We start from the raw sequence: 144,179 nt of genomic DNA on the forward strand, positions 1-144,179 counted from the left end.
CTAGATAATATAACTAAAACTAATCACAAGATTGGAAAAAGAAGAGATTAGCTAAGTAAAAAAGTCAAGTTATCCCCCAAAAGAAGTAAAATAGTATTTTCACTTCTGAAGTAAATTTGAAACTCTTGACTTTACAAATAAATGTATGTCATAATAATCATTAAATATTACAAGCTAGTGTTTCCAGTATAAAAATACATGACACCAAATCAATCTAGACTTCTCTATCATAAAAAGTTACAGAACGGTTTTGAAACTAAAACCTGGCTTTTTTTACAAGTGTACCTGCACACAACACCTGTGTACAAAATCTGTATATTTACACATGGTGTAATCAAATTAAATTAATGTAAGACCAGGCATTTCAAATAACAAGCTATTTTTACTGGAAATACATATTATATTTATGAAAATGCAATACAATTCATAACATTTTCTGTATCGATCATTGTTTTCATAGTTCATTTCAATGCTTCATGCGTATTTTTAACAAGAAAAGATCAAAATTACATTATAAATTTGCACATTTAAAAAAAGGAACAAGCAGTGTCCACTGCTACCGTATGAATGGCAAAGAATATATATGAAGTATTAAAAGGCTGATAAAACTGGCTGAAATGTGGCTGAAGGTACTTGGAAGCCTATATAAATCAGGCTACGATTCAGAAATTCACTTCAAATATAGTTATTTCAACTCTAGCACTACAGAGTCAAATGCAAGTTTTGCACTGTTAAACAAGGGTCTCAAATATCAGTAATACTCGTTAGAGTAACAGAACTGGATCCTACCCAATGGAAAGATCATAGAAGATTAAGCCTGCACATCCTGCAGTTAAATGTACTCAGAAGCTATAGATTCAGAATCATTTGTAAGCAGTGTAAAAAAGATCTCTTCCAAAATCTTTTAACAAATAAAGGGTATACAGAGCTAAAATTTCACTAATTGTGTCTTATAAGAAGTTGTACGATTCTTTAATGATAGATTTCAGATTGTTTAGCAGTCTTGATTTTCTGGCCTCCTGTTCATTTCTCTGCACAACAAAGCCTCTCAGAAATGACTAAAAGCATCTCTTCTTCTGCATCCAGTGCACTTCATAGCTACACTGCACCATAACAAAGGTATATTCCTGTTATCGTTATACTATCTAGAAAGAAGCAACAAGAAAAGTAAAGTACAGTACATTTCAGGTAACAAAAAGTAAGGAGAAAAAAAGGAAGAATACAATTTATTTCACTTCAAGTGGGCTATTTCTGCACCATGGAAGTGGCTATCAAATTTGACAGTATTTAAATAGCATCAGCGCTAATTCAAAGTTTTAAAGTACAAAAAAGTCAATCAAAATGTCAATGTCATCAACCCTTTCATGAGCTTCACTCTTCACATAGCTATTTTTTCAATATCTGTTGCATTCAAGTACCTATCTGATTTACTTAAATAATCATCAGCAATTAGGAAGATAATTTATATTAAATCTGAAAGGGCATTCAGAATCAATTACATTTTTCACTGTGATCTATATGAGATATCTTTGTTAGTTTGTAAAATCATATGGCAGTGTGATTGTTAGTTATTTTTTATACTAAAAAATGCTCCGTGTAACGAAATTAAATCAGTAAAATACCCTTTATTACTATAACTTACTTCATTTGTGAAATGAGTATAAACTGTATCTAAAAAAACCCCATAATCTTCTGCTAGTATACCTTGCTATAGTTAGAGGTCCATATCATACCAATATTCTGCCGAAGAGATGTAGCATCAAAGCCTTTCTAGAACAAAACCCTTAAAATCCTCAACACTTTCTTCTTTGAATTATCCACCTGCTAAGTGCAATCTTGGAACTGAGATAAGATTGGATACACTTTCGAAAATACTCATCTGCAAATGTAAAGGGGAAGAAAGGGCACTGTTGGCCTGTCCACACTTACCATTATTGTACATAAAATAACTGGGAGGAGCACTTATATACAAAATTCCCAATACATTTTATTGTGTGTGTTATTAACAGACTTGAATAAAATCTGCTCCATATCAGTGCAGACATCACAAAAACTACTTTTATACCAGAACTTGAATTGAACATGTGTTACACATTTCTGTAAGAAAGGAAGTATAAACTGAAGAAGTAGAACCCAAAATATTTCTCGTTTTCCTATATCACAAAATCAGTCCCCAAGTTATACCACCCATTGTGTTGCTTCCTTATATGAAAATAATTAAAATTACAGTGCTACAACTTTGACTAATTGCATTAATATGTAACAGCCTGAACCAGTCTCAAGCTACATCTATACTTCAAGAAGGGCAGGCAGGAGGACTCAAGGAACCAAAGGCTGTTCAGTTTAAGTCTCTGGGATGGTGTCCTGGTTTCAGCTTGGACAGAGTTAAATTTCTTCGTAGTAGCTAGTATGAGACTATGTTTTAGATTTTGCTGGAAACAGTGGTGATAATGCGGAGATGTTTTAGTTGTTGCTAAGTAGCGCTTACACTGGTCAAGGACTTTTTCAGCTCCCCGTGCTCTGCCGGGTGCACAAGAAGCTGGGAGGGGACACAGCTGGGACAGCTGACCCCAACTGACCAATGGGATATTCCATACCATATGAAATCATGCTCAATAGATAAAGCTGGGGAAGAAGAAGGAAGAGGGGGACATTCAGAGTGATGGAGTTTGTCTTCCCAAGTAACCGTTACGCGTGATGGAGCCCTGCTTTCCTGGAGATGGCTGAGCACCTGCCTGCCCATGGAAAGGAGTGAATGAATTCCTTGTTTTGCTTTGCTTCCGCGCACAGCTTTTGCTTTACCTATTAAACTGTCTTTATCTCAACCCATGAGTTGCCTCACTTTTACTCTTCCAATTCTCTTCCCCATTCCACCATGGGGGAGTGAGCGAGCGGCTGCGTGGTGCTGGGTTGCTGACTGGGGCTAAACCACCACAGATGGTTATGCAGCAAATCCTCCAAGAAGCTATTTCAAAAGACATGAAAGACAAAAAGATTACTAGAAACAGCCCACATGGATTTAATAAGTGCAAATCATGGCTGACCAACCTAATTGCCTTCTACAATGAGATGACTGGTTTTGTAAAGAATGGGAGAGGAGTAAATGCTTACTCTCATTCTAGCAAGACATTTAATACCACCTCCTTCAGTACCCTTGTAGCCAAACTGATGTCCTACCTATTGGGTAACTGTACAGTGTGATGTGAAGAAAATTATCTGAACTGTTGTGTTTATAGGTCAGCTGCACAAACTCCAGCTGGCTACTCCGAACTAGAAGTATCCCTTGGAGATCAATTCTGGGGCCAATACTATTTAATACCATTATGAGCAACCTTAATGGGACAGTCTACACTCTCAGCAATTTTGCAGACAGTGTCTAATAGTGGTGGAAGTGGCTGATATGCTGGCATGCAGGGCTGCTACTCAGGAAAACCTTGACAGACTAGAGAAATGCCTGACAGAAACCTCGTGAAGTTTAAGAAAAAAAGGAAATGCAAAGAGCTGTTTATGTGATGATGGAATAACCCTGTGCAGCCATGCAGGCTGCAGATCTATCGCCTGGGAAGCAGCCTTGCAAGAAAAGAACCACATGGTCCTGATGAACAAGAAGCTGGACATCAATCATCAGTGTGCACTGGTGGCAAAGGTGGCCAACAGCACTGTGGCCTGTTGGTAAGCACACTGGTAAGAGAGTAGCCAGCAGGTCAAAGGAAGCAATTCACTCTCTGCATGGCACTTGTGAGATTGCATGTGGATCCTGTGTAAAGTTTTGAAATTAGCAGTACAAGAAAGATATGGATATACTGTAGCAAGCCCACCATAATGATTAGGAATCTGGAGAAAATTATATGTGAAAAACAGGCTAGGAGAATTTGTTCAGCCTTTTGAAGAAAAGGCTAAGGCAAGACCTTGCTATCTAAAACTATTTTATAGGAGGCTATAAAAAAGATGGAGGCAGACTGTACTCAAAGGTGCACAGTGAAAGGACAAGAGGCAATAAGACATAATAGCTGCAACATGGGAAACTGGGTATAAAAGGAAACATTTTCACCATGAGGGTATTCAAATATTGGAGCAGATTGCCCAGAGAGATTGTGGAACCTCCATCCTTGGACATATTGAAAGCCCAATTGGACATGGCCCTGAGCACCTGATCTAGTTAGACCAGCTTTGAGACCTGACCTCCAGAGGTACCTTCCATACTAAACTATTCTGACTCTGTGAATTCTGATAATACAATGAACAGAACATGTTCTTGTTAACGTGTTCTGTGCTAAAACCCATGCCAGCTACCACTCTCCCAGACTATATCTAGGTGTGATTTGGAACACAGCACAAGCCAGAAACTATTCCAGCTGGTGGTATGGATGGGGCCAAACTTCTCTGAACAAGAAAGAGAAGACCTAATAGCCATATATCTAGGCCATGCCACTTTACCTCTGGACCAGAGAAAGGTCCCTGTTTTGTTTTATTTAGCTGTATAGATGTAGCCTCAGCAGCATAGGAGGAAACAAGCTAAAGCACTAACTAGCCATAAACTAGCACTAACAAGCCATAAAATATGTAGTTAGCAAGAATAAGAAACAATGCCAATGAATTATTTTAAAAGTGTGATGGTTAATAGAACAGAGATATTGAAATACAGTTTAAAAATAGAACATGATGCTTTTGGAAGAAGTAATAGCTTGTATATCAAAACATGAAAAAGCATAGACTTATCCAAAATAGATCATTAGCTGTTCAGCAGTTTTGAGGATTTTAAAATATAGATGAGGTCATGGAAAGTCCCAAGGAATGAAAACAAAATGTCCAAAGGTTGCTCATGCTCACTGTAAATCATTCTGTCAGTGTACAGCAGTTATCAGTCCATCAAAACAGTAGGTCAAATTATTCATACTCTATAGACATGAACTTAATTAAAGATGATTCTGAAATTTCTTGCATGGATTCTATGATAAGCACTTACCATAGCTAACTAACAAATTGGACATTATTACAACTGCTTTGTGTAAGCTCTAACCCATCACCAGTGACTATATTCAGTGGATGAATGCTTGAATGAAATACATATACGCTAAGAGATGTTAGAAATGTAGGATTTTGATTAGAACAATTAAGGACAAATAATCTAAATTCACAAAATAATAATTCCCAAGGTAACAACTATACAAGAAGTGCAAAAATAGTCTTCTATAAATTATAGCTAACAAGCTTCAATGGGAATTCATCGCTCAAAGTGACTATTCATTTAACCCATAGTCATTCCTTTAACAACTTGTTCAAGAAACAGAGGTGTGAAAGACTGCGGCTAAAATTTCAAATCCACGGATTCAAGATATTTGATCTATGTATTTTGGTGTGTTCAAGATAAATTAGAGATTTAATGACAGAATGAAAATCTGCAATTCTAACTCTAGGTGGCACAGAACTGTAATGTACTATTTTCTTGTCTAAACTTCTTGGTGACTTCTTCTTAACCCAGCAATGATTGCATGGGTAACATACCTTTTGAATTACCAGGCTTTCAGCAAATCAGTTCATGAACATTTTTCACTTTCTGTGTTGTCTTCTTTTTCTGAAACATGAGCTGCCAGGATTTCACTTCTGTAAGGTTCAAATGTTTTCCACACTGCAAGAACTGATTTATAAGGAATGGTTAAAAGAAAAAATATCAACAGAATCTTCATATAAAGCACTGTATTTATATGGTAATGTTCTTACATATAAAAATACGTTTACATATATATACATACATAGAATCATACAATCATTAAGGTTGGAAAAGACCTATAGGATCATCAAGTCCAACTGTCAACCCAACACCACCATGTCTCCTAAACCATGCCCTGAAGTGCCACATCTACACGTCTTTTAAATACCTCTAGGGACGGTGACTCCACCACCTCTCTGCGCAGCCTCTTCCAGCACCTGACCACTCTTTCAGTAAAAACATTTTTCTTAATACCCAATCTAAACCTCCCCTGATGCAACTTGAGGACATTTCCTCTCTTCCCATCGCTTGTTACTTGGGAGGAGAGACCAACACCCACCTCACTACAACCTCCTTTCAGGTAGTTGTAGAGAGCAATAAGGTCAGCCTCCTCTTCTCCAGACTAAACATCCCAGCTCCTTCAGCCGCTCCTCATAAGATCTGCTCTCCAGACCCTTCACCAGCTTCATTGCCCTTCTCTGGACATGTTCCAGCAACTCAACAGCCTTCTTGTACTGAGGGGCCCAAAACTGAACACAATATTCAAGGTGCGGCCTCACCAGTGCCAAGTACAGGGGCACGATCACCTCCCTGCTCCTGCTGGCCACACTATTCCTGATACAAGCCAGGATGCTGTTGGCCTTCTAGGCCACCTGGGCACACTGCCGGCTCATGTTCGGCCGGCTGTCAACCAACACCCCCAGGTCCTTTTCCTCCAGGCAGCTCTCCAGCCACTCCTCCCCAAGCCTGTAGTGTTGCATGGAGTTGTTGTGACCCAAGTACAGGACCCGGCCCTTGGCCATGTCAAACCTCATACAATTCACCTTTGCCCATTGATCCAGCCTGTCCATAAATACATATAAAAGCATACAGACATGCTAGCTCTCTAAATAATACCTTCTAATGCATGTTCAAAATGGTAGATTCCAAATTTTTATTCAAAATTATAATTTCCACTGAAGTTGTGAGAATTTCCCACACTTTTAAATAAAGGTCTTGGGGCATGAAATAAGGTGGAATTATTATCAGAAAACATTTTCAGACAAACCATGCAAATGAAGAGCACCTGCTTGGTGTGCTGACTCATAGAATAGGTTGTAAACTGTATCTAAGAAAGCAGTGTTAACAAATCACCACCTGCTAAAGCAGCACTCTAAGACAAAGTATCTAGGATAATTCAGTTCAATTATAAATCTGATTAATTTCATAGGCAAGTGCATTCAGTGTAAGTCAGTACACAAATAATGCTGTTTACACTTTCGTGAGCGATGGCCCTTTCAATAACTATATTTTTCTACTTTCTAGTGCAGCATCTAAAGTATCATCAATTTTAAATCAGTTGAATACTTAAGATGCACATTTTATCAGTACTTCTTGAGCCATGCATTTTTTCATATAACATTTTCATAACCAAAAATTTAATTTAATATAACTGAAAAAGAATGTCAAAGGAAAAGTGTACATGTATATATGAATTAATTTCTAGTTATCTTTTAAATGCAATAGAAGTTCAGCAAAACCTTAAATAAATTCTTATTTGATTGCTATTAATACTGTGGCTTATGGGACATCAAAAGAGGCCAAAGTAATTCTAGTGTAAACAATATATCAAATATTTTATCCACAGTGTCTGAAGTCCATTTTAGATAAATTTAGGAATTAAATAAATGTCTGGTATCAAAGTGGATTAGGATAAATTTGTTTCATACTATTCATTCTCGACCTATATATCCACGCAGATGCATAAAAATTTTCAATTCTCATTAACACAACATACAGCAGTCTTGACTTACACATTTAGTGTGTTTAATTGAAATTACTTGATCAGTTGCATTCAAAGCATAGGCAGACTTGTATAAGAATCTGTACTGTTCATTCTGTTTTACCTGAGGCATTTCACATAACTGTAATTCAAGAGGACCAAAACAAGGTTACTTTATTTATGGAGACCAGGAGCTCTCAAAAGCAGTAGGATGATTCAGAGCATCTAAAGTGCACACATAAAATGATCAATATCAATAAATCACCAAAGCAGAAATTATTTAGAGACTATTTATTTGAGTCTATCTAGCTCTTACTCTCTCTGATAGAGAAGTCCACCAAGAATTTTGGAGAAGATCCATCCAAAGATAACAAGAGCTTCTGAAAACCATTCCTAGCTTTCCCTTACTCATGCAAAATAATGTGATGAAAACCCATGGAAATTAGTTTAACTGAATTCTTTGCTTCCTATAGTAACAGCTCTTGCAATATGGAAAAGGCTTTCAAATATTCAACAAATACAGTGGAAACAAGGACTACATCAAGTTGCAATATATTTTGTTTCTCTGTAACTGCAACAACTCATCTTCAGAACAAGTTAAAGTATTCAGAAATACACTCATCTTTACAACTTTTCTCTCAAAAAATAATATATTTTACAATAGCTACTGGTAAGACTAACCAGCTCTACTCTGGCTTGATATGCTAGCTGAGTTCACGAGTTACTAAATGAGAATTTCAGGTTTTGTTTCTAATAGAATCTTGAGAAATGAATATGTTCCACAATAATTTGGACATCTACTTTGGCATCTGTTCTTATTATCTGTAATGAATAACTATTTATCACATAATTTCCTAGGCATACCAATACAGATATTAATATGTTTATCCCCATTTTTAAATCTAATTGTTTTTCTTTGAATCATACCTTCAATTTATAAGTATAACACACACTAACAGTAATAGCTGACGTTCTTTTATGAATGATATGTTAATGAATATTTTAAAAGCCTAAAAGACTGGGAAAAAAAATTTAATATTTAGCTGTGATGTTGTTTGCCTATTTCTTCCGATCAGTATTATCAATGACTTATGGTGAAATAATGTAGTTTCTACGCCCATCAGAACTGAGCTTGTTTACTTAGGCACTAAAACAGTTAACTGCAACTGTAGAACAGTATCAGGGAAATAGATTGAGAAAACAGGCTAGAGACAGTGTCACAAAAAATCAGGTTTGAAATTTAATCACAATATGTCACTGCAAGGGACAAACAATCTGAGTGGTGTCAACAGTTCTAGCAATATTAAAGAGAAATCCAATTCCAGAAAATTGACAAAGCACCCAATAATATTAAGTATTTGTTATACACTTTTCCAGTTGAATCCTGTGACCTAATGAAACCAATAGATTGGCCACGTTGCTAATGTGTTTATTCAGCATTCAGTCTATGGATTTTCCTAAGAAGGAAAGATAACAGTTTCCCTGTTATAATTATTACTTTTGTCCTGTGCTGCCAAATATTCCACTGCAGATAATTTTTTTTTTCTGGTAACCAAAATTTAGGAAAAAATGTTAAATTGTTGAATTCAATGTCTTTTAATTGAAAAAAAAAAACTGAAACATTAAAACAACTCTCTTTCAATGCTTCCAACAAAGAAAAGCACAGAATTATTCACTGGATTCTTGGGGGGGGGGGCTCTGTTAATTAAAAAATTATAAGGATCATTATTAAGGAAATTATATAAGAACTAGAAATCTCTAAAATTAGCAACAGACAAGTTTTAAAAGATACTGAATAACTGAAATATTTTTTCCATGTAAATAGAAACTTTGCACTGGTACCAAACTAAATTACATTTCAATCTTAGTTCCACACACATATTTTCATTATACCAGCAATGATACATTTATTTTATTCCAGAACAGAATCATTTAAGGTGTTAGATCAGCAAACAGGTTTTACCTTTATTTCTGCACAGGACAGAACTTTAAATACATAATTAAAATTGAGAACAAGGTTAGCTTGTGTCCTGAATACAGATGTTTTCCTGGACTGCAGCTGAAGATAATTAATGTGCTATGCATACAGTTTTAAAAATTCCTAATCCTAAAAGACAAACAATCCTGTATTATCCATGTCAATACTTAATTTTCTTGTCTTTTTTACACCCTCTAATGTATTTTTAGCACATGAATCCTTATATTGAAATTGCCTCTTCACAATGGATAATTATCCAATTCTACTGAGCAATAGCTGAGTTTGTATCCCTACAAGAGTGAGTCGTATATGCTGATTTTGCAATACTGCGCATAGGTTTAAATAGAACATTACTAGCAACACCACAATGATTGTCCATGTCTACAATATATTTTTCATGCTTTCTATAAATACTTATAATAATAAAGCCTTTCAAACGCTAACATATTATACAAATCATGCAAACATTTCATACTATCCATTTAACCCAAAATCATTACAATATGCAAGAAAAACTAAAGTAAGATTACATTTTTTTTAATAACTTTAAACAGGACTGCATTTGCTAGATGTCTGTAAAACAAATTTTATACAGTCTGCGTAACATGAAGTATTATTGTTGGTAGTCAGAAATATCCCTGCTGAAAAGTAAGACTGTTGGATTTGAGGAAACTAAAAGCTCAGAAATCTAGTGTTTAAAGTAAACCTGGTTGTGCACATTTCAAAATAAAGTTATAACAGATGCTTTCATGCTAATTTCTCCTTGTTTCACTCATGCAGTATTTTCCTAACATCTCTCTAATAGAAGTTTTATTTCCACTCCCTGTATGTAAACAGTTGTGTATGTGCCAGCAGTAAAAAGTAGAGAAACATCCACTCTCTCTGCCTCTGAAATAAAGGTGCCATGCTGAGTCAATTTATCTGACTTCCACTTACAGCTGTAGAGGGAATATACACCCATTAAAATGGATCTAACATAAACTGGCAAAGTTGACCTACCATAGTATGACTTAATAGATTTGTTCCCTATTTTATCTGAGTCATGTTTGCTCAGTACCTGCTGAAAATGAGATGCTATTATATCTTTATTTTAATTAGTAATGCAGAGATATTACAACTATGAAAATTGACCCACACTTGATTAGTACTCATAATTAATGAACAGAATCTCTCATTAAAGAAAATGTTTGAATCCAAAATTACCCAATTCCTGACTGAAAATTAAAAATAGTCAATTGAAACTCACTCTCTCCATTGGAAAACTGTGATTTTTAGTCACATTACATTCTCTGATAGTTCAATTTTTCACATAAATATTACTTCTAAACTTACTTATTACTCTGCATATTGCTGTTCATGACTATATGTTTATCACCATAGGCAGTTTTCAAAATCTTTCTAGAGTAGTTTTTGCAGGTTTTCATACTGACACATGGGTTGGGAACTGTACAAATTCCAAATATGTCAGTACTCCCATATACAGCCTACAGTGTCTGAAAGAATGGCATTCCAAAACCAGTACTTACTAAGTATATGCTCCTAACTGTAGTCCAGGTTTACTCATGCTAGAAATATGATAGCACCTTCTGTACTATTTTTTTTCTAGCTGAATTTATGCTTACATTTAAATATACCATATTTCCCTGTATTTTACAGTAGTTCTTTTAGCCTGCTGCTCAGCATTTTGTTCAGAAAACAGTGGTTATTTCTTTAATTAAATCTTTTCCTGAATATCCTCACAGGCAGAGTATCCACTTCAACTTATGCCAAAATGTGTACAGCAGTCAATCCACTGAATATTTAACTGCAATCCCATTATCAGCATTTTCAACATTGGGTCCATTTGGAATTTTACACACTGAAAATGCATAAATAAATAATATTTATTTTTCACATACGCAACTGTTGCAATTACAAATTCTTTCAAGTTATGCATACATTTTTAAGGGTATTTAATTATTTCTGCAGTATTCCTACACTTTTTCTAAGAGTTACAGAAATACAAAAACTGAAAAGCTTTTTTTCTGTGATTAATGTAATCATGTAAGTCTTGATATTCTGAAGCAATATCTCAAATTTTTGCCATAAGTATGTGTGGTTCTTCTGCATTTGTGCATGCATTTGCACACTTATACAACATACATACAGAGGGCCAAACTCTATCTTTAGATTCTAGTCTGAGAGCAAGACTCAAGTTTTGCTGGAATCTATCTTCTTAATACACAGAGATAGCATAAGTGGCTTTGCCTTTCCTCAGGCAGAAAAATATAATCCCATTGAGTTCAGCTTGTAGAAATAGTGTTAGCACGATGGTCTACAGAGAAAAAGAAAAGGGTCAGAAGACTATAATGGTGGCCAATAGTCAGCTCTCACTCTGTGGAAGCATTATATTTTATTTCCTCCTACAGTGGGCGTTTACTCAACCACACAGTGTGAACACAATTTCAATTAACAGCAAATGAAAGAGACTCATGACAAACTCTTTCATAACTCAGTGTGTTAGGATAATGTCATAAGGCCCGAGTTTAAACCCATTCAAACTAAAGGCCAGGACTTATATCACCTATCTTGCCCTTATCAGTTCAGATGGCTCACACCTGGCATTCAGGTTTTCATCGATCACAATCTGAGATTTCCTATTTTCCACATGAATTCTACAGGAAGTAGTGACTATAAGAAGAATAAGACTAGTCTAATAAGACTATTCAGTGACTATCTTGAGATTACATATTTGATTAAATAACATCATGCTTAAAAAGTAGATGCTGTAATTATCATCATAAACCTTCTTTGTGAATCCGGTCCTCATTTCATAAAATCATTGAGTAAACTATTAAATTGCCTCAGCGTAAAGTGGCACTAGCCCTTTCCAAGTGGTTTCAGTCTCAACATTCACATCCTCCAGGTATATTCACACTCCCATAATCAAAACAGTAACAATGCTGTCTTTAAAATGATATTTGCTCTTTTTTTTTTTCCCCAATTCATTGATTTAAATATACAAAGAACCACTGGATGCATTCCTTTTATCAAAAGTAACACAAAGACAAATGGTTGAATGACAGAGAGATTCTGACATAACAGCTATGCTTTTCAGATTAACTGTTATCTCATAACACATATGTATAATACAATTTTATTAATCTTACTGAAGTCAGTGATAAAGCACACACTAATTTCAGTCAAACCAGGGTTTCTGCCAAGGAATTAATCACATTAAGAGCTGCCTTTTTTCTTACAACAGTGTCAAAGAATGAGTCAAATCTAAGTCAAGTTTGTAAAAGACAAGACACTATTTGAGGTAGAATGAAAATAAATATATTCAGGCAAAAAGACTTACATAAATAGACTTATTTCTATTGCTTCCATAAGTATTCACAAGAAAATATCTGTGGTTGTATTGCATTTTAATTTTTGGTTGCAAAAGGAAAAGGGGGTGAAGTTTGTATCCACAAGTTAAGTCAAATGGAGTTCAGTTTTCAGTTAAAACTAATTCAGTGATGCTCCAACTTCATGAGCTCCTACTGTAACAATGACAAAAATCTGGTTACTGAATCTTGCAGGAGTCCCATCATCTTTTAATAATACAGATGTCCTGAGGTAAATGGTTCATTGCAATTTCAACTGCATCTGAACCAAACAAAAAAACCAAGCTCATGCATGTCTCCATTCTACCCCTTAATCAAAACTAGATTAGTTGGTTTCATGTTCAGAATCAAATGCAAAATGCTTTACATTCTGCATTAAAAATCTACCTAACATTTAAAATATGCACACACTCACTCTTAAAAACACAGAAATCTAACCTCAGTCAGAGTACTTCTAGTATGTGCTGTAATTTCTTCTTGCACATTCTCAGCTGGAACCTACAGACATAAAAGTCATATTAGCTCTTCCTAATTTACAGAGTTTGTATACCAGTCATTAAAACTTCCCCTATTCTAGTTTCATTCTCACTTTTATCATTAATTTAATCATAACTTTTTTCCTTACCTTTAATTTATATTCAGTGGTAATATACAAAGTATGAAAGCCAAATATATACAAAATAAGCATTTACATATATATTAAGAAACAGAAGGTAAGATCTGAAGATCTTACTCCAGTCAAAACTCTCTTTCTTCAGGGATAGGTATATACTTCAGCTGAGTTTTCGCTTAAGTAAGAGCTGGAGGATTTGGCTTAAAGTAATAAAATAATGAATTATGCTAATTTCATATTTGCAAAGACTCTTATAAATAATTTAGCCAAATCATAATTAGTGTTCATGTATGAAAGTGAATTAGAACAACCATAGGGAATAAAAGTATCACACTTACAATACTAAAACCATTATAACCCTATTCCACTAAACTGAAAAGGCTAACGTTTATCTTATTATAAGGTTACTGAGAAAATACTTATTTTAAAGAAGCAAGGCATTAGAGTGCTGATTTCCAATCTTTTTAAAATTTACAGGATTACAAACAAGCACTGTCTTGGCTTTGTGACACCTTCACAGATGAAAACACAGACAAATTTTCTGCAGACTTTTTTAGGATTTTAACAAAATTAATTGTCCCTTCTTGCTCTTCTCCTGGCACATAGACTAAATATGCTCTGTTACATTCCATTCGTATTTTTAACATGCCATTTTCACAACTTCATTTTGACTAGCAGAGACAAAAAGCAGTAGTCTTAGGCACTGTCCAAATGCTTAGTTTCCTGTTCAATATTGTAATAAACCCTTATCTGTAAAAACACAGAAGTTTTATTTTTCAAAGACAAATGTAAATATGTCGGATTTGATAAAAAGGGTTTACATGCAAACATTCATTGAACACACTGAGTAAAAAGAATAAGAGGCAGACAAATAAGAATTAACTAGAAGGCTTTGTTTGAGAAGAACATTGCAATACTTACAGAAAATTACAGGAATTTATTAATTAAATTAACAAAATTAATATATGGAAACTACTCAACTAAATACATTCCAAGGAAAGTATCATTAAAAGTAAAGACGTAACATTCTAGCAATGCAAAATAGCTCTTCTGAAAGATTGATTTTATGCATATTGGTTCTCCAAGCAAAGAAAAATATTGATATAGCCCCACAGCTGTTTACCTTGTAATGAAGAAAAATGAGCATCATAACTGTGTATAACAAGTATACTCCAAAAATGAACACTTGTATTTACATAAATATCTATCATACCCTTTTATTTATACTTAACATTATTTATTTCTTATTTCACTTGTTTCTATTTTTTCCTTTTTGTCTCTTGTTTTTGTTTCCAGCTCTGAATTCTTTTAATCTCTCCAGCTCTTTTTCCATTTGTATCTTCTGTATCTGCCTATACCATGGTTTCCCAAACCATCAACTTGCTATTCTTTCCTTCTTCCTTATTCTCCCTCTATGTTTCCATTTCATTTCCTAGTAACTCAATCACATCTTTTCGAACTATACTATCAAGTGTAATACACTGCTGACTAACCTTGCAGTTATTTTGGCATAGATTACTATAGTAAAGATCATCCCAAAAAGAACCAGTGGCAACCTAGGTGTATATAAAATAGCAACACATAATCTCAATTGACCTTACACAATGGGTAGTCAAATGGAAAAAGGAAGCAGGCTGAAAACAGCTTCATACACACAAGAGTAAAGTAGGAAACTAAACTATAAAAGATTATAAAGCTGGTGCTGTTGTTAGTTAAAGTAGGCAACTATCTTCTAGAAGTTGCTGTGTTTTTTACGTTTATGATCTGCAGTTAATTATGGAGCAATTGTACTTCAATGGTAAAGCCTGTGTGAACTTCCTTGTAAAATCTTCAGTGCTGATGCTACTTCATGAGCAGTATCTGTTCCATGAATAAACAGATGACTTCACCTTTCTGTCCTGTCAATCTGGCACCTTTCACAAGCTTTGAATTCCCTTTAAAATACAAAAATAAAGATTTCACTGTCAGAACAGGTTTGACCTGACAGAGGAATTGAGTGAAATATTTCAGAAAGGGTGATAGTTTATTGCCCTTCGGCAATCTCTCTCTCATCTGTGCTGAAACTGAAAGACACTAGCATATTTAATCAGATGTTTTTGCAAAGAAGAAACATAAAAGCCATCTTTTATCTCAAAATCTTCCAGGTATAAATAAAGAGAGAATAATATACCATGGTATCCTGATTAGTACATTTTCCTCTTTTTTCCCTATTTTTAAAGTATCTACTACTCCATTTCTGACCTATATTCTTGGGTGCATATCAAGTGTAGTATCACTAAGGAGAGATTTAAAGCACAAAATAGCTTTTTTTAGATTTTTTAAACAATATGGATATAATGCTGTAAAATCATAAAAGGTTGTTTATTGTAACTGTTATAAAAATTACTAAGGTGTGAAAATGTGCATGCATGTAAAAGCCCCATTAATTAACATATCGTTAAATTTAATACAAGAAATTAATTTAATGAATTAATGAATTAATGATTTAACATAATGATCATGAGTTAATAGATACGTAAGAATAGAAAACACATTAAAAAGTGGAAGAAGGAAAAGAAGTACTTCAAGAATAATGGAAATTTGGGAAAATTAAGAATAACTATATTATTATTAAACGTATTTATGGAACACAGAGTTTATGTTCTCTGCCTTCTAACAACACCAGATGCCTCTGGTAATTGAAGTGGAGTTGTTCCATACAGTGTGGTACTACGTATATTCCTCCCATTAATGTATACCTACAAAACGAAGGATATAGCATATACAGAAAAAAATATTTCTAGATTAAAAGCTTAGCATGAGAAGAGATTATCCCTGCATTATTTCCTCCACAGGTTCATTACACTGTAGTTAACATTGTCTTTAAAAGAATGTACAGTTCTCCCTTATTCTGCCATCCCAAACACCCAAGTATTCATATAAGATGGAGAGTAAGTTTGACACAAAAGACTGAAAAATATTAATTCCACAATACTGTATTTCAGAATTTATTTATGTTGCCTTAAGTCATCACCTAGATGTTATCTTGGGTTAACTTTAGCAAATACTGGATCTGAAGTCCTCTCAGGACTTGCCTTCTTGCTTTTTCAGTAAAAATCTGTGTTTGACTCTTCATCTGCTTTTTTTTTTTCATTTTTAAAGGATTTTACTGGAGGCCTACTGGAGGATTCCCTGGTGCTTGGCTTTGCTGACTAGTGAAACATAAACAGAGAATGTCAAAATGGAGACTAAACAGTTTTGATATATTGATAATTATGCCAAAATAATTTGTTTCCAGTTGTATTTAGTGTAACCAATACCAATGTTCAGATTTGTTACATCCATAATCTGTTTTACTTTAGTTTCTTAAGTTCTTTTGACTTTGCTAAAGTGAGAAAGCAATGGCAGTTCTTCTGTGTATATTCCCATATTTCTGTTACAGTGTAAAATCAGCAGCTGCAGCCAGAATGCATGGATTTCATGAGTAAATGTTAAACTATTTTAGTACTTTTGAAAAATTCATAAGGGATCTTTATACAAAACTACAATGCATGATATGATCTCAACTATTCCTACAATTTCAAAGAGCAACCCACTAACAAGTCATCACCACTCCTCTTAAAATGTAGGTAACATACTGATTATGTAGTATTTTTACATGCTATTCAGTTTTAAGTGATCTAGTTCAAAAGGACATCATAGCCAGTATGTCCCCAAATTCTCATTGTGGCCCTACTTCCCTCAGCAGCAAGGGGTTTTTCCTCTTCTGGGTTCCAGTTCCCACTTCTTGAATGGTTTCTGGCCTTGCAGAACAGTATACATGGTGTAAACAATCCTGAACCCTTACATTTCCCTTTTACTGCAAGGCTTGTTGTAACTGGACTTTGATAGATTCGTTGTTATCAGTTCAGGAGTTGTGTCAGGCCAGGATTTGGATTTAATGTCTCAATGGATTATAAGTAGCCAATGTTTGTGTGACATCACTGCAGTGTTATTTCTAGTATTATGAGTAATGCATATGGAGCTGTCATATATAATATCTGCCATATTACTAGCAGAAAACAAAAGAGCAGGAAAAATTAAGAAAATGACAATTGCACAACATAAAAACTGATGGATATAAAAATCCCATTGAAGGTAAAATATGAACTAATTTTAGTAATGAAAATACATTTTCATAACGTGATCTTTCATGTGAAGAGAGTTTTTAAAGAATGTAGCTGTGAATTTAGGCAAGATAGAAAAAAGAAGGATTATAATAAAAGCCGATAAAATAAAAAGTGGAGCACAGATGACATTCTTCTTAATTCAAGAACAGAATAGCCAATAAAATTACAACATTGATAGAAACTAATATAACTTTTATTACATGACAGACACCCTCCAGGTAGTTCTTACTGTCCAAACAACAAATATATCTCAGTAACATTTAGAGAACGGGTATCTTTATGCACAGTTACATTAAGCTATAAACTATAAAATTTATGCAATAAATCCACCATAGAAATCAAACTTTGGCTGACAACATTAAAGGCAAAATTCCTTTATAAGTAGTACTGAGCTCCCTCCGCAATTACCCAGCTCGAACAAGACAGTTTCCAGGCACAAATACTCTATGGCCTCATCACTTATCACTGAAGTGCATGCTATGGGTTTGAAACCCATCAAGCTAAGAAAAGATTATGAACTCAGGACCCCCATTTTCCAGGTAGGTCCTCAGGCAGCCAAAGAGTTAATGAAAATCACTTCTCTCTCCCATCTGCACCCCTTCCCCTGTCTTTTCTAAAGAGGAGAGTGGTCCAGTTTCCTATATCCAGATGGTAACAGGGACACAGACTCTGAAGGAAGTATTGGACCATGAATCGCCATTTCTCAGAGGTGACTATTTTAAGGTTTCTTGTCGTCAGCTAACTCCAGGAAACCAACAATATTTCCATATACTCCTTTTATTAGCATTCTCTGCTAGCTGGTTTATGCAATGATCCATGATGTGTCAGCTATTTTAAGTCCCATTATGCAATGCCCAAAAGCTTCCTTACATGTCCTTATCCAGCAATAGCTGCGCTGATTGCAGCGGTTAGTCTTTCGCTCCAAAAAGCAATTCTAATAAACCCATGACAAAAACTTTCTAAGTTAATTGAGCCCACTCTAAATGAAAAACCCTCAGCCAGTAGAGCTAAAATAGTAACTCATTCAGGAGCCCAAACCAGCAGCAGGGGCAGGCTGGAGGTAGCAGCCTCTTCAGTGGCATTGCTACAGACAGAGAATGACGAATGCTCTGACGCAGGTGTGTTCCAGCTTCAAAGCCAGGTCCAGGTGTGTTCACTGGCTGTATCCCAGCTCCATGCCACCAGATGATCCAGACACATGTAATCTCAAAAATACATTTACATCTTTCCCTGGTTTTCTTATGAAAGGTGATTGCACACACCCAGTTTAGAGGACGAGGAGCTGATCAAGATGGACAGCAGATCATCTGCATCCACTATTTAGATGTAGCATCACAAGTCTTCTCACTGAGCAAAGAGCATTTTTAAATTTAAATTTTAAATTTAATTCCAACATATGGGTCCCCAAATTTATTTGTCATCTTGATTTGCATCTTAATATCTAAATCTCTTTCTGAGTCTGTGCCAGAAGTCTTTCCAATTAACCTCATGATATCTGTAGGAAAGCAGGACACCAGGAATCTAGAAACTTCACCATGAGAGTGTTTTACCCATGACTTGCTCACAAGCCTAACAAGAAATCTAAAAGTGGAAGCATCATCTTTTCCCCTAGCCTGAAACACTTTCAATGAATGAAAGAATGAAATCTTTTTTTATCCTATAAAAATTAATACTAAATCACATACTCTTCTAGTGCAGATCAGAGAAGTATTAAATTCAACATGAGAAAGCTAAGCAGTATGAGGTCTTGGGGATGAGGATGGATGAAAAAACAATATGGAAAACACTCAGTAAGGTGCTTTCAGTTTTAAAACTTATACATATATTTTCATAGCTGCCTACATTTTATTTGCTTAAAATGCAAATATCTAAATCCACACAATCTGTATTCAAGCATAAATTAGAATAGTTCCATTATCTTGCCAGTTATTGTAGTGTTATTGTAACACTACAATATTTCACAGTTTTGACAATATCTTGTATATAAAATACCTGAAACACACCATAGCAATATCTTTAAAATGTATATTTAAAAATCATGTTTTAACTTCCTCTTACTTAGGTCTTCTGGAAGATGCTAAAAGGGAAATAATAAGTAACTTGTCAATTTTGAATAACAGTATTACAATGAAAGTCCATTCTTTCTCTAGTATTTAAACAAAATCTTCCTTCCACCCACTGAGCAGTTTCAGCAAGGAGAAAGGAAAGTATTTATAAGTCAAAAAGAGATTGTATTTATATGGTAATACTTTTAGATGCACTTTATTGGTTTACTTTCCATACAAACTATTTTCCCCTACAGACGGAATATACTAAGGAACTATAAGTGATTAGTTCATAAAATTAAGACACAGATATGTTAATTGTATCAGAAAGACATTAGCCGAGTAGCCAGCCTGAACGCAATGTGTCTTTACAAACTCTTACTGCAACAAAAAATGCCATTAGTGGTTTCCTTAGGAGTCAAAGCAGAAAATAGATCTATTCAGATCATTCATTTGCAAGGCTGAGGCTTTTAATCTTAACTATAGGATGCAAGAGAAAATAACGAGTTTTGATCTTCAGTGATAACCCTAAATCCTATTCATCACAATCTAAATTATTGCTGAATATTATAAAGTTGATGCAGCTCTAAATTTATTATGAGCAGCTGTACAAGATTTGCTTCATTTCTTTCCCTGTACCATAATTTTTTTAGTAAAAGTCCTCCCACAAAACATCCAGCATAATTTTATTAAAGTAGTGGCAATAAAATACTTGTCAATGTGATGAAAATGTTGTCTTTTAAAGTAAAATTTTGAAAAAATCAAAGAAATTTCAACTAAATCAGCAGGGTGTCGTGAAGTACCTAGACGCTGCTGTGAAGCATTTTCATAAAGTATTTAGACACTGGTAAATGGTGTGAAATTATCAAGTTACTTGACTTAAATCCCCAGAAGACTTCCAAATTGTAGTCACTTCTGACTGCAGTAAGTCTAGTCCAGATTTACATTCCTTATGTACATGTAAGAGGCTGAAGTGTTACAGTGCAAATCACCTTGAATTATCAATATTCAATAATTAAGTGAATTCATCTCATAGACTCATATAGACATCTGTTTTAAAATACACTCAACTGATACTTAAGACAGTCTAATAAAAATACTGTTACAATAAAAATCAGATTACTTAGGCATTAGTTCTAAAACCAGAGGAATAAAATTACCTTACAAGCAGTTTTAAATCCAACTCTACGCACTGTATATCACAATGTGTTTTATAGTTATTTAATTCAAGTAAGCACTAACAATAAGTAATGACATTTATGCAATCCACTCTTTATACAAGAGGTATCTGTATTTAATTTTGTTAGTACTCGTATTTTCTGTGGAACTCTCATTCTTCAGGAAGCTGGTTTTGCAGCCAGAAGAGCACAAGTTACTGCAATGGTATCATGAATTGCTTGTGGAGGTACATTAAGAAAGATTGGGAAGATACCTAAATAAAAGATTATATAGTTTATCCTTTTCCCATTAATTTAAGCAGTTCACAAATATAGAAATGTATGTTAGATGATTCATTATTTGCAATATGACCAATTGCCATACCAATAAAAGAGTACTGTAAAAACTTGATTTTCCAAAGAAAAAATATTAGCAGACCTAGCAAGAATCATTACTCACAAATGAAAAGTTTAGCAAGCTCAGCAAAAACACCAAACACATCAGATTAAAAATGCAATCAAAATACAAAGGTAAAACGTATGCCAACCACAAAGATATCTGCTCTCAATAATTGTGAAAGCAGTAACAATATTATGCCAAATCATACTATAGAAGGAATGCAAAACCATGCAGGTTATAAAAATAATTTTGCAAAAGGCAAAATCAAGTTGCTCTGCATAAAATGAAAAACCCACCTAAACACAACTCTAAAGCAGAAAGATAGTGGTAGGATGGAATCTGAATTCATCAATGTATCATAACCATAAGTCTCAATCTTTTAGAAAAAATACTTTAATAGAAGATATCAATAAGAAATACAATAGCCAATCCAAATAGTTTTGAAGAACCATTAGGCAACCTGGCCTGAAGGCTCCTCTATAATGGCCTACCAAAAACACAACTATGTGGAACCATGTCTGATCCAAGAAATCTAGTGTCTTTATTAGATTCATTCCTGTTTGACTGGTATCATATATTTTTCTTTATTTGGATTCCTTTTGATTTATTTTATTTCAAGGTGCTGAAACCCCAAACTGGATTTATCAGTGTTAGCAGTCCAATGGATGGGTTATGAAAGTAGATCCTGCAGTTTGTCTCCAAATCTGTTTTAACTCCTTTCACAAGTGTAGGGTCACCTTTATACTAGATATTCAATACAGATATGTAATATGATAGCAAAGATAGAAACCAGGGAACTCAATGTCTTTGACTGTAAAGGCTCTTGAAAAGTTGAGAATGTTTCAATTATTTATTAGGGAAGATAAACAAGATAGCCATGGTAGGACTCCAGCCCTGTTCATTTTCGACTATCCCTTAAACAAAAGCCCATCTCCCAATGATTTTGGTTCATCTACTTTCACACTATCTCCCAAATATAAATTTTGTAATAGCCAGTGCTTGTTTGATTCCTCCTGGAGGAAGACTGAGAGGGGGTTGTAATTGTCAGTTGCTGCAGGTAGTTAAGGTTGTTTGTAAATCCTGGTTAACGTAAACAAGTAATTACATTCACGTCTCAGTCTCCCATCCATGAGAAACTAACAATTTCTGAAAAATGTAAACGCTTTTGTGTACCTTAAAATGTTAGTGTTTTAGGGGAAAAAAGAATTATCTAGCGTCTTGACAGTTGCACCACAGTTGCATAAGAATAATACCTTCTCAATGAGTATAAAACACTGTCTTCTTTCATCTCACGTTAACAAGCTTTCAAAGGCTAACTTAGTGAGTGTGCCTGCTGCAGGCCTACCCCCACCCTGACATTTACAAAGGATGCATGCCAGACTAACAGAATCACCGATACTGGACCTTTCCATCCGCTGCCTAAAAGACAATTGAGTTAATGAAGAATGTACAGTGGATAGATCTGATGAGGCATTGTGTTGCATCTAACAAGAACAAGGCGCTTCTTCACTGAAACCTGCATTCTTGCAAAAGGGAATCTGTTTCCTTTAGAATTCATCTCTTCAAGCAAAAGATATGTTGCATTCTCTATCTATATGGTGAAAGAAAACTAGGTCACCCTTATAATTTTCTATTGTTTTGTAACCAAGAAAGTAATAACAGCAATCACTCAGATTTTCACTCCAAGTTCGCAAAAGGATTATTCTCTACACATTTCCCTGTTACAAAATCACTGGTCTTACACTACAAAATGAATCTAGAACAAAAAGCTATTACAGTGGCCTCTATCACCTTATCAAAGTTACCTGCTTTGGAAAATACAGAGAGACTAATCTGTTCAGGAGATTAATCCCTCTATTCACTTTCAGTATCAGATGCTCCACTTGGAATACAGACTCTTATTCTAATTATTAAAAACCAAAAAGGCCCAGCCGTTCTTTTTGAACAGACGCGAGTGATTCTCATGAGAATCATCAAGGAAGAAAAAAGGATCATGTAACAAACTGTGGTTTTAGGAAGATAGATTGCCTACAAAGATCTTCATTACCTGACCTCTTCCCATCAGTGGAATGACTAGTGAAATAGAAAGCGCAATGCCTATCATATCTGTAGGGTCTGAGGTATCACAAAGATCATAGATATGCACATATTTAATCCTATCAGAAATTACTTTCCAGGGTCACGTATAAGCACCAACCATATACAGCAGGCAAACAGTTCTGCAAAGGAACCATAATTACTGTTGTATACAAACATGTCTTTATTGGACAAGGAGTAAAAATTTTTACTAGAAATATCTATCAAGTCAGAAATCCTGAATGAATGTCTGGGCAAAACTTCAAGCTGTTACCTCATGGGTATTGACTCACTGTGACCATTGAATCATAGAATAATTTTTCAGAGCATCTGGACATCATCTAGTCCAATTCCCTCCTCAATGAAAAGCCAACACAGACCAGGTCCTAAAGGACTCTGTCCAGTTGAGTTTTTAATATGTCCAAGGATGGAAATGCCACAGCCTTTTGAGGAACCTACTCCAGTGTTTGACTATTCTTATGGTAAAAAAACTTCCTAACAACTAATTATAATTTTTTATGTTGCAACTTGTCTCTGTTGCTTCCTTGTCTTTCACTGTGCACCTCTGTTAACAATTGGGATCCATTTTCTCTCTTATTAGGTAATTGAATAGCAATTATGTCACCCTTAAGCTTTCCTTCTTTAAGGCTGAACAAACCCAGTTGTCACAGCCTCTTTTTGCACATCATGACCTCCAGCCCCCAAATCATAGTATCAGAATAAACTGAACAATCTCCCCAGTCACCAGCAAAGGTAATCTGAGCATGACAGAACATATTTGCTTACCCATTCCTAGAAAGCATTGTTTGATAATCACCTGCCCTTGACTCTAACCCAAGAACCCAAATGGGAACAAGGGGGTTTGTGAAAATCCTTCTTCTTGTCAGTGCAACAGCAAAAAAGCTTATTTATTGCACATCCTGTGATGAATATTCACTCTAACAAAATTAGACTAAGGAATGAACACTAGCAGAGGAACACATTTTTTCAAATTAAAATAATGTATCAGTTTAGGTAGTAGATTATGAAGTTGATACAGCAGTTAAATCAAAAGCTATAAAAACAGTGAGCTGGTACCAAGTACTTAATAACTGTCTCGTCCTCCAGAAGAAATATATAAAGGTCACTTCCTTACAAAGAAAGTACCTAAGAACAAAAGTGATCTAGGTAGTTACAATATCAATTGTAAACAATATTTGGTGTATTTTGATGGATTAATTTTCCAGTTTGGTAATACTATTAAACTTCATCCATATAAAAAAAGAAGAGAAAGATGAACCAAACCCTGAAAGAACAAGGAGAAATACTGTTAAAAGTAAAAGATAGTATTGTCACGAGAACAACTGCATACAAACATGTCCGTGAATAAATTTAAGCTGGAAATCATATTTATAGCCACTAGATCTGCATTAAAGAAAAACTGGAATAAAAGGAGCAGAGCAAAAAGCAGCACATTTTTTCTTAAAATGAAGCTTGTTCATTTGACAGACAGGATTCCTATGGCATGGTTTTATATGACAGTAGAGAACTGGTATCACTGTTCAGCATCAGTCAGCAGCTGAATGTCTTCCCATGTGCTTTGGTTCAGCTGAGAAGCCTATTCCTGAAAGTTTCTTTTAACACAAAGAAAAAGCAGTATCTCCTGATGGTTCTACCCATGCACCCTATTCAATCTTGCTAATATAATAAATACTTAGAGAATTATGTACTTAAAGACTTAAATAAAATAATCCTTTTGTTCATACAGCATTTTAAATAATAGATATGAAAAGTTAGTATACGGCAATGTTCCTCCCAAAAATATTTTCATAAGAGTTTCTGCTTCAGGAAACTGAAGAATTTCATATGCTTAGTTTAAGTAAATATAAGGTTTAGAAGTAGTGGTTTGAAGCACTAAACTAATCATAATCACAAGCCCAGCTGCCCTACATCCATGCATGACCTTATGAAAGAGTGGTAGATGGTGATGGAAGAAAAAAAAGTATTGCTTAACAGATGTGTCTGCTCAATATATAGAAAATATATAAGAAAGTAACCATAGAAACACTATGGTGTATAATACTGGAACTTGCAGATCTGAAGGTGAGTTTCATCAGACTGGGACATAACTGTTTCTCTCTGCTCATAGTATTGTACAGAAAGAATTATGTGACTGAAATTAGATTTAGCACAGGTAAGGTAAATAGGCAACTTGACAGAGGTAAGTTGCTTCATGATGGCTTCACTCTCTGCCAAATGCCTCTGCCCACAAATTTTCAGAATTATTTTAGAATTCAGGATTCTAAAGGAAGTAATATTTGTGTAGTAGTGGACTTTACCTTCAACTGAACAAAACCTTGAGCATTTTCTTAAAAGTCTAGTATTTAAGCAATTATCCATGTATCTGGCTAGACCAGTGCAATATCTATACACAGCAGTTTTTCACAATCATTCAGAAACCTTGGCTAGAACAGAACATACAAGCTTATCTTTTGCTAAATGTATTACCTCTGTGACTTCCTATTCTGTGATGTATGGCAATTCAGCTCAAGACAATTCAAGACGATAATCACTTTCACGTAGGCTAAATTTAACATTAGTCCTGCCAAATTTGTATAAAAATCAAGCAGCTTCAGGAATTGCTAATAGAATTTAAAAAACAGCAGAAAGCGTATTATTCATTTATCAGCTACATTTAAGTCCAACATTATATTCAGATCCATTAATTAATCAGCATGTTTTTTTCAGATCAGTGTCTAAATGCTAGCATTACAAGAGGTTGAAAGACAGCTCCATCTCCTAAGTTACTGAACATGCAAATATTGGAACTTTCCTGTTTGGTGGTATTGAAATTATCCACCGTTAAGAATGGAATAATTTATAGATATAATGCATTCTGATTGTATATTTCTTATTTTAATTAGCTGAAGTTATCACTTAAATTATTTCATTACAGCTAGAAACATGCTCACAGTATTGATTACCTAATTCTCCTCTGAGGAAATAACCAGGGCCTTCATCGACAAATAAAATACATGTATACTACTCATAAGCCCAATATCAAAACCCAATGATTTCATACTTTTAGGAATTCTAATACTGTAAGACAGCTCAAAAATTTTAAAGAAAACCTTAACCTAAAGAAATAATGTCATATGGTAACATAATGATGTCTCAAACAATTGCCAAAACATAAACAACCAGAAATACCCTAAATATTTCTTAATGAACAGTCAACTAATTACCAAAATATGAGAGCATTACAACAGACAAAAGAATTAAATGTTGTGTTTAAAATCCAGTCTACACGGTAATTCCCAAGGGTGGCTGTTTTAGGATGTACCTAAACATCCAAATAAATTCTGCAGCATGTAGACTCTTTTGCTGTCCCTGTCAACAACTACTGAATTTCAATTACAGATCATAAAAAGAAATAATATTCATTTTTCTGTCATCTGTATTGGATCTGTGCTTATTTCTTCATATTACAAAACTGCATACCCTAACATCTATTCGTCTAGCACTTAAAAGAAAGAAAATCATTGAATTAGTCACTTATGCATTACTGAGAGGAAGTTTGATAAGATCATAACAAATGAAAACGTCTTTTCCTGCATCAAACCTACATGAAGTCTTTCATGCTCATTAGTTAATTTAAATGAGCAATCAGATGTCATGCACTGTCAGTTAATCAGTAATTAAAAATAATAATCGATGAACTGGGTGAAGTATAAAAATTAACATGAAGTTACAAAAATAAAAAAGTTTAAAAGCAAAAGTGACGTTCTGCCCAATGTAATTTAAACAGTTCTGCAAGAAGGCTAAAAATGATTGAAACTTTCTTTTTCTTCATACCATGACCAAAACTCAATATGAAAATAGCAATAGTAAAGGCCTGTTGAAAATGCACATATACTACCCATCCAATACTTCATATATATTTTCATAAGGTACTCAGTTTAGACTAGTCAGCAACACACAGTAGCAAGACTTCATCATAAGTGCTAATTATAGTAACTTTTAAGACACAGAAACAATCTTTCACCACAAATTAGAAATAATAATGCTTAAAATGGTAACAAAGAAAGAACTGCATGTACATCAGAAGTTAAATTATAAGCAAAGACAGGAACTTTTAATAAAATTAATGTCACTGTGTAGTACTCCAGCTGAGAAACAGAACACAGTATACTAAACACATTTAAAAAATTAAAATCTTAAATTCCGTTTCTGCTAAGTGTTTTCACTCTGAGCCTGTACAGTCTAACATAATACCAACAAAGTTACCAGTGAACTGCATGTTTATATGTTTCGCTTTGCAGCAGAGGCCAAGATTCATCTCTGATGATTTTACATGCCTTGGTTAGAAGGTAAATTGCTCTAGTCTTCCTCTGCAGTCAAGACAGAGAAAACAGGCAACTCCAGAAGGGACAATCCATTCCTCAAAGTTTTATATTCTATGTAAGAAAGTAGTTCTGTTAAAAGTATTATCCATTCATACGGTACATGCATATTCCCTCTCACCCAAGCCAGAGCCATGTAGCAGTACTGCAACAGTTCTACCATGGGTAAGCTAACATCCCACCTCCTCCACACATAGTGCCACTCTAGTATTCTTTAAAATAGGAGTACAGCTTAGGACATATAAGGGCTTCTAGAAGGAGTTCACCTCAGGCATAGCAATCCATATCTCCCAATTAAGGCAAGACTGTCTGAAAATGCACAAATTTTCAACATAAGCTCTTAAACTTCAAGGCAGATAAGGCTGATGATATGTGACAGATTCATCATCTCCTGATGGGAGATCTGTCTCCTCTTAGTAGTACTGGTAATCATCACTTAAACATTATGACACAGGGGCAAGAATTCCACGTGTGAGCAGCACATTTTCCAAACCACTCGAATCTCAAAAACTTTGAAGTATAAATTAGCCTTTACATTGATCGAGCAACACAGATCCAGCACCACAGTCGACACTGCAGGGAGGCAGTAGTGCATATTACATCCTGTAGTCCTGGTGGACCATATGCCTCAAAGAAGACTTTCTACAAATGCTATTTAGGCTTTATAACCACTGTAAGGAAGTTCAGATCATAACCAGAGTGGAGAGTCACATTAACATCATGTTTGATAGCTGTGAAGCTCTGTTTGATCTTTATGTATTTACAGTCAAGCACAGAACAACTTTGGCAGTGATAGGTTGCTGGTTGGACTCAATGATCTTAAGGGTCTTTTCCAACCTTAACAATTCTATGATTCTATGAATGCCAAGGAGCAGAAGTTTCAGAGCTGCTTGTCTGTGGAGAGACAAATAAAGGAACCGATACCATAAGGAACTGAAATGTTTGTTAGAAAGATAAACTTCCCATGTTTCCAGGCAAAAGCTATGTCCAGTTCACCCCAGTGAATTCCGAGATGTGACTTCCCTATGGATTGAAGACTCAAGCTGTCCAGACTGATTAAGGACTGATCACAAAAACCACTTTTACTGACCAAGTCGCTAGCTATGGGAAAATTATAAGTTCTGTTCTCTGGAGTCATGCAAAAACAGCTGTCATGACCTGTATGTGTACACTTTTAGTATTACTGATTGGCCTCAAAACAGCAGTTTTTGGATTACCTTGAACCCTCATGAACTACTTGGATTAAAATCATAGACTCATTAAGGTTGGAAAAGACCTATAGGATCATCAAGTCCAACTGTCAACCCAACACCACCATGTCTCCTAAACCATGCCCTGAAGTGCCACATCTACACGTCTTTTAAATACCTCTAGGGACGGTGACTCCACCACCTCTCTGCGCAGCCTCTTCCAGCACCTGACCACTCTTTCAGTAAAAACATTTTTCTTAATACCCAATCTAAACCTCCCCTGACGCAACTTGAGGACATTTCCTCTCTTCCTATCGCTTGTTACTTGGGAGAAGAGACCAACACCCACCTCACTACAACCTCCTTTCAGGTAGTTGTAGAGAGCAATAAGGTCAGCCTCCTCTTCTCCAGACTAAACATCCCCAGCTCCTTCAGCCGCTCCTCATAAGATCTGCTCTCCAGACCCTTCACCAGCTTCGTTGCCCTTCTCTGGACATGTTCCAGCAACTCAACAGCCTTCTTTTACTGAGGGGCCCAAAACTGAACACAATATTCAAGGTGCAGCCTCACCAGTGCCAAGTACAGGTGCAAGTGCTTTGACGCAACACCATTTGCAGTGTCAGGAACCAGGCCACAATATCTGCTTCATCCAGGACTGTTTGAGGCAGCATTCTTGATTTAAGTAATCCACTTCTATACGAGCCATTTCAAGTTCTGTAATTGATCAAACTGTAGGAGTACTACAATGCACCCTGAAAGCCTGTTTGACATCCTGAGCTGACACAACAAACAGAAGCACAGACCTTTCCGAATATGTCCCAACCTTTATAATTCCTGACAGCAGGTTTGAGACTGTTGAGCAATTTTTGAGGTTGCTGCCAGTGTGAGAAACTTCAGGGAAAGTTTGGAACCTATGAAAACAGGCCCTGACTGAAGGATCTAGGAATAGCTACCCACTGTTAGACTGAAGCTTTAGGAAGAAAGGTTCATTCTAAAATGGCTAGATAATTTGGTAAAGCTATCCAAATTATGGAAGGCCAGCACATAATAACAGTACCGAGAGGGTATAATGCTGTCTCTAATGGAGAGCTAATTAACATGACCTGCTTCCCAACAGCAGGGAAGATGATTGTACGTGCTGAAATTATCCAGCAAGAGAAGTTCCAAGGAAGATCTCAATTCTAGCAGACAAATCACTACAGAAAGAGAAACCAATAGAGAAAGGAAGAAGTAATGAAAAATTTATAGGCTCTGATTCTTTCTAAAACATGTGCTAAGTATGCACGCTCGGTTCTGAAACAGGGAAATCCTCAAAGGACATCTGCACAGGGTCTGGCTGAGATAGAGTGACTTTACTTCGTAGCAGTCTGTATAGTGTCATGTTTTAGATTGGTGAGCAATCAGTGTTGATAACATAACAGTGTTTTAGCTTTTGCTGAAGAGTGCACATCATCAAGGCTTCCTCTGGTTTTCACCCCAATGAGTAGGCTGGGGGCAGGCAAGAAACTGAGCACAGCCAGGATAGCTGACCCAAACTGACCAAAGGGCTATTCCATACCATATGACATCATGCTCAGCAATAAAAGTTGGAAAGGAGTTTTTCCAGGGTAGCAGCTGTTTGGGGACTGTCTGGGAATTGGTCTGCTGGTGGTAAGTAACTGCTTTTGCATCACTTGGGTTTTTCTGGGGAGATGCATATTAAACTGCCTTTCTCTCAACCCACAGGTTGGATTTTTTTTCTCACTTTGCCCATCTGGCTTTCCAAAGCAGTCAGTTTGGGTATGGCAGAAGAAAAACTCTCAATGGCTTGAGAGATAACCTGATAGGAGCAAGTCCTTCTCTCCACCTCTCTTGCATCTTAAGGGTAGGATGTGTTCCTCCTTCCATCAGTATTCCTGCAGAAAGGGTAGAAGAATGGTTTGTAAATACATACATCCTCACTGAAACAGTGTCCCACAACAATGACCTGTGCAGGCAGGCAATCTTCTCATGTGCAGGCTCCAAGGCCATAGTTTAATAAAGATAGACTCTCTCTGAAAGGCAACACAAGCATTCAGCAAAATCATATTTCTTACAGAAACCCTGTAGGTGTCAACTAATGGTGTATATCTCTGATTGTCTTGAGTTATGGTTGAATGAGCTGTAATTAAAAGAGAGTAGTGTTAGTTAGCTACCCCATAATACATCTCACAATCAATTATTCAACAAACAATCCTTTTGGTCCTTTGGCAACAGATATGTGAAAATTATAATCTTTAAAAGAACTCCTGTCAATAGAAAAGGATAAAGCTGTTCTAACAAGCAGCACACACTAAACAATTTTAACCGTGAATTTGGCCAGTGTGGCATTGGAAAAAAATGCAGTAAAATTAGTTTCTCAATTTAAGTCAAACTGATACTACCTTCATGAAAACTTAATACAAGTTCTAAGAGCAACCATTTTCTTTAAATTAAAAAATTAAAAAAAAGAGATAGTAACAGTTCAGATGTTAGAGTTTGATACTTCCTTGGTCTCCTAGATAAAGTAATTACTATAAAAAACAAACAACAGAAAGAACACATTGCTTAGGGTTTTCCCATCAAGAAAATTAGCACACAATTGAAATCCTATTATGGTACCAGATTTTTTAACTAACAGAAAAATTCTTGTAATATTTGTTGCAAGCTACCAGTCACAGAATATGAGATTGCACAAAAAATTATAAAATGAGGAAGCTGAGTAAAATAACCATCAGATTAATTCTGACTAAACTAATAAGAATCTTCAGATCCAATAAACAATGTAGCATAACAAGCAGACAAGTTAATAACTGTGCCATAAGAAAAGCTGTGAACCTTGACTATTTAGACTGAATGCTGTCATTTGTAAGGATATATCTAACCATAGAAAATCTGTCTTCTTTTAACTCTCAGAGCCATCCAACCTCCAAGCCATGATATGAAAAGAACTGAGATTTCAGTTCTGAAACTGACTCACATGTATTGTCCAACTTCTACAAAACCACTGTCTTCAAAGGTAAGTCACGGCACTGTTGATTCTAATGGCGTCTGTGTGGACCAAAGTGGGATCAAACAGCTCTGGCATCCTTCTGTTAGGATGCTCAGTGCTTACCTTAATTCCCAAGTCCTCTTTCAGTGTAGACAGTTAAATGGAAAGGTCTGACAGAAACATCATGAGAATAAGCCTCTTGAAACTCCACAGATGTAAACTAACTTCTCTTACGAAGTCATGTTATTTTGAGAAACATGCAGATCTCTAAAATCCAGAATTGGACTCCAAGTTTACACTTCTATACCCAGAAAGTAACTGTTGTACAACCTGCTTCCTGTAAGATCAGTTCTAGAAACTTCCTGTGGAATAAGGTCTTTTTGATCTACTTATCTGGAGGTGGACTTGCAGAAGTCTGGAGTCCATATATGGGAGATAGAAGTACCATAATAACAGGAAAGGAGAATTTTGAGGGTGATGAAAGTAGATAATGTCCGTAACAGGGTGTGTTGGCTCAGATGGTCTCAGAAGAAACTCCAGAACTCACCTAAAATCACACATACAAGTCTCAGCTGCCTAATCTCTGGCATCTAGTGCCCTTTCAGGTACCTATGGAATCTAAGACACACAACAAGGAGGGGCTACATGACTTCCAGAGGCTCAAGTCACTCTGGACTACCAGCTGAAGGACAGAGAGGATACACTAGAGGATTTCAAACAGCAGTAGATGTCTATAAGAATCTCATCTCAGAAGTCTATACTGGCAGCAATAACAAACTCTTCTGATAAAATATTCAAGATGTGGAAAGATGTCTCAGTAGCAAAGAAATAAAGATGAAAGTTTTATACAACAGACAACACAGAAAAGCATCTTGATTCCATAAACTGTCTGAGGGGAACTGAAAGGGAAGTATATGCCATGTCTATTTTATAGTAGCATAAACCCCAGGAACAGGAGGAATGCTTGGGGCATGTTCAGCCTGCATTTTCTACTGCCTGTATATAAGGAAATCATGGCAAGAAATGTAGATGTACTAAAACTGCCTGCATCTAGGAGGGAATGATGGATGACTCAGGCAAATCACTTTGAGGAGATGCCTGAGCTTGACCACAAGCTCAACATGAGCCATGAAATGATCATTGTGACCCAGCTTTAATATTGAGAATAAAAGGTGGGAGCTGAGGTTCATATTCTTCTTTTTCACACTACCTGTGTAGCATATGGAGGAGATGGAGAAGAAATGAATCCCCACAGTTGCTGCTGAGGCTAAAAGCTCCAACAATTGCACTTACATATGTTCTCTCAGAAGAGAAATAAATTGTCTGAAACAAATAGAAGACAATGTAGCATAAGCTTTGGTGGTTTCTCAATGTTTTACAAAAATACGATTCAAAAAACCAAAAGGAATATGTTAACATGGCTGTAAAAGTCAGGTTCCAAACTAAAGAATTAATTTGACAGGAAAGCCTACTCAGTCTGTAAGGCCTTAAACAGCAGGTTCTGTGTAAAGCAAGAGAGAGAGCACCATATTTAAAGAATAACACATCCTGAAGTTATAAAATAGTTTCTACAAATAGGAAAGTAAAATTTTCTGTGGTAAATAATGTGCTGTTTTGCAGTCTGCAGTTCTGAACTCTTCAAATATTGTTATCAATATGGAAGCAGAAAACATCAACTTCTAAATAACCATAGATGCTGAGAGATATAAGGGAAAACAATGTAAGAAAGTTCAGTGTAATGTTATTTTTCATTTGTAGCTTTCAGGAACATTGCAGATGCCAGATAAACACATTCAACATACGGATAGTTCTGAATGGAACAGTTGCTTAGAAAGACTGAGAAAGAATAATTGAGTCATTTTGACGTTAGGATAAGTGAGAAGGACATTTTTTTTCTAATCCCTGTAAGATTTTTGTATCATAAAAGCTTTCCCAAAGACCGTTCTCTGAAGTGTAAAGATTCTGATCCTTTAATAATTAGAAGGATCCTAAACATAAAGATATTTTATCATCTCTGCTTCAGATGGAGGATTTCTAAGCATGAAAGAAAAAACTTCCATTAACATCCTGGGAAATAAAGAGCTTTATCTAAGTAGGTAGAAATCATTTCTTTCATTTTGCTTTATTTATCTGGTTATGCACCACAAGCTTACCATGTGCCTTACCCTATTTTTTGTTTACAAACTGAACATGATCAAAAACAAAAAGTAACTAGTAAAACCAGTTGATTCAAGAAGACGGCTGATATTATATCATCTATTCAAACATAATTTTAAATCCTTCCACACTTGAAACATCAGTTAATCTTGTCTTTACTAATTAACATTCACCCATTTTATTTTGCTGACCTACCCTCTGCAGCTATGACAATCTCTTCATTGTTTCTATAGCCTTGTACATTATTCATTGCATTAAAGCTGTCATTTACTAGGACATCAGTTTCTTAAAGTAAAACATGGCCTACAACAATGCTTTTGAAAATCAGACCAACTACTATTAAATAATGTTGAATCTTGATACATAAGGTCATGTCCTCTTGCTCAGTATAATACAATTGCTTATTAGCTGAACTCATGGTTCCAGCTGGCTGGAAACATGAACTCAGTTGATGTATGATTGACTGCACTGAGGCCATATCCATAGGAAAATTAAATATACATTTTAAGAAATGTTAACTCAGAAGCTAGAAAAAAATCCTGCTTGTGATAATGGGTCATTCTTTATATATTCTACATGTATAATCAAACAGTGGAACATCACCATCTGACGTGTGCTATGTAAATACTCTATGAGTAGAGAGTGATAAACTGACAGGTTGAGCAGTTTTACTGGCCATATTAAATTGTTGATAGTTTCTCTTGCCTGTGAACAACTCCTAAATGAAGAAAAATTCTTTCATTAACTAGGGCAAGCTTTTCAGAGTAAACCTCAGTATGAGAAATTTTATAGATGATGATGCCTACATTGGGGAAAACACTTTCAAGAGTCAAAGAAGGTATTTTTCTTCAGTGAAGAAAGTAATAAAACCCCAAAGACAAAACATATTAATTTGACAAAATTGTGTAACCTGGATCATTATTAGTACCGCCACTTAGATTTCAATAGTTTGTTTTAAATCTTAGTATATTTCTTTAGACTTTACAACTCATTCAGAAAAATACAGGATCATATCCTTAATATGCCTGTCTGACATGACAGATGGGTCAACAGTGAAATACGTTGTCCTTCAGACTTCAGCTATGTTCTCTTCATGTTGTCCAAAGATATTCTCACGTTTCCTAGCAGAAACAAGGTACAGTTCATTAAAACAATTAGCAAATAAACTGTTTTCTTCATTGCAGTCTACAATAGATATTGTTCCCTCTCAGTCTTGCAAAGTGGCTGTGACTATTTTTGGCCTGACACCCACTTTTAGAAGACAGACCAGTTGTTATTGTTTTGTTTACCTTGACTTTACAGAAGTTTTTGACATTGTCTCCCACAACATCCTCACTGACAGCTTGAAGAAGCACAGACTAGGTACGTGGACAGGCAGCTTGGCTGAACTGCCAGGCTTTAAGGGTTGTGACCAGTGGCACAAAGACCAGCTGGAGGCCAGTCACTAGTGCTGGACCAACCCCAGGGTTCAGTACTGAAATCAGTACTGTTTAACTTCTTCATTAATGGCAATGGGACAGAGCATACCATCAGTAACTTTGCAGACAGTGTAGAGTGGGCCAGAGTGGTGGATAGCCCCCAGTGGGTCTGCTGCCATTCAGAGGAACCTTCACAGGCTGGAGAAATGGGGTGAGAGGAACCTCAGGAATTCAACAAATGGAAATGTGAAATCCTGCACCTGGGGAGGAACAGATCCATCCACCAGCACAGGCTGCAGGACAATCAGATCAGGAAGCACCTTTGCAGAAAAGGCCCTAGTGCTTGTGGCTGAACATGAACCAACACAGGGCCATCATGGCAAAGAAGGGCTGCAGCCTCTTGGGCTGCAGTAGGCAAGGCATTGCCAGCAGGTCAAGGGAGGACATCCTTCCCCTCTAACTTAGCACTGCTTACACCATACCTGTGTCCAGTTCTGGGCTCCTCAGTACAACAGAGACATGGGCGTACTGGAGCAAGGCCAGAAAAGGGCCACAAAGATGAGGAAGGCATTGGAGCATATATGTGATTACAATGAGAAGCCAAGAGAATTGTTCAGTACGGAGAAGTGAAGGCTCAGGGGGATCTTATCAATGTGTATAAATTCCTGATGGAGGGAGTAAATTAAATGGGCTCTTTACAGTGGTATGTACTCACAGGACAATGGGGGAAAATTGAATGACAGAAAGTTCCACTTAAGCATCATAAAAAACCTTTTCTACAGTGAGGGTGGTCAAACACTGGAACTGGTTGCCCAGGCAGATTGCAGAATCTCTATCCTTGGAGACATTCAGAACCTGACCAGATATGGCACCGAGCAACATGCTGTAGATGATCTGTGAGTAGGGATGATTTCCAGAGGTCACCTCCAATCTCAACAATTCTGTGATTCTATGTAATTTTGTATTAATGGCAGATTCTCTAAACCCATGTCTTATTTTCCAGTTTTTCCTTTCCTTAGTCTCTTCTTTCTTCTCTACTTTATTTCCCTTTTCACATAAACTCTTATCCTAAATCCAGATTCCACTAAATCAACAGCAAAATACTTAGATTGTATTGACTACTACAATCTCCTTTCCAACAATTACATTTCCTAAAAAAAAGAAATACTCAGCCCCTAGCATTACACGTCCCTTCTGCTTGACATTCCTCTCTTCTTCCCACTACTCCACAAGTTTAAGTTTCTTTTATACTTTCTGAAGGTTATCCATAACTCACAACCTGTCCAAACATTAAAATACTTTAATTTCCTACATCACTAATGACACAATCTTAATATTTAATTTTCACTTGTTTTTCATTAATTTTCACTCATTAAATCTTGTCACTTTTTTGATATTACATCTCAACTGAAAATTCCTTGCAGTTTCACCTATAACATTCTTACCAATAAATAACTTCTTAATAACCTTTTCTATTCTGAAACTACAAATAATATAATAAACTTACATGTTTACATTACATATAAACATTTTCAGCTACTTTGTATTAATTATAATTGCTATCAAGAGTTCAGTCTTATATCCAGTCTCTCACCCAAAACTATGTTGAAGCTGAGCCTACTCATAAGAATGTCTCTAAAACATAACTGATCTTCTAGTATGAGTACAGCATTTTGCAAGCAGGTTGCCTAGACTTGTAACGTAAAAAAGGGATTGCACAGAAGAGAGCATTTACAAATTTACAGCTGAAAAAAACCCTTTTTTTAAAAGGGATTTTGCAATCTAGGCTTAAATCAGCCATTCCACACTGACAGTGGTGTAAACCTGCTCTAAAATGATGTAGAAATATCTTCTATATCTTCTTCCACAACAAAGTAACTTTTAATAAATCATCTAGGTATATCAAACAGGACCCTGAAGCTGCTTCAGTGTAACATAAGGTATCTAACATAATTTAGACAGCATAAAAATTAATTTAGCAATCCTTACGTAGCTAGCATTTAAATGATCAATACTGAACAGCATTTTTCCCTGCTTCGCTTTTTTTAAATGTGTAATATAATAATGTGCTTTGTTGTTTCAAGACCAAGGCAACATATTTTAATCACCTTTAGCTTGTAAGTAGCATAATACAGCTTCCTATATAGGTAAGAATACTGTGGCAAGCAAAATGCTTTCCAGGAACACGTATTAATTTTTTTCATTCATGTATTCACTTAAAAAAAAAAAAAGGCCTGGGGCAAGTCCTAGCATAGTGTGTCAAATTTCAGCCAAAAGCAAATATTTATGTCTGCATGCCACTTAAAAACAACATCTTGAAGCAATAAAGGTTCCATTCGGAAGAAGTTTGGGGCCATCTAGTGGAACTTTCAATAAAACCAAGTAAAGCCTGGAGATGTACATGAAACAAGCATTCGGTTGCCAGAAAAGGGGGGCCCATTCTTCATTTTTAGCAGTTTTTTTCCTCAAATGTACTATGTAAGTTGACACTACTTTTGTTGGTCAGGTTTAAGGAAAAAATATATAGCCAAATAACTTGCTGTTAATGCAAAATACAAAACTGCAGCATGATCCTCTGAGGGTTGATTTAGAAAATTCATCTCTAGAAACATAAATCCAAGGTAGACAGGGAAAATATATTGTTTAGTGTAAGGCATGGCTGCCACGGGAATTAACTGCATGACCTAAAGAATCTTCTTCATCTCTAAATTCTGTTATTCTAATATTCTAATGGAAGATATACGTGTTCAAGAATTATTCAAATAAACACACACTTCCTTTCCTGGAAGAAGCAATTAAGATCACATATCAGAGGTACTCTTCAATTTACATTTTAGCTCTTGATTTCAGCATTGGGATTATGTCTGACTGCTTTATTACAGAAAAATTAAATATTTCAACATTAGCCTGATGGCAACAATTCCTACATTGCATCTCCACTCTAAGAATTACCTTAGCTTTGTATTTATTTTTGGGTGTAATTCGAAGGTTATTGGCTTTAACGTGCAAACCTTTCTATAGGATTTATTGTGATTATTTCAAAGATCTCCACAATACAGTTCCAGATAAGAGCATACAAAGCTTTGGGGTTAACTGTCTACTTATATACAGAGAGAACACACACCATCATCAGTGTTGTCTTCAAGCATTGAACTAATTTTACAGTTGTTAGCATCTAAGTCTACTGCTTTTAACTGAACACAGACATTTGGGAGTTTGTATATACTGTAAGAGTAGAAAACTTAAAACCTAATGTAAATGTCTGATTTATAACACACTTACTTGATATTATGTGGCTTATTATAGATAAATTGCCATCTGGAAGGCACACAGATAGTACTATGAATTATTGGCTTAATCTGCAGAAAAAATAAATCATACATCGTTAGCTGATGCAAGACATTGAAAATATTTTCTTCTCAGAAGCGTTCTTTAAATATAAACACTAGTCCCAGTTTCAAATGCTGTCTTTGTTCAGTGCAATATGTTGCTTCTCAGTATTTTGGAAAATCTGTCATATTTAAGGAATCCTAAGGTTTTTAGTTTCATGTCTTCTACCCTCAAAACCCTGTGTCACGTTCGTTCACCATTTGTCCAAAAGACTTTTCTGTTCTGAAGCAGCTAATACAATTTAATCGACCAGAGAAGTCACTGTCAAATGGCCTGATAAGCTCTCTCCCCTAAGAAAATAAGTGGCTACCGCGGCATTTCCAATACTTGCTAAGCCAAGAAGTGAAAAATTCAGACTTGGAATCAAAGAGGATTTCCCACACAGGAGTTCAAACCAGAATAAACAGCTAAATGTTTACAGTAAGTAGGCCAGTAACTCTAAAACCTGCTTTCCCCACCTACTAAAAAAGACATTGCTGGCAGCATTTATTTTAGTTTGTACTATATAAAGCCCAGTTATCATTAATGATACTGCAGTGCTTATAAACTTTGCTGTAACTCAATCTATTCATCCAAATTAATTAATGTTTGGTGAGGACCCTGTAGAAACAAAGATTTGCTGCTAGTGCAACAGCAAATGTAGGAAAACATAAACCTTCCCTCCAGCATAAAACCTGTCCTTAGCTGCAAAAGCTGCCAGTGCTACATGAGAAAAAATAAAAAAGGGTGTGAAGAATCAGTGAGACAGAGATCTTCACTGATGGGATTCTATCAGCAAATGTATAAGGCAAATATTGGTTAGACATAAAAATCTACAATCTCTCTTTCAACATTCATGTATTTAGCCTTGAGCGAGCCTCACTAGCTGTATCTATACAAATAAGCTAAAAGGTCCAGGGACTGGACAACACAAAGCACAGATGGATCATATCCCTACCTAAACATTCTTCACAGCATAGTCTCTCCTCCCCATATGGAATGTTAACCTCAAAACAAGGGTATTGTTTGAACATTAGACATTTGTCAAAAAAGTGTCAGGGACTACGCTAACAAATTGGAAATTTTATTGCATCACTTGCCAGTCCTCAGGACCATGTCCTGGCCCTGTCCGTACTAGTATGAAGGTGGCCACTGTGTGAAATACAATTCTAGATGGAGTATACCTTAACTAGTGTTGGCAATGGTGCAGTTTTGGTTTTCATTTCAGTCCTCTAACTTCCATTATAGCTACCATTTTTCTATCTTTAAAGAATATTTGTGGAGTACAACAAAGCTCTTAAACTGGCCAAACATTGCAGGATGATTCATCGCAAAATCCTGCTCGCACAGGCATCCACATAGGACTTGTCATGTTTACACTAGTTAATGAAACAGTGACAATACTTATTCTCCAGCCACAAAACCATGTGGCATCATGCGTCTACTCCATAATATTAAGCTTACTTACTCTCCAAAACAGAGTTAATGTCTGGTAAGAATGTTCTCTGGTCCATCCTAACTTCCACAATATGACTGCGAATTGGGGTATGAGATGGCACAAGCCAAAAGCATATCAAAGTACAGATAATTGAGTTCCAGTACCCAAACATATTCTAGGAGACTGTTTAATGTATTAATAAAGACACAGCCAGAGGGAAACATGCTCTGACACTGTGTAGTATAGCTATTGCCTAGAGATCTCTTTCTGCCCCTGTTCCTGGTATCATTTCAATGGAAGAGAAGGTAAAAGAAGGGGAGAATAATAAACACTGAGGTTTATAAAATATAATAAACACCTTATACTAACAAACAAGGAAGGGCTGGTTGCAGTGTGAGAGTTGGGAGTAGCCTTGGCTACAGTGACCATGAGATGGTTTAGGATACTGCGAGGTAGAAGCAGGGCTATGAGTCAGGTTACAACCTTGGGCTTCAAGAGGCCCAAATTTGGCCTCTTCAAAGACCTGCTTGGAGGAATCACATGGGCTAGGGCTCTGGAAGGCAGGGGGGTCCAAGAGAGCTGGTCAGTATTTAAGGACCACTTCCTCCAAGCTCAAGATTGGTGCATCCCCAGGAGAAAGACATCAAGCAAAGGAGCCCAGAGACCTGCATGGAGGACCAAAGACCTAGAGAAACTAAAATGGAAGAGGGAAGTTCACAGTATGTGGAAAAGGGGACTGGCCACTTGGAAGGAATATAGGAATGTTGTCAGGGTATGCAGAGATGCAACGTGGAAGGCCAAGACCTACTTGGAACTAAATCTGGCAAGGCATATCAAAGACAACAAGAAGGGCTTCTTTAAATACATTGGCAGTAAAAGGAAGACTGAGGACACAGTGAGCCCACTGCTGAATGAGGTAGGGGCCCTGGTGACGCAGGATGCAGACAAGATGGAGTTACTGAATGCCTTCTTTGCTTCAGGCTGGCCCTCAGGCATCCCGGCCCCCACAGAGAGAGAAGATCTGGAGAAAGGAGGACTTCCCCTTTGTTGAGGAGTATTGGCTCAGAGATCACCCAGGCAAACTGGATCCTCGCAAATCCATGAGCCCTGATGGGATGCACCTGCAAGTGCTGAGGGACCTGGCAAATGTTCTTGCTGAGACACTCTCCATCATCTTTGAAAGGTCATGGAGGACAGGAGAGGTGCCTGAGGACTGGAGGACAGCAAATGTCACTCCAGTCTTCAAAAAGGGCAAAAAGGAAGACCCAGGAAACTATAGACCATTCAGCCTCCCCTCCATCCCTGGAAAGGCGATGGAGCAGTTCATCCTGGAGGTCATCTCCAGGCATGTAGAGGACAAGAAGGTTATCAGAAATAGTCAACATGGATTCACCAAGGGGAGATCATGCTTGACCAACCAGATAGCCTTCTATGATGGCGTGACTGGCTGGGTCGATGAAGGGAGATCAGTGGATGTTGTCTATCTTAACTCCAGCAAGGTTTTTGGCATGGTCTCCCATAACATCCTCATAGACAAGCTAAGGAAGTGTGGGTTGGATGAGAGGACAGTGAGGTGGACAGAGAACTGGATGAACAACAGAACTCAGAGGGTCGTGATCAAGAGGGCAGAGTCTGGATGGAGGCCTGTGACTAGTGGTGTTCCCCAGGGGTCTGTGCTGGGTCTAGTCCTGTTCAACATATCCATCAATGACCTGGACAAAGGGATAGAGTGTAACCTCAGCAAGTTCCCTGATGATTCCGAGCTGGGAGGAGTGGCTGATACACCAGAAGGCTGTGCTGCCATCCAGCGACACCTGGACAGGCTGGAGAGCTGGGCCAAGGGGAACATGATGAAATTCAACAAGAGCAAGTGCAAGGTCCTGCACCTGGGGAGGAACAACCCCCTGCACCAGTACAGGCTGGGGGCTGAACTACTGGAAAATGGCTCTGTTGAGAAGGACCTGGGAGTGCTGGTGGACAACAAGCTGGTCAGCTCATGGTCATGAGCCAGCAACGTGCCCTTGTGGCCAAGAAGACCAACATTATCCTGGGGTGCATAAAAAAGAATGTGGCCAGCAGGTCGAGGGAGGTTATCCTCCCCCTCTACTCTGCCCTCGTGAGACCACATTTGGAGTACTGTGTCCAGTTTTGGGCCCCCCAGTTTAAGAAGGACAAGGAACTGCTCAAGAAGGTCCAGTGGAGAGCTAAAAGATGAGGAAGGGACTGGAGCATCTCCCTTATGAGGGAAGGCTGAGAGACTTGGGTTTGTTCAGCTTGGAGGAGAGAAGAGTGAAGGGGGATCTCATAAATACCTATAAATATCTGAAGGGTGGTGTCGGGGTGATGGGACCAGGCTCTTTTCAGTGGTGCCCAATGACAGGACAAGGGGCAATGGGCACAAGTTGGAACACAGGAAGTTCCGGCTAAACATGAGAAAAAACTTGTTTCCTGTGAGGGTGACAGAGGAGGGGCACAGGCTGCCCAGGGAGGCTGTGGAGTCTCCTTCCCTGGGAACATTCAAAATCCACCTGGACGCGTTCCTGTGCCTCCTGCTCTAGGTGTGCCTGCTCAAGCAGGGGGGTTGGACAAGATGATCTCCAGAGGTCCCTTCCAGCCCCTACCATTCTGTGATTCTGTCTCATCATGACATATGGACAGGACACGGCTGGAGTGACCACCCCAGCCCATGAACTGGTATTCCTAGATACTTAAGTCATCTGTTCTATAATCACTTACACCTCTGCCTTTCTGTCTATATTCATGAACAAACAGAATTTGGCTCTAAATATGATTTGATAACAGAAAATAATAAAATATAGCAAAGGGTCACTTCCTGAGTGATATCTTGTAAACCGTCTCTGTTGACAAAGCACTCTTATAAGGTACATCACAAACAGCTGTACAAAGAGAAATGTTACTGTTCAAATTAGATCCATTTGTTTGTTGCATTAAAGTAGCTTTGATAATGCAGATCCAAGAATATAAGTTTACTGGTAATTTTTTTATTCACAGTAGTTAAAACATTAATTTAAATATGTTTTACTATGACATTTTACAAACTTGTAGTTTAGTAATTCGTATCAAGTAAGTATCAAGGCAATAATGAAAATGTCAAGAAATATATTTCTTATATAAAAGTTGCTTGGGATTAACTTTTTTTTAATCTATTCTCAGTAAGAATGGTACATATTCAGTTAAGCCAGCAGCCTAGGCCAGTTCATTTTCACTATATCTTCCTATGACAGCAACGGCAGAGGCAGAAAATAACAACTGTAAATCTCTATTTCAAATCAAAATCCAATTAGAATTCAAGAAGTAGAAATTTATCAAGGGCCTTTCCCATTTAACTCTTATGAATCCGATCCTGTTTGCCTTCAGTGCATGAGAGACTGCAATAATACAGTTCAAAATGATAATGACAAGTTCTGACTAGATAAGCATGCCCAACTGAACACTGTATGGTATGTAACCTATATCACATTGAGTGAGACCACACTATACAGCATATGTGTAGCAAGACTGGACTCAACATCAAATATTCAGTGACACAGGGCATATATCCAGTCGTTCAGTCTCTGCCTTCTCTGCAGAGGGAGAAGACTGGACAAAGTACAGATTGGACTCATTGCATATATGAAACAGACTTACTCTACATATGTACATAGTGTTTAGGGTTTCCTGCAGTCTTAAAATAGCCCACCATTTGTTTTGCTTAAATGCCAACAAAAGCCATTTGAACCACTCGGGTCCTGTTTGGAGGATTCAAATGGGACTTCACTGGGCATAGCCTTCCATTTTGTCTGTTATGTTTCAGGCAATAACAGGCTATCATAATGATAAATACAGCAGAGGTGTGGTAATGCAAATGTACATGTTGCAGGTCAAACTGCCAAAAAAGTCTAAGAAATTATATACAGTTTAACATCTCTTTATCTGTACTAATACTGCCTCAAAAAATCCCTATGGTAGATGGATTACCTACAATTAAAACTCATTCTGTTTGCAAAATAAGCAGTTAAAAAATGGACTATACGTATTTTGTGTGACCAAGCATTACTAGATATAGGTTTATGATCTATGGTATTTACATTCTAATTTTGAATCTTCCTCACCCTCTGCAGCAGTTCAAATCTAAATAAGGTAACTTAACACCTGTGTGATCTAGATCAGCCTCTTTGACTTTACAGTGGAGCATAAGAATAGGAAGGCCTTACTTACCTGGCATCAGTTTCAGATGAAAGATGAAAAGCATCAGAGATCAGGTAAGAAAGAAAAAAATACTTTTTACACTAAGGGTGGTCCAACACTGGAACTGGTTGCCCAGACAGATTGTGGAGTCTCCACCCTTGGAGGCATTCAGAACCTGACTGGATATGGCACCGAGCAACCTGTTCTAATTGACCCCACTGTGAGCAGGGGTTTCGACTGGATGATCTCCAGAGGTTCCCTCCAGCCCCAACAATTTTGTGACTCTGTGCTTAATCACTATATGTTATCTACAGGTTACACTGTCTGAACTTGTACAGTCTGCAGCAAAGAATGCAGAAGAGTAATAATTACCCTTAATTCCTAAAAATATGGAAAATAAATTATTTATTGCCAGTAAAGTGATGTTTAAGCAGTTACACAGTATGGACAAAGGAAAGTTAAGACAAACTTCAAAAGCAACATTATCTTTGTATCCAAATTTTTGCATAATGAATCTCAGGTAAATTGATATTATTATCACATCATAATCTTCCCTGAAATAGCATATTTTAACTGCTAAACATAAATTATACAAGCATAAAGTAATGAATGGGTATTTTCTCATAGTAATTTAAGTAGGCTGTATTCATAATTAAACACTTACCATCGTTTCTTTCCTTTTCCCCTCAGGCTTTTTAATGCCTTTTTCAATTTAACTGTAGAGGAAAAAAGACACAGTAGATAAAGCTTGTTCATTTGTATCCAAATGGATTAGACAAACTAAAAATACTTTGGCCTCACTGTGAAATCCTTAACTAAGGATTAACAGAGACTCAAAAAATGACATGGGTACCATCACTTCAATTTACCAGAACTGGAAAATAAACATTATGCACTGCCACCACCACAGAACCCAAAATCCCATCAGGCGCAGGGCTTCCCCTGTTTGGAGGCTTTAAGACACTTCAAAAGGGCAACTCAGAAATCCCATTCTGTGCTCAGGAATTTCCTCCAGATAGCCAGCATCTGCAGATAGAGATACTAGCTGCATGTAACTGTATGGAATACAGTTACACAAAATAATTTACTAGACAAGGAAAGAGAATGCCCTCTATCAGCTCTCAGCCTTGAGCCCAAAACTGTCCCTGAGACTGCTATAGATCTTTTCAGGACTGTAGCTTGTGATGGCATCACCCATCTCCAACACAACAGCCTAATGACTAACATACTTGTACAGAATCACTGTGGGTTTAGTTCTGGTCTACAAGTTATTTTTGTGATGCCTGCTCTGATGTATTGTACTTGTATGTATAAGTAAGTATAGAAACAGGGAGTGTCGTGGCTGGATTTACTCCACAGTACTAGCACAGATTTTTGTAAGTGGTCAATTAAAATCTGAATTTTGAAATGGTTTTGGCTGCCTCACCAGGCAGATCCATGGAGGTACTATATATAGTAGAAAGACACTATTACGTACATGCCAATGACAATTTTCAATCTACAGTTCAGGCATCAGCAAGCTTTCTGGGGAAAAAAAAAAAAAGCATACTTCTTTTCTGCAGTTTTCTTTTTCAATGAAATCTGACCAGAATTTCTGCACAATCTTCGGTGACACAGCACAGCTAAGCAGCTACTTATGCTGGATATCCAGACTAGTTAAACTAATTTCGTTAAAGTTGAGATCTGCCATCTACCTAATCTTGTTCACACAAACAAGAAATTCCTTAATTTCACAGGGAAGTGATTGATTTCTCAGTACAGCTTAACTGTAGGTTAAAATGTTGCAACTTTCAGATCCACTGGAAATGACAAAAAATAGCACAGCGCTGCCAAAATTTGTACCAGGAAAAATAAGACAAGCACAAAAATGAGATGGAGCATGAAAAGACAGAGAAAAAAAGCTGTCTTGGTTGCTAACAGGTGGCATTATCAGAGCAGCTACGTAAGTCTGAGGGAGGGCCATGGTTAAGTATTCCTTACAGCCTGGAAGCCAGACACCAGCCTCTAGTGTTAAAGGCTAAGGCTTATTTGTCCAAGTTGTCCCTTCTCTACATCTCTGCATCTGTGCCGCTACTGGCAATACTGATGTACGAAGAGACCTTCAGGATTTTCAGGAAACTATGTGCATCAACTTCCATTAAGAACAAAACATGAATCTAAGTCTTATTCAAAATACAGGGCAGTAAAAGTTTTCATCTCTCTTCCCTCAGTCATTTTGATACAATCACACAAAGCTTCACATTCCTGGCTATTCCTGCGGGTATTTTTACAAAAATCATCTCTTTCTAAATAGTGTATAAACCGTGTAACAAGAAAAAAAAAGGTTTGCTCACAAATGTTGACTAAAAATACACAACAGAAAGCACAAATATGGTTTATTAGTCATTCAGTACTTGAATTCAAATGACTGAATCCTGTTTTGCATGAGTCCCTTAGATCTAGCATTGTCCAAAAAAAAGGGGGAAAAAAACCCATTGGCTAATTTTATTGCTCCAGTTTCCCCAAAGGGCAGTAACAGCAATGCATGCATGAAGCTGACAAGGCTCTTGACTATTTCTGCTGTACTTCAAGGCTCTTTAGAGCAACAATAAAACCGAATAAATCTTAATGTTTTTTAATTAGATTCTCTCTTTACAAAACAGAAACTCAACAGAGAGTGTAGCTGTCTGGACATTTGGGAAGATTATTCATGATTTGCACAGAATTTCAGTATAGAACATGTAACACCCTAAAAGCTCAATGATCTCTCTTGCTAAAATGTGTTGTCCACTGTGAGAACCATCACTCTCACTGGTGAAAAAAATCAGAATTTTATTTTGCTGCTATTGACAGTCCCAGTGTTGCCTTCTCAGAGCAGGAACAGCTAAACTTCATTAGAGAGTTCCATAGGAGAGCAGACAATTTTAAAATCAGCACTGGAAAGCTTTGCGGGGTGACAAATTAATTACAGCATTAAAGAAAGAAAAAACCCTTTGATCGGCACTATTTCCCGGAGGAGCAACTCGGCTGAATAAAGCTTAGGTGTATTCTTCAGTAACCAATTTGCCTTTTCACTGCAAATTGTAGCAAAGTGTCTTTTCATACCTATTTTTCTCCACTGTCGCTTTTGCATTTTCAAGCACACTTTGGCTGATACAGAGTAATTCGCTATGATAAAATCCTGGTAATGCTAAGGCAGTTTATAACCACAAGGGCAGTGGGCAGTGCAGGCTGGGGCAGCCCTTTCCCTCTGTGGGCGACACTTAAGGCCCATCACCCGAGACAGTTTAAACTGCAGAGGATGCTCTCTGGGACAGGGAAGAAGGCCTGGAAGAACAGTCACCGGCAGGTTTCGCAAAGGGTTTCTCCCCTTCCTTGCCAAGCACCACAATGGCCCCTCACCATCCTGCTGAGGCCCAGGCCTGGACCATGCTGGACCATGCAGACCCGCAGACTCCTCTTGGGAGCCAGAAAATGGCTTCCTGCCTCCTCCCGCCCAGCCGCTGAGCGTACCCGCTCCGCCCAGTCTGGCCCACCCCTAAGCAGTAAGGGTGGCAAAAGGAGGGAGGAAAAGGGAAAATATAAAAATAAACATAAAAATCACAGCAGGCTTTGTAACTGAGTCATTTCGGTGTGAAATGTTATTCGCATAACTCAGTCATTTCATGTTGCATGCGTTAGGCTTGTTTCCAGGCTGGTGTGGGCTGAGGCAGGGTGAGATTTACAAAGGTGGTAGGAGTGTTAAAACCTCCTGGGGTTAAATGTCAAATGTCCCACTAACACCAGGAAGGGGAGACTGTGGTTGTGGGTTGGATGTTACGGACTGCTTCCCAGCTAACAGAAAATAAGCAGCTTTCAAAATTGGTAAGACCTACCTGAAGTATGAGGTTTTCATTTCTTTGCACCAGTCATTACTTTCTCCTAGTTTATGATTTTGTGTTGTGTTTTTTCTCTAATAGATGCTGAGGTGTTTATCTAGTGCTGAGGAAGGCAGCCAACTTCCCTGAGCTGCAGAGACTATGAAGAATGGAGTAGCTCAGCTGGGACTCATGCTGAGCTTTCCCTTCCCATACATTTGGCACAAGTTTAGAATGTCACTCTTGATGGGCTTCTTATTTTACCTAGGCTTTCATGGAGTTTTACTCCTTTCCAGAAGGAAAGATGTCACAGAAAAGGGCGCTAAGGACTACAAGTCCTTACATGAAAGACAATCTCTAAAAAAGGGGATTTGGACTAGTAAAACAAACAGTGACTCACAAAGTTTGTCCTTACACAGATTAAAAAAAGTGATTTTTATTTTACATTCAGTGAAGAAGGGTCTGGTTAAATAGAAACACAGAAAATGGAAATGCAGATAAACTAAAACCCACTTTTTTATAATAGCATTACACACTGCCTCATAGCCACAAATTGTAGTGTGAACCAGAAAGGAACAGATGATCAGCTATGAAGACCAGGTCATTTCTGGCATGAGATACTAGATACGTTTGAATACTAGTAAGGAAGAAAAGTCCTGGATAAAATCCTAATCTGGCTCTGGAGATGTGGATCAAACTAGGTAAGAGAACAGTATTACTCAGGATTAATTTTTCAATGTATGAGACGGCCAATTCTTGAGTGGTAGTTATTTTTTTTTAAATCTCCATGTATTAGACAATTCACAATACACCTTTAGCACAATCTTCGTAGCCTAGTGCTATTTAAAATAAAAATTTGGAAAACACAATGTTCTATGTCATGTTGCATTTTACAGCAAAGTAAGTGAGTGCCACTTTTAAGAGAGGTGCTGGTTCAAAATAGTGTAAACACAATAAAGAACTTGCATTCCATAGTTATCAAAAGACTAAAGAAGTAACACTGCATCACACCTGAACTGCCAAAACAGAAATTTACATAGCAACAATTATATGAAGGTCTGTCTGAGGTATTACCTTTTTTGGGAAAAAAAAAAATCTTAACTAATTCTTTTAAAGCAGCTTGGTTGTTTGTTTTTATCTTTGCTAGCAAATCCAGCTACCTTCTGCAGGCACAAAAGACACCTTGGCAGTGAAGTCAGAGTAGATCTGCCAGGCAAGAGCATGATCTCAATGGGAGACATCAAAAAAAATGTTGAAGGAAAACCACAGAGATACACAACACCTGCATGGCAAGGATTTTGTTCAAGCTGTTAGCATCTCAGCTATCAGAAAAAAGAAGTGATGGAGACATGCAAATTTGCCCTACACTAATTCTCCAATCTTCTTCTAAGGGTGATGATATTTCATTCATTCTTATTGAAGCAGCTCAGGAATCCTGTAAGAAAAATGGTAAATTCCACCATAGCTCTCCCAGCTACTCTGAATAACTGCTGGTTGCTGGACTTGTATCTGTGTGAAGGATTTTTCTTTGCATAGGCCAAAAGATATGATCCGCTTTAAAACCCTTATTAATGTCAAACCCTGCATAAGATTCATGTATGTGGTAAAAAGCAATGAAATCAACAGCTGTTTCTTCAATCACTCATTCCCACTGTCATCATGCCCTCAATACCACATAGTTATTGCAACAATACTGTTTTCCAAATGTCATGTTTTAAGGAATTACTTATGCTAACTACAAGCTCTGAAATACACTTCCTCCTGAAATAACATACCTATAGATTTAACTACACAGTGTAATAATTCAGTAGCTCTTTCTCTGTGAAATCTAGGAACTTTTCAAAAATTAGTCTTTTACTTTGTTTAAAAATTAGTCTTTTATCTTGCTTCAAACATGTTGCTGGAATTGATATATGAGGATGTTGTGGTTTAGCCCCAGTTAACAACTGAGCACCACAGAGCCGCTTGCTTACTCCCCCCACCCCAGTGGGATGGGGGAGAGAATCAAAAGGGCAAAAGTAAGAAAACTCGTGAATTGAGATAAGAACAGTTTAATAATTAAAATAAAATAGTTGTAGCAATAACAATAATAACAATAACAATAATAATACAATGAAAAGGAAAATAACAAGAGAGGGAGGTGAAACCTGGGGGCGGGGGGTGGAAACCAATCAAACAACAAGTGATGCAACTGCTCACCACCTGCCGACTGATGCCACCAGTCCCTGAGCCATGATCACTGCTTCCCCTGGCCAACTCCCCCCAGTTAATATACTGGGCATAATGTCATATGGTATGGAATATCCCCTTGGACAGTTTGGATCAGCTGTCTTGGCTGTGCCCCCTCTCCTCCCAGCTTCTTGTGCACCCAGCAGAGCACAGGAGGCTGGAAAAGTCCTACTTAGCAACAAATAAAACATCAGTGTGTTATCAATATTATTCTCATACTAAATCCAAAACACAGCATAATACCAGCTGCAGTGAAGAAAATCAACTCTGTCCCAGCCAAAACCATGACAGAGGAACACAGTTTCCAGGAAAGAAAGGTTTACCTCACATCAACAGATAACACCAGGTCCTCCTATCTGGGTAATGGACTGGCGATGCCTGTTGAACAAAAAAGACATTTAGAGAACATAACTTTTGTTCGTAACTAAGATTAAGAGATATGCACAATCTGTAAACTTTAAATGCAAATACTATTCTTAGTACATATAAGTGTGGCAGTGTTGAGAGATATGTACAAATGCAGCTTGTGAAATAAAAACCAAACCACGGTTGCAAAGCAATCAAGAAACCCATAATACATCCCAATTCATTTTCAGAGACTTTGCATGCAATGAAAACTTTGTGAAAGTATATATAAGATTTATTTGTTGTTTAGGGGTAGCATTCACTTACTAATTTGCCTTCCAGAAAACCACTAGACTAGGGAAGGGCAGAGTGGAAGAATTTTCTCCACTGTTAGATACCAAAGGAAAAGTTTACTTGAAAAAGTCTTGAGAAAAGTGTATGACTAACTTAAAACATAGATATGTGCGGCTTAAAACATAGGTAAGTATTCATAATAAGCATAAAAGGAACCAGATACATGTTCAGTGGGTTCCTGAGATGTGAAGGAAAAACTAAAGTTTTGGTTGGTTTTGTCTGGACTTTTGCCCAATCCATTTATAAAAAGACCATTAGAACACAGAATCACAGAATCATAGAATCATTTGGGTTAGAAAAGACTCAGCCACTTCCCTGGACAGCCTATTCCAATCCTTGACAATCCTTCTGATTAAGACATTTTTCCTGATATCCAATCTAAACTTCCCCTGATGCAACTTGAGGCCATTTCTTCTCATCCTAGCACTTGTTGCTTGGGGAAAGAGGCTGACACTCACCTCGCTACAATCTCCTTTCAGTTAGAGAGCAATAAGGTCTCCCAGCAAAGAGTACACCTGTACAAGACATGAGCAGCTAGTTTCTCCAGGAGAATGCTGTGGGAAACACTAAAGTCTAGGTAGAAAACATCCACAGCCTTTCCCTTGTCCTCTAAGCAGGTGATCTTATGTCCTGGTTTTGGCTGGGATAGGGTTAAATTTCTTCGTAGTAGCTAGTATGAGACTATGTTTTGGATTTTTGCTGGAAACAGTGGTGATAATGTGGAGATGTTTTAGTTGTTGCTAAGTAGCGCTTACACTGGTCAAGGACTTTTTCAGCTCCCCGTGCTCTGCCGGGTGCACAAGAAGCTGGGAGGGGACACAGCCAGGACAGCTGACCCCAACTGACCAATGGGATATTCCATACCATATGAAATCATGCTCAATAGATAAAGCTGGGGAAGAAGAAGGAAGAGGGGGACATTCAGAGTGATGGAGTTTGTCTTCCCAAGTAACCGTTACGCGTGATGGATGCTTTCCTGGAGATGGCTGAACCCCTGCCTGCCCATGGGAAGGAGCGAATGAATTCCTTGGTTTGCTTTTCTTGCATGCATAGCTTTTGCTTTACCTATTAAACTGTCTTTATCTCAACCCATGAGTTGCCTCACTTTTACTCTTCCAATTCTCTTCCCCATCCCACCATGGGGGAGTGAGCGAGCGGCTGCGTGGTGCTGGGTTGCTGACTGGGGCTAAACCACAACACCTTTTCATAGAAGATCAGATTAGTTGAGCAGGATCTGCCTTTCATAAACCCATGCTGTCTGGGCCTGATCCCCTGGTTGTCCCTATGTGCTGCGTGATGGCACTAAAGATGATCTGCTCCATAACCCTCCCTGGCAACAAGGTCAGACTGACAGGCCCGTAATTCCCAAGAATCTCCTTCCAGCCCCTCTTGTAGATGGGCATCACATTTGTTAACTTCTAGTCAACTGGGACCTCCCATTCACACCACTCACACATTGTATCACCATATCACATGACATGACATTCACAACAAAATCTAATTGTGGTTAATAAAATCATTCAGCTGCAGAACTTCAGTGTGGATGCATCTGTATTTTGAGATAACCAATGTCAAGTTCAGGAATAGTTTCAAAATTAATAAAAAATTAATATTTCCTGGATATAAGTGCCATTGTAGCATAGACATGTGGCACCACAAAAAGTATGCAGAGATCCATGAAGCTCTTCACAGCCCAGCACAGATTAATTTTACCTACTGATTAAACAGGGATGTTGTATGAAAGCTGAAGTTTGCATTCTCAACGGATAAAAACAAATCGGTAGTTTCAGGGATGCTTCATACTACAAAGTAATAATTTCAAGTATAAGGCAAATGAGTACAATCATGATCTAAGAACTGGAAAATATCATAATAAAATTACCCATTTTTATTGCTTCTTTCCTCTTTTGAGTGTCATTTGAAGACTACTGTTATTTATAATCTGAACGGTATTCAGTGTATTACCTGAAATCCTTTTCCTTGTCTCCTAACTATCTGTCTGTTTTCCATAGTGAGTAAATTGATCTGGTTTAAATTCTGGACTGTGCTTCTATGTTCTGCTCTCAGTTAAATGCAGGTAGCTATTTATACTGTAATAAACAGAAAAAAATTTTCCCCAAAATTTAATGTCATAGCTAAATTCTAAGTTGCATCAGACAAAGGATTTATGTTGGTCTACATTAAAAGATGCTGAGGATGTTCATTTCAATATGTTAAATTTTGCTTTCAATTCCAAAGTATTATAAATGCACCGTAACTGTGCTGACTTCAGTGAGAGTTTTATATATATAAATGTTATAGGAATAGTTTACTTAAATAATTAAGCCTATTAGAGATAAGGTGAAATTTTCAACTGTGTCAAGAGAGGCCATCAGACGAAGGCAGTGTCCAAAGAAGGTTTTGCACTATTATTTACCCTCTGATGAAAGGAAATGATAACTGAGGGACAAAATATCTCATCAGATTCACAGAAATAATTTTCAGCCATATTGTTATGCCTGAGTTCTGATTACAGATTGGTACCTTTCAGAAGTTGTTATTATGACAATAATGAGCCAGCAACTGAATTAAATCTGTAATCAAAAATCAGAAAGTTGTATAATCATAATCAAGCTTATACAAATTCTTTCTCCACTGGAAGAACAGCCACAGGCCAGAGGAAATACATCTTAGAAGGCATCTGAGCATTTTCACTAGTGTGTTCACTGCAAAACCCGCTTTCACAAGTGTAAGTGAAAGAAAAGACATTGCAAAATGAGGTCCTTTGCATTCAGACCTATATTACATGTTACTGTACTTGTGTAATGTGAGGCCTACATATCTTATCGCTTCATTACGTGAAAAACAAAAACACAAACACAAAGATTTTTACTTGTTTTTTAGATTTGGAGCTTATCAGAAATTTCCTAGCAGCAGTCACAAAATAATGGATTTGACAGGATCAAAGCATTCTGCAAGGATATGCCACTTATGCTGCAACCTTTGAAGAAAATCTACTCATTTTTGGCCACTCTGCTCCCTGCCCATCTTCTGGGTGCTTGGCTGCTAAAGCCTTTTATCTAGCCAACTCCTGCATTGCTTGATTTCTTGAGCTCTTTGGAGTTTTTCTAAGCGGTCTGGTTGGCAGAGTTCTCAGCCACCCTCCAGGCTCATAAAGGAGCTGGTAAGGATTACCAGTTCCCTGGGCAGCTGGAAATCAAGATAGTACAACAACAAAGATGAACTCTCCAGAGCTACTATCTCACTCTGCAGCCAGCTGGCTCCAGCATGGCGCAGACAATGCCAAACATGCTACCTAAACAGCCTCCCAAGTTGTCTGAGCTACATGGGTAACCAGTTCCTTGATAACTCAGCTCTCTGGACATTCCCAGTAGCTTCCTTTATCAGCTCCTCATCTTGCTGGCAGCACTGCTTCCCAGAAGCTGTTTTACTAAGAGGCTGGTAATGCCAGGGATCATGAGACAGACAAAAGTTTGAAACATGAATTTTATTTTTAACTTTTTTTTTCCTAGAAATTCTGACTCATACTAATTGTTGTGCTTCTGAAATTTTCTGCCAATGATGGATTTGTTTTTCAAATGCAAAAAAGTTCATTGCAAGGGCTTTCCATTCCTCTGGCCAACAAGATGTTGGCTTTGATCTTTATAATTGTCAAATTTCAATGTTTCTCTCATTTTCACCTTAAAATTCTCAAAGGATATGCCCACACTCCAAAATATATTTAGCTGTTTCCCTTGTCCAAAGAATAAGAATCCTGCTGAAATGTCATTATCAAAAACAAAGGGGATTGTAGGAGCAAGAATACAAATATGGTTTAAACAATTAGCACACCCTCTACTGAACTTTGCTCCCCACTGTCTGCTTAGTTTGACAGCTGAAGAGAGCAGTGAAGAAATAGAGGTTAAATGCTCATAAACTTTCATGCCATCTACCATTTCAAAGACTTGACTGTCACATTGGTCATCGTTTCTATATCTTACTGGTCCACCCTCTAGAACCATTCATTCTTCCTCTACGTATTTAATGGTTTAATTTTCTTTAGGGAACTTCTGTTTCTTGCTATACTGGATGACAACTAGAGGTACCAAGCTTGCAGTGGAGCTCCAGGATGACACATAATCTTCAGGAGAAGGAGACAGCTGATCCTACCTCTGCTTACAGAGAATATGCAGAGTTCAACTCATCTCTCCTGGAGAGTTTAAATCCAAGAATAACTAGCACGAGAGTTAAAAGAACATGAGTACAAAATCCTAAAATTTTTTGTACAGTTGCCAACTTCTTTGTAATACCAACATGAACCACCTATTTTTTTATGCGCACCATGATTACTTTTCCTCTCCCCCTCTCCACTGGATTTATTTGTTTTTTATAACACGCAAACTCTCCAGTCTTGGGCGAGCTGAGCAACAGCCTACTGTACCTTAACAGATTTTCTGGTGGAGTGAAAAGCTAACATCTTGTAAACAATGTCTATTAAAAAGAAGAGACCAGAAATTTAATACTTTGTGAAAACTTGAATGTCAAACAAAAAAAAAAAGACATCTATATGTCAGATTCCATTTACAACAAAGTACTTTTTCCTTTAAAAGAAAAAAATATTACCTTTTTGTACATTGCGTTCTTGATCTATAAAAGTGAACTACTCCTGAAGAGCACCTGAAAAAATAAAAGCCCCATGAGATGAGTTTACAGGGGAAATGTTGATGTCTGCCAGTCCATGTGCATAGCTATGTGTGAAGTTAGCCTTACTGTGAGCAAGGGCTTGGACCAGACGACCCCCAAAGGTCAGTCCAACCCCTTCTGCAATTCTGCATCTTACTGCCAAGGCCACTCAGCCCATAGCATGTCTGCCATCGCAAAAACAGCCTGCCTGCTAGCTTGTGTAATGGGGCTATTGCAGGAACAGGTGGAATGGCCTCTAATCTCCAGACTGAACTATGGGCTGGCTTTCCCAGCCAGGCTCTTCCCTTCCTTTCTCTGACAGAAACTGCTGTCATTATCACAGCAGCAAGAGAGCCAGATGCATGTCCACACTTCAATCACCCCATTTCAGTGTGTTAACCCCATCCATGGTGATGAGAGAATTGTGTTAATATGCAAGGTGTGACCAGGAGTGGATGAAGTGCAGCAACCTGTCCCATTTTGCCTCTTCTGCTAAGTGATGGCAACCTCTGTTAGAAAAATAGGGCAGGCAGGACAAGTAACACTGGAAAGGGCTGCAGCTAAATCTGTCAGAGCCTTTTCACAGGTTTTTGAATATAGGTAGGAAGGGTAATTTCCAGCCTGCAGCCCCAAAACCACATGCACGTTTTCTCATGGTCATCAGCTTCTGTATGTGCGATTCCTACTTCTAATACCTTCAGTTATTTCACATGACATTTGTAAGCAGTTCAGTTCCAAGATACACTTCTGCCTACAACAGCAGCCACCTGCCCTTTCTCTGGCAGATACCAGCTAGTTTGAGTTCTCCCCCTTTTGATTCAGTAATGCATCACTAAAACAATCTTTTCATTACGACTGATTTTAAAGAATATAGTCTCTCTTCTTTTATACAAATGTGAGGTTTCATAACACAAAGAAATTCATTAAAAACCTCTCTCATTCATAGTACATAACTCCATTTTCTAACCCAAAGGCAACCAAAACCCAGACTGTGCTACTGACCTATAGCAATTTATGGTGAAGCATAAGGAGGAAAGGAGAGGGTTTTGCCAAACAAAAAGTAACTTCCTTCTTATGAGCTGTGCTGTAGACTGTCTGTGCCCGCTCTCAGAAGACAGGAACCTCGTTTCCAAGTTTTCAAAAGATGCAATATATAATTCAATTACTTATATTAGCAGAATTTCAACCTGTACATTTGCTAAAACTCATGAGAACCACTACTCTTAGGAAAGAACTTTAATTAAAGCAAAAGACTCTGCTGAAGAGTTTCAAGTTTTATTCTGATCTTTATCACAGGCTCGCAATGATATGGTTCATAAATCTGATGATTTCTTTGTGCCTTAGTTCCTCCCACATGTAAAATTAGATCATTACCTAATGCACAGGGATGTTGAGAACCTTAACTTTTAAAGTCTGTAAAACACTTTTTGATCTTCAACTAGAAACAGAAGTTTACTTTTTTCCCTATATCTTCACATGCTAAGTCATTCAGATATAGAAAGTCACATACACAGGTTTTCTTCTGCTTTGAGATTAGCTGACAGTTAAAGACCATTTGTTTAGCATGTCCACAATTCTTCCTCTGCCCTTTTAGCAGCCAAGAAAACTAATATGTCTGGAATTCCTTTCAAAAAAGAATTTACACATGTAGTCTTTTACTATCTACATGTTTTACAATATGCATATACTGAAAAACATAAAAGGCATGTGTTAGGTGACACAGAATTTTAGAATTTGATTTTTTTTAAAGTTATATTTCCCTCAAGGATGTAAGGCTGACATATACTCATTTTTTTATTGCTAAGTCGTACTATCAAAATATACTCTTAACACAATCATGATTTTTACTAGTAAGGGTGATTCCCAGAGGCCTTGACAGAATAGGAAGCACTGAGATGGGGCTGAAGAAAAAACAGGGGACCTTGATCCATGTCCTGCATGATTTAGACTCTAAGATGGCCCAGGTTTACTCTAGAAAATGATTTTGTGCTGGTATAGGACATCATTGTCGTTGTCAGAGACACAAGCAATAGATAGAGGGAATTGCTGTGATCTTTCTTCACTCAGAGATTTAGTAATTTACTTCCAGGAGTTTGAACATCAGTTGTCTGAGCACAGTTTTGGAGGACAAGATAAAACTGAAGCAATGAACATGGGGAGGTCCATGTGGAGGTTGCGGACCCCACCGAAGAATTCTAAGAAAAGAGTATCCTGTCTTACCTCTGCCTATTCTTTCGGTTGAGTCCAAGAGGTGATGCCATCCATCAGCTAATTCCTAAGCAGGAGGACATACGGTAGTGCAGGAAAAGGAGTAGAGCAGAGGCAGAAGAAGGAGAAATGATAGGGTCATACTCACAGTCCTGAAACAGGGAAGCAACTGTGGTGGTACAGCCCCCAAGGCCACTCTGGGATCCCAGCACAAGCCCTGTTGTGTTCTTATCTTAGTCATAATGACGTAGGCATCAGGCAATTTCTGTCCACACTTGGGCTATCTGCTGCCTGAATGGCACATCAGGACCACCCTGAGATCTCAGGATTTGCCTTATCTTGTTCTTTTCTTGGTCATAACAACTTGGGTGTTTATGTTTCCTTATTTTGGAGTGATATTGTATGTGTGTGGGTGTAATTCTTTTTGCAGTGTAAACACATATGGCTATTTATATCAATATTGCGGTAGTTAGCCTAACATGGTCATAGTGAGATTTCATTTGGGGCACATATTCCTGGCTGTGTTTGGCCAGTGCTGCACCGTGCCAGGAGCACAGCACAGCACTAGCACTTGCATTACCAGCCACAGGGGACTCACCTTATTATTACTTGATTTGCCCTTGGTGCTGAGCCAGCCCCAAGGTGCCTGACCTACAAAGAAGAGCTGCCAAGGGATTTGGATACAAATCCCTCATAGCTACTGGAAGTCAGCAAAATTATGTATCCTTGATGCTGGGCAGGCATAGGTAGGCGGCCAGATCATCATGCAGCTGGCTGAGAAGATGACTCAAAATCCTTTTTGCACAGTTCTGCTTCGCACTCATTATCAAGCACTGTCTGTACCGCACTACACTCTGCCAGGAAAAGAAGGCATTAGATCATGACAACACAGAAATGTGAGCCTGGAAGGGACCAGAAGAAGCTATATAGCCCAGTGCCTTCCAGGGGGTGAGGTGTGCCAGTCCCATCAACCTCTTACGGTGTGTTCCCAGCCACCACTGCTGGGAGCGGCGATTAAGAGGCAAATAGAAGACAGCAGCAGCATCGGCCAGTTTGGGCAGGGCAGGATGGCAGCAGAAAGGAAAGAGTGGGGGCTGGGAGGCAGGCAGGGGAGTAGCAGGAGTCAGATGTAGGGCACGGAAGAGGCAAAGGCAGCAGCAGGGAGGTTTAGCTACAGCAGTATTAGGAATCACTAGTTTAGTCCATTCCTCTGCACAGGGCCCAAATCCAATTGCTTTTAATACAAGCGCAAAAGAATTTTTTGCATTTAATGTGGAAATATTTCCAGTGAAGAACATGGAAATACAATAATAATTATTGTTACTATTATGATGATTATTATATAATCATCATCATCATAATAAAGATACCGCTGCTTTCACTAGAAAAACTGTTTTAGAGCTTAACTGTTGCTTTTATTAGATTTTTCCAGGTATCCAAACCACATATTGTTGGCTTCACATTTAGCCTATTTTTTCATGCCATGTCATCACTGGAAATGATCAGTTATCATCTCCTTTACAGAGAACCTTTATGTTTGGCACCATACACTTCCTTACTTAACCTTTTCTGGATTAAATAGAGCTCTAGAGCTACTTTGCAGGTCACATTTTTCAATTTGTGATCAGTTTTGGTGCTTCACCTTTGGAATCCCAACATTTTGCCCATATCCACTGCTCAGAAGTGAGCCCAGAAAGTAACTCCCTTCCATGACTTTATGTATGAGATATTCCAGAATGAAATGTCTTGATAAACCACCAAATCTTCAAATCTGTTGCAGTTTAGGACTGACCTTAACCCTGAAACCTCCCAATCTTTTCTGCCTTTCACATTTTTGGGGGTATTTGATCACTTTTCTTTTATATACAATACTTTTCCCTTTCTGTTACTCTATTTCATTGGTTTATATCAGGCATTTTTCCACTGAGTAAAAATTAATTTTAAACATGACCCCGTGTCCCACAGTTCTTGAAATCCTTCTTACTCTTTCATTATATCATTCAAAACATCAGTATATATACTGAGTAAAATTGTGTTTAGGATAAACCTCACAGAACTCTGTCTTGAAATGCCCTCTCATTTTTACCCCAAAGCACTGATTATGTTTCTCTGACAGTAGTTTTTTAAGCAGTGCACTCACTTTCTGGAAATTAATCAAAGCTATTCCCAGTTTGGCATTGGAGCATCAAGAAATACCACACCTTACTGGTTTTCTACATCTGCCAGATTAGCAAAGAAGTAAAAATTATAAAGATAGATCTGGCATGATTTGTTCTTGACAAATCCATGACTGTCTCCATCACTTTATTTTCTACTCGGTGCCTTTACTTAATTGTTTAACCATTTGCTTTGGTAACCCAGTTAAGCTGCCCAATGTGTTACTTCTTTTTTTTTTTTTTTAAATACAGATACTAAGTGAAAGCTTCTCTAGGGTTCTGATACTTTTTGATCCTCAGTAAGCATCTGAAGACAATCACTAATAGTTCAGCAGTTGCTTTGGCAATTTTCTTAAGTGTTCTGCACCAAATTTCACCTGACCCTGCTGACTAGAGCATTTCTAACTCATCTAAATATTCTTTAACCTGCCCTTTCTCTCTTCTGGCCTGCAATTCACTTTCCCTGTTAAAATTAATTGCACCAAAGATCTGATTGTAATTAACCTTGAGGCAGCAAATCTTTCAGACTTTCCTATTTCATCACAGTAGACAAAAGGTTTTTCCACCAGATTAAAAAGAAATACATTGTCTGTATAGTACCAGCACCTCAGTAAACCATTGTCATGATGCACCACCAGGCATTTGTCCTCTGGGTAGTGCAAATGCAGTTGTGCTCTCCAATGGTGCTGCTGGATTTGCAGGCCTGACCCTTCTCTCTGCTGATTAACACTGATTGTTGTGCCAGGACCACATGATGCCTCCACACCTCTCCACAATGGGATTTTTCCCCGGTGGACACTTAAAAGGGCCGAGGTACCACACACACAGATGTCGTAGGAGATTCTTTGCAGCATATGCCTCCCATGGCAGACTAAACCCTTTCAAAGAGGCCACTAAACCCAGATATTGTTTCACAAAAAATAAGATAGGATTTTTTGCCTCTTCCATTAAAAAGTTGTTTATGTTATAACCACATTTATGCTCTGAACATACCTTTCACTAAGGAAAGGCCCCTTGGGGTCCTCCTGGGCAAAAGAGAGACAGCATTATGCTTGCAAGACCATAAGCACATCATAACTCTTCCAGAGATGTTTTGGGCACTGTTCTCCTTTTCTTTTCACCCCCATGTGACATCTTGTCCTGAGATCTTCAGGCTTGCCCTCAGATCTTTCCATCTCCCCATCCGAGTTCTTCCTGCACTCCCTATGCAAAAGGAACCTTTGTCTTTTTCCTCTGTCTCCTAGCTCACAGATTTAGATGAAGGTTGAGGACCAGCTTACAAAAACCCAGTACAGTCCTACCTAGAGCTGGATTACTGGAAGATGTTTGATTTTACATTTACAAGCAGGAGGCCTGTAACCTTTCTGACACATTCAATATGGTATGTTCCCATCTGGGTTGCGGAGCGCACCCACAGTGCTTCTCTGTCAAGCTTTTTGCTGCTGAAACTAGTCAAGCAAGACACTCTGTGCATGGAAGTCACTGAAATGGTCTCTGCCATGGCTGTGCTTGTGGCTTCTTCTTTCTGCTGCCCATTGTCTCTCCTGAAGGTGCTATTTATTGTTTTGCAGCACAGACTTGGAAAGGCACACATCACAGGTGGCAGGGAAGGAAGGAACGATTCCAGGCAACTATTACTGTCTCTCTTTCGTGCAAGAAAGAGAGGTAAGAAGAAATTCAGCTTGCCTCTAACATAGTGATCATAACTGCCAGTTTGGGAAGGGGAGAAAAGAGAGCTATTTTCTGCAGGCAGAGCACTGATTTTTCCCCTGAGTGTGACTCATGAGTCAGTACCACACTGGGCTGCATGACAGAAGGCTTATCTGGATCCACCATGTGACAAAAAGTCACTTGTGGCAGGTGATGCTCCTCCAGTGGAGGTCACACCTCCTTCACAACCCCATATAGCCTCTCTTCATAACCTTCCATGACAAGCACAGCTGGTCAGCAAGGGAAATGTCTGAGTGGCAGTTCTATATAATGGGGATTTTGGGGAGGAAGCTCCTGAGATTTGATGGGTGGGATTCATCTGATCAGACAGAAATGTCTGCATTTTAGCTTGTCACCTTGGTCTCACCTTACAGCAATAGAAAGAAATGAAGAGTCAGAACAAGGAACATTCCCATCCCAATTTAGACATCTAAAATAGGGCAGATGAATCATACCCTGAATGCACTTATTTCTCCCCACAGGCTATAAAGAGAGACAGTGTGACTAGCTCAGATGCAGATATCTACAGTACTGATGTTTAAAACTAGAGGAGAAAACTCCCAACCAGCAAACCTGAGACAAGGGTTCTGGCAAACCAGGAGCAGTCAGGGGAGCAAGGGGATCTGGACAGCTCCATTTAAAAGTCCCCATTTAGGTGTTGGCCTGCATACATGGAGCATAAGCTCTCAGAGCCAGCAGAAATCTCCTGTCAAAGGTGTCAGTGGTAATTAGCAGGAGATTAAACTGATCATCATGATGGACTCAATTCAGCTGCCTCACAAAGAAGTACCTAGCGCCTTTGAGGCACCCCAAGACATTAAAGACATTCAGTAGATTTATCCACTGTTTAAGAGATTAAAAAATTTGACCTTAGCTAGGCAAAACATCTACCAGGCTAGGCTGTCCACTGTAGTGGTGCTCCCAGCACAGTAAACCCTACACGCTGTCACTTACAGTAGGTGAACCATCCTCTGTTAGAAGATTGGCAATGAAGGCAGAGATTGAGAACTTGCAAAGCAACCTGTAAGAATAAGCTAAAAAAGAGTACCTAATCTGAAGAAACTTTTTTTAAAAATCAGTTCAGGATAATTAGGGGTAAAATAGGCTCTACAAAAGCCACAAAAGTAAAGAACTACCTAGTTAATTATGCCCCATGATTGCTTTCCCTCAACCCCTTTTTACATTAAATACTTTATTCTTTTCTATACTAATGTCATACATAATACCTTAGTTAATATTGATTTCCACTGTGTGTTTGTCTTTGATTTCTTTTCATTTTTATTACATACCTAGCAATAAACCTAGTCTGCATAATCATTATCATACTCCTCAAGATCTTTAAAAATTTTGTAACAGGTTTAAATATTCCCCTCTGTAATCTTATGACAAATTATTTTTCCCAGTCTGCTCACTATTAAAAATGGTTTTCTGTGAAGGCACTTATCTGTAGCCTCCAATCACACATATACGTTATTTGTTTAAACAGCAGAGGCCTTTTTTTTTTTTTTGCCTATATCCCATCTCAGCATAAATGAGGTAAAGAGTAAGGGAAGCAAAATACAGCCAGTGGGAAAAGGCACAAAATATTGAATAAATGCAAACAAAAAGCATGCAGCATGTATCCAGCAGAAAAGGTGGGATGCACAGGACTCTAAATTGCCCAGCTCTGTCAATGCCCATTCTTGCTCCTAGGAGAGCCAGAACAATGCTGAGTGGTTCTGTCTTCATCCCTGGTTAGTGATCTCCGCAAGGGGGGGGGAAAAGGCATGGGATCAGTGTGGGATTAAGTAAAAAAAAATATCCAATATCATCTACACTCAAATCACAGCAAAGATGATTCAAAGAGACATGCATGGAAAATGTTCTCTTCTAGGATAAGAGGTGATCTAATGATCCCTTTTCACTGCAGCCAGCATACCATCAACTGGACATCATAGAACAGATGAGTTGTTCTGCAAGCAACGGGGCTGAGAAAGGCTGGTTTCCTATAGTATCTGCCACTATTATCTCAAGTTTTCAGTGCCTAAAAAGGACACGTTCTAATCAAATCTTTTCCTGCGGTTAGGATTTTGTATAGCCTGTCTCCAAGATGACTCTTTGGTGTTTAACAACAGATGAGTTCACACTGTAGCCATTTCCTGAGGAGGGATGGAGGGAAATCTTTGTTCATTACCCACTTACATCTTTACACAGAATGTTTAAAAACTTCAGATCCCTGAGACCTTCTGTCACACCTGGTTTAAAATGGCTAAAAGGTTCAAAAGTTATTAGGAGGAAATATGGCATGCAATTGCATTAGCCTTGTTCTTCAAAAACTGGGCTAACACTGATGACAGAAGGAGCAGACGATGCCTAAGGCAGACACTGCTAGGTAATGATCTGCAAGTGACACCAGAAACACAGATTTAGGCCTGTGTAAAACTGGCCAAATATAAGGCCCACAAAGGATGAGAGCAGGTATCCCTGGTGTCAGTTAATAGTGGACATGCCCCAGTGCAGCCTGGTGTCAGTAAACTCAGGCCCTGCTTTATCTGAACCATAAGGCCAATGAGCACTCACTTCTCATCTGTTAGCAGCCAGCCCATTTTGGTTTAATGTAAAATCATAAGCAGATTTGTCTTATGGGTTAGATTTGTTGATCTTCTATTAATCTACAGCAAAAACTGTCTAGACTTAAAGGAGATTCGTCTTAGTTAATAATATAAAACATACTTTTAAAGAATCCATTTTAAATTTCTTATGATTCAAAACAACTGAACAGACAAATCAATTTCCAAGATAATACAATATGGAATATATAATAAATTATATGATTAACTTCCCTTGTTGGTCTGATGAGATGCAAAAGGAAAAGAAGCTTTAAGAAGAAAACTGAGGACACTGTGGAGAACAGGACAGTAGTCTCAAACAGTATTTTTTAAAAAGAGACGTTATCACTAAGTGTTAGGCATGATGTCAACACATCAGCTGTAATGCATTTATGCTTTTGCAGTGCAAGGCTAGGGGATCCAGAGTTTATCTTCCACTTTCAGAAGTTTCTGAATGGTAAGATGTAGCCAAAAATCAGCACAAAAAAGGAATTGCCTACATCAAGATCAGCTATGAGCTTTTCTGCTAATCCAGCTGGGGATATTTGGAAGAGATATTGAACTTTACCTAAATAAGTCACAAGTTACTATGTTAGATTTTTTTATCTAGATGAGAAGGGCAGTGATGCTGGGGAAGAAGCAGGGAATAGGATTGAATAAAACAGGCTGATATGTATATGTGCAGGGCATTTTGTAATAAGGAAGTCAGTATTTTGCATTTTTTTTACCTTTTGTTTCAATGTGTGATACAAACATCTTGCTAAATTTCCCTTTTGCAGAATGTTTGTCTGTCCTTATTCCAATCATGCTAAAGAATGAAGCAGGAACAAAGTTGGACTTCTGGATCTTTAGATATGCAACAGATCTTTTCTTCACTAGATGGCACCCATCTACTCTTATGAATCACTCTTGAGTATGGCAAAAAGCAAGGGTTTAATTTCATAGAGGAATATAAAATTATAAAGGACTTATTTTTATGTTGAATGCTTTTACTACTGCTTTGTGTTCTGCATCATACTCCTTGTGTACTTTCAAGGGTAAAGTTTCACAACATACATCTACTTCAACTATTTTAAGTTCAATATTTGTGTCACAACTGATTATAGACCAGAAATTTGCATGAGAGATGTATCTGTTACACCAGCTCAGACTTTGAATAACAGTGGTCAGAATAAATGATAAACATCAAAATACCTCTCTCTCTCTCTCTTTCTGAAATCAACATGAATCTAGAATTTATGAAGGTACTGTGCCAAATCCTCAGCAGGTATAAATGAATTTGGCTTCACTGAAGCTGATCGATGCCAGGTGAAGACCTGCACCTGCAACTTAGATGCTGGCCTGCAGAGCACAGCTTGACCTGTTTTCTTTTTCTTAACTCCAAGGCATGATAATTTAACTCGTTTGGGCACACTTCTCACTTCTTAGTCAAAACTGCTACCTGGGCATTGCGCTTAAAATCAGTGCATGTATCTTTGTTATAACTCAAAATAATCTTTTCACAAAGAAGAGAAGAAAGCTGACATACAACTTCAGAGCTGGGAAATCAGATTTTCAATATCACATCAGTGGTTGCACTCAATTACATGGTAATGCTAATGCAAGCAGAAGCAAACTACTGCTCAGCTCCTTCATTTTGCCTTTTACTGCCACTAGATGATAGTATGGTAACACACGTATTGTTGAGCTGCACACCAGACCTTCTGTTGCTGAATTTTTGGCAGTATTCACACTCTTACATGTAAAGAATATACAGAAACTAGTCAATACTACATAGCTAGCCTTTGAATAGCAATGCTTAATTATATCCCCAGTGATTTCATACATTAATATACCCGAAGAGTAGTGGATGCTATTATTTGCCCATAGACCCAAACTGGGCTTTATTTAGCCACAGATATTACACTAAATTGGTCACCTCCCTCTATTTTTGTAGCTACCCATCCAGAGCTATAGTGAGACATTTTGACAGAAAGGGCACGATAATTATATTTCCCCAGCAGGAAGCAGGAGAATGGCTGGAGATAACATTTACTTTCCACCTCATGGGCGTCCCACTCACTGCTAGTTCTGCACATCTGCTCGCCGCTTCTCCCACCTTTTCCATTTCATGCTCTCCCTCTTGAGAGGACTCCCCTCCTCACTCAGTTGAAAAGCTCCCATCTAGGAGGAGACACGCATCCAGAAAAACACCTTGAGCACACAGCTATTGTCCTCTCCACAAATGCTTTCTCTCCCAATTCACATAGTTTGTACTCTCCTAGCATAGCAAAATTAAAAACAAACTGTTCTTTCTCACAGCTACTCTGTAAAGTAAATAGTCAAAACCCTCCACTGCACATTTTTTTTCCTAAGCAAATCTTAGGACTCTCATTTCTTTTCGCCCCCAATAGCAAGGTCAGTCCTCCTCTCAGTCACCTGGACTGCCTCTGCCCAACCAGGAATATGTACCCCAGGAATGGATGAGCGGCCACCTCCAGTCCTGCACAATGCCTTTCACATCACAGGTGGTTTCACAGACATGCTTTCATTTCACGGAGCATTTCCAGCTCCCCTTGCTGGACAAAAACCCCATCTCTTGGTCTGCAGGCTGTGGCAGACAGGTTGAGGAAAGTGGACCTTTTGGCACCACAGGGCAAGCCAAAAATTGAGAACCAGGATCGCCAGTGAAAAAATTTGACCCTTGGGACAAATCCTTGCACACATTTATATACAGAATGCTTGCAAATAAAGGCTAAGGGGAAGTAGTCCAGAAAGTGCAAGGGGTAGAGTCACATATAATCAGTGTTTGCATGGAAGGCTAATTTTCTACTCCAGGATCTGATTCAGCCACCGGCATCACAGGTCACTGAGCTTCCCATAAAAACTAGATCTGGGTATAGAGCTAGGGGAAACCTTGATTTTCCTCTTTACTGGAAATTTGGTTACTTTGACATCGTTTTGTTTTAATTCAGGATGAAAGTATATTTGTAAGATTTTCATATTTTAAAATGTTTTATTTGTTTTGCCTTATTTAACGATTGAACATTTGTAATAGTGCGTAAACTAGTAGTTACATGGCATGATACTTAAATTACTCATTTTCATAATCAGTAAGAATATCTTCTACTTAATGTCAGTTCAACTATCTATTGCTTTGTATTCAGAGTGTTTACAGTGTCATAGCAGTCCCAGAAGGAGAAACCAATTCAACTGTCAAACTCAGTATGGCAAACAACAGAACTCTCAAAAAGACAACTTGTTCCCATTGGAAATGAAGACATAAGGAATAAAGTAAAATATTTCAAGCATTAAACTGAACACTGTTACTGACATGGTGTAAAGCATATTAACAATAATATAAAAATCAAAGCTCAGAACTCAGAAATGAAATTCTGAAAAATTCCAAAAGGAAACATCTTGAAAAATGTCTACTTCAAAACTTCTTTGTACATTCTGAACCTTCATCATATTTTACAATAAAAATTGTTTTAATTTAATCTTATTTCACTTTTCATCAAAAACTGTAACAAAAAAGCCCAACCAGCTGCTATTTTGTAATGCATATTTGAACTGGCATTTCCTGAGCTTATGAAAAACGGAGCACTGAGTTTTATTTATATGAATAAGGATGCTCTATATGCCATATATAAATACTAATTTTTTACAGTTCTTCTCTGTGACATAAGACAGTTGAAAACTCACAGCCAGGGACAAGTTCTGCTGCTAACCTGCAACCTGTCACAAAACCATATTTTCAGGGATAATCATGTCAGCTGTCAGGGCGCAGGGAGGACCAGCTGGTCCATGAGGGATGGCAAAGCAGGAGCCATGCAGGATAACAAGGCAGGAGGGAGCAGCACCTCCCCGCAAGGAGCCAGGATGCAGAGTGGCAAATCCGAGTGGTGATCAGGGCCAGACATCGTCCAGTGCTCTCCTGGGGCATCCACAGCGATGCAGGGCTCTCACCAGCAGCGGAGCTCCCCTTGGACTCAGCCAGCTAAATGTTTTACCTTTGCCAAGTCATCTCCTAGAAAGGGGATGCATGTCTGGCCCTGACATCAGTAATACAACAACACAGCCTTAGCAGCTAAGGGTGTGGAATACAGTTGAATGAAATATGCACTTTATGTAAAGAAGTTGTTCAACAGCATAAATGGGTGACTACATTAAAAAAAAAAATCCCTGTTATTGTTGCCTTCTTAAAATGCACCAATATGCTCCTTAATTAAGAATCAAATAAGTAAGGGCTATGGGGAAATACTTATGAGGAAAAATCATCCATCAAAAGTAAAGCGTATGAGAACAGTCTGGGAAACCTCAGTGCATGCTTGCCAGACAGACATGTTCCAAAGGCTTCCGTAGTGCCACGCAAAATGAGTAATGATATTACAATGCAGGTTTTAATGCACATGGAAAATACCCCATATAAAACTAAATTATCATTTGAGGTTTTTTTCCTAAAACAATAGCTCCAAATTCCACTGAGAGTAATGGAAATCTTACCATGCACAGCAGCAGGCTTCACACAGGCTGAGCACTACATGCAACATTGATTTCTGCCTCCAGCAAGGGTCCACCTATGGGGGTCAGCAACTGGAGGGTGAAAGACATGACGAAGTGCTCATTCATTTCCAATCCCTCCATCATTTCTTGCTCAGTTCCTCACAGGGATAAATACCAGATGTGCAGTCTTTGCTCCTTGCAGGACAGCTAGAGACCTTACACACTAGCCTTGTTCCCCTTGCCCAAATGGTGAAATAAGGGCTGTTGCAGCCAATGTACAGGGCTCTGACAATACTACTATTTTCCTTTCTATCTCATATATCAAGAGCTGCAAAAATATATCCTGAAGAACACAAAAACTGGGGGAAATAAATGTTTTTTCCATTGCCTTTATTTTTCATCTTAAATTTTAATAGAAATTGAGACTGCTTAAATGGTCTACACATCAAGGCAATCTTTATAAATGTGGTGTGACTTCCAGCTAAAATAGGAGCATTTGGCATCTGAAAAAGCTTTCCACCTCCTCAAAAGGCCTCTTTTCATGTTTCTGAGGAAATCGAACATTACAACAGAGACTTTCAAAACCTGGGTGAAAAATAAAGAGTTAGCAACTTCAGCATATGCATAATGAGGGAGCTCCAGATATCTGTAACTCAGATTTGGACTGTTTTAATATAGCTACAATGATCTGATAAAAGTATGTTGGAGATTTATCTGTTTCTGAGGATTTCTATAGCAGGCAGGAAACAATCATGATATTCAAAAGGCACTATTCTAAACAAACAAATTGCTCCACTGGAATTGTTAGCTCTGCAAATTCTGTAAAGAGTCTTTGCATATTAGTGTAGAATGTTAGTCACAGTATTTAATAGATTTAAATATACAGTTGGAAGAATGCCTAACATAGGAATCATACCTACCTTTATTAGAAAGAAAATAAAGCAATTGAAGGACTGTTCATTTCTTAGAGTGATTGCTCTGGAGCTGGGCTAATATCCAAATACTAGACGAATTTGCGACCGATCTTCAAAATTAATAGCAAACTTTTATGTATAATGGATTCAAATTCTCAGACTAAATATAGCAAACAAAATGGTTTGTTTTCTTAGGTATATAATAATAGCATCACATCAAATATTGTCAGACTGTATGGATATGAACAGAATTGTATGGTCACTGATTCTTTATATACCGTGGCACTGTAGAGTTGATATGAGTTGGTCTTGCCTTGCTGTAGGGAAATCTCTGGGACCACATGCCACCTCCGCTGTGGATATCCTGTAGACCAACCTCCCATAATGATCAGATATGTATTTTGATTACTATGTTATACAAAGGATCATTTCTCCTTAAAAATGACCTTAAAACACTGTGCAAGGTATTTCTGAAAACAGTCAGAGATTTTGCAGTCATCTTTCTGTGCCTAACAGCTTGCTAAGTTGTTATGCAACAGGCTCCTAGGAAGACCCAGAGTAATTCATTTCCTTTGTGAAATTATATTGTTGTTTTTTTAAATATACATCACATTTTCCATCACATGCAATTGTAAACTGGGTACATAAATTATTTGTGCAAAATTACTTATTACTGCTATATACATAATCAGGAAAATTTTGGAAACATTTGCTGCTTTTCAGGGAGTCATCCTTACAACCTGAGTAAACACGTAAGCTGTTTTCCTACCAAAAGGAACTGCTAGTGAGGCTGTTGTCTATTTACGAAGTCTGCCTTAAATTGCGGAGGGCTGGTATTTTGTTTGTTTTGTAACAAGATGCACCAAGGTCATCATACACAAATGTGAAACGCGTTTACTTTAAGAAATTATTTGGGGCCTGAAGTAGTTCACACACTGAATTATTCTCAGCTAAAGAATGCAGAAAACCAAAATCTTATTTTTACCTTTAGCCAACCCCAAAACACCCATCTGGCTGGGATCCCTCTTCATTAAATTTTAAGAATTTTGTCCTTCCTCAGCACTAAAACTCAGTTTACTTAAGTGGCTACTTGTCATACATCTGGGAACAGTTTAATAAAGAAACATTGTAAAATTGGTATGACTTCTGATTTGTTGGTTTGCTTTGGCTGTTTCTCAAAAAAAAGTTGTTACACCTTCACATCCAAAAAACTTACAGTAATGTTTGTACTTATTAACTGGAGTATAGAAAATATTTGCCTTGTTTCTGAAATATCCCTGTAGCACTACAAGTAATTAACATTTATAACTACAAATTTTGCTAAGATAAAAGACTATCAGGAATCTACTTTTTCAGAAATAATCATTCTAACAACTAGAGGCCAAATTCTGCCTTCCCTTACAGTCATGCAGTCGCATTTGTTAACTGTTGTGAGGACAGAATTTAGCCCCAAACCACATTTTTATCTAAATAATCTATTTTCCTACAGAAAAAACAAGCTATGTCTTATCACTGCTCTTCCCTTCTGAAGGGTAAATACTGATATTTGAAATACCTAAATTGTATTTACAGCTGTACAACCCTGATGCCACATACTTGCAAAATATCACTTGTATTCTATAAACATGGGGTAACTTGTACAATTGGCTTTAAAACTTTTCTTAAAATAAAGAGCGAGCAGACAAGCTTAGACATTTTCTTTGTCAAATTCACACACAAAATACATGGTAATATGACATGCAACATCATTCCACCCTCCAGATGCCACCATCTCCACACAGTCCTCCTCATCATAAGCATTGTTGGGCTCCCCACTGCGCCATTTGTTGAAGGTCTGCATGGGCGATCGGTCAGAATAAACAAAATTCCCCTCTTTCTCTAGGTCGTTAATCCCAATGAAAACTCTGGTGAGCCCGGCTTGGTTGATGTACGAGGCGATCAGATTGTTGGCAGTCTCATCCTTTGGCATGCTCAGCGTCCCTCCTCTTCCGTGGCAGTAGAGCTGGGCTTCCTTGTATCTTTTCTCTTCCTTCACCAGCAGATATATCTTATTATCTGTCTCACGCACACCAGCAACAGCTGCGGGGGAGGGCAGTGCTGAAAAGTGAGCACTCGCATTTCTATAAACCAACTTACTGTACACCCCAAAATAGCTTCACAAATCAGATGCGAGACGGTGACGCTCTCTACGAGCCATTACACCGCTAAAATGAGGCAACAAGAAAGGAAAATATTTATATAAAGCTAACCTACCATTTTTTATGAATTTTAGTTCTGTTGTCAGCTGGGCCACTTGGATATCCATTTCACCAATAGCTTTCCTTAGCTGGCTGCACTCACAGGGGATGCCTGTGAAATGATACAGATACACTAAAATAAAAAAGCTATCTAATTTCAACAATTACCTAAACAATTTTATGAAAAGGCACAGCCTGGCAGCCCTGAAGAGGGCTGTCTTGCATATAAAAGACAGAAACCTCGAGCCTTTGCTCCCCTGCACCATCATACGGTTCTCATGGGCACCTGGGCCTATCCAGAACAGCTCAGTTCACTTCCCATGAAGCTTAGCCCTGTATTAGTGCTAACCTAAACACAGGCAGGTACTCCCTGCAAAAAAAAAAATACAGATTTTCTTTTTTTAACTAAAAACATTTGTCAAAATTTCCCATTTTGAGTAAAATTATTCTCTTCAGTCTTCTCCAAAGAGCACTTTTTCTACAGCAAAAATCTGCACAGCACGTTGTTTGCCTGTTCTTCATGAGAATAATACAGCAGATCCAAAAGGCTAATGTTCCAATCATGTAAAGCACATAATTACCTGCAAAATGTAGATCTGTACTTTTGAAAGTACAGAATTTACAGTTCTTCAAGTAAAATAAGACAATAGAAAACCGTTTATTAACCCAAATTGATAATGGTTTGAGAAAGAAAATCTGAATGAGAATACTAAAAGGATAATTTTTACATCTATGAGCTCAAATCTCAAAATGAGGATCAATTACAGTTTCCAGTTCTGCGTGCAATTATTCAAATCTGCATTTGACTACCCAGTTACTCAGCTTAGGCGTCTAAGTCAGTCTAAGCACAAGGGTACTTACTGCAAAACTGTGCTTGGTGAATAGGTATATGGTATTGTGGCTCAAGAATTAGAGTGACAAATTATGTTCTCATGGGAAAACTAATCGGTGCACCTCTAGTGCATGGAGCCATGAAGGGACGAATTGGGCAAAGCGTGAATCTGCCACTTTTGTAAGGCTTACACTTCTTAGGCCAGGCTTTCACCTTTTTCTCTGGAAGATCTGTATTCCTGGTAATCTCCTGCTCCTATAACAATACTCCATGGAGGGGCAGGAGCTTCAAACCTGCTCCTCTGTGCTGGCTGGAAGGTGGAGTGGGATATGCAGAGAGGCCCCTTTGCACTGGTGAATAATGATATGGACAGTTGCACTTGAGCTCCTGTCAGTCTTCTGGAGTGATCACACCTCCAAGGAACTCTGAGACATTGTTTCAACAAATAGACTACAAGTCCAGCAACTACTGCAGCTTCAGTAATTTTAAGTAATTTGAAAATATTACAGTGAAATATTAGAGTGCCTATACAAATATTTTTCATTATTTCCCCCGGTATGCAAATATATGCAAATTTTTGGTGATGATGCATACATCTTGTAAAATCCTTCACATACACAAAACGTGTCATGGATTACCTGGGTCACCATTAGGACCTGGTGGTCCTATGTCACCATTATCTCCTTTTTCACCTAAAGATATGAAAAAGAATATAAATTTAAGGCAGCTTTTTGGGTCAACTGTTCATTTAGCACTTGTTTATTTTTTCTCTAGTAACATTCAAATGTGGAAAGTAGAAAAATGCCTAAGTGAAAATAAAGATTTTTCTGCCCTAGTCATTCCACAACAGAGGCCAGTCAAAGCTATCAAACTTGAACACAAAGAATATGCACTAATATAAATTTTTTTACATTCGTGAACTTCACACAACCAATAAGTTCAAGTGCTGTAAGGGGAAACGGGGTGAATTTGCTATGCTGGTGCCTAAATCTAGATCCATAATCTAGATGCTTAAGTAAACACTGGTCCAATGACTTAACCAAAGTCACACAGGAAGCCTATGGGGTAGGCAAGATTAGAATTCAAGTCTTCTGGCTCTTAAAAGTATGCCAAAATACAGCTCATCTTTCCATCCAGTTCTCTTAACTCTCCACATTTGTGTGATGGTGCACAAAGTTCTTCATTTATCCTTAAACCAGGATTCTCTCCCTGCTTTAAGGCTAAATGTCAGAGCAAAAGGTAACTGGCAGAGAGATCTCAGTCATCTGGCTGACTCTGTGAGAAACTCCCTATTATGGTAAACGCTGAGACTTGTTAACCATTTTTCAAGCCCCTGAACCTTTCTCAAACATAAATGATGACAGATTTTTCATCTGAAACACAAATGGAGAAATAATTGAATTAAGCATACCTTTTGAACCAATAGGACCGATTTTTCCGTGCCGTCCCATACTGCCTTTCTGTCCTTTGTCCCCCATTTCTCCTATACGTAACAGAAAGACGAAAGACACAAGGTAGCAATGTACTCTGATTCATTCAGGCTTTCGCATGCTTGCAATATCAGTTTTCACAATGAGAAAAAACATGCCATATCCCCAATATTCATCGAACTCCAGAGGTCCAGCTCACTCCTTGTGAGGAACTTACATATAACAACTTAGTGATTTAATCTTTGCGAAGCAATTGACATTAATGAGGCATGCAGGTGTAAATGAAAATGAATCTTGGCTGAGAGCCACTGGAAAAGCTTTTGCAAACTTCTCGCAGATGATCATGCCAGACTTATGTTGAAAATGAGGGGGAATTGCATTCAAACATGGTTCAGTGGATTAAAACTATTATGGAGTTGAGAAGACCTAAAAGGATCCAAGCACAACTGACAGTTTCATCTAATACAGTAGCTCTGCTGTAACTGAGGCTGAATTTGGGCTTAATGGTTTATTTATATAATATAAACACTGTGGAAGAAGTCACATCCTCATTCTTTGCTTTGCATTTGAAGATTACATTAATGAAAAATGAAAATTAATGGAAATCCTACATAGACGTATATACACAGACACATGCACATGTTCGTACAAAGTCTGACTCAAACCAGCAATGTTGAATATTACTAATTTTAAGCAGTTCTACAGAATACTTCAAAGTGCAGTTGCAGCAAAGGAGCTGCTAAAAAATAATTTTCCTCAGCTGTGTTTTTACAAATAAAAGACAACTATCCACCCCTAAAGGTCAATTGAAATTGTCAACAAATCTGCATGAACTAGCCACTATCACCTATCTGTGTCCATGAGGCATACCCAGAAATATAATGTAAGACAGCTTGATTCACTTACTTTGTCTGATTTTGACCTCTTTCCTATTAGTTGTACTTTCCTCTGTGATGTAAAGTGAATATTAGAACAGCTTTGGGGGAAACTGAGTTTGCACTGAAAAAGGCAGTTTCTTTGCCATCACTTTATTCACAAAAATAGCTGAAGCACTGTTACTAATAACATGCGTGCAACAGTCCAAGTATTGATGTCATTGAACTGAGCTCCTCCAGAGCTCAAATAATGCAACAGATAAAACATGCCTGTTACATCATATGGTTTTTTTTCTGGATGGCATTTCTTAAACATTATGAAAAATAATTATCTTAATGGTGCAAATCTGAGAGAACTTTAGCTTGTAATATCAAAGCCTTGTTCAACCCCATGCCTACAGAGCTCATCTACAAGTTGGAATTAATAAGCACTAGTCACATAATAGAGTAAACAGAAGGTTTACATGACCAAAGGTTTTGGCTTAAACCAAGCCGTTCATAGTCAACAAAATCTATGTAGTATAAGCTTGTCAGATTATTATTTCTAAATGATACTTTGGTTCTGGCATTGGTTTAGAGAGAATTCCCTGATTTGTCTACCTAAAGACTTTCTGAGACCTATGAAATGAGACCTGTCATTTTGTTAAACTCAGTATGTAGTGAATGTGGCAGTTTGCCTGATGCTGTCGTTCCTACGGCCCAAAGAGCCTCAGGAAATAATACCACATCTCAGTGTACATTGGTGATACCCTTTCCTGGGTGCAACACCTGAGCAAATCGGTGCTCTGGCATCAGATTTAGGTCTCTTAGTATCATGTTTTCAAAGAGAAGCATGGTCTGGAGGCGGAACAGTTGTACAGCAGCGTCATATGAGGTAGGTTTCCCACTGTACCACATGGTATTAATGGAGAGCAGGTATGGAGGGACTACAGGGGTGGGAAGCCAAATGCCTTCTGAGGCTCCCATTTTGCAGAAACCCAAGACTGAGACCGCTTTAGGAAATATCGATGCAGCTTTTTCAATGATTGTTGAAAAGATTGTTTCTTTTGCACTGTTTGGCTACTCAGGAGCAACGAATCAATAAGACAAGTTAGGAGGAAGATCTACCATAGGGATTCAGCAACTTATGCAAATTGTCATATCTCAGCCTCAGTTGTGAGCCTATGACAATTGAAGATCTCTTGCCTTCTGTTGTTACTGCAACTGGACAGACAGTCACATATTTCCTCTACATATTTTTAAAAGCTGGTTTATTTTATGACCCATTTCTTCATTACCTTTAACTTAAAAGTGTAATCAGTAACAAGTTTCAGAATATAAACTGATCACCACTGGGCTAAGAGATGTCCTTTGTACTACTCCTTGAAGTCTCAAGCAACTGTCACTTGATGGCATGAGTCAGGAGGAAGTAATTTCCTCTGAACTGAGAGCAGCTGAATGTGTACGGCTTGTTGGTCTAATTAATTACTGGCAAGTCCTACAATCAATGATTTTTCTTTGTTCCCAACAAGGATCAAATTCAGTCACTACTGGACATGGACTCAATTAGGAAATTTTACCAGAAACCAAAAATATTTTTCTTTTATGCTATGTATTCCTACTGGAAGAATAGACGTAATCCACTCAGCCAGCTGAATATCTACTTTCTGGAATATAGGTTCACTTTCAGAACACATTGATGGCTTGCCTTAAAGATGCAGTCCGTTGGGCTGTGCAGGTTATGAAGGTACAGATGCTACCATTGGATATTTATCCAGTATAGATAGCATATTTCCTTGAAAATCCCTAAAGTATCAGCTCGTAATAAGTTTATCAAGCTGCTCTGAAAGTAACCTTTCTTGCTTTGGATATTTATGAACTGGGATTATTGTAACAGATTGTCAGATGTTTGAATGTTTTTTCTTTCCAGGCTGCTACACCTGAATTAAATAAACTCATAGATCTAATGCATAAAAAATATAATATATAATATATTATATAAAATTACTTCACTTTCTTTCTTATAAATACTGCCCAGAAAACAGACTACTCAGTAATAGCCAGTAAAAGCTATGTGATCTGCTCAGAAGTAAAAGTGTGTTATCGCAAACAATGAAGACACACATTAAGTCTCCTGTGCTCATTAAAAGAACTGTTTGGATTTGGTTTTCCCTTACAGTGACTAACCCCTGCTTCTACTCCAGGGGCTTGCTTATTCTGCTTCTTCTGCAGAATAAATCACAAAGTTTCAAGAGAGACCCATCTGCCTTGAGGGTTTCAAAAGTTTTAATACCTTTTGTAAAATCCTTTTTAATGGCCATATGATTGCCAAAAATGCAGTCAAAAGAGTCTTAATAAAATCAGGAAGTGAGAGCTAGAAAGAAATGAGGCCAATGAAAGAAATTAAGTCTCCATAGGCCAAAAGTAGGAAATCTAACAGGAAGTTTGAATGGAGAATATGAAGCAAGTCATCTGTCATCTCTCAGGTGAAGGTGGTATACACTGGAACCAATTATAGAAGACTTAAAGGATCTTAGAAGAAACTGAAGAGAAGGAAACTCTAAATGATCTTCTTGGTGGCCTTTTCAGGCCCACAAACAAGAGAAGAAATAAAATACAAGAGATGAATGGTGGGCTGTACAAGCAGTGAAAAAATGGGGGCTTTGGCTCTGTGCAACACTATAAATGGGGATCTTCATAAAGTATGGCTAATCCCTTCAGACAGGACTAATTGGAACAGACAAGAAGGTACAAAAAAAGAGGTGTCAAAAAGACAAATCCAGCAGAAACACAAATTCACCGTGTCACAGACAAATTGAATTGAATTGTGTCAAAGGGAAGAGAATGGTGGTTTACTTCCAAACTTAGGGATTTGAAGATAAATGAGAGAGAAATTCTTCATGATTTGACATAGCGGTATCACAGACACCTACCTAAAAACGAAAGTAGAAGCATACCAAACCAGACCAAAGGCTGCTTGACTCTATGTAAGGGACTAGAAACTTGTCTCAACATTGTCGGCAGAATGGCTTGACTACCAGGGCTTCACCACGATGGCAACTGAGGAAGTTCTACCCAGCAGGAACATATATATGTATATATATATATATCTATCTTGTTGTCTAAGAGCAGATAGGCCCAGTCCTCTGCACATGTGCCTGGCCCCAGGGTCATCTTACAACATACGGGAGGGGGGCTCGGACCCCCTGGAACCCTCTGGAACCGTCGAGCACTCTCTAGTGACAATACTTCGCATGCACCCCACTGCCGAGCGGGAGGTGTGGCCATGCAAACCGGCTCACTGACTATGCAGCGGGGCAATGTATAAAAGGCAGAACCAGCGCAGGCCAGTTGGAACGTTCCCCCACCAGACTGAAGATACGTCGGACTGAAGACACGTCGGACTGATGGGACGCCGCAGATCCGTGGTGGTAGCAGCAGCTATTGTAACTCTCTGTCTCTCTTTTTCCTTTTTTTCCTCTTTCTTTCCTTTTCTCTTGCGTACTCGTTGGCGGCCAAATAAAGTGACTTGGCACTTGACTCCATTTTGAGTCTTAATTCTGTTCCCGAGAATACAACAAACCTGGTCACGATAACACATCCAGTTGAACATCACTCCGAAGTTAAGCCCAGCCGCCCCTAGCCACCCAGAATTATCTGAGGTTGGTTAGAAAGCAAGGGGGCTCAACTTCTGCCAAATCGTGCAACCCAACAGTGGATCGTGACGCTCTAGTGCCATCTTTGACAGCAATCTACAGAGGATACTCAGAAAAAGAATGTAAGAGATAGACCAAGCTTACAATGTCTTTCCCACAGTGTACCTCCTTAGCCTTGCACTGTCAGTACTCCCAATGTAAATATTTATGCTGACTTGAATGAGAACAGTATTTTGAAGGGATGTTTAGTGATGTTATGGTACGGTAGTAATCTACATTCAGGACACTTAACTTTTTAAAACTATTGGCCACTGGAAATAAAAAAATTCTAAATACACCTATAGACTATAGTACTGCTTTACACTAAATAATCTGAATTTTCCACACCACCGAAGGTTGGTGACTGACTAGGGAACAGTGGTTACAACACAGTTACATCTTATATGAACCAACAGTGCATAATCCCAGGTGGCATTTTATGTAGTTGGGGCAAATTAATTTCACCCAGCATTAGCTACCTGAAAGTTAGGCTTTTAGTCTAAGCTATTTATCTAAGCTCCCTTGCTAGGCAATGGAGAAATAAACACCTCTCAGCAGTGATCCATCCCACTCATGTTAGACAGGTATCTTAATAACAAAGTGAAACTTTAAAAGCTTTGCATAACAAATGGGGGGGGGGGGGGAGGAAACTACTATCAATCCATACTGACTACAAATCAGAAAGGCTAGAAAATTTGCAAAGGAAACTAAAGATAATAAGAAAAAATTCCAATCTAGGAAGTAGGCAGAAAAGTTTAAAGGATTTTAAAGTACATTCAAAAGAAAAGAAATGGAAATAGTATGGTCCATTCCTGCATGGGGGAGTTTATATTCAGATGCACACAAACACAGACAACTGCCCTTGTGAAACAAACATCTTGCCAGAACTACATTAACAACATAATACCAAACTTGCTCAGACCAGTGGTCCCCCTAGCCCAACACTCTGACTCCCACAGTGGCAGCAAGAGGTGCCATAGAGGGAGGTCCACGCAACTCCAGCCACTATCTGCAGTCCATTGGAGATGGAGCTGCTGAACCTGTCCCCCAGCAGTTTCAGTGAGTGCCTCCTAATTTGGGCATGATGGTATCCGTTGAACAGCAGGTCACCTCCCTCACTGCTTTTGTGCTTCTCTAACCTCAGTGATATCCTCCTCAGACTCCTACATACAGATGGAAGAGCCTCAAACTTTCCAGCTCCTTCTTATGAGGCAGATCTTCCATCTTCTCTGTGTTCCTGGTGCCACTCTCTAATCTCTCATGTCCGTCTTGAGAGACAGAGTCCAGAATCATGCTCATGTCAGGTGCATGTCAGGCTTTTATACAAAGCAAAATCAGCTGCAAAAAATGAGCTTCCTGTTTTGTCCTTTGTATCTTTTCTGATGATGGCCAGCATTTGGTTGGCTTTGGGGCTGCTGCTAATGATTTCAGAGCAGTTCTCGAGTTTTAAGCAATAGTTCCGGGTTTTGGCATGATGTAAGTATGGATTAAACCATGTATCCCTGATGTCCCTAGGTAATACATTTATTTACACTGAAGCCCATCTGCCACTTTTTTCTCCACTCATTTTAGCACAGATTTTCTCAAAATCCTATCGAGTTCAGGTGGAACTGAAAGACAGTTTTGAACCAGATACCCATTTTGTGAATCCACAACTGTCAATGTCAGGACTTTTATATGGAATCCTGTCTGCAGCACTCCTTAGCGAGCAATAAATTCATGTAAAAGTTGACTCAGAAATCTAAAGGATTGATTGATTACATATTAATGAGCAGTCAGTAATACTAAAATATAAATTAAGATATTATTACCTCTCTTCAGAATTTGATTATACAAATGACTGAGCACTCTGGCTCCAATCCAGTTAAATTAATGAGTCTTCTCTCATAGTTAAGAGGCTAGGCCTGTACTAGTAAACTAAATGTCTGGGACTGTTCCCTGGCAGTGGAACCAGGTGGCTGAGAACGGTACACTCCACAATATTAAATTGTCTTACTTTTCAAACCAGGATAATCACTTGCAAGCTGTTCATTGTGTTTGCTCCCAAAATGTGCTCAAGAAATGCCTGAGAAACCATTCACAAGCCAAAACTGTGGCAGGGACTGGGCTAAGGTAGAGAGACAGTTCTGTTCCATGCCCAAGAATAGTGTATGACTCTGCTTCACATACCAGTATAAATGAAATGAGATGCATAAATGCTGAAATTAAAATAATAAAATAATATATTTTCAAATGGTTATGGCTCTAAGAAAAATCCAAGAACCTTAGAATCATAGAATAGTTTGGGTTGGAAGGGACCTTTAAAGGTCATCTAGTCCAACCCGCCCCGCAATGAGCAGGGACATCTTCAACTAGGTCAGGTTGCTCAGAGCACCCTTTGCAACATAAACTATCTCGAAGAACACATTTTTAACGTGCTGTGCCTTTATGCATTCCAACAGTAAATTCACCCTCTCCTCTTTATTTTGATTGCTATTAAGCAAATACATGCTACTTTGGGAATATTCACAGTACTGTATTGTTATCGAAATATGTCTGTGGAATTTGTATAAGTGGAAGTTTCAGCTTCACGGATAGGTTCATGACTCAGTCAAATAACTGAGTTCTCTCCCAACATGGGAGTGCACAGTACAGCAACCAGGGAAAGTGGGGAAAGTTACATCTATTAACTTCACACCCCAAAACTTGCACTGCAGTACATTCTACTTTTGTCTGAATCATCCATTTCACTTGATACAGCACTCTATGCTTTACATAAGGCCAACATAGTTTTATATTCTGCTGACTTGCTGTGCATCATAATTGACCTATACAATTAATTAAAAGCAATGAGGAATGTAAGTGGAATTTAACCTTAATCAGTGCCCAAAGACATCAGGATATCTGATGTCACTCTGAAACATCAGGACACTCAAAACTAGATTTATTTCCAGTAAGCACCAGAAATTTTTAATATTTATCAGTTTCTAAACTACCAAAACCTGAAAATATCATGAGGAAAGGATATGATAAAAACATTTGCAGTATTTTTTTATCTTGAGATGTTTGTTTCAGGTCAAATATACCACAAGAACACCATTTCTTTTGTATGTTATTCACTGATTATTATATACCTAAGGAGTTCAAAGAAACTAAGCACATTTTCTCAGGATGAACTTGCCTGAGAAATGAAACAAAGAACAGAGAAGTTAAAAAAAAAAAACAAACCAAACATTACTGTGATTCTGATAATGTAAATTAACACCAAAAGTAGAAAACTCTACAAATGTTGCAGAATTACAGTTTTCCCTCACGTAAACCATCACTTACTCAAATAGCAGAAAAATACAAGGTCACAAATAGATATTAGATAATCTGTCCAGGGAAAGGTGATAAACAGGTTATTTCTGAGAACAACATAGCGAACAAATTACCAACCTCCAAATGATGCTCAGTTCTTAACCCTCCATAAATAAGATGAAGAACCAAATAGGAGAAAGATGTCAGTGTGTTGGATATTTCAGTGTTAGCCTCTCACATGATTTTTTTTCCCAATAATATATTTTATTTTTCGTCAAAGTTCCAGCGTCTGGATAACAAATGGGAAAACCCTTGGACTGCTGGAAAAGAATATACAGTTGAGTCACTCTCATTCAGATTGAGAGTCTAGAAAAGTATTTATGCATGAGCTTAACTTCAGGTTTGGGCACTACTGCCTGACTCCATGGCCTGTAGATGTTAACCGGAGACTGAAAATTTTTTCTAGGTCAGGGCTGGATGTCCTTCTGTGTCCTTTCCGTATGGTAGAAATTACATCTGTGAAGTCTGTTTTCTTATTCAGTCAACACTGTGACACTCAGAAAATACACTGTATATATACGATGTACATCGATATAGTACCATGATGAGATCTGGCACCATATAGTCCAAATTATTTTTAAGGTAACAATTTTTTTTACTTTGAAGAAACATTTGTGGAAAGGAGTTGATGAAGACGTGTATCTACAAAATGTACAGCACTAATGAAAAGATGAGTTAATTAGAATTTATTTTAAACAGGAGCTTGTTTGTGGAAATTTCTTACTATGCTAAAACGAAGCTGTTTACCAAATATTCCAAGAACATACGTATGTCAAGTCAAATCTGGATGCACAAAGGAAAGCAGAAAAAATATGTTGCTGCAGAAGCAGTAAGAAATTTTGCCTGTGCTTAACCTGAAAACACTGCCTGGAAAAATACTGATATAGTATGCATTAATATTCAATTTTCTTTCATCTCTTTTCTGTTTCAAGTATGTTTTCTTGCAGTGAATTTTCACTTCAGTGTTTCTTCTTTCAGCTTCATCAGAATTTTGGACTTTTGGAGGTATGGAAAACTGGAAAATTATCATTATTATTAATCAAGCATTCCTTATTCCTTATGAGAATGATTTTAAAAATAAAAGCAATTTTACAGAATAAAATATATTAATGAAATGTTACATCATGGACTGGCCTGACTGTAAAAGAGTACATCCATTTCTCAGATGGTCCAAAACATTTTGAATTTATTTGACAAAATGCCAAGCTAGAGAAACATGCACGACAGGAGAGGAGAGGCTCTCAAGCTCCCCATGAGAAAGCAGTATGACCAGCTGCCCATCTCGACCACTGGTATAAAAATGATCAAAGCCTATGAAACAACCAGGAGGAACTGGGAGTCCCTTTAATGACATCAATCACCCAGGTATGATGAGAGAGCCAGAACTACAGAAGTGCTGCAGTGGATGGGTATTGGCACTTTAGGAGGGACAGGCAGGGAAGACAAAGCAAGGGTCTTCTCTTGTTCTGCAAGGTGGGCACCTTGAATGCATGGAGCTTTGCTTCATAACAGGTGACTGGTCTGTTGAAAACATGTAAGTCAGCTTTAGAGGGGAGACAAGGCAAGGAGAAAGTCATGGTGGGCATTCATTACAGACTGTCGTGTCAAGAAGTGGGACTAGATATGAAGAGTTCTTTTAACAACTGTAAGGAGCTCAGCTGTGACAATTGGAGACCAGCTACTTCAGCATCTTTTGGGAGAGCAGCACCATGAGGAGCAATCAACCCAGAAAGTGTGTCAGGGACAATTATCTAATGCAGGTACTGAGTTTCTGGCTAGAGGTAGTCATCTCCTAGACCTGTTATTCACATACCCTCTGGCTGTGGATATAAGAGTCAACAGCAGCCTTGACTGCAATGACCATGACTGCCTTCATGAGATTACAGCATTCAAGATCCTGAGGGATGTGAGGAAGGCAAGCAGCAGGATAAAAGCCCTGGACCTCTGGACTTTGGCTTGATCTGGGAACTGGTAGATAGAGTCCCACTGGAAGTTGCTATGAAGTGCAAAGGGGCCCAGAAAGAGCATCTCAGTCTTAAGGAAAAATTTTCTTAAAGCATAAGAATTATCCATTGCAATGTGCAGGAAAATGAGCAGATATTTCACCAGAATATGAGAAAAAAACTTCTTTCCTGTGAGGGTGACAGAGCAGTGGAACAGGCTGCCCAGGGAGGTTGTGGAGTCTCCTTCCCTGGAAATATTCAAAACCCACCTGGACACGTTCCTGTGCTCCCTGCCCTGGGTGTCGCTGCTCAAGCAGGGGGTTGGACAAGATGATCTCCAGAGGACCCTTCTAACCCCTACCATTCTGTGATTCTGTGATTCTGTGATATGGCAGAAGGCCAGCTTGGCTGAACAGGGAACCATTGACTGAGATCAAATGCAGAAAGGAAGCCTGTACCAGGTGGATACCAGGACAGGCTACCAAAGGGTAATATAGAAATATTCCCCAGGCATGCAAGGATGAAGTGAGGAAGGCCAAAGTTCAGCTGGGGTTGAACTTGGCTAGGTGTATGAAGGAAGTACATGAAAAACAGTACAGGTAAGACAGCAGTAAAAAAGAGACCAAGGGTAACATGGGCACTCTGTCAGGAGGAAGGCTACCTAGTGACAGAGGACACAGGAAAGGCTAAGGTACTTAGCGCTTTCTTTGCCTTGGTCTCTACTGGCCAGGTCTGCTCTCTGGCCTCCCAGTTCTTCATGTCTGGTAGCAAAGATGTGGGGAGGACATGCTACTCATGGTAGAGGACCACTGAGTTAAGGACTACTACACCTGGATGTACACAGGTCCATGGCACTGGCCAGAAAACATTCAAGGGTGCTGAGAGGACTAGCTGATGCTGTTGCAAGGCTGCCAAAGTCTCAGCAGCAACTGACAATGAGTGCCATTCCTCAGGAACCAGTCCTTCATCAGTGACAGGGAGAAAGAAGTGGAAGGATCCTCTGAGTCTGCAAGAAACCCCATGCTGGCAGGAGTGGCTGGTGAGCCGGAGGGCAGCGCTGCCGGTCAGAAGGAGCTCAACAAACTGCAGTAATGTGTTGGCAGGAATGTGTTGACAGGAATACCATAAGTTCAGGCAGACTATAAGCTCCTCACCTGTGATGCATTGATGAAGGCTGGCCAATGGCTGACTAAAAAACTCCTTTGCATAAAAGAACTCGGAAATTTTTAGGCCCTCATACAAGAGAAGCAAACTGGAATCCTGCTGAGATGGATGGTTTTCTTTAGCCTGGAGTAGAGAAAGGTAAAGGGGGACATAACTGCAGTCTCTCACTACCTACAAGTGGTTTGTAGATGAGGTGAAACCTTCTCTTCTCAGAGGCACACAGCAAAAGGACAAGAGGCAACAACCACAAGTCACAACAAGAAAAATTTCAGTTGGCGCTAAGGAAAAGGTGTTTCATGACGACTCTGCTGAACAGACCAATCAAAAAGGCTGTGAAATCTCCATCCTTGGAGATTTTCAGAAGTCTACTGGACAAAGCCCTGAGCAACCTGATCTAAATTTGGTCTGCCCTGTTTGAAGCAGGAGATTGTACTAGATGAGCTCTTTATGACGTTTTAACCTAAATTATTCTGTGGTACTTTAACTTCTCTTCATGCTGCATTACCTTGCAAGAGTTGAAATTTTAGTTTCCAATATTTTTTATAAGAGTCATCCTTGAAGGGTACATCTCCATAAGGGAAATACACTGACTGAACACACACACCGCTCATGGGAGTTATAAATTTTTCAATGCATTGTAGGGGGAAGAGGTCTAGCTGTGGATTTTGGTCCCAGGGGAAACTGCACGTATCAGATTCCCATACTTGCCCAAAAGAACTACATAACGCATAATGCATCATCATAAGGAAGTATAAATTAGCACCACAATTGCTTTGAAAGGAAGCTTGTAAATTCAGTTTAGTAAAAACTAACTCACTCCATCATTCTAATGACAGAAATGTCAAAAGTTTGATTTCAATATTGAAATAAAAGGTTTTGACTCCTCCTAACATGAATTTTTCAGAATGTGCATCTCCTGGAAAACTTATGAAGGCCAAATTTCCTCCTCACTTCAGGAGAAAAATGAGAAAAGACAGAATTTCCTGCAAGACAGAAATGCCACGTTTCTCTCAGCTGTAAAACTGAATACTTCTGAGCACCGTTCCTCTCAAAGCTCCAAATATTTTGGACTAAAATACAGTGTTAGCACCATCTTTCCATAAATATTATTGAACTGTGATCCAAGAAATGTGGAATCACTTAGGGTCATCTCTGCCTATTGTGGTTTACAGCCTTCCCTCAATGGTTTTAATTAAGGTATTGTGAGCGTTCACACTTAAAAACAAAAGGAAACAAGGAAATTGAGCCTCACAATTTTTGCCCTGTGATCTAATACAAGGGTTGCATTTGCAGAAGGCAAATTGTGTAGAACACATTATGTCTTTCTTCACAAAGACCTTTCTAAAAAAATCAATAAATATTTTCAAAAGTAATCTTTTTGAACAGAAAGCAATAGTTAGTCTACAAATGAGTGTACACGGTTATACTGGGCTTAGCTAGGATGGAGTTAATTTTCTTCCTAGTAGCTGGTATGGGGCTGGTTTGGGTTTGTGACCACAAGAGTGTTGATAACACAGGGATGTTTTTGTTCCTGCTGAGCAGTGCTTACACAGATTCAAGGCATTTTCTGTGTCTCACCCCCACCCCACCAGCGAGGAGGCTGGGGGTGCACAAGAAGCTGGGAGGGGGCACAGCCAAGACAGCTGACCCCAACTGACCAAACGAATACTCCACACCATGTGCCATCACGCTCAGCAATAAACGCTGGGGGAAGGAGGAGGAAGGGGGGGCTTTCAGAGTGATGGCGTTTGTCTTCCCAAGTACACGTTACACATGATGGAGCCCTGCTTTCCTGGGGATGGCTCAACATCTGCCTTCCTATGGGAAGCAGGGAATGAATTCCTTATCTTGCTTTGCTTGCGTCCAGGGCTTTTGCCTTTCCTATTGAACTATCTTTGTCTCAACCCACAAGTTTTCTCATCTTCAACTTTCCAATTCTCTCCCCATCGCATTGGGGCAGGGTGAGCAAGCGGTTGGGTGGGGCTGAGCTGCCTACCCGGGCTAAAACACAACAATGGTACACGAAAATGCCCGAGGATTATTTAGTCACCCAGAAAAGGGAGAGAGGATCCTCACCCTCATCATCTCACAAGAAAAGGCAGCATTTGGTCAGGAATGACTTTCAAAATATCTTCTTTTATGAAGTTACCTTTTTCTCCTGGAGGCCCAACTCTGCCTGGACGACCTGGAGCACCTTTTTCCCCCTTTTGTCCAGCCTCCCCTGTTGATACAAAAGGAAACAAAAAAGAAAAATCGTATTAAGCCAGGACTATTTTCTGTTGGTGGCAGTGACAAGAGTGCCATTCTCCCCACTGAAAATAAACACTACAACAAGAGGGGAAAAAATAAAAATAGATTAGAACTGACTTAACATCTTTACTTGATGCGTGGAGAACAGTTTTCTGCAATTGGCATAGACACTGACAAAACCACAGTCAATATGTTACTGAAGTCTCATACAATGGGTCTGTTTTTGTGGACGCTACTCATATCATCAACCTCCATAAAGCCCAACAGCACAATTCAATTAAGTAGAAGCTTCAGAATTAGGCCCCAGTTTAACACATACACTTCTGGGTCTGTGTTCACCAAACACTTCCTGAGTATCTGCTAAGGACATGCTTAAGTCTCAAGTGAAAATGGCTTAACTGTAACCTCAAATTAAAAAAAAAGTTCGTGCTGCTTACCGAATAAGAATGGATCAGGCCTATAGAAGGCATTGCTACATCCCTCATTTAGAGGATAATTTTTAAGCATAAAAGAGTATCTCCTAATCCATATTCTCAGTTATATACTGTGCCTTTTAACCTCTGTGGTATGAACCACTGTGCATTGTACTTACATGCACATGGTTCATGGCACATTATTATATTCAGCATATTTAAACATCCATTTCTGTAAATGTTTGCCTCCCCAGTGCCTTTCACAGGAAATCTGGGGATGCTTACCTTGTTTTGCCCCCTACTATTGTCCTAGTATTGTAGTTTGCCATTGACATAAAATCAAAATCTCTTAAACAAACAGAAGAACAATTTACATAGCCACCTTTACAAAACAGGTTTATAAGAAGAAGAAGAAAGCTTTACATCTTCCACAGAAAACAAAATGCCATGATCTAAAAGCCAGAGCTAGCACAACACACCTGATGCCCCAATGCTTTATTTATACAGAGAAGAGCGAGCATTAGCTACTTTCCAGGAAGATGAAGGGAGCACCACAGCAGGAAAGTCAATGGTTATCATGTACCCCTCAAGCTCTGCTCTCTAGCATAGCTGGCAGCTGTGGTTCAGAGAGGAACCATAGAGAAGACATGTAAAAACAAGCCAAAACATGTTACATTTCAAATATGCAGCCTCCAGCTCTTTCTCTCCTTATTGCAGACATAGGTGGCTGTGAGCTGAACTCGGCCCTCCATCTGCTATATTTTCCTTCTGGAGGCTGCTAGCAGGCTCCAGACCATCTTCCCTGCCTTCAGACATGCAAAACTAGGCCATTCTCTAACCTTAATGAGGACAAACTTCACATAATCCCCAGTGAATAATATTGTTAGTATGAAACAGACTATTATTTGGCACATTTGGGAACGTCACTTTTTTTATTATCACTTAACCAATAGGCTTTGTATGATTGCCTTTCCCCCCTCAGGGCTGGTTATGAGTTCTTTGCTTCCCAAAGATAAATCCTGACAATGACTTTTTTCCTGCTCTCTGGAGGCTGAGAGAAGGCTATTATAGCCTATTGCTTTACACGTTCTTCAGAGTGAAAGCTGTGCATTAGGGATCAATAAAATAGATCACTCTTGCTTCAGGCCATTACACTTGCCTGCATTTATTCCTGTAATAAGATGACACTGCATTCCTTAGTGTGGGTGTTTAAGAAACTTTCCCTGGAAGGAGATTACCCCATTACAGGCCCAGCTACAGACCACACTGCATTTTTTGTTATCAGCTGTTTTAAGCAGCAAGACCTTGGCCAAGAGGGACTAATCAATGGTCCAGTTCAGCTTTGCCATGTTTAGGTCCCTGTTTTTGCTGTACATAGCCTGAGCACAGTGCAAGCTGAGGAAGCTAAACCTGTACAGGTGTCATGGGCAATAAAACAGTTTTCTGTCAAGTAATTTCAATCAATTTAATTTACCACCAATTAACACTAACTTTTAACATTTAATTTCTAAATTACTAATTAAAAACAAACAAATTAACCTAGTGAAAGACACCTCTGCTCCCCTCTTCTGGTCTCCAGCCCCTGTGCCAAACATTTCACCCAGTCCCTTTGGAGCAGAAGGTTGGGGTCAGTGCGTTGTGGTCCCCACCCAGTTGCTCAGTGTGGCCACTTCTGCCAGCCACAGTCCCTTCACAGTCGTACCTCCTGCTCAGTCTCCTCTCCATCCCTTACTGGGTGGCTTTTTGCTGCAGACCTACTGCATGAAAGGGTACCTTCTTCCTTAGCGCAATGCAGCTCTTGCCAATGCAGCTGAGATGGGGCAAGGTGTGCCCAGCAGTGCTCCACGGTGTTGTGATGTCCCACACCCCAAGAAGAAATTTCACCTGGGCACCAAACTGAGCTGCAGCAGCATTGCAGGTATCAGGCACAGCCCTGACACTACTACAAGCTTCTTGTCCTGTCATCTCTCAGAGAGATCTTTCACAATTCAGCCAATATTTCTTACCCTTGCTGTCAATTTATCTCCTATTGTGAATTCTTTGGGACAGTATTTGTCTCCGATCAAGTTTGCATCCTGCCTACCTTAAGCTATGCCATTTACTATAATGAAAATAGCATGCCAAATATTAACTACAGAAGCTATTAAGCATTCCTTGGCTGATGATAACTTTCCCCCATTACTCATATTCCCTGTGTGAGTAGACGCAACAAGTGTGGGCATAAAAAAAATGGTTTTATTTTATTTGTGTAGCATCAACTTTTTTAGGTATTGTATGCCATTGAAACTATTAAGACAATTCCTGCTTTAGATTCTAGAAGGGAGACAAAACAAGGTGGCAAACCACGAGTTTAAGCTAGAAGAATTGTTCCATGTTATTTTTTTTCTCCACAATAGTAGTCAGTAACTTCTGTCTCATGGGCCTATCAAAAGGAATAGGACTTTAGGAAGAATATGAGTGAGCAGTGTAGTGAGGCTTCATCATCCATCCCTTCTTCACACACAACACACTTTTCCTATTATTAACATTGTCAGCTTTCTAAAACATGGGTCAGTCTGCTGTCTGGATTCTCAGCACCATGGTATTTTTCCCTTCCGCATTTCATCTTACTCCTTCATAACGTTGAGGTTATTAAAAAAAAATTTTAAAAAAAAACAAACCAAAAAAACCCCACTCCCTAAGACCTAAGCTGCTGACCTTAAACTCATTTGTGCCTTTTTCTATTCTTGGTGTCTTTTCTGGCTTTCTTCATCTTTCATTTCTACCTCCATTCTCATCTCATTCCCCTTCCGATTCCCTCTTTTATACTGTGAGGTCCTAATTGGCTTTGTGTCATTTTCCCTTTTTTAAAGTTTCTAGTCTCTCCACTCAGTTTCGTTCTTTGCACTCTTCTTTTCTCTTTTCCCTTTATTTCTTCCTGTTCTTCTAAAATTTGTCCGTTATGCTCTCCCACTTTTGGGTACTTTTCCCCAGTGTCTTTCTTCACTACTGCGCTTGGGTCCCCCTTTCTGCACCACCTCTTAGGCTTAACTCTCTCCTCCTATTTTTTTCCCTTTCACACATCCCATGGTCTCCCTCATTTCTTCCACTTCTCCCCTGTACCTTATGTTCCCAAATCCTGAGAGGCTCATGCCCAGCAGCGATGTGGGGCTCTGTTCCTCTGGCATTGGAGATATTGCCAGCAGCCCAGCAAAGGAGAAGATGGGGCAGATCTAAAAGCCACTGTGAGGAAATCCCACTCTGTGGGAGCTGAAATTTGGGCACGCAGCCACATATATACTCAGTGTAAAGGAAGCCTTGGCCACCGAAATGGGTTGGAGTTGTGCCAGTGAGGGACAGCAGTATCTCATTACCAATTCTCTGAGCCAGTCCCCTTGACAGCATAGCTGGAGCATTGATAGCTTTTTAGGGATTTCACATTAACTAGGGCTGTATCAGGCCATTTTGTGCTTCACTGAATTTGTACATCAATCTCTCTCACTTTTGCAAGGCTTACATCTCATAAAGTGGAGTGAAATCATTAACACATGATGGTTTTCAGGCCTCTCTGTTGTTTCCTGGCTCAGGATTGCCTTCTGAAAAAGGGCCAGGGTCCTGCACTCTTATATATTTTTCAAAAACCGTGCTGCATATAATAATAATAACAGTCCTTCCATAAAAATCATAATCACAGATGTTGCTTTCGACTGATTACACAAATAAGGAAACTAAGGCAAAAAAGTTACAGAACTTGTCAAAGCCTGTCAACTTCTTTCAAATGAAAAATCATTTCAAAGCTTCGGTCCCCAGTACTGTGGGGTCTGACCCTTTGACTGATCTCCTGTGTAACTTTAGACAATATATATTTAACTTGGTTGTGTTTTTCACTGAGACTTAGATCAACAGCACCATCTTATGTCTATTTCACAGCAAATATATCAAACAAATGAAACAACTTTACTCAAGGCTTAGTTAAACATCAGAAGACCTGGACATAGTGTTGTTCTTTCCAACTAGAATATTTGCAGAAGGTATAAATATTATTAAGACTTCACAGGCCACTTATTGAAGTAAAATTTTTTAAAAATATATAAATTTTGGTTCAGTTCAGGCATCCAAATCTTCATCTATAACAATAAACAAAACAGGAGAGCTTTTCTGATGTTGAAGCCAATTGGTCAAGCACAACCCAGGCAACTGAGTAAAGCCCAGGTTTGCACTAGGTAACATTAGTGGCATCAATATTGTTCAGTGAGTTTTGTGCTACTACAATGCACATCTACAGAAAAACTGGAAGGTTCATTGTGCAGTTCTTAAATAATGCTTTTTTTTTTAATCGTTGATGATAAACTGGTGGTTTTCATGGGTTTTTTTGTCCATAGTTAACATTCCCCATCCTCACAGATTTTACACACCAGTAGAAATACCATAGCCTCCATAACGAGAATTACTGTTATTGGCTAAACACGGCTAGGATTTCACACCATAATGGATGCTGTTGCTTTAAAATGCAAATTCTTCCCAGCTGCTGATTTCCTAAGGTACTTTAATACTATTATTTTGCTACAAAAAGATCAATAATTTATTATGTCATCTTTTTTCAGCAATAGTTTGGGGGCATATTTTTTAAAAATGTGCTGTTGTCGACAGAAACTATAGAAACTCCAAAAATGTAACTAATTTTTTATTTCTTCTAAAAGGCACTTGATCATTTAAAAATCAAGGGAAGACAAGCAGAAGACTAGAAAATACAAAATACTTGCCAATAATACATCACCAAATGGCAATGAAAACCTCTCCAGATATAAAGTAGGGCCTGATTTTGCAGTCTTTGGGTATGTGCACCATTGAGTATAAACACAGACAAAGAAACCAGGCAGCATATCAGAGTAACACTACTGATCAGGAGCAAGTCGGAGAAACTTTGGCATGCATTCTCTGAACCGTGTTCATTTTAAGAGACTTAAGTTCATCTTATGAACCTTAAAACTCCATTTTTAAGGAGGCTACAAACTGCACAAATAAGAAGCCAACTGAAAGGCACCTTCTATGTCTCTGTTAGAAACGGTGGTGCAAATGAGCCTGTTAGAAAGAAAGTATTAGTGTTTGAATGATGGAGTAGACTTCCACATTACCTTTGAGGCCTGGAACAAGAATTTGAACAGAGCAGGACTCCTCTGCAATATGTTGAGGATATCCAGACCTTATCAGTGACAGGAAGGCAAGGCTAATTAGAGTCACCAAGAAAACCAGATCTCTCTTCATAATGAGCACTTACAGGTCACTGACTCCTAAACAAAAGAATGAATAAACAGTTATAAGAATTCCAAAGACTTTCAACAGTTTCTGAACATATACAGCTTCCCACTATGAACACAATATATTTTTGCATGCCTTAACCCACACAACATGAGAATGACATGTGCAGGTCCTCCAAGCAGGTTGTATGTTCCACAGGCACAACATGAAACTTGCAGCAGCGCATTCAGCGGTTTGTTTTGGTGTTAGACTGGGTGAGATAAAGCTCAGAAGAAATTTAGTTAAGAAGAAGGAGATTAAGCAATGCTAATAATAAGCAATTCTATGTTCAGGATTTCTCATTAGAGGCAGAGATCTGGAAAGGTCAAAGGAGAAAATCTAGTACATGGGCTTGCATTGACAGATATTAGTATGAAGTTGCCACTTAAAAAGAGTGCATGCTGCTCTGAAGAGGCAATTCAGTACATGATGAGACCAACCTAAAGGCCTGAAATTTCACTTTCCATCTACCTGAGCACTGAAATTGTGCCCAGCAAATTGTCTGATACAATAGCCCTCATGCAACTCACTGAGGGTAGAAGGGAGATAATATTTCACTATATCATGCAATGAAGTTACATCAGAGCCTTCAATAAATCCTGAAAAGATTCACCTCTGCAAGTACCCTTGTCTAATCCTACAGGTGAAATGGCTTGACTGATATTAGGCTCTGAAGAGATCTCTCGGAAAACAACAGTACAGAAATGGAGTTTCTGTGAAGGGACCATCAAAAACTGGTACTTAGGGGGTCTATAGAAATACTCTTTGACAAAAGTGTTATTTATGTACTTCTGATATGTTTTTCCAGCCCTTCTTTCACCAAGGCTCTGTACTACACAAACAAGCTGAAAGTCATACCAGGGTTTCAAGACAAAGTCCCTGTATATCATCTTTTATAGCCAAAAGAGAGACATATGCATTTTATATCTAGAACAAGAAGATTGGGCTATATTACTCTCCACTCCCTGATTTCCTTCAAAAATAAGCGAAGACGGATTAGGCACAGGCATGGGTTCAGTATGTGGGTCTGTGTCTCAACATGCTGGAGGTCTAGGAGGGTGGATCTATTATTTTGGCCATCGCCTGAAGAAGTAAGTGTGCATCAGCATGGACAGGAGAATAAGGAGCTTCAGGTTGAGAATGAGCTGGTGAAGCAGATATCAAAACATAAGGGATGGAGCAAGATGGGCAGACTGCCCTCTGCATGCAACGAAATTCAGTTTTGCCTGTACTATTGAAAAGCCTTGCTCTGATTTTAAATTCCACCATCAACTCTGATACGTTCAATAAATGTCTTAGCTGTAAGACTAAATAGACGACTTTGGAGTTAGGGGAATAAATTATCCCTCTGAATTGCTGTCCAGTATACGCTTCCATTATTCTCTAGGAGACAAAATTAGACAGCAGCAGGGTCGTCAGATGGGAGCAGATTTTGTCTCCCTCCTCAGGTGGGGAGGGCATGGCATGAGTTATGGGGGAGACTGTTGCCTCACAACACCCTTGCTACACCATCTATGCTGCAGGGCATGGGTGCTCCACAACACACTCCCCAGTTCTCACTGATCATCCAGATTTGGGGCACAGACTACAGTATGCTGTGAGACCCTTTTGACTCAAATCTCTTCCCCAGCTTTCCTTCCAAAGGAAAGTGAAGTGCGACAGTAGGACCGTGCCTGAAAAATGTGGGGTGTATGCTTGGACCTGGAAAGAGCTCCTGGCTCAAGGGATCACTTGATAGTCTAATGGGCTATAGCGAGGCAGAAAACCCTAGGGAAATCATTGCTGCTGGGTAATCCTCCCATGGAACAAAGGAGGAACAGGTACTATCTGGGCATTTTCACAGCCACAACATACTACACTCCTGGAATGGGACAGCCATGAACTATTTCCTACACAAGCTTTGCAAACCAGAAAGAAGACCCAGGATGGTATGAACCAAATAAAGGAACTTTCTACTAAGCTGTACCTTAACAATTTTATTTTCAGGGCCTCTGTCTCAATTTCCTATCACCTTTTAGTCTAGCAGATCATAATATAGACAATCTGACTAGAGATGCATTTTTTATCCTCGCAACGTTCCTGTCAGACTGCTAAGCACCAATGTCATTTACAAAAGCCTCATCTCATAGCTTAGAGTGTAGTCTCTGGAGGGACAACACTTGCTCATATACAGATGCTTACAGCATTTTTTTTTCCCCTTCAGGAGTGCTCAGCTCCCAAAATTTTGCTTATGCTGCCACAACTAAGATGACTGCAGCTCACACATACATCAGCTTTAAAATATCTAGCTCAGGTATTGCTAGGAGCACACAAATCCACAGAATTACAAATCTCAGCATGGACTGCTCAAATATTTAGTCCACATTAAGTTTTGTCACAATTGCAGCAATATCACTCGAGACTTACAAGAATGCAGGCAAAATTGAATTTTGCCACCCCAAGTGTAATGAACCAGAGCTGGAGGAGAATCATAGAATCACAGAATCATTAAGGCTGGAAAAGACCTCTAGGATAATCAAGTCCAACCGTCAATGCAACACTACAATGTCTTCTAAACCATGCCCTAAAGTGCCACATCTACACTCCAGGGATGGCGACTCTACCACCTCTCCGGGCAGCCTCTTCTAATGCCTGACCACTCTTTCAGCGAAGGAATTTTTCCTCACATCCAATCTAAACCTCTAAATTTCCTAATATTCCTAACCTAAATTTCCCAACATCCAATCTAAACCTCCCCTGATGCAGCTTGAAGCTGTTTCCTCTCATTCTATCGCTAGTGAGCTGGGAGAAGAGACCAACACCCACCTCACTACAACCTCCTTTCAGGTAGCTGTAGAGAGCGATAAGGTCTCCTCCCTCAGCTTCCTCTTTTCTAGACTAAACAACCCCAGCTCCCTCAACCTCTCCTCATAAGACCTGCTCTCGAGACCCTTCACCAATGTCGTTACCATTCTTTGGACACGCTCCAGCACCTCAATGTCTTACATGTACTGAGGGGCCCAAAACTGAACACAACAGAAGGCACATCACAAAGGCAGATCTAGAGGACAGCAATGGTTGGTGGCGGGGAAAGGGAAGAGTAATGGAAATTTGGATGTAAAGCTTCTACTGCCATGGAGAAGCAGCAACCAGCCCAGCTCCCCAAGGCTGTGACAGATGAAAACCAACAGGAAAACATTCGCTGTGTTACTGTCCTCTGCTTTCTTGGCCAGCTGCCTCCTTTGCCTATGCAGAGCCAGCCCTGACTGCCAGAAACCAGGTGAGCCACTAGCCACCTCATAGCTACTTTCTAAGGTTATATAAACTCCTTGATCACAGTCTTGATATAGTTTTGAAGTGTCAGATCTCTGTGATAGCACTCTTCGCCCTCATACCCTCATGTGCATACTGAACAAATTACTTCACATACTAAACAAATTACTTTACATACATTAAGCTTGAATCTGGCCACGCCTCCCCAGAAGGAGATTCCTAACCCCAGGGTACAACGCACTGTGTCTTTTGTGGTGTACTTTGTGGCCTAGAGGAGCTCACAATATCCACAGTGGATTGTCCTGGCTCTTTTTGCCAAGTCAGTGATCCACAACAGTCAGCAAGCAAAGGAGGGAGCATCAAAAACTAGCCAAGAGGAAAGGTTGAGAAGAAGGGTGTTTCTACAGAGCTTCCTTTCAAAGGCTTGTAGGGCCAGACTTGGCATTTGGATAGTCAGGTTTCACAATGCCAATTTAGGAAATTAATGCTCCCTATGTGGGAAAGCAGTGAGTTGCCATTGCCTCAGCCAGCCAGGAGGATGTGGCAGAGGCTCGTGCCTGGAAGTCTCTTCCAGCCACCTGAATGTAGGCGTATCCTCAGCAGCAGCCACTTTTGAGGGACAGGGAGTGGGACCATCCTGGCTGATAGCCACACTGATGCTTTGCCGGCTGAGCAGAGGACCTGGGTCCTGCCTGCCTTTGCCTGCAGCTCCTGCCTCACAGCCTAGGAGAGCACCTGGCCACCAACCTGCAGGATAACCCAGGCAGGGTGTCCTAACTTTTCTCTGTAGGTGGGGCACTTTGGGATCCAGAAGATCAAAGAGGCTTTCAACCCAAGTGGTTCGGATATGCAGCTGAAAGCCTGGAAATTAGGCAGTTTCAGCATGAGCACCCAGGGGCCTGGTGATAAGGATTCTTGACAGATGAGTCAGAGGGGGGAATGAAATGGCCTGAGACAGGAGGAGGAATTGAAATTAGGAAGGTGCTCCAGCCTCTGCATTAATGGATAAAAGGGCAGCATCACCTCCTCTGGCTGCATTTTATGAGGTGTTAGATGTATCTAGACTACAACTGAAAGATCAAAGCCTCTAGGTATGTTAAATATTCATCTGCCTTTGCAAACTCCTACACAGCTCAGAGATGGGAGGCACTGAGCAGCAGAGGACTGTCAGGGCTGCTTGGTGGCTCTGCTCAGCAGCCAGATATGAAGGATTTTCTGGGGAAAACAAAACCTCCAATGAAGCTTCATCACATCCCCCATTGCCTGCTGCTGCTGCAGGGCTTACAAGCCTCAGAGATAGAAGGGATACACCTCACCCTACCTCATGATAGCTTAACTCACAGAGAAAATGAACTCCTTCTAGAAAATGGAGTTTCTTAGTGTCAGTTAGGTCACAACACCCAGACCCACATGAATACTTCAGAAATTATCTTGGTCTGAGAAGAGCCAGAGGAAATCTCTGAAGAGGTTGCAGATTAAATACTTTATAGAGTCTGCAGCTGCAGTAAAGGGACATATTAGTAGTAGAAATTAAACCAAAAGCACCTTGGATATCACCTTCTCCACCTTTTCCTGCTTTAAAAAGAAACCTCCTCTTCTGCAGCTAGAATTGCCTTATGTGATTTAAATGAGTTTGAAATCCAGGTATGTGCTACAGCAGCACCTTTCACTTTAAAATCTTGGAAAGTTCCTCGCTTTTCTGACCTACCTTCAAGTCCTTTCAGAGCCAGATTCATAAAGGCATTTAGAAAACTAAATCCCACTGAAATTTTACCTCAGAAAAAGGTGCTAGCCTGTTTTTTCAACACTATCTTAGCCCCAGCATTTGGAGTATCTTCAGTTTTGGTAAAACCAATGCCAGAGAGAAACCTAGAGATGTTCAGCACTTGTAAAAGTATGAATAACCTCTCACTGTCTATGAAGGGGTCAGGAGTCAAATTTGCAGCATCTACAATGGTGGCCATAAAATCAGCATAAGCTGAAAGCTTTGGAAAAAAATGAGATGAGGAGGAAAAGACAGCATTTACACAGCCTTTCCTTTAAAAAAAAAAGCTAGCAAAACACCTCTCTTCCCATTAAGAATGGGAATAATGCAACCAGCACAATAATTTCAAAACAAGTTTTGAGACCTGTCAGCTTTAGGGAATCTGCCTCAGTTGCCAAGAGAGAAGAGGTTTATTAAGCCAGGCTTCAAGTGACAAGTCCTTGAGAGGTCGTTGGAGAATCCCTGAGGCACCACAGGCTTGCTCAAAACTGCTGCAGGACCAGCCAAGCCAGCTGGCACACAGCACCCCTTGAGCTCTCCCACTTCTCCCACCAGCTGTGGATGGAAAGCTTGGAGATCACTTCAGCCAGCAAACACCTCGTGCATGAAGACCCTGTATCTGCCAGCAGCTGCTCCACAAGGGCCAGTGGCTTATTGCACACTGTTATTTTGGACCTAGAAGCAACAACACAGATGATCTGCCTAGCTGAATCCAAATGGCTGAGACATGCAGAAGGAAAATGATGCTTGCTGGCAGTACTGCTCAGCCAACCAACAGCTACGGAGTGGCGGTAATCCTCTGTATAATCCTATGGGACTCCTCTTTAAGCTGTTTTTATTTCACTGTTACTGAGTTGCTTTCACTCTTATTATGATTTTTTTATTATTATTTTAAAACTATACTTCATTCTCAGGGATCTGAGCTGAATTATCTATATTCTGAATTGAGTATGTTTCTGGCACAGACAGGCACACAGATCTGCAGAGCCACAGCCGCATTTGGTGGGTGATTTCCCAAGCAGGTTTGAGTCAGCACTACAAACACATCGACAGCTTTCAACAGTTTTCACTCCCCTGACTTTTCAAGTCCTTGTCATCCACATCCCGACACCTCCCAGGATTATCTGGCAGCCTGTGTATCCTCAAACGCCCCGTCAGGCCCTTAGCTGCATCCTAACGGCACGCAACACATGCCCACAAAATCATGCCAGTGAAATGCCAGGCTGTCAGGCTGTGGCACAGACCTCGCACCATTTCAAACATTTTGAACAGACAGAAGCCCAAAAAAAAAAAAAAAAAAAAAATAAAAAAAAAAAAAGTAGTAACTTTGTCCCAGGGCTAACACCAGTGCAGATCCAGGGACATGTTCCTGGGGGAAGTAGAGAGAGGGAGAAGGGACCAGCCTCCAGCACTGCACATGTAAGCTGCTTTTCACCCCTTGGCCCGAGGGCTGTGAATCATTCCCTGGAAAAGATGTCTTTCACACTGGATATGAAACCTGTGTCACTGACCTCTTCTTCCTCCATTATAGCCTTGCTGATCATCCTAACCTACAGATGTTTTGAGTAGCTATGCACTCAAAGTACCTAAGCCCTCTCTCATTTGTCCTCACAGCTCCCCCATGCATTACCTTGGGTAATCAAGACTTCACCATTTAGCTGGAATATAAAAAATCAGAATCAATGGTAAAGCTGCTTAAACAATGGATAATCCTTTTTGTAGCATTGCAACACACTGAATTTAAACGCTACATGTTGATTTAGAGGTTAAAGCAATGGTCTTGAAAGATTAAAAAAAAAATCTCTAAATGTTAATATCATAGAATTGCAAAATTAAGGACCATAACTGCCGCAGCTACAAAGTGTCTGTGAAATCTATGGAGCATGGAGTAGCATAAAGCAGAGGCATAACACGTTTCAGGTCCTGATGATGCTGAAGAACAGTGAGGCTTGCTGCAGAGGACAAAAGAATGAGTCTAAGCTGATAAGAAGCTAACATTACCTAAAAGCCTAACTGATAGGAAGTCATTGGTTACTCCCCAAAGTGCACTTAATTCTGGATTAATAGAGCTATTTCCTCAGCCAATGTTTGTGAGGTGTAAGAGACTATTACTTCTGACTGTACAACATAGGTGCCCTTGTCATACATAGGGATAGTAGCCTCACTTTTCATTGAGAAGAATGCTTTTAAAAATTGAGACAAATTTCTTCCTGATGTAGTTCTGCTGAAGTCAATGAGTTTATGTCAGAATTAACTTACTGTCACCTGTGCTGAAAATATAAAATCAGGGCTTCAGCAAAGGTGAGATGAAAATAGTGCCAGAAGGGGGCAAGTATGTTTTCAAAACCAGTAACTAGAGGGAGATGGGACCCATGTGATTTCATGCTCCGAGTGCCCAATCTCTCACAACAGTTCTGTATGTTTTTTTTACATGGTAGAAAGTAACACACAAGTAGAATTTTGTCTTTGTCTGCGTATCTGTCGGAGATAACTAGAAATGCTAAACAAAACTTCTCCTACAATGTTTTAATTGAAGTCTCTATTAGATTACAAGATCTCTGCTACAGACTCATTTGCAGTAATTTACAGAAATAGTTTGTGATTTTGGGTGCTATCCTTAATGTATGCCAGATCAAATTTTCAACATTCTTAAACACCCCAAAATCCAAAAAAATACAGGGTTTAAATATAGGTGTCAGTTCTTCTACAACCTGTGTCTAAATTGTCTCCTTTCAGCCCCACCCCTGTAAAGCATCTGCATAAGAACCTGATGCTATTTCCACACACCTACCCGTAGGAACTAAAACACTAAGGGTTCACCAAGAATCAGTGAATGATTTGGAAAATGCTGCAGGTACATTTCTTTACACAAATAAATACATGTTATTTACATATGTCTTTGTTGTCTTATTACTGAAGATTTAGGGCATCACTTCTCAGCCTGCCACATCCACAGAGGCTTAGGAGTGGCTGCAGAAGTTGGAATGCTTCCACAATATTCAAGCGCTCAATGCCCATCTAACCAGCTTACGCTTTGCAACATGTTCTCACTCTCCAGGAGGTTAGAAGTTTTTCAAGTGGGCCTGACAATTGTCTTCTTGAGAGCACTGGACAGGCTCAAAAAGCAAAATTTGAGGACGGTGGTCCCAGTCCCCTCCACTATGTTCTCACAGGTGCAGAGATGAGGCACAAAGGTTTAGCAAGGCCCCATCCAACCACCCCACAGATTAGCAGTGGCACATGCCTTCTGCACAACAGAAATGCCACTCAAGTATTCATAGAATCATAGAATCTTTAAGGTTGGAAAAGACCCTTAAGATTAAGATTAAGAGTCCAACCGCTAACCTATCACTGCCAAGTCCACCACTAAACCATATCCTCAAGCACCACAACTACCCTTCTTTTAAATACCTCCAGGGATGGAGACTCAACCACCTCCCTGGGCAGCCTCTTCCAATGCCTGACAACCCTTTCGATGGAGAAGTTTTTCCTAATATCCAACCTAAACTTCCCCTGGTGCAGCTTGAGGCCGTTTCCTCTCATCCTATCACTTGTTACTAGGGAGAAGAGACTGACCCCACCTCGCTACAATCTCCTTTCAGGTAGTTGTACAGAGCGATAAGGTCTCCCCTCAGCCTCCTCTTCTCCAGATTAAAGAACCCCAGCTCCCTCAGCCACTCCTCATAAGACTTGTTCTCTAGACCCTTCACCGGCTTCATTGCCCTCCTCTGGACACGCTCCAGCACCTCAATGTCCTTCTTGGAGTGGGGGACCCAAAACTGCACACAATACTCAAGGTGCGGCCTCACCAGTATTGATCTGAAAGGTGAGAAGTACCAGCTATGGAACACCCTTAACTTAAAAGGATTTGAAACCACAGCTCCCGTTCCCCAGGAGTGTAATTGCTCCCATTGGATGGATGCAGTAGGTGACATCAGACTACACTCAGGCATGCCACATTAAAGGATGGAAGGCAAGCAGGGAAGAAGCCAGCTCAAGCCTAGTGGTAGGACACTAGACTAAAAACGGGCAAAAGGAGTGTTCTCCCTTCCCTGCTTTGCCTTTATGTTCCACAACTGACTCATGTATAAACACATGGACAGGTCAGGAATGCCCAGACCGAAGACAAAAATCTAAGCAAAGCAATTTACAATGCTAGAGGAAGAGTAAAGACGAGAGAAGAAACATAGGATGTAGACCACTAGTGGGAGAAACACAACATAAAAGTGAAAAAACAGAGAGACCTGACCAGGGGAGATTGACAGATAGAGAGAGGGCGCCATCCCAGAGTGCAGGTGGACAGGAGAAAGGTTTGCTTTCAGTTGCCCCAGCATCCTACTCCTCACTGAAGAGGAGAACAAACAAAACAGAGCAGAAACAGCTTTTGCCCCCATTTTCTTACACATTAGATATGCAACAGCTACATTTAAAGGATGTTCTAATAATAAAATAAAGCCGTTTGACTGCTGCCCAGTCCTTCCCAATGCTTCAAGTATGACACCTCAAAAAGTGAGCTAAAAGACAGAGCACAGCTGGCATTAGGAGATACAGCTATTTATCAGGGCAACTTTGCTTAGATCTAGATCTCAAGCTAGCAGAAGTTATAAGCAGACCGTTGGGTGGGATTCAACCATTCTGGCTTATCTGCTTAGTCTGAGAAAATCACCCTGAGCTCCCTGTATAATCAAGTCAGAGAAAGGCACCTTGGAGCTGGCATTCATTTCATCCTAAAAAGGACAGATCATTTACTCTGGAGGTACCTAATTCATTGACCAGTATGACTAGCTTGGCCTTGTAGGTATGTAAAGTTAGGTGAAGGGAGTCCCACCATGGCTAATTAGCCAGGCCAATCTATGGGAGGGCTAACAGCAGCCTGGCTCCCCCGCTGCAGTCACACATTTCCCTCCCCTTCTCTGTACTGTCACCAACCACCAGCTGATCCCATCATGCGCTAGCACAGGCTGCTACGCCAGCAGAAAGCTATTCTTCTTTTTGTAATGTTAATTTTTCAGTTGATTTAGTTCCTTGGTTCCTGGTGAGGGTAAAATGGCCATCATTCCTGTGAAAAATGTTGCCAGCCAGGGAAAAAAATGCCCTTGGCAGCAGCTGAGATGGCCTTCAGTGTGTTACAAAACTGCTCCCTCGCATGCCAGCAGCATACAGAAAACAGAAAGATGCATAAGTGAAAGAATTAAAGGGACTAAATTCACCAGAAAGAAACCCTCAGCACATAATTAGAGTGGGAACGTTTTAAAAGGAAGAGAGATATGGAAAAATACCAGGCTGCAATGGAAAATAGTAACCAGCAAAAGATAGAGCATAGGAGATACAACAACATGAGGCATTTTGCAACAGCACGCAAGCCACCAAGTGTCATGGAAATGATCCAAGAGTGTTATCCTCAAATGACAAGACATACTTCTCGGAATGATATCGTCAATATAACAAAACACCATGGTACATAAGCACGCATGATCAAAATCTTGCATTTGGACTGGGGTGGTGTCAATGCAATTTTGAAAAAAAGGTTATTTTTATTCTCATACTGGGGATATGCAGAGACCAAATAACAGTCTACATGTGATCCTATGCAGAACCTTTCATATCAGCTCCCAGGAGCCCAGGAAAAGGAGAGAAATAAGTTATAATGGTGACATAAAGACAAACAATACCTTCAGTAAAACGGCCAAGCCTCAAGGTAATAGAAAAATTAAGATCATCAGAGAAAAAAAGCAAGCCTCACAGGAAATACAGCCACCTATCTTCACTGGACAAGTGAAGGGTGAACTTGATAGCAATAGTACTAATCAATGTCCTTTCACTCTTAGAGCTCTGAAGCACCTTTCCAAGAGCAGATAAGGGAAAGAAGAGAAAAGGAAGGGGAACCTATCAAAGCAGCTCCCCGGAATAAGAGAAAATATATGTTTGATACGTAGAAATTATTGTAGAAGCAAAATGCAGTGGAAAAAAAACAGGTTTCTATGGGTCTGATGTGACTTAGTACAAGCATATGCAAAGACATGCAATTCCTGCAGATGACTAGAAAAATGAAGTTCTCAGGAGTCAAAGTATTCTTGCACCAGTATGCTACAGCAGACTTTCACTAATCAGTCTATATCATTGGCAGTAGTCATGATCCTAACTTATAAGGTATGCCAAATGGAAACCAGCTGAAAGACTATCTTTCAGTGGCAAAGCATTTCCCAGAGCAGCTCTTACATACACAACACATGTATTTGAAATCTTTTGCCATGTACAATGCACTGTCTGCAAATATTTAAACATATTGAGAAAATACAAGTGATAGCATGCAGGTTTGAGGTGCTTTTGACAATCTCATCTCATTCTGAAAAAGAAATGTGAATTCAGAAAGAAACAGATAGAATGTGTGGAACACAATTTGAAAACAAGGGTGTTTCCCTGAATTTCTATAAACTGGAAGCATTACTTCCCTTATCTGTATACCACGATGCTTCTGCTACCAAAAGATTCTTGAGAATAATAAAAAAGTCCCAAAGGGAATTGTCAAAATCCTTCCATCTAACCAACTGCCCTGAGAGATTTCTTTATTTTAATAATGTATGTTTCTAGGGAAGAATATAGCAAGCCATGTTAAGTAAGTGATAACTACTGGCATCTCCACCTGTTTTGGTACTCAGCAAATTCTCTAACAATAGCAGCAGATGCATCTTTCACACAGCTAGAACATGACCGGAGGCCAGTTGTGCACAAATTAAGAAGCTGCACATCAGCTAAGCAATGATCACTTGAACTTCAGTGTGTATCTGTTCAGCATTTATAGGGCACTTACAGGAGCAAAAACTAATGCTACTGCTCTGATTATGCAGCTACCAGTAAAAGAAAAGTCTTCAGAGGTGTTAAAGACTATACTGACCCTTCCCTGGCTGAAATCCCAGCCGCTGCCAGTTGACTTAAGCAAAAGAAGAATGAACAACAAAAATGAGAGTTGCCACAGTTTCTCAGTGCTGCCAAAAATGTACAAAGGAATCAACTCTAAACACACCAGAAACTCCATGTATCCAACACTGTAGCTGCAACACTTAACATCACCTTCCCCAAAATCGAGGAACAATGTGAATGCAACCAAAATAAGTCTAAATGGCCAAACACGTGTTTAAATAGAGAGCTGCTTAGAAGACAGAGTAAAAACTATTATGACCAGAACCATTAACAAAATACCTGACAGACCCTGGCATCAAGTGCCAACAGATCCGTTTGACACGGAAGGACACACACACTTTGTTGTAGCTGATATAACAACTTCCCTGGGTGTATCAAGTCGGTGTTGCTTACACAAGCTTGACACACGCCATCTAGAAACTAAACTCAGGATCTGCAAGACATGGGATGTCCAACTGGTCTCTTTTCAGATGGGAGGGTTTCAAGTTGACAGTAAAACTGCCCCAGCATCTATAGAGAGCACTCTTTTTCAACAGAGTTCCCGTTATACCCATAGCACTGTGGAAGCAGATCTAGCAGCGGCCACAGTCTGCATAAAAATCAACAGTCGTTTGAAGCACTTGTGGTATATAACCCATTTACTTATCACCACAAAACTTGTAAAGGTAATACCATTGCCCCCACATATGACACATGGACAGTTTAAACTCAAATAGTCCAACCTGAATAATTCTGGAGACATGATACTCAAGACACGAAAATATGTGGAAACCGGAAGAAATTCTCACATTCTACCTAAGAACACCACCACAAGGACCTCTTTAGACAAATTAGGTCCCTCTTTGCTGTTTCCTCAACAAAGCAAGCAAAACAAGCAAAGATTTTCTGTGAATGCTCTGTGAAGAAATATGCCTTGTCCTTTCAAGAACTACCCTTGACAATTCAGAAGGAAGATGGTACTCAAAAATCTATAATTCTCCCTTGAAAATTTAATATTTAGGATTCTCTTCAGAATTATTTAAATGGAGCGGACATAAGGAAATAGCTATGTATGTTGTCTAAGGATTTTAAACTAATTTTGAACTATTTAATTATAAATCACTATTATATGTTCATGCATTCGTGAAGGTTTTATATAACATTCATTAAAAAAGAAAGGAAAGTAGAGAGTGACTATAGAGCTTTTGGCACTCCACGATTACATGAAAGGCAATTCTGACACGAAGGTGTTAAACAGCAAAGGAAAAAAAGCTCCAGTAAAGGGGTTTTTCAGCCACAGCTCATAACATGGCTCTCATTAAGTCATCTCACCTCATCTCTGCATTGGCTTTCAACTGCAAGTTCATCGCACAACTAGAGGGAAGCATTGCAAACGCGTCGGTGGATGCTGCTGACAGATCCACCACCCTGGCATCTCCACAGCACGCACAAGCAGCGCTTCTCTTGCTCCACCACAGGTTCTCAGTACTCAGTACCTGCTTCCTTAACATTTCCTTTACATAACTCCACTAACCAGCCAGCCATCAGAGACCTGTTTTCTCACTAACACCATTCTGATGAGAGAGGTCATTGAGAGACACTTTTCCTATGTAATATGACATTTTTTGCTGTTTCCTGCGCTAGGGCTTCATTACATTCTTGTCTGATGTTTTTATTTTGATTGGCAGTAATTACCATGCCATCTAACATTGCTATTTCCTTCAAATTTTTTTTTAAAGCTCCTTATTTTAATTCCTCAAAATTAGATGATCTCTCATACTTTTCTCATGATAAACATAAAATTCTACTTATATTAAATAATGTCCTTACAAAAACTTCCATGCTTTCTTGTCTCCCCGTAACTCCGATATAATCAACAACCTTTGGTGTACAAGAATCATTTAAAGAAAGAAGTGTTTGTGAAGCCTTTTAAAAAGTATGTGAGCTATTTTGGTGCCTTCTTTAGTGAAGGTGAATAATTTATGAAGCCTTCAGTCTCTGCAAGCACTACTTTACGTAAACTTTGTTGTCCAGCCCTCGTGGCACAGAAATGAGCAGACTGCCCCCAGTATTCAGACCAGATGGAGATCAAATTAACCCTGATCTGTGGTCTCTTGGAGGCCCATAGGCTATTTCTAAGGAGTCCACTGAAGATGAATAAATGCATACCTGTTATCAGCAAGATTCAGTATCTGCTAAAATCATCAGCACCATCACAGGAGAATTTGGAGGGATTCACAACTAAGCCTGAAAATCACCCAGATTAAACTGAAGATCTGTAGAATTTCTTCTGGTTATTATTTATGCTTATTCCACAGTTAGAGAATTGTACTAGCAGGACCAAAAAAAACCAACCACAGAGTGAGCTACGCTTGAGACCAAAGACAGGCACCAGGAACCTGAGCACAGCTATGGACGCGGCTTCATTTTTCAAGTTCCCCACTCAAAAACCAGCCAGAGTTGAAGCAGTTTCTTTTCCATCCTTTGCCCCCATTCTTCACCCCTAAACCTCGAGATGAGAGCTGCTCAAGTCAACACTGGCAACACTATCACTGAATCTGTATCTGTGGCCTCTTCCCAAGTCCAAAGAAAGTATCCAAAACCATCTCCTAACAATTCAGCCACCTTAAGAGGCAGGAGGTGACTGTTGTTTTGCTGGAAAATTTACTTGTGTGCCTAAGCTTTTCTTACTGCACAGACCAGAGATGGCCAACACCTTGCCTGAAGAGAGTAGTAACAAGACACTATTCTTCCACCTAGCCCATTTATACCCATCAAGGAAACACATCCAAACTCCTCTAAGCACACTGTAAGCAGGAAGGTTAATAATAAACACTGCCACTCCCTTCCAAAACATGGTGGGGAGATGCCCCTCTCTTGCAGACTAGCTTCTTACAGGAGTGCTCATGCCAAAGGAATAGACTTCCCTGGACTGTTTAGGCTTTCTCTTTTTCCTTTTCTAAAATCAAAACCGTATCAATATCAGAAACTGTCTTGGGAGCTGCGGACACAACCTTGGGTGTTCAGTGGTCCCAACTGCAAATTACCATGTCAGTTAGTGACAAGGGCACCTTTTCAGCAGGTGAGAGGTGGGGTTTGCAGCAGTGCAACATGAGCTGCATGCAGATCTCCCACTTCCCTGGTAAGCACTCCCAGCCAGTAGATTATTACATGACAGTTGGGTAGCAGCTGTCCATTTTCCAAAGAGAACTGTAGAAAACTGCATTTTCAGAATCAGTTTTCAACACCTCCAATGCCTCCATGCCTGAAGGACAACTGGGCACACACGTTCAAGGCAATGTTCTAGCTTCTGGAACTCAAGTTCCTGCAGGCACTTGGCACTAAAGGTGGTGGATCCACTCCCACATCCAGCAGAGGGAATCCCAGAGCATCTCCCTCCCAAGCATTTCAGATGGCTGCCGTGGCCATCACACACTTTGCTGGCTGTGGTGCGTCACTTTCTTCAGCACTTAGCTCTCCTCCATCCACTCCATATAGCACGTAAACATTGCGGATTCTTGGTCTGGAGCCAGGTATCTAACCTGCAGCACTGCGAAACTGTTTATTCATGTCCATGTTTCATTCATGTGCTTTATGGTTGGACCAGATGATCTAGGGACCTTTAAGGTCCCTTCCAACCCAAACAATCCTATGATTCAGTGTAGAAGGAAATCAATGTAAACCCTGAAACTCCTCACCATCTGTCATATTGCTCTGTTCTGTCCTCAGGACACCCTGCAGACTTCCTAACCAATCTCCTGATACAGTTCTGAGGAAGGAGCATACAAACAGTCACAGCAGCTAAGGATCCTTGGATCTAATAAAAAAGTAAGAGACTGGTCCAGTGATGAAGAACTCGATTAGACCAACTTCCATTCTCTTCTTGTCTACAAACATCTTATACAACTAGAGGCAATCCATCCAGGACTAGATTTTTCTGAAGAGGCACTTAGGTGAGATGAGACCTTGTTGGATTTTCAAAACCACCTCTTTCTAAAGCTTCAGGCTCCTAGTAGGTTGTTTTCCTATTAACTTAAGAGTTTACCTAGCTTTTACAATCCAGCCGTACTCCCTTGCAGCTTTCAGTTCCAAATATATAAAATGGAGTGCTTTTAGTACAAAAGTTGGCAGAAGCACTAACAAAACCTTAGAAATATTTTTAAATGTTCTCTCCTTTGTACAGGTGTTTGCATGGCTAAAAATTTCAAAAGGCTTTAAGCCTACTCTCATGGCCCACAGACAGGATAATCTGTGGCTCATGTGCAAACCAGAAGGAAGCGCACAAATTTTAAGCAGCTGCCAGCTAGTTGTCAACCAGTAATTGGAGGCGCTTTGCCTACAGTCAGTGCCTTATGAGCCCAGCCTGTGCCTCCTTCACTAGACTACCTTTCCCAACACCCATCCTAATCCTCCTTGCACCAAGGGAAACAAAAATAGCAAGACCCTGACCACACAGCCTTGCAGGAAACGTGGTTCAGCTGTGAAGTCCAGCCAGTAGTGAAATGCAATGCAAAGCACAAACTACACTTCCCAGGAGACACCATCAGAATATTTTTGGCTAAACTCTTCTGGTTTTCAGCCAAAATACTATGACAAAAAGAACTAAACTACTCTGGAAAACTGACGCTTTTCTTTCAAAATGTACTTTGCCAAAAGCCTTCCTCTTCAAAAGTGTTCTGATTGAAAAGTTTTTGGACAGCCCTAAAGTTGACTAAATAAGAGCTTTACAAACAGTGTAAAATCACTAAAAATTAATCAGAAAAAATAGCCTTTAACATAACATACAATTTATAAATTACACAGTGGATTTCTGCTGCTTCCTCAGTGCAATTCTCTGCTGACTCTAGGACTACGCCATGTTTAAAATGCCATTTTGACTATGAATTTAAGTTACATATTCTCTTTCATGTATTAATTAAAACAATAATTTCATTTTAACAGATACATCTAAGAACTTTCTGAAAGATAGTCCAAACATTTTTCAAAGGAATATTCAACTCTGAAGTATTACTTCTTGTCTACAACATCTGCATACCTCATTTATGCTGCATCAGTAGCATAATAAAATTTCAGGAATATGTCTAACGAGTTGTCACAGATTAAAAGATCCTACGATCCCAATACCATTTTTATAAGTAAGACCTTTAAATCAGTGTTTGTTTTATATTCTCAGATCACTATAATGCCTTAAATGTTTGTGATCACGTGAACTATCAGAGAGATGAAATACAAAAGATCTCAGGTACAGAGAGGGAAACGTAGGGCTGTAGTTTTGACTTTTGCTACACTTTTAAAATCTTTCAATACCCAAGGATCAAAGTTGTAGTATTTCCAGTGCAGAGGCTCTTTCTGTTTCACTGTACAGCACGTGAAGTTGGGTATTTCAGTTCTCCACAGTGATTTGATTTTGCTAGAAAACAATCCCCCTCCTAAACTTCATTGCCTATTTTGAGCACATATGCATGTATGCACAGAGGTCAGAATGCAAACTCAAAAGTCCCTTTATGAATCTATTTTTCGTACCTCATGACTAAAAGGCAGGCATGTGGCCTTCTGTTTACTGAAGTATGGCTTAGTCATATTCCAGATCATTTAGACCAAGATTTTATGTCTTTAAACATCCTTAAATTTCATTGAGCATTCCTGTATACTACTACTTCCCACTTGATTTGGTTTTCACTAAGTTTGCTCTTAATTATCCAGTGGTGTAATTCCAGCCTTTACTGGATCTTCTGTCATCTGCTTCATTTCTGCAATGTCAGTCTTCATTCTCTGCTTTGCAGCTGTATTGAAAGTTCACTTTTTAAAGTGGAAAACAGCCAACCGCTTCGGATTGAAAGTAGAAGGATGCAGAAAAGCACTTAGCATTTCCAAAATTAAACCGATATTAATTATCTGTTACTGGGAATTACACCCATTAATGAATTGCTTTAAGTTCCAACTGTAGGAAATGTTAAAATTCATATACTGTTTTGTCCTTCCCTGCTCAAAGGAAAGCAAGTTCTTCCAATGGCATTAGTACATTTTAAATACAAACCCCCCACTAAACAGGAATCCAGTGATCTAACCCACATGGGTGCTTCTCAACAGAAAGGTCCAATGTTATCTGATGGAAACAAGAGCTCGCTTGATTCTCTTACCTTCCCCTTACTACTTGGGGATCGTCAATCATATTCTGCCACTTACAAGGCAGCCCCCTAACAAACATCCAGGCTTTTTCCTCTATATGCTTCTAAAGAGTGAAAGTATAAAAGTCTCTTACCTTATGGCTGCTGAGAAAAAGGGGACTGCAGAATGCTCTGTGCCTGCAGGGACACTGCACAGATGAACCTCATTGCTGCTGTTTACAGAAGTCTGGCAGTTTTTAATTTGAAAAGAGGTTGTCTTTTGCTTTTCGACAGTTCAACAAATCAGACAAAACAGTTGCAAGTGTTATCTGTAAACAGCTTCCTGTTTGAAATAGATCAGCTGTCCTGCAGGACAATAATTAGGAAAGAAGTGTGGGAAAGCTGAAGAGGTCCATGATGTAAGCTTTTTATTTTGGGAATGTACTTTTTTGGGAATGCACTCTTACTCTCCCCTCCTCCTTTCTAGCAGAGAACCCCTTTTTAACCATTTACATCTATTCAGCTCTAAGCCATGCATGCACACTGCCCCAGCACACCACTTTTCTTGCTTTCCTTCAGCAGATATAAAACTACATGAAATGCAGGACCAAATGTGAGCATCTTATGTGCATAATTAACACACTCTCCTGTTACTGAAATTCTCTCCATTCTTGCAATTGGCTGTAGCATTCTTGACTTTTTTCAGTAAAACGTGCAGCTGTTTCAGAGCTGAGTCTCAATGCTCCACAATAAGATAAATGCTAAATTATCCCCATGGCAGGCTTCACGAAATGTTGAAATTTTTTTGTTGGTTGGTTTTTTTTAAACACCTTTTGATATCACTTTCTGTGTCAATGGAAAAGGAGAGAAAGGAGACAGAAATCCTTCACTATAGCTTCCAAAGAGTTGTACGATTCTGGTTTTCATCTTAAACAGCTAGGCTAGTTTGAGCCCTGGGTAAGCTGCAGTACTCCATATACATTCGGGCAGGAAGAAACTGGGGCCAGCTGACAGTGGGAAGTGGGAATTTGGGAACACCTCCCTCTGTTACAGCATTTTATACTTCAACAGATATTACTGCCCTCACTCTCAACTTTCAGGGCAAATATAGAGCACCACTTATGACTATACCAATTCATACCTTCTAATTAATAGCTGGTGTATTTGTAAGGCTGTAGCTCTGATAAGCTTCTTCAACAAAAAAGGCTTGCAAAATGTCTGCTCCCACTCCATGCTCATGCCACTGCTCCCCCTCCCAGTTTCTCCAGCTAGGGTTAAGGGTTGCGTTGTAAGTGAGCACCCAGCAGGCCAGGAGCCTGGCTAACTCCCAGTATGTGACCTCTTACGGGAAGTCCAGGATGGTAGCTCAGGCAGCAGTAGGAGGTTCCCTTTCCATCTTCCACAGTCCCAAGACCAGAAAAGTATAAGAACACCAAAAAGGTTTTAGACTGAGGGACTAGAGAAAGCTGTAATAGGATTATGTGTGTGTGTTCACCTCTTCACCACGCTTCTGATCCACTCTTGCGGGAGGTGTAAGTCCACTCCATTGAGGATTTCATGCTGTGGTGGGAGTGGCAATACAAGTTTGTGACACACGGTACTAATGCGCTATTTTCCTGCTCTGCTCACGACATGTCGTATCCTCTCTCCCAGCAAGCCGCCCCCCTGCCCTGGGCTGTGCAACCTCCTTCCCCGCCACAGCTGCTGCTTCACCAGTCCACAGCACTGCACACACAGGGCAGCGTTGCTGGAGAAGACAACAAAAACAGGTACTGCAGATACCATAGTGCTGCAGAGGTAGTGGTGCCTCATACTCAGGACTCATAGTGGGCTGCCTTCATATAAAAGCAAACCTCTCCTAAACCACCCTGCTTCCATGCTGGGCTGAACCTAGCTACCCTCCTGCATTGCTGTCAGCTCCTATATTTTAACACACACCAAATGGTCATGAAAAGTTAAGAACTGGTGATCACTTCCAAGTTACATCAGTAAAGAAAGGATAAAATGGTAGAACATGAATGTAACTGTGTAAGGACCACACAACTCTTAATTTGTAAATTCAGCTTTATGCATATGAACCCCATTAGTTCAGTAGGAGCAGAAGGCAATTAGCAGGATTGGGCCCTTGCAGCACTCTGTTGGGCACAACTTGCTGAGAGAAACGTTTGATGTAAAGAATGCAGCAAAGCAACTGCAGTCCAAGCCTTTGAAGATCATATTACGATGGCAAAGGCAACAGCCATTTACATGCGTATCTACTCTCCCTGTAAACACAGGCAAATAACTTTGAAGCCAGAAACAGAATTCAAGGGAGAAATAGAGCCATTTCAGGGAAAGTTAGTAGAAAAGGTAGGATTAAACACTGGGGAAATAGAAGTGAAAAAATAAACACAAATGACCAGAGTTCAAAAGGAAAGGGCAAACACTATAAATGCAGTGAAAGTGCTTTCTCTAGGAAAGGGGAAAATAAGCAAGTACATGGTTTTCTTTCACCCAAGAGAGAGAAAAGGGTGCAGTCCCCTTAAAGAAAGGCGAAAGCATCCTTCGCCCAGCCCACCAGCCAGCAGCTGTGTAGCCGCAGTGGTACATCATCTAAATCAGGCTACTATGTGCAAACTGGGGTACTGATGCATGAACTACGCAAGGAGCAGCATAAGCCATCATCAGGTTGCAGAAGCTGTTGGCGGAGTATTTCATTGTGTTAATACGCCTGTCTGAGAAACTGTAGCACTTCAAGAGCTGATTCACAAGCCTTTCAGCCACCCTTGCTGGAAGGATAGGGACAGCCTTCAGGGGCTAGGGTACATAGCAAGACACACCAGCTAGGCCAGCTAACTCAGCTCGACCTGCAACCCAACACTCACCCAGTCTTTAAGCTCAGGTTAAACACTACATTGACACAATTAGAGGTAGAAGTCCTGGACTGAAACCAACCAAAACCATGTAAACAAAAGCAAGTTGGTTGTAGAAGGACAAGTCTTCTGTTGGAAAATGGGAAAAAAAAGTTGATGCATTTCAGGAGACTTAAGGCAAATTTTTCTACTCTTTCCCTAGTCAGTTGGCATTATATTTGTGTCTGTAAGAGAATTAAACATAATACCTATTTAAAAACACAACGGTTACTTAACAATGTTGTTATAAGAAGATGACAAGGCTCTAATTCTCTCCTTTGTTTGGCAAATATTGGCAAAGTTCGCAATCAGATTTTCCCAGGGTATGAAAATTGCCAATACCCAAACTCCTTAATAATCAGTATCTGGGCTCAGCTGCTGGGGCTCAGCTTATTGCAGGTCATCACAAGTGCTGTTCCAGCTCTTGAAAGTACAGGCTGCCCTGCTAACCAGCCTTCAGTAAGCCTCCCAGGGCAAACTCCTGAAAGAGGCAAGGAGATGCAAGAGATCCACGACTCCTCCATGGTACAGACCTGCACACAGTATTTGTTTAGCCAAGAAAATAGGAAATAACTTTAATAAACGCCAAGATACACCTCGTAAAAACCAGCTTGTAGAGCTGCTCTGTGAAGATACCCATCTAAACCTCGTTCGCTTAGCACAGCCCCAGAGGGCAGGCAGCACCACTGTGAAATGAGTAAGGAGACACCAGACGCTACCCTTACCACCTCTCCAGTGCAGCGCATGAGATGTATGGTGGGAAAGGTCAGTGCAGGAACAGCAGCACAGGTTTAACTTAGCAGCTGTAAAATCTGGCCTTCAACTTCATTAGTGGCGTTGCACTAATGGTTTTTTGCATGGAATTTCTGAGCAGCCTTCACTGCAGCAGTAGTGCTTTTTCTGTTACTCCCCATCTCTAAAATTGGAATAAGCTCTTCAGCGCCTGGCTATAACTCTGCCTTTGCTGCTCCAGGGGCAGATCAAAACTGAGCCAGACATGTCAGCACAATACCCAATAATGAAAAACATTAGCTATTAATCATTTAGCAACACCTAGCAGCAACTGCTTGCCACTAAGCTTAGGAATGATTTTCCTGAAAAAAAAAAAAAGGATAACAGTAACTGGAGGGTAGAGGAGGGGATACCTGAACTTGCAGACTGTAACAAATCCAGCAAAACTTTCCCCTCTTGATCACAAGACATAAATAAGATCCTTTACAAGTAGCTCTCTGTAGGGAACAGAGTACTAGTACAAAGAGATGCTCATGTCGCTTCTTTCTCTTGCTCTCAGCAGAACACAGGTTTTTCACACTAGCACTCTTAAGGCAGGCAGTAAGAGGCCCAGCAAAGCCACCTCGTTATAAGGGGGTCAACCGTTTGCACTGATCAATGCTGCAGTCAGGCCTGTACGGAGGACAGGAAAACTCACACTCCCTCAACCTAACCACAAGACTTTTCTATGAGACTTCATGACTTTCTGTAATCAGTATCTTTTTTTTCTGTCCTTCTGATACATCTCTAGAGACCTAGAAAGCACATCCCACAAAGAGGAAGAGGTCTAGCTTTTTGGCATTGCTCTAGGTTTTAGATATAATAATCAAACTCAGGCCTCCCACTTTGAAAATTTAGGAAAAATAAAGACATAGGAAATAGATTGTTTCAGCCCACAATGCAGGAGTGATAGGACTTCCTTTTAACACTGCTTGGTGTGAGGATCACTACATTAAAACTTGCCAGATGCTCCCACTGACACTCAAGAGGGGCTAATCAGACGTGATGTTATTGTACATCAAATTATCATATCAGTATAAGATAGGTCACTTACCACCCAAAACTTCAAGCAAGTTCTGCCACATTAGATGCTGAACTGTGACACATCTACACACCTTTTCAAAGTGAAACCAACAGGGAGCAGCCTTCCTCACAGACAGAAATATTTTAAGACATTTCTGAAAGGATTGATATGGAATAAACAATGAAAGCTCTAATATCAGGTGCAAGTCTCAAGGGCACCTAACAGTTATACAGCCCACGCTTCTCGTTTTGTGCTACTACGGGAAAGAATGAACATTTTTATACTCTTCAGTATGTGACTGTCTCTTCACATTGACCCTACCCATGTACTACTGCTGCACAGGGTCTTGGTACAGAATGCCCCGTCGCTTTTTCACACAGACCAGCTGATAAAACTCCTGAGGAATCACACGTTCAGAGTTCAATGGTGCCAGCACATGAAAGGCACGGGAAAAGTCTAGCATCATCTCATATGGAGTCTGTTTAGGTTAAGGTAACATTTGACACCGATATTCCAGCAGTCTCATTAGCACTTGACCAGATGGCATCAACTGACTTTCCAGATTGCAGGCATTCACTTGATACGCTTGTCAAGGGACAGAGGGAGCTGTCTGACTGTATCACTGACACTAACACACAAGGGAGTCTGTGAATAAAGGTAAACTAGGACTAAAGCCTTTTGCAAAGCACACAGCCTGGTATTTTTACACCACAAAAATCCACCTTTACTTGCAGCTTAGTTGATTTAAGAACCATAAATGGCTTCAACAGCAGTTATCCTTTCACTCAAAGAATTTGCTTATGGGGCCATCATGGGCCTTTGCATTTCATGCAGTTCAAAGGGCTTGCAACAAGAGCCAAGAAAAATCTATAGCCAGCTGGCAATGCCTGGGAACATTTGCAATCTTTACATTCAGTGTACTAGATCTCTCCTCCCCCGCTTACATCCTCCCAGTGCCTCAAAACTAGAAACACAACTGACATTTATATTACTATGAAGAGTTCAAACCTGAGTTACATTTCACCATGAAACAGGAAATGCTGCCTACTGAAGCGCGCTGAGCATCACCTCTTCTTGCAGATGTTACACATCCCCAACAGACTCACCAACCTCTGACTGAAAGTAGTTAACATCTGTAAATCTCCAAATAATTCCCAGACTGCTTCCTTCAGCCCACACCAACAAATATCTGTTTGCACAGGCTACCATCTGTGATTGTTGCAGCAGGAAGCTTAGTAACATGTCTGACTTGAGACTTAAATTATTTTGGGGGACCTGGGAGGAGGGAGGGGGCATTTTCAACCTGAGTAATACCCATTTTAACTTGAAACAAAAATTTGAATTCTACAGTTCTGGCGCTCCTTCTACAATAAGATCTTTTGTGATTACTCTCCATGCAAGCAGCCAGGAATTGGGGCTATTATATACCTACAACGCCCCTCATCTAATTCTAAGGGAAGTTGATGGAATTCACTTCTGCTGCATCATTCAAGATGAACAATAAATAGTTGAGGAATAATTAAGGAATAAAGTTATACTCCAGAAACAGAAGTTTGAAAAAGAGAGAAAAAGGCCTTATCGTAAGCCAATTTCTTCAAAGATACAGCCTGCTTTTTTGTGCAAACATTCAAGCCTTGTCAGTAAGTAGCAGGAAACCAGCTACTAATTGCAACAGCGCACACGTGTTTTCCTTGTTCTCTTTGCATTGTCTGCACCAAAAGTAATGGCTGTCCTGTCCTACTAAACAGAAGTTACTGCATGACCCAAAAACCTTTGCTTTTTCAATGCAAAAGCAGTGCAGAACTTGTGTCAACCTTTTAGTTCTGCACAACCGAAGAGGAGAGGTATCAAATGGGAAGCAACCAAGCCCACAGTAAATGGGAAAAGGAAGTAAAGGTACAAAGACCTTCAGTAAGTGGCACTTGTCCTTCATCTGCTCTCAGGTAGGAAGATGCAAGTTATTAAGAGCTCCTGGTACACAGACTGTTACCTACTTAGTTCTCCACCTAACATAATGGAGCTCTCCGCCTCCATTATTAGGTGCCTTTTAGTCTATTAAGCACTTACTCTTAAGTAACAGAATAGCCTGTTCAGTACAGTGAAGTACTAAATTCAAATAAATTGCTCTGAACGTTTACACAGCCAACTCCATGCTCTCCTGAAGCTGGGAAAAAAACACTACTTGCTCAAAATCTTTCTAAACATAAATACCCAAGTCAAAAATGTAGTGTTTTCAGGACACTGTTACGCAGCCTGCAGCTGCTGTGATACAGCCAGTCCTTCCCCACCTCTCCCCATATTGCCAAGCATGTACTGAACTCTGTTAAAAAAAAAAAAAATCTAAAAAACCCCGAAACATTCCAGCAGTCATTGCTTCGCCCAGGCATCTCTATCCCTGCCTTCAGTTATTAGCCATGAGAAAGGTTACCTCAACTCTGATATACAAACATACATGCTGCTAATATATGGAGATACAAAAATCCATTTCTGAAAGCAAGATTAATACCTAAAACCTGCAGTTTTTGTCCAGCAAGATAGTCAAGCACTCAGAATTGAAAATGTCTTCCCATTTCATTCTGATAGAGGTGAGAATCTGCAGGACCTCCTTTTAGGTAAGAAGTGGCATGTAATTTTGCCATTTGAAGAGCAAGAAAGTTATCTCAAATTCAAACTATACCTCCCCCAACATACTTCCCAAAAATTCAAACCCTTTTCACATGTCATTGCTCCATGTTTCAGAGGTCACACCACCTGCTATGTAGACTTCTTCCAGTGTCAGGAACATGTAGATCTCCAACTGGTATTCTTGGGTGCAAAACTCAGGAGTTCCACTGCTCTACAGTAATTCTCCACATTCTCCCCAAAAGGCGAGTCTCAACATACTTCCATTTATTTTTCAATGCCAGGTTTTTTTTGCAGGCTCTGGACTCTTTTGTCCAGAGCTGTACTGCAACCATACCAAGAACAACCTAAGAGGGCCACCGTTAAAACACTGGTGACTTATTATGGAATTCAAAATTTAAATGAAATGACTCTGTTATATGAACAGTTGTTTATTCAGCCATTTTTTGCACTTTACAGCTGGAATTCTGGAAATTCAAACACCACATCTTTGCCTGTGAGCTTCTTGTAGACACCAGAAAATGTTTCCACCTGTGAAGACAAACAATCTTGTTTATACATGCTGTGTAAGGAAGTCTATGTTAACATACTTCAGGCACTACGGTGTTTCCCACTGCATCTTCACTCTGAAGTGAACTCTGACACTGACTATTTTCTTCTAGATTAAGGTAGCTGAGCATTTACACAGAATACAAGTTTTCTGAAGAATATTGGGAACCTCTTTGGTTTGCAACCATAGGAGACCCAGAGAGCTGAGAAGTCCTAAACATTTCCTCACAGAAAAGAACTAAGCAAAGTGATGGGGGACTTCAGGCTGTACCAAGCACACCTGTTTAAGGTCAAAATGAAGTGCTTCACTTAAAACAAACAAAAGAAAACCAACCCCCCAAACAAACAAAAAACCCCAACAAAATGCTGTTTGTTCCCATGAGGGAACCAACATAGCTACTTTACAATCCAGGGGTTTTGGCGAGTTGAACTAGAGCCTTAGTTCAAAACTGTCTCTCCTCATCTTCAGCATCTTACTCCAAATACAAACAGAAGCATCTCCACTGCCATAAACCAAGGCAGCCTTTTGCTGTATCATATAAGCAGCCTCTTAGCTCTGTCAGAACGCCACCCCATCCTGCACGGGAAAGGAAAGTTTTTTTCGTTTACCTTGTGTTCAACATTGTTCTGTTGTGCTTTGTCCAAATGGACTTTTATGAGCCTGCTGCCGTCCAGTTTTACACGGATTCTCTTGCCCACAATTTCACTTGGGAAGACCAGGTCTTCAAGAATGGCATCGTGCACTGCAGTAAGTGTACGGCTGAAATGCCACATTTGTATCATTAAAACACACCTCTTGCCAAATATTCCAGTTTGCCAAGGCTTAAACTTTCCACAGCATGCTTTAGCTGAAAATTCAGTGGTGGTTTCGGGCTTTTTTTAATGCTGCAGTGTAACATTACCACACTTTTTCATAAGTCATGCAAAAATAAAAGGTAAGCTCTACACTGAGTGCAGAAACTTACAACTGCACGAGGAGAAAAAGTCAGTAGCCAGGTCTCTGACCTTTTAGACTACATGCTGTTGCAAAGCAACAACCCTGAAACATTCTTTTATTTCTACACATTTAAGGAGATTCTATTTAAATCAGAACAAAGTTTTCCCATCTGCAGTTTTGCCAGAGACACTCACTGGAAGAGTTTAAGTGCGCAAGTATCTTCAACCACAGAGTATGTTCATAGGAAACCCAGTTTCGAAAACACTGGTTTCTTCTTCTGCCTAAACCCAAGCAGCTTAGAACACCAATGTATTAGAGAAAAAGTCTAGCTGGTAAGTTTAGCCCATGCTTAGAAGACTGAAGTCTACGTTTCTGTTCTTGAACTGTCTGTAAGTGAGCCAAAATGAGAAGAATTTACACCCAGGTTATTTTGTAAGTCTAGATGACTAGTAAGATTTCCAGCTTCCCTACGTGCAGTTTCAAGGCAATATCACTAGTAACTAAGACCTGTGCCTACAGCAGCATTTGAAACTTGCAAAGATTGGAATAGCTAAAGCGGACAAACATTAATCATATTTCTATGCTTTGCAATATACAGATCAGTTTTACAACACTACTACCCTGATCTAGTCTTAGGCTGAGAAAGGGACAGTGCTGCACACTCTCCTCCCCTTGTGCTGAAAGTGGCAGCATGCTGATCACATACACAGATGCCAACTTCTGTAGCCACTGCGCAACACTAGTTTTAATATAACACAGAGTCCTCCAAAGGCAGGACTGCAGCTAGATAAGTACTATGAAGCTGCACCAAAGATTTCAAAATACAATAGTAGATATGACAGATATAATACTGGGGCTGGGAGAAGTTACAGGAACATACCATGAAGAGGACAAACTTAAGACATGGACTACATAATGATATAGTAAGATAGAGAACAGTATAGAAGAAGCACTGACATCCACACAGACATAGCAGTGTTGCACCTCTAGCAAAAAAGAGACTAGATGAGAGCAGGGAGGCCATTTAACACGAATGACTATACTACTGCTGTTAAATTCATACCCAGAGGGACTACACATACCTACACCACTCCTCAGCCACTCTCTCCCTCACTGCATCCCTTCAGTGTGCCAGCCCTGCTTTCTGTACTATAGTCTAACATGTGATGTGGCTCTTCCTACAGCTTAAAAAAACCCAAACAATTCTTGCCAGCACACCGTGTTAACAGAAACAGCAGGGCAAACTGGGGTTTCCTAAGCCAATATTGCTGGCTAAAAATTGGCTATGGCTGTAGCTGGAAATACAGATGGAGTTCTAGGAAATGCAACATGATGCCCAAAGACGAGCTTTTTACTGCATCCTTTGGAGGTCAAATGGCAGGCACTATTTCAAACAGTAAGAGAAAGGACAAGAACACCCAGTCACTTGAATGACTCCTCAAAAACTCAACTAAGCATTGCTTGACTAAACTACCAAGTTACAAAAGACCGTCATATCGAATCAGTATTATTTACTTACCTCCTAGGACGCTTTTGCTTGTTTTTTGTGCGGCTTTTTCTTGTTGGCTTGGGCAGAATCCTTCTCTGTTAAGGGAAAAAAAAAAAGCCATTTCTCAGTATCTAGCATTTACAATCAACTAAAAACCAAAGTAAACAAACACCAACAACACATGCACTTTTTTTTTTCCTCACTAGAAACACATGCATGAAACACCAAAAAGGGAGACTTAAATACACCCAGAGCTACACCAGCAGTAGAACCTGATATTACTTGCAGAAGCTGAAGTACTGGTATTGCTTTATTTCTCATCTACTGATCCCATATTTGGTGCACTGAAACAAAAGGCCTGTATTTCACCCCCCTCCCCCTCATGAACACAACAACCAAGGTAGTTTACTGTGTCATATTAGCAATCTGAACACACTTCTTTGGGAACAGAAATCCCAAAGAAATTTACAGTTTTGGTTAGATTGAGCCTCTGGTGTGGAGCAGAGCGCTCTCAGTCCCGCAGACAGCTAGGTGGTATCTGAGATCAAAATGCCAGTTTGAATACCGAGATGTATTACACATTCCAGATCAAACCCTGGCTTAAGTGTAATCTGTTCCAAAGACAGCATCTAAAGGTATTTATACCAGCTTGGATCAGTAAAACTTATTTTCTACTTCCCTATCTGCAAGGGTATATTTTTAAAACACTGAGTTTTAGATGCAGTTGTAGCCACCTGCACAATTTTCTACCAACACATCACAGCTTCTCCATGGCTGTATTCAAAAGTAACATTTCACCTACAGCAGCAGAACCACACACATTCCCTTCTAAAACAAGGATTACTAAACTGACAGGGAATTCTCAAGCACTTAAGTGAGCCAGAGGCACCTCACTTAAAAAAAAAAAACTTCTTCTTAGCCACATGAAGATTCAGGGTAAGGTGCTCTGACTCTTAAAATTATGTTATGAAGAATTTTCACTTAGAAGAGCTTCAGTCTAACAACAAACTGTCCACTTGCCAGACAGATCTCCAGAGTTTGCCCACCCCTTCGTACTGCCCAGAGAGCCCTCTATCACCTTTTCATGGCTTAGCAAATGCCATAAATTCAGACCTTCAGTCAGGTTTTTTCTTAATCTCCTATTAACTTGAATTTTAAGTGCTTAGATTATGTAAGTGTAGTAAAGCTTCTATTAATATTTACTCCCTTTTACTTTCAAGCTTTGCTTCTCCAACTTCTGAAGGAGAAAGAGGTGCCAGAACAATTAAGTTATATCCTCCTCCACACCTCACCAAGTTTACACAGCCTTGGCCACTAGCTAAGATACTTTTAGCTTACATCCACAGAAGGACATTCATCACATTTCCAGCAGGTACAAAAATACGCATTATATCATTGTTACCTTAAATGTACAAGACAAGAAGGGTAGTGCAGCACTGAACAGGTTATCCAGAGAGGCTGTGGAATCTCCATCCTTGGATGGTTTCAAGACTCAGCTACACAAAACCATGGCTGACCTGATCTAACATTGGCAGTAGTCCCACTTCATGCACAAAGCTGGACTAGATGATTGCCAGGGAACCCTTCAAATCAACATTTCTGTGATTCTTAGTGTTTTACCTGAGCAATGAACACCACATGCTTTCCACTGAATTTCTTCTCCAGCTCACGAACTAGCCGCACTTGAATCTTCTGGAAGGATTTCAGCTGAGGAACTGGTACAAAGATAATGATGGCTTTTCTGCCACCACCCACTTCAATTTCCTGAAACAGAAGCAGAAAGTAAACATTATCTAGGGGTCAAGAAGCAGTGTTTGGTTTGATCGTGAATCCTCTGAACACAGATATTTTAGTCTTGCTTACCGCTTTGAGAAAAAAAAAGAGCTTCAGAGAGCAGTATCTGTTTTAAAGCGTTTAAGATCAAGCATTAAACAGAAAAACCTCTGTCAGAGCACTCGCTCTGCTGTAGAGGAGCAATTGGTCAATAAAGCCCACTGCTCCTTTCAGAGTCACATCCTCTGAATAGCAAAGCTCGTAGGACTCAAATGCTAGAATCCTAACTATACTGAACGCTTACCATCACATCTGCAGCGGTACTTAGATGCTGATACAAAGTTTCAAAAGTTATTTGCCTCTAATGCAGGCTCTAGACAAAATTTATAGTAATAAATCTCTTATTTTTGAGCTACTACTTCATGGAAATCATCTTCTGTCCACCACTTGCCAAATCCTGCATCACTACTCAAACAAAATGCTCCCTCCCCCTCCAAACACCAGCAGGTTTACATCACCCCAACGTGGATTACTTTTCCCCTGGTTTGTTTTGGTAACAGTTGATCAACACCAAAGTAGTATGTATAGGCTTACAAGGTGCTCCTCCCATGAACTTAACTGCAGACAGCAGAATGGAAAGCCGAGTTGTTTTTCACCAGCTACATTCCCACACAAACTAACTCTGATGCCCACAGGTTTCTCACAAATAAAACCAAGTAGCTAAGTAAACAACAGAGATATTTTTAAAAACTCCTCACTGAGGACAGTACGCATTGCTGTACTGCAGGAGGGAAGCAGTTCTTCCGAAGGCCCTTGCCCTCATATACCAAGCTTCCTTCTGCATTCCCATTCTTTAACTTCACTCTAAGCAGTCATGCATACATCTGTGCCTGTCTTGGTGGACCTGGGCAAAAACCAACAAGCAACCTACTTCAGTTTTTGGTTGCAGCAACCAGCTTCAGAAGCTCTATCCAGTCTCTAAGGCTGACAAATTTTAACACTAATTTTCTTCCTCCTTTTCCACTACTTTTCTTCCTTAAGGTTTCAGTTGTCTTTATAAACTAAAACTAAAATGTACAAACAAGCTAACCATCATGATCAAGTCAGACCATTACCTCGATCCACCTCCAATCGATTACTTGGTACATAAATTCACAGCAAACTGATTTTAGAAGGAATACTACAGTTTACATTCCTGACAAAGATTCTGCAATGCCTGCATTGCCAGCCAATATCCACACACATAAAGTCAGTTTCAGACCTCAATCCTGGTTTAGAGACAGAAAGTGGAAGTACCATTTTTAAACATGTTTATTTAAAACACCAGACTGCTATTTGAACTTTTACAATGACTTTCCAGACCAATTCCTAAAAAAATAACAATTATAAAATCCTACACATTAACAGCAAACACCAGAAGATAAACCACAACAGCATACAGTAAAACACTCACAGGCCATTAAGAAACACCTAAAGGCATCACTCAACCGGTACGTTAACATTCACAAAATTTACACAGACACAGAGCAAGTCACCAAACAATTTTTTGTGGAGAAGGTCTCACCTACCTTAGCTGCTGTGATGTTCAACTCCCGCAGCTGAGCCTTTAAGTCAGAGTTCATTTCCAACTCCAGCAGAGCCTAGGAGAGTGAAGTTGCAGAATAATCCATTATGGACAGTTCAATTCATAAGATCCCTGGAGACCAACGGGTTACTTTTTACCACAGTCATTATCAAAGATTTAACTTCTGTAAGTCACACTAACAGAGGCAACGAGTTCAAGCTGGTGGGAACACAGGCTGACTGCCCCAGCTCCTAAGTAAAACTAGGAAAGAGTACGTGTTTAGACAGCATCACGCTCGGAAGTTTAAGCTCTACACAACTGTCACGACACTGTCTCTGTAACTTGCAGTCGGTTACCGAACCGCAGAACAAAAAGAAACGTACCTGGGATATACCAGACTCGAACTCATCCGGCTTCTCGCCATTAGGCTTCACAATCTTTGCGCTAGAGCTGAACATGGCCTTTCTGCAACGCAAAAGAACATCTCAGCTGTCACCGGGGACGCGTCCTCTGCTACAAACGCGCACGGCGAGACTCGCAATCCGGCCACGCGCTTCAAAGCCAGGCCACAGAGCGCCCGCGCGAGCCCCCCACGTCGCTCCTGGGGACGCCGGACGCACCGTGGGAGAGCCGTCCCGTGGGAGGACGGACCTGCCCACGGCGGCACCCAGCGTGTGCGCCAAGTCGCCGGCGGCTACGGCCCCGGGAGCACCAGGAAGGCCGCCCGGCCGCCCACGGAACCCCACGTGTGGCCGGGCGGGAAGTGGGTCCCCACCTGCCGGCGAGGCTCTGCGCCCGGGGCCGGCCCGCTCCTCCCGCCCGGCGACCTGCCACCGCGCCGCAACGGCCTCCCTCGGGACGGCTCGGCTCGGCTCGGCTCGGCTCCCCTCCCCCAGCACCGGGCGCCCCGGCGGCCATCGGGCCTCAGGCAGGCGGTAATCGGGGGCATCCCTGCCCCGCAGCCGCCGCGGGGAGCGCCGCTCGGCGCCCGGCCCCGTATTGCGGCGTCGGCGTGGGAAAAGGAGCCGGTGGTGGCGGGGCCCAGGCCCGCGCCAGGCCCAGGCACCCACCTCTCTCAGCGCCGGCCTAGGAAAAGGGAGAGCTCTCGCGAGCGCGGCTCAGATCGCGGCCCCGGAAGGCACTCACCCCGCCCACTCGGGGTGAAGCCAGACCAGGAAGAAGGGCAGAGCGGGCGCACGCCTGCGCCGCCCGCCGGGGCAGCTTCCGCCAGAGTGAAGCTCTAGCGGACGCTCGGAGTCCTGGCGCGACGCCCGCGGTGGGGGCAGACGCGGCTGTGTGTAGCACATGCGCACTGCCGGCGGCAGCGGGGCGGGCGGGGTTGCCTTCCCGCCTACCTTCCTCCGTCTCCGGGGCCGCTGTTCTTGCCGCAGCCGGGGAAGAGGGGGAAAGAGGACTCTGCTGCGTACTGTCCATCGCTGTTACGCCGAGCCATCGCCACCACTGGCTTCTCCGTGGGCTCTGGCGGGCGTCAGGCGGTCCCCGCCGCCCTGCGTCCCTCAGGGGCTGAAGTCCTCGGCCTCTGGCGTCGAAACGCTGCTTGTGTAAACAGTCACCAGGATCTCGGCCTCGGCAGCGCGGCTGGGCTCGGTTTGCTCGAGCAGTGGCAGGGCCCGCAGACGAAGCGTGTGTCTGCCTCTCTTGCAGAGCTCCCTCACCCGCGTCAAGTGCTGGGCAAAACAGCGGCAGCCACTAGCTTTAAAAACAGGGTAGGGTAGTGGATGGTCTTTTTCCTCCCCTCTTTGTTTCACCTGTCCGTGTTAATTCAGTGGGCCAAGAGTTCACATGCGTTATTCAGCCCTGTCGAGGGAGAAGAGACCTGTTGGAGCGGTCTTGGCACGCAGGCAGCCCTGACCTGCGGCGAGGTGTTGTGCCAGAGAGACAAGGCCAAAACCACGCCAGGCAGCGGGCTGACAACCAGGGAGGACAGGCAGTCGTGTGCCAGCCCAGATCCGTGCCTGGGCTTTGTTTTGTGTACCTCTATAAACGTGACCTCTCAGTTGCTTCTGCTGAGACAATGTCATAGCGATCAGTGTTACTAAACTGTCATTAGACTAGAAGTAACGCATGAGTCTTTAGCTGTGCTCAGGTACTAACTTAAGATTTGAGAGTCATGTGCTCCAGGTATTTCTTCATCACTGGAAGCACTTTTTATTATATATTGTGTTACTATCTAACGAAAGCAGTATTAACAGTTGCACACTGATAAAAAGAACAAACTACTCCAGTTTCAAAAGAAGTGACTTTTGTGTGGGTTCAGGTGAAAGTACCTGGCTATGCATCTAGAGTGGAGCTAAAACCTTGCCTTGACAAAAAAAATCCCCACCTTGACATTTCCCTGTTGGCTAATTTAGACAGGTTCCCTGCTCAAGGAAACGTCCCACTCAGAGGCAGGTGTGCAGCTCTTAGCATGCACGGTTAGACACAGGAATAGGGTTCAGAGCACTGGTTCTGTGCTCAGATTCCCTGAATAACCCTAAGAGCAGCCAACTTTAGCTTGCAATATCACATTCACTATTACTATGTAATAGTGAGGGTAAAGCCTATTACTTAAACAACAAAAAAACCTAGTAGTGGAGTAATAAGCTGATGTAAACAAAAACTGACGAGGACATTTCCCCCCCCATCTAAACAACCTTAGCGTCTGCAGAAGGTTTTCAACATTTCTAATATTTGTGGGCTTTTTTGCTGAATTTGTGATAGCCAGAAAAACAGATTCAGTTCCCATTTTCTCCCAAGTCACTCTTCTTTCCTTGCATGAATTCAACAAATGGGAAAAGCTGCCCAGCTCATACTGATGGCTAGGATTAGTATGCACAGAGATTTGAAATTATCTAAACAATAGCAATGAGGCCCTGGTTGAAGAGTAAAAAAAAGAAAGATAACAAGTAATCATCTCAGCAGTCCAGTAGTTTGCATTCAGTTTATACCATGAAATCCGTTACAAGAGGAAGAATGTGGTGTGCAGATGGCTCAAAATTGGACTATTCAGAGCACTAATGAAGAAATAAAGATGCAAGGTGACTATCTGCAGCTTCCCATCACCACGCTATTAGTGCTACTGAAAAGACCAGGGTGCTACATGAGAGCAATGAGAGAAGGAGTTGTAGAGAGATGTTTCCATTCTGATACCGGCTGTGCATTAGGGGAAGGATGCGGAGTGTCAGCATCTGTGTGGGCTTTACCCAGTCAGTAATTCCTGGTATCAAAAGCACCTGACAGGTTTTCAGAAATCACTGTGGACATGTGATCTTTAAAAGAAGTTATGTCATGACAAAGTATCATAATTAATAAGGTTCTTATGTCATGCAGACGCAGAATGGGCAGGGTGAAGGAGTGGAAAGAATAAATTAGTCAGGTGTTTAACAAAAGTATCCCAATAGCAACAGGACATGGTCTCAGGATTCTATGCATAACATGATTTAATATAGTAAGTGGAAGAAACAGGGGCAGAAGGCAAGACTTGTCAGGGTCACAGCTAACTCTAGAACTGGAAGCAAAACTGCGTCTATTACTAGTTCACTTCACTGAGTGAGGCTTGTATAACCACCCCAAAATTTCAAAGCTCATGGGTAGGCTGCTTCTCTAAGGACCAACCGAAGATTGCGATAAGGCTAGAGGATTACTGCTTTGCAGCTTCACTGACACACAGTTTTACACTGAAGTACGGGCAAGATTTTTGTTCTGTGAGATCTCAGTTTTGAGATTTCAGTTCTGAGAACAAAGATTAAACACCTCTTTTTCCTGTCTTATATTTTTAATCAAGATAATGAGGTGGCAATATAACTTACACTTGCAGGGTATGCTAGATAGTGACTACCTAGTGACCTACCTACCTCAAAGTTCAGTTTTACATAGGAAATGCTTGATTCAGGTCACATCATATTTTGCTTTAACAGCTTATGTGGGGAACCACATTACGGTTAAACATGTTTCAAGCTGAAGTATTTATCAGAGAAAGTTAAAATGCTTAGGTAATGTGTACATTGCCTGCATTAATGTGGGACAAAGTAACCACCTAACATTTACAGTGAGTTTAAGTAAAATGTCCTACAGACACATGCCCTTCCTTATGTGATGAGTGTATTTTTTGCATACATATATTAAGTCCTATTTTTTTCAGCAAACTGTTTGTTATAAATACAGAAATGGCTGCCAAGAAAATATGTTAATAAATTCATAAGCAAGTTTTAGTTATAGTGGCAGGTAAAAACACAGGACCACTTGTAAGCTGAATAAGGAGGGCAGTAAAACAGGGATGAATTTATAGTGCAATGTGTTGAAAGGAACACTCGCTATCAGGTCATAGAATGATAGAATCGTTAAAGTTGGAAAAGACCCTCAAGATCATCGAGTCCAACTGCTAACCTATCACTGCCAAGTCCACCACTAAACCATATCCTCAAGCACCACATCTACCCTTCTTTTAAATACCTCCAGGGATGGAGACTCAACCACCTCCCTGGGCAGCCTCTTCCAATGCCTGACAGCCCTTTCGGTGAAGAAGTTTTTTCTAATATCCAAACTAAACTTCCCCTGGCGCAGCTTGAGGCCATTTCCTCTCGTCCTATCGCTTGTTACTACAGAGAAGAGTCTGACCCCCACCTCACTACAATCTCCTTTCAGGTAGCTGTAGAGAGCGATAAGGTCTCCCCCCTGCCTCCTCTTCTCCAGACTAAACAACCAGTGGCCGATCTCATTCAGCGTGGTGCCACCATGTTTCCACCAAAACAGGGGGGCTTGCTCTCCACTCTTTTCCCTTAGCCACTCATTCGCAATACCTCAGCTGTGGTAGCACAAGTGCTCGTGCAAGCTCATATTTGGCAAAAATTGGCTATATTTATTCATCTGATCAGTTTATTCAATGGTGGCTACACAAGGTTACCGTGTATAACTGTGGCATTGATTACAAGTGATAAATCATTTATGAAACGCCATTAAAGTCCTATCCACGTATATAATTACATTATTCTGTATTCAGATGAGGAGAGCTTTTGTGACTGGAACCTTCAGCTTTGCAGGTGGGGACTCAATGGTTCACTTCTTGGTGAGATTTTGCACTCAACTTCACAAAACTGAGTTACAGAGCCTGAAATGTCCTCTCTGCCCTTGGCTGACTGAAAAACCCCACAGATCCACTAGTGCTACAGCAACCAGAGAGCAAGTACCATAAAGCAAGCACAGGTATCGCTTAGCCTAGCAGTGCTAAATGCCACAGCAGTAAAAATGCCAGCTGTCACATGAGGAAAGGGATCCACCTCTCCTGCCACTGCAGCACAACAGCAAGGAAAAATCAGCCACGGAGATGCAGCGGTAAAGGTAGGGCTGGCTCATCATATGCAGCCTCAGTTTTATCAAATGGGAGAAAAAGCAACACAAGTAATGTGTATGGTATTCAGTGGACTTCAAAAATCTTTTTATTTCAGTTTGAATCTGAGCTCTGCATGTTGGTCAGGACAGCACGACAGTTACTGTTCAGTCCTTGCATATACATTGGATGTATGAATCTGTTCAACCAGAGAATTAATGAGGTAAAGAAGACTACAAGTAATATAAATGTGTAAAACTGTAAGGAATAAGAAATCCATCTGCTATAGAAAACCGTAATTAAAAGAAAAGCTATCCAAGAGCAATAAAATAAAAATATCACTGGCAGGAAGTAGTGAAAAGCCCAACAGTCTCAGTGGAAACCTTTACAGAGATAATTAAAGTAAATAATCTTGATCTGAGACAGACATAAGCATTTTCTAAGTAAGAGTAATATGAATACTCATAAATACATTGGAAGAAGCAAGAAAAATGCAGTAATTATATTCTGATACAGTCATGACCAAATTGTTTCTGTATTCCACCAAGGCCTGTCTGAGGCATAAGCTCTTTGGTTTTGCTTTTTTTTTAAGGAGAGGTGTCATCCAACTGATACACATGGTAACGTTGAACCCATTTGCTGTTTTTGCAGTGGAAGGCAAAATTAACATCGGTGTTTCACACTCTTGGCATTTTACTAGGCCACCTTGTAAATCTGAATACAACGCTCTGCAGCTCTGGCATCTTGAGGTTGGCTTTGTCGCAATGCATCCGGACTGGAGCTGCATGGGAAATCCAGCAGCTGAAAATGCAGCAGCGGATACACATTGGGCTGTTTCTGGAGGCATTCATACCCGTGCCCGCATCTTCTGTACTTGGATCTAATTGGAAGCTCAGCCAAGGCACTGAATTCTGCACAGACCTCCCAGCTTTGGTCTCCAAGTATGTGACACTCCTGATACAGGGATATGTGGCAGCAGGTTGCAGCTGGCAACAGTTTGACATTCAACGTGCTTGGGCAAGGTGGTTCTTGTTATTTCAGAGGCCATCACTGTACGGGGCTCAGCTGGAACACGCTTACCACAAGCCCTTGATCTAAATAGCAGCATGAGAACCAGTTTCATGACCTTTAGCTTTAGGCTTCTGGACGTACTATGTATGTTGACACTTGTGCCACCTTTCAGTGACAGTCCTTCCTCGGGTGCTTGTCAGGCAGAGAAGGGCAAGCAGGGTTATAGGGTACATTTACTCTTGGGTGGTGTGCCATTCATTTTAATGACTCATTGTGGAGCAAGAGGCTGCCAGACCTGATTGCAGGACCGGGGCCATTATTGGAGCTGGCAGGAGATAACTTCAACTGAAAGCACCTGTGAGATTTCATTCATCTTTTAATAACTGGGGCTTTCAGAATGAGGAGCTTGTGTAGACTGCTGTGATCTCATACATCTCGTGGCCCCCCTGCCCTCCAATCAAATCTGATGTAAATGGCTTTTAAAATAGAATCATAGAATCATTAAGGTTGGAAAAGACCTCCAGTATAATCAAGTCCAACCATCAACCCAACACCACCATGCCTCCTAAACCATGCCCTGAAGTGCCACATATACCCAATTTTTGAACTCCACCACCTCTCTGGACAGCCTGTTCCAGTGCCTGACCACTCTTTCAGTAAAAACATTTCTCCTAATATCCAATCTAAACCTACCCTGATGCAGCCTGAGGCCGTTTCTTCTCACCCTATTGCTTGTTACCTGGGAGAAGAGACCAACACCCACCTCACTACAACCTCCTTTCAGGTAGTTGTAGAGAGCAATAAGGTCTCCCCTCAGCCTCCTCTTCTCCAGACTAAACAACCCCATCTCCTTCAGCCACTCCTCATAAGATCTGCTCTCCAGACCCTTCACCAGCTTTGTTGCCCTTCTCTGGACATGCTCCAGCAACTCAACAGCCTTCTTGTAGTGAGGGGCCCAAAACTGAACACAATATTCAAGGTGTGGCCTCACCAGTGCCAAGTACGATCACTTCCCTACTCCTGCTGGCCAGACTATTCCTGATACAAGCCAGGATGCCATTGGCCTTCCTGGCCGCCTGGGCACACTGCTGGCTCATGTTCAGCGGGTAGTCAGCCAACACACCCAATTCTTTTCAGCCAGGCAGCTCTCCAGCCACTCTTCCCCAGGCCTGTAGCGTTGCATGGGGTTGTTGTGACTGAAGTGCAGGACCTGGCACTTGGCCTTGTTGAACCTCATACAACTGGCCTCAGCCCATAGATCCAGCCTGTCCAGGTCCCTCTGCAGAGCCTTCCTGCCCTCGAGCAGATCAACACTCCCAACCAACTTGGTGTCACCTGCAAACTTACTGAGGGTGCACTCGATCCCCTCATCCAGAACATTGATAAAGGTATTAAGCAGAACTGGCCCCAAAAATGAGCCCTGGGGAACAGCACCTGTGACCAGCTGCCAACTGGATTTAGCTCCACTCACTGTAAATCTCTGGGCTCGGCCATCCAGCCAGCTTTTTACCCAGCAAAGTGTACACATGTCTAAGCATGAGCCGCCAGCTTCTGTAGGAGGATGCTGTGGGAGACAGTGTCAAAGGCTTTACTAAAGTCCAGGTAGATACAATTATTATGTGGAAAAGCAAAACCAAACCCCAAGCCCTGCGCTTTTCCCGGCAGTCTGGCCCCTCTCGCGGCCCGTAGATCGGCCCTCCGCGGGCGCCGTTCCCTCGCCGGCTGCTGCGCATGCGCAAGAGGTGGCGGCGGGGCGGTGGCGGTGGCGGGGTGTGGCGCAGGGGCCGGGGCCGGGGCCGGTCTGTGGCGGCGGGGCGGGGGCGCGGATGGCGGTGGGGCTGCGCCATGTTGCGGTGGCTCGTGGCGGTGCTCAGTCACTCCTGTTTTGTCTCCAAGGGCGACAGCATGTTTTACGCGGTGCGCAAGGGCCGGCGGACGGGCGTCTTCCGCAGCTGGTGAGGGCCGGGGCCGGGCAGCGCGGGGGCCGCCGCCGGGACGGGCAGGGCGGGCTGGCCCCGGGCCCGCCTCACCCCCGCCCCTGTGTTGCAGGGCGGAGTGTCAGGAGCAAGTGCACAAGTTCCCCTCCGCCAGCTTTAAGAAGTTCGCCACCGAGGAGGACGCCTGGGCCTTCGTGCGCGCCGGCTTCCCGGGGCGGCGGCAGCCCGAGCCGGCAGGTAGCTCCTCCTCCCCCCGCCCGGGAGGGAGGGGAGGGCAGGGCATGGCATGGCATGGCATGGCATGGTATGGCATGGCATGGCATGGCATGGCAGCCCGCCGGGGAAGGGGTCCGCGCCGGCGCAGCGCACCTGGCTCCTGCTCGCACCGGTGTAACAGTGGGGCTTGGGCTAAAGGCGGGCAGCGGCTTCGGCTTAGCCGCCGGCGGAGGCCTGGTACCGGGCGGACTGCGGCGGTGGCCCTGCCCTCCCGACGCAGCCACGGGAGTATTTTTGTAGGTGCTTGGAGAACCTTGCTTGTACCGTGGCGGTTTTAAGGGTCGTTGCATGTGTGTCGTCGCTTCAGTCTGATCTAGGATCAAGAATGACTGGCATACGCTACAGTGGTTTTTGCACAGTAACTTGGGGTGATGTCAGTTAACAGAGTAGCATTGCTGATAGGTGATAACTTGTCTTTAGAAGCAGTTCTTTCAAATAAAGTTTGATCTTGTACGTAGATGAACTTCTTTTTTCTCTCTGCCCTTTCTTTTGGAAGGGGCACACGATCCTCCAGCTGTTACACAGGGAAGTAGCAGTAGCCAGAGAGGGGAAGTAGAAATAAACGTCTTGTGTTGCAATACATGCAAAAGGCCACATGAACAGTCTACAAACGAAGAACACATTGCAAAGCGTGTGAAACACAATGAGGTATTCTCGGTGCCAACAGTCAGCGAAGATAAATTTTCATATATGGGTGAGGTCTTTCGTTATTCCTGTAATTCTTTTCAGTTCTTTGTACTCTTTCATAAGTACACAAGTGTAATTATTGGATAGCTTTTAGGGAGGTTTGTGTGTGGTAGCATCAGGCCCAGCGTAACATTGCTTCTTTTTAAAATGGAAATGTGAGCTGAGATATATTTGTTCATGTTGTCTTTCAGTGTAATTTTAATTGGCTTTAACTAGTATCAACATATAGCTTAACCTAGTCATTACAGGTGTGATTTTTTTTTTTTAATGTGTGTCTGGATTACAGACTATATAAATATACAGATGTAAAGTTGACTGAAGAAGACGGGAACTGTAGTGAGAATATGGAACTTGGGGCAGGGGTGCTTGCTGGGGCTGGCTGATTTGATGCCAGTGAGGGTGTGAAGCTGCAGTGGGACTTTGGGTGTTCGGCATTAGTAACTTATATTACTTCTGTGGTTAACTTTTTGAAGGGCTCTCTGGGGAGGGAGGTTCTGGGGATTAATCTGCTGGCAGACATCTCTTTTTGCTTAAAGAGTCTGTGTCATTGAAGGAGTGCTTGAACTTCTGCTTTTGGTAATTCTTTTGTAGGTGACTTTGCAGTTGTTTATACAGATGGCTGTTGCTCGGGTAATGGCCGTAATAGGGCACGTGCTGGAATAGGTGTCTACTGGGGACCAGGCCACCCTTTGTAAGTAGCTAGATGGATTATCTTTTTTAAAAAAAAATATGTTACTGTTTGTTTTGTGTGTGATTTACAATAACAGCTTCCTTTTGAGTATGAAACCCTGCTCTTGAGACTCATGACAGTACTATGAGACTGGTGACTTGCTGAGGGGAAAAGAGAAATCAGTTTCTTTGGGAGGTGAGAATGTGGGGAAAATCAACAGGAAATAATACTTTAAGGGGCTGAAGCTATAATGCAAGTGATGCAGGAAGTTTTAAAATAGGCATAGTTGTGCACAGAAGACATCAAATGTAATTGCATATTGATGACGGGTCCAAATATGCAGGTTGCACTATGCAAGTGAAAGTTAAAGCTAGCATATCTATTTATCCTCCTTTATAAAAAGAAAAGTAGCTCTCTTGAGTACACATTAGAAAAATAAATACATTATACGCCATTCTGAATATTTGGGGTAACTACTCTACTATTCATTTCTTGGACACAGAAATACCAGTGAAAGACTTCCGGGGCGGCAGACTAATCAGAGAGCAGAAATACATGTAAGTAGTAAATGTCCTAAAATGCTTCTGCATGTTAGACCACATAGCATGCTCATGGCCTTCAGAAACTAATTATGGAGCTGTGAGGGAAGTACAGAAAATACCGTGACTTAGGACTTGAAACAAATAATTCTCTTCAGGTTTTATTGATCTTTGTTGGTTTTGAACAAGGTAGTTCATCTTGAGAATTCCCAAATATCACTGGGCCAAGCACAGCCATTTAAAACAGCCTTGTATTAGGGAAGCCTCGTTCTCAAATCTGTATCCTTTGCGTTTTTAATGTGTATATCTCAGACATCAGGCTGAGGGCTGCTGAGTCACAGTTAAGAGGAAAATTCGCTGCTTATTGTGATAGGATCAGAGCATTGTATCATATTCCTTAGATAAATAAACAATTCTAGGCTCTCAGGAGTAACTTCTATTACTTCTGAAGTAAACCTCTGTTGGCAATAGCAGATTTAGTCTTCCCTTCTCAGCCTAATTCTGGTGCTGCTGCTGTCCTGCACCATGTGTTTGGACGTGAACTGAAATGGGGAATTGATCTGTGTACAGGAAATTCATTTTTGTGAGGAACAAGCAGAGGTGGTGATGATGTGCCAGGGGTCAAACTTGTCACTAAAGAGCTTTTCAGCACTACCTCCAGACCCAGCTACTTCTCCCTCTTATTATATTTCGTAGCACCAAAAACCCCAACAACTCCCCCCACCACCACCTTTTCGGGGTTCCAGACTGTTGGAACTGGTATGAATCCTTAGTCCTCAAAGTTGTGGAGCAAATACCTAAAACTTGGTGTGCAGCTGATAAGAGGCTTTGACAGAAAATTGGGCAGAGCGCTACTCCTTCCGTACGAAGTTGAACATCAGAATGTTTGGGTTGGGTTTTTTTGGCAGTGAAACATAAGTGGTTCCCTGTTTGCCTGATTCATTAGGTGGTCATCAGCATGGGTGATTTTGGGAACCTCTGCTCTAAAGCATGTTGATACTTGTTGATGGAGAGATTACTGTTATATTCTTTATAGGTCTGTGTTAGCATCAGGTACTTTGCTGGTGTTTTAATTGCATGTGTTCAAAATCCCGTTTTGAACTGTGATTCTATTGGCATGTTCTTCAGGCAGCCTGCAAAGCAATAGAGCAAGCGAAGAGTCAAAACATCAAGAAACTGATTATCTACACTGATAGCAAGTTCACTATTAATGGTACGTTAATTATTTTAGTTTTCATGATTCCTAAAGACACACTGCGCGCTATTTCATTACATAAGGCCCACAGAACATACTGAGTGCTGGGGAGATGGGTATAAGGAAAAGAATGCAAAACTTATTTCAGTACTCATGACTGCTTGGGGAGAAGCCTTGGAATATTATGGGGATCACCTGCTAACTGCATGAAATATGAGTAGAGACAAAGTGCCTGTTACAGTAAAGGCTGACAGAAGTAACTACAGGATTTTTGTCTTAAGGCATTCAGTATGACCCACAGTCTGGAAAAAAATGGTCATGTATACTCTGTTAAGGATGTACTCAGGAAAGTACACAGAATTTTTTTGCTTTGCTTGGATTGGAGAGGCTGTCTTAATACACACGAAGTACAGTCAAGTTTCTTCACTTTTTACATGTAGACTACACTTTCAAGCTTTGAGGCGATCCTAGAAGACTAGCTAGAGATGATATGCGCTCAAGAGTGTGTATTTAAAGTTTCACCTTCATTCAGAGAGATGGCAAATTAAATTTTATTCCCTATAAATACTATATGAAGCAGCCAGTATGACTAAATTTCTGAATAAAACTTCTTCCTCTTTCCCCGAGATCTTCCGATTTTACTCCTGTGATAATTTGGAGCTGCATAAGTATTTTCCTTTGTATTTCACATTGTTACGAAGGGCGTGTAAGTGTTTGCTGTTTCCAGATCACTTGGAGTTGGCTTTTCAGGTTTTCTTTGTGTGTATTTTTTTGTTAATAACATTGAACAAAAACTTACTGCAACTTTTGATTGAAAATTAAATGTTACACTTCAACACTTTGGTTTTTCTTGTTGGGGAGGAATGTGAGTATCTTGTTCTTAGCATAACTGCCTATACCTGAGTGCTAACACTGAAAGTAATTCTGTTTCGTTGGCTGTTATTAATAAAGCATATAAATGGTTTGTGTGTTAAAAAAATCTGCATATCTTTTCCTCCAAATAAGTCATTCTGCTTTCCAGAAGCCCCTCTTACTTTTGCAAGTGTAGGAGTGTGGAAGAAGAGCATCTGGCTTTTTCCTTTTTCAGGTCACTCATGTTTAGAAGTAAAGCAAAACTTTCCTTGAAAAACTCTGATGTCACCTTGAGTGGCAATACCCTAAGAAGGAGAGAAAGCTACTGAGTAGGACTAAATGACTGCTAGTCAAGGAAGGAGTTGCTGGAACTGTCACTTGCTGCTTGTTTCAGTTCTGTTTGCATGTGCATGAAAGAGGTTCTGTCCAGAAGTGAAAAGTGTCGAGGGTTTGTGCTCTGTCCTCCTGATTTCAGTTTGTACCTTGAGGACAGGATTTTCCATTGCTTCTCCCTGAGGATATTCTGGTAAATCTTTCATTTCAGCAGCTTATTTTCCCCAAAAAAATGAGATATAGCATTTCCTATAGGAGTAGAATGTGTGTGGGTTTTTTTTTTTTGTTTGAGTGTTGTTTTTTATTTGGTTTTTTTAGTCTCTCCTAGAAGCATTCTGAAAAATGGAATAGTAAAAGGAAGTGTCTCTTCTGTTCAGGACTGGCTGTTGCATGCAGATCAATAGAACCCAAGTGCATAATTTGTTGCCAGAAGCAAGTTGTTTGAAGCATTAAGGAGCAAAGAAACATCATCGCAGTTCTTTGCTGTGTGGGAGAAAAGTGTATACCATCTTGTCTGTGAAATTGGTGTTATAAAGGAGGAAAAGTTGCTGTGTCAGATAAAATTCCTCTTAAACTTAGGTGTGAGACTTAAGTGTGAGGGAGGAAAAGAATCTTTAAGTGCATTGTCTTGGTCTCTTTGTTTTTGCTTGCAGTTTGCTTTTGTGTTTTGGATCACTGACATGCAGGGTTCACTCATGTTTGATCAAAGTTATTTTGTAAATGTGTCCAGGAGTTATTTTTCTAAAATATCAGAGAAGGAGGTTTGCAATTAAGTATAAATGGGTGTGGTTTGGTTTTTTGGAGGTTTTGTGTTCGAGATTGGTGATTCTCTGTTTGGTTCAGGTCGGTATGTCATGAGAGCAGTAAGGATGTCTTACATTGTCAGGACCAGCAAAGATACTTAAAAACAAAAAAAGGGAAGATCCTTATTTAAGGAGTAACGTAGTAAATTTTCTGGCCAGCAAGGGATAGCCACAATGTTAAATCTTGTTCTGTGGAAATCTGCTTACATGGTCCTTCTCTGAAGGATTCTGTTTAGTGTGCTGAAACCATAAGACAGGTGGCAATCTGTTTTTCCTCTATGCACGTGTTTCTTCTCAATTTCTCAAAACAAATAAAAACATAGATTTGTTCTAGCTCACTGTACCATCAAGCAAATCCTTAGCTTCAGTTTATTGACGTTCACGTGGCAATTTTGTGTGTAATGCACTTAGAAAATTGTGGTCTAAATATCTGTTTTGGAAAAAATGTTTGGGAAACTTAAGTAATAATGGAAAAACACAATCCTGAAAGACAGTAGTAGAGAACCAAACAAGATTATCTATCTTAACTGTCTTTGCCTGAGACTTTCTTTGTACAGAGTTAATGTCTTGTTACAAGGCTGTTTGCTCCATTGTGATCCTTGCTGGCTTCTTTAATAGCATTTTTATGGTAATGCTCCCTTTGCATAGGTATTACGAGCTGGGTTGACAACTGGAAAACAAATGGCTGGAGAACAAGTTCAGGAGGAAGTGTAATAAATAAAGAAGATTTTGAAAAACTTGATAATCTATCAAAAGGCATAGAAATTCAATGGGTAAGCACCTCATTTCTTATTCTTAATGTCACCTTAAACGTGCTTCTTGTAAAAACTTACAAATACAACTATACCTAAGAATTGTATAGAGCATAATATTGTACATCCATAAGTAAACCCCTAAATACAGAGAAGCTGCTTGGTTTATTTAAAGCAAATAAGCAATGTAACCTAGGCTCTTGGAACCAGTATTTAATTTATTAAAATGCATGTTTATATTTGTTTTCGTTCTCTCATTACTCTACAGAAAATGCCTACAATAATTATTTTTAGTTTGTTGGTACTGTTAGTAGATGAAATTTCTGTTCCTGGAGATCTAAGCTTAAAAAATAACTGTGTCTTTTTGAGTCATAGCTTATTTTCTGGATTTGCTTTTCAGAACTCTTAAGATGCTGGTTCGTTCATGTAACTCAATCACATGAGTGTCTTTAAACTGGGAAAATTGAGTATAACCCTAAATAAACTAACTCTAGTTTTCTGTACCTTAGCTGTGGGGTTTTTTTTTCCGAGAAAGCTGGGCGCAAAAAGGTCTCTAAAATTCCCATTTTAAAGTTTTAAGTTGTGTCACTCTCCAGTAAAGAAGTAAAACAACTTCTGTACAGGTATTCCTGGTAAAATGTATTTTTCTGTAACTTCTAACGTCAGTGTAAACAATGTAGGGGATATCTTCCCTCCCCTCCTTCTAAATTTTACTCTAATTGTGGTATAAGACTACTGATTCTAGAAATAGATCTCTGTACCACTGGCTGCTAATGGCATATTTATTGGGCTTCCGCCTTCACTCTGTAGGAAACAGGATATAAAGACATAGATCTTTAATGTGCTCTTCTCTATGGCAAATCTATTGCAGATACTCTTCCATTCATGTTGTTCTGTGTTCCCAAGTTGGCAACGCAATTTAAAGGTTGATTAGATTTTATATAACTCCTCCTATTGTCTATTGAGGAGAAGAAAGTGTAAAAATTTAAAACTAAGACCACAGTTCAGCTGTCCTTAGAGTATTTTACATAATAAAGAAAACTCTTGTTGCTTTATGCTTTATGCTTCTTACACCTGAATCTCTTACACTTGGGAATAGTTTTATTTTAGGGTGTGTGCACCTCCTCGTCTCCTCCTTCCCTGACCCTGGTATCTGTAGAGTTGTTTCTCTTCCATATTCTCACTCCTCTCTCCAGCTGCTGTGCACCATTTTAACCCTTTCTTAAATTTGTAATCCCAGAGGAGCCACCAGCTTTGCTGATGGGCTCAGCTGTGTCCTGCAGTGGGTCCATTTTGGAGCCAGCTGGAACTGCCCCCCAGATGTGGGGGCAGCCCCTGGTGTCTTCTGACAGAGGCCACCTCTGTAGCCCCCCACCTGCCACCAAAACCTTGCTGTGTAAACCAAATACCTTCTCGCACGCTCTTCATGCTTGGCCCTGCTCAGATCTCCTCAAATAGCAAGCATGATTTTCTTCCTCTCCTTTCTCCCCCATGCTTTTCCACCCTTTCTTCTGACAAGGATGGGCTTAGATTTGGAAGTATTTTCAGTTCCTAACTGAAGGATGGACAGCTAAGACAACCAAAACCTGATTCTTTTCATACCCTATTTCTGTATCCTTAAGTGAGTGCTGTAACCACCAAGGTTGTTAGTGGCATAGAGGTCTCTGGCTTTCTGGGAAAATATTAACTTGTTTTAAGTACTGACTGCAGGTATGTTTTTTCTCTGTTGTCTCAAAGTGGGAATTTTGAGTTGGAGCTGTTGTCTGCATTTCTTAAAGGTTAGCTTAGGTGGTCCTTATCCAGTTCCCTACTTACCATAAAGATGGCTTTCACAATTTGGCAAGACTTTCGTAGAGGAAGGGAGACTATGAACATTCCTGGGAAGAACACATAAGGACTAAATGTGAGGAGAGGGCCTCTAAGGAGGTGCTACTGTACTATGAATGAAAGGGTGTTGCCTGACCCAATTTCATGTATGTACCTTTTTCTTGATTTCCTGCATGTCTAACACTCCTATACTTTTGTCCTAACAGATGCATATTCCTGGTCATGCTGGCTTCCAAGGAAATGAAGAAGCTGATAGACTAGCAAGAGAAGGAGCTAGTAAGAAAAAGTCCTGATGTACTGGGACTAGAGACTGTTGCAGTGGAAGGAAAAGGACTGATGTAACAGTGACAACTTGAACTGCTGTAATTGTTTCGGAGTTGGAACTTTGAATTGTACTTATTACTGGCCTGAAGTGTATATACCAACTTCTGGGGAGAAAAAAAACCCCACGTTTTCTTCTATAGCATTTGTTTTACAAATAAGTCGATATTTAGTTGATGATACAGAGCGTTTGCTTTTTCTCCATCTTACTGAAGGGCCGCAGTCAGTGATTTTAGCTGTCTTGTAGACTTCTGAATTCACTGTGGAGACAGACTTCTGAAGAAATAATATTAAATCTTTATCCTAAGTATTCTGCATCTTCCTGTTAGTGAAATAAATTAATTTTTTTGTACAGAGATATATATTAACTGCCAAAAATATTTGGGGTTGGGGGGCTTTGGGGTTTGTTGGTTTGGTAAGAGGTCAGTGACCGAACAAAGAGGTGTCCATTAACATTCATTGGCATTCTGGTGCTAGCAGTAACCACTCTACAGGTGAGCTTGAAACACACCTGTGCCTCACAGCATCATCAGTTACAGCATCTGCAGACTTCTTCACACTACTACTTCCTTTGCAAGGTAGCACGAACAAACTAAAAAGCCAGGTCACAAGAAAGCTTGAGCAATGAATTTTTACTGTTCTCTTTCCAGCTGCTTAATGTCCATGCTCTTTGTTTCTGGCTTCCTGTTTCCATTAAGTAATTTTTTATGCATACTTGTTCTCATTAGCGTTGTTAGTTAGACTTCAGTGTTGTCCCAAAGGTAATAGTTGGCCACTTTATCTGAAATGGAACTGGAAGGTGATCAGCTTCTCCAGATCTTCTGGATGTCAAGGGTTTGACTTTTTTTTTTTACCTCTCCAGTCAATGATGAGATTAATGGAATGGCTAATGTGCACTTGAATTAGAGAGTAATTACCAGTAATCAAGAGTTTTCTTTTCTGTGCATCTATATGGGAAGAGCAAACAGGTTTGGTGTGTTACCTTTGTCAACTTCTTTGTAAGGTACCTTCATAGCAATGAATAGTAGGGCATAAATTAGAAGTCGCTGAATTTTTTTTGTATTTGTTGATTGCTGTGCAGAATGGTAGAGCTGCTGAAGCTTGATGTCTTAATAGTTCTCATGCATTATAATATCTTTATTGAGGCAAAGTGTGAGCTCTTACATATTTAGTTGTATGAATTATGATAGAATGAGGAAACTGGCTAGCTAGTAGTTAAAAATGAGTGACGTTTATTTGTTTTCTCTCATCCAAAACTGCACAGTAAAGCTCATCTAGGGGTAAGGTAGGGCACTGATTAGATTTTTCCCCTCAGCTTCTTTTGTGTATATGCACATAATTATCCATCTGCTTGTTTATTTTAGAAGTTTGGCTTGAAAGAGAACACCCCATCATCCCTGATCGGATCTCTAGTTGGGGCAGAACAGTGTGACAAACAACATACTGAAGAGGTGGCATCTGATCATCTGCCTATCATATATCTCCAGTTAAACATGTAGATCCTATTTACTGTATGAAAACCTGTATTTTTTTTAAGCAGCAGCTTTGGAAAAAAAAAAGGGTAGATAGCAGTGGGCAAATCATAACATCAGTGTAGTACTGAATTTAAGCAACTTTACCTACCTGAATCTAATAGGTAGATTATAATAGGAAATCTAACAGGGAAGAGTTTTATGTTAATTTGATACCATTATTCATTCTTACCCTGGAAATTCAGGACAGAAGAAGGCTGAGGGGAAAGTTACAAGATTAAGGCTGATTAAAGGTTTGAAAGCTAATAATGCTTCTTAACTGGACCTAACGGGTCAAGGACCCACAGAAGATGTTGACCATTCAAGTCATGCTTTTCAGGGAGCTGCAATTTCAGGAGGGTATTGTCATTTAGCAGCTGTGACATTTGATGGATAGGCATTGAACTTCTGACTGGGTTTGTATGTGCTTCTAAAAATGTGGACAATACCAGCATTAGACCCGCTTATCTGTCATGCTATGGGACTTGCAATTACATTTATCCAGAGTTGATAACCAGTAGTGCTTATACATTGAATACTGTACATTAAAGGGATCTAGTAACATTTCTAAGAATCTGAGAAATGGAGGTTAAGACAAGACATTTTGGCAAGTATGAAACTCTTCTTTTTAGGAAGAAAAATATTTAAGGGGGGATTGTTTCTTTTTCAGTTGTTACTCCATCCTTAATCACGATTAGGTGGCTGTTGGTTTATTTACTGTACAGAATCACGTAACCATACAGAATTGCAGAACTGTGGAGGCTGGAGGTGATGGCCGCAGCACGTCTTGTCCACCCCAGCTCAAGCAGGTCACCCAGACCAGGTGTCTCAGGGTGTGAGTGTCTCCATGGATGGAGACAAGACAAGGTTTCTGGGCAGTGTGTCTAACCACTCTACTTTTTTTTATTTCTCCACATTGTAGGGTTGCAACTTAGGTCTTTGAGGCTCAGGCTTACTGGTAAATGCACTCAGACCATTACTGCCAGGGTGGACTAGATGTGGACGCGATCGCTGTTGAAGCCAGGCGTGACGCGTGCTGTAGCCAGCGCCTACCCGAGAGGGCTCCTGCGGGTGAGGAGCCCCTGCCCGAGCAGGTGTGCCGGGGGGAGCCCGGAGCCGCGCCTGCTGCCCGCGGCGCCCCGCTCGGCCTGTTCGGAGCGGCAAATGGCGCCCGCTCGGGGCTCTC

At 40.1% G+C, this 144,179-nt stretch overlaps 4 protein-coding genes across 7 annotated transcripts in view; 2 read left to right on the forward strand and 2 right to left on the reverse strand.

Annotated features, from left to right (window-relative positions):
• Positions 1–69,334: 69,334 nt before the first annotated feature.
• COLEC11 (collectin subfamily member 11) lies at positions 69,335–111,790 on the reverse strand. 2 transcript variants are annotated; one of them, XM_075086885.1, is made up of 7 exons: positions 111,489–111,790; positions 93,147–93,302; positions 87,519–87,590; positions 74,356–74,427; positions 73,583–73,636; positions 72,129–72,224; positions 69,335–71,954 (listed from the first exon to the last, which is right to left on the reverse strand). In XM_075086885.1, the coding sequence occupies exons 2-7, from the start codon at positions 93,274–93,276 to the stop codon at positions 71,563–71,565; spliced, it is 816 nt and encodes a 271-aa protein (XP_074942986.1). In that variant the 5' UTR covers positions 93,277–93,302; positions 111,489–111,790; the 3' UTR covers positions 69,335–71,562. The 2 variants fall into 2 exon arrangements, with proteins under 2 accessions (XP_074942986.1, XP_074942985.1); XM_075086884.1 differs by having other exon boundaries at positions 69,335–71,972; positions 111,489–111,579.
• Positions 111,791–119,056: 7,266 nt separating this feature from the next.
• Positions 119,057–126,108, reverse strand: RPS7 (ribosomal protein S7). 2 transcript variants are annotated; one of them, XM_075086887.1, is made up of 7 exons: positions 126,024–126,108; positions 125,337–125,418; positions 124,958–125,029; positions 123,237–123,380; positions 121,647–121,711; positions 119,800–119,950; positions 119,057–119,172 (listed from the first exon to the last, which is right to left on the reverse strand). In XM_075086887.1, the coding sequence occupies exons 2-7, from the start codon at positions 125,409–125,411 to the stop codon at positions 119,095–119,097; spliced, it is 585 nt and encodes a 194-aa protein (XP_074942988.1). In that variant the 5' UTR covers positions 125,412–125,418; positions 126,024–126,108; the 3' UTR covers positions 119,057–119,094. The 2 variants fall into 2 exon arrangements, with proteins under 2 accessions (XP_074942988.1, XP_074942987.1); XM_075086886.1 differs by having other exon boundaries at positions 125,729–126,030.
• Positions 126,109–133,027: 6,919 nt separating this feature from the next.
• On the forward strand, positions 133,028–141,840 carry RNASEH1 (ribonuclease H1). Of its 2 annotated transcripts, none has more exons than XM_075086894.1 (8): positions 133,028–133,245; positions 133,340–133,464; positions 134,000–134,197; positions 134,782–134,881; positions 135,363–135,417; positions 136,528–136,612; positions 139,231–139,355; positions 141,368–141,840. In XM_075086894.1, exons 1-8 carry the CDS (start codon positions 133,136–133,138, stop codon positions 141,452–141,454), a joined length of 885 nt encoding a protein of 294 aa, XP_074942995.1. In that variant the 5' UTR covers positions 133,028–133,135; the 3' UTR covers positions 141,455–141,840. The 2 variants fall into 2 exon arrangements, with proteins under 2 accessions (XP_074942995.1, XP_074942996.1); XM_075086895.1 differs by having other exon boundaries at positions 133,068–133,245; positions 134,018–134,197.
• Positions 141,841–142,566: 726 nt separating this feature from the next.
• The window catches only part of ADI1 (acireductone dioxygenase 1), a 6,756-nt gene continuing 5,143 nt past the window's right edge, over positions 142,567–144,179 (forward strand). The window contains exon 1 of the mRNA XM_075086896.1: positions 142,567–144,179. This exon is cut by the window's right edge and continues 196 nt beyond it. The gene's annotated coding sequence lies outside the window, so the exon portion shown is untranslated.

The sequence above is a fragment of the Phalacrocorax aristotelis genome, chromosome 3 (assembly GCF_949628215.1).
Source record: "Phalacrocorax aristotelis chromosome 3, bGulAri2.1, whole genome shotgun sequence".
NCBI classification, from domain to species: domain Eukaryota; kingdom Metazoa; phylum Chordata; class Aves; order Suliformes; family Phalacrocoracidae; genus Phalacrocorax; species Phalacrocorax aristotelis.

Excerpts from the sequence above, each read along its gene's own strand:
- COLEC11 (XM_075086884.1), bottom strand. The coding sequence starts at position 93,276 with ATGAAGAGAGATCTGGTTTTCTTGGTGACTCTAATTAGCCTTGCCTTC. Across the intron at positions 87,591-93,146 it reads TCTTGTTCCAGGCCTCAAAG|GGGAGGCTGGACAAAAGGGG; the intron begins GTAATGTGGAAG and ends TTGTATCAACAG. Across the intron at positions 73,637-74,355 it reads CGGTCCTATTGGTTCAAAAG|GTGAAAAAGGAGATAATGGT; the intron begins GTATGCTTAATT and ends TCATATCTTTAG.
- RPS7 (XM_075086886.1), bottom strand. The coding sequence starts at position 125,871 with ATGGCCGCCGGGGCGCCCGGTGCTGGGGGAGGGGAGCCGAGCCGAGCC. Across the intron at positions 125,419-125,728 it reads GCGCAGAGCCTCGCCGGCAG|AAAGGCCATGTTCAGCTCTA; the intron begins GTGGGGACCCAC and ends TTTGCGTTGCAG. Across the intron at positions 121,712-123,236 it reads ATGTGGTGTTCATTGCTCAG|AGAAGGATTCTGCCCAAGCC; the intron begins GTAAAACACTAA and ends TTCCCTTAACAG.
- RNASEH1 (XM_075086894.1), top strand. The coding sequence starts at position 133,136 with ATGTTGCGGTGGCTCGTGGCGGTGCTCAGTCACTCCTGTTTTGTCTCC. Across the intron at positions 133,246-133,339 it reads ACGGGCGTCTTCCGCAGCTG|GGCGGAGTGTCAGGAGCAAG; the intron begins GTGAGGGCCGGG and ends CCTGTGTTGCAG. Across the intron at positions 135,418-136,527 it reads ATCAGAGAGCAGAAATACAT|GCAGCCTGCAAAGCAATAGA; the intron begins GTAAGTAGTAAA and ends CATGTTCTTCAG.